The sequence below is a fragment of the Lissotriton vulgaris genome, chromosome 3_1 (genome assembly GCF_964263255.1).
Source record: "Lissotriton vulgaris chromosome 3_1, aLisVul1.2, whole genome shotgun sequence".
Taxonomy (NCBI): Eukaryota; Metazoa; Chordata; class Amphibia; order Caudata; family Salamandridae; genus Lissotriton; species Lissotriton vulgaris.
This window is the reverse complement of record NC_141689.1, coordinates 1,029,271,676-1,029,415,854: the sequence shown is the minus strand read 5'-3', so window position 1 is coordinate 1,029,415,854 and position 144,179 is coordinate 1,029,271,676. Positions and strand designations below refer to the sequence as shown.

Sequence of the window (144,179 nt, the reverse complement as noted above, 5' to 3'; positions counted from 1 at the left end):
CCTGCATGAGGCATCTCATTGCCATCAGGTGGATCTCCTGCAAAGAGCATCGCATTCCCATCAGGTGGATCTCCTGCATGGAGCATCGCATTCCCATCAGGTGGATCTCCTGCAAAGAGCATCGCATTCCCATCAGGTGGATCTCCTGCAAAGAGCATCGCATTCCCATCAGGTGGATCTCCAGCAAGGAACATCGCTTTCCCATCAGGTGGATCTCCTGCAAGGAGCATCGCATTCCCATCAGGTGGATCTCCTGCAAAGAGCATTGCATTCCCATCAGGTGGATCTCCTGCAAAGAGCATCGCATTCCCATCAGGTGGATCTCCTGCATGGAGCATCACAGTCCCATCAGGTGGATCTCCTGCAAGGAGCATTGCATTCCCATCAGGTGGATCTCCTGCAAGGAGCATCGCATTCCCATCAGGTGGATCTCCTGCAAGGAGCATCGCATTCCCATCAGGTGGATCTCCAGCAAGGATCATCGCCTTCCCATCAGGTGGATCTCCAGCAAGGATTATCGCCTTCCCATCAGGTGGATCTCCTGCATCGTTAGGATCACGGCATGAATTGTTTGGCATATCAAAGGACTGTCGTCCTCTTTATGAAGCCTAGGAGGCGTTTGACATAGCAGTACATAATCATGAAGTACATCATGGGGGTTTAAAAGGAGAAGGATAGTGATGGTCATGGTAGCCCAGCCTGGTAGGCAGGGGATCCATGAATGCCCACACCTCGGGCATGCGGTTGTAGGCTAGAATGTGACTGGGTTCGATGTGTGAGTGTAGAACGGAAGTGTACAATAACAAACCAAACATGTAAAACGACCCCTCCACTCAACTGCCGCCCCTGAAGCATCTGTCACCCTGAAATATCCTGTAACGGAAACCATTAGAATAGTTTGGGCAAATGACAGAGGATACGCTGGCAGGTCTAGTGTTGTTTAGCTTCTGTGGGAATGGATGCTGTGGAGTGTTATTGGTGAAAATGGATGAGACCTCGGGCCCCACCCCATTTTCCCAGAGTCGCGGTCATGAGGGTCTAGGACAGCCTCCTGGCCTTAGATTGAGCAGTGGTGTGGGATGACATGCATGAAGTCATGATTCAATTCTTTAGATTTTCTAAAGTAAATCATATGCTGTTGCCATATCCTACCACTAGAGCTGTGTGTAAGGACTACATTTCCCAGCAGTCTGGACAAATGAAACCAACAGGTCATTTTGATGGCAGCTAATGTCTCTAGTCATTGTCGATTTGACTTTGTGTCTTCTTGGTATACAATACTATAACTGAGTCATGTGTCTGTCTAGTAAATTGTGTGCCAGAATATGTAAAGTCGGATACTCCACATGACATTTTTTCCCTACACATGCTGTGTTTACAGGTTTAGGCTAAGATTGGCTCAAAATCCTCATGCCTTTCATCGATTAAAAAGTCAATTGGTGAAACTGGTTCCTGATCAGTACACAACAGGATATAAATGATGCCCAGATATTAATACGTTCTTTAAGCATTTTGTTTTAATACTGCACAGAAGGGTTTTCATGCGGCTAGCCAATCAATAATAGAAAATGATTAATTTGTGGAAAATAACTAATACTGTCCTATTTGTTCAAGGTATAGGTAGCTGAGCGCCAAACATGATGGCCCCCTCTTTTGTATGGCGTTTGTGGAACCTGATTGATCGAGGTGACTTGCCTGCATTAATGGAGTGATTCACTAGCCTTAATAGATTTTTTTTTTTAAATCAACATTTTATGACATCAACACATCAGTCTGTGTGCCAGAAACTATTTGGAAGCCATAAAAATGCCCCCTTCATTCTGGGCTAATGTTGAGGATGTAAATGCCAATATGCATATACAACACATGAAGTCAAGAAAATGTTACTCTATACCAAACTTCTAACAGAGAGAAAAAGTTCTAAATTAAGCTCTAAGGGGCAGATTTACACTTTTGTGTCACTTTTCCCCATGTTAAAAGTGACGCAAAAGTGGCGCAAGGGGATTGTAAATCTGCCCCTAAATGTTTAGAAATAGTAATACTTTCAGCTTTGATGCAGCAAGATTGGTCAAACATGTAATAGGTCTGTCAGTGGAATAGTTTATTATTGATTCATTGGTCTGACTCACTGTCACTAAAACGGAATTCCCATCCAGGTTAACCTTGACGTAAAAGTCTACTTACCTGAGAAATGCACAATGAAGTTCTAGTACCATACCTATTTGATCCCTGCAAATCAACAAAGATGAAGAATTAGCCAATCTGCCTCTTTTTTGTTTTGTTGCTGGAGCTTGTTAACTACTGTAATCTAATCGAATGCATGATTATAACCAAAGCCAGCACATTTGACATCGTTTTTTTTATTCAACTGTAGTTAGTGCCAACACCTTGTTTTACAGACAGAGTAGGGCACATTTATGTAGCTTTCATGCAGCGCAGCAAGCCACCTCGCTGCGCTGCTTTAAAGGGAATGGGCAGGAATGCCCTGCATTTAACATAAATCGACAAATTCCTGTCCTTTCCTTGCGCTGGCGCCCTTTTGGCTGCCTAGCGCCAACGCAGGTACCCTTGCACCAGGGTGCAAGAGTGCCTGCGTTGTAAACCGGGTTATTTTTATGCAAGAAGGGGCACCTTCGTGCACTAAAACAATCCCCAGAGGCATTTTCCTCTTTCTATGTGTGCTCCAGAATGCTTTACACATAGAAAGAAGTAATAACAAGAAGAAATAAAAATACTTTAGACCTAACCTGGGGAGGTGTAGCATTTTGAAGCATTACCAGGTTTACCACGGACGTTAAATCTGGGTATGCACCAAAATCCACGGGTGAATGCGTGGGAACACCTATGGAACACCTCCCTGGGGCAGAGTAATGCAATGCAGCAATTTCCACAGCGTTGCATTACTCTGGATTTATCAAGCCACACAGGGTGGCTTTGCGTGGCTTGATAAATCAAACTTAGGAGTTGTGTCACTTGCGCCCTGTTGGGTGGCACAGGAGCAATGCAACTCCTACATAAATATGCCCCTTTACATGTGGAGAAGTGTATGGTGGATCTTTTTTAGGTCTCGCATAGGCATCGCATGCACGCGGTCTCTTCGAGACATGCTGTATCTACAGTATGGGCTTCTAGCACCTCCCATCTTTTTCATTGGTTCCTCTTACTGTCCTTCATCAATGCATGCTTTTCTTTGGTGAATATGCTTAGTAGTCCCTCCTTTTGGACTTTTGTAACCTCCCATGATGACTGCCCCTGTTACATGTGCTCTTAATCTTCATTTTCTTTAGGATACTTTGGGGAAGATTTACTGCGATTTTTACGCCGTTTTTACATCATAAAAGTGACACAAAATCTTTTTTTCCTAATTAACTTTCCAGCGCTAAACTTGTAAAAGTAATGCAAAGGAGCAAATTGCCCTGCTTTGCATTACTTTGTGCCATGGGGGCGTCCCAAGAATGGTGCATGGGTGTTCCTATGCAATCACCCAAGGTTTCTCACTCTAAACCCAAATTTGCTATAAACAGTAGATTGGGTTTAGCGTGAGAAAACGACGCCCTTTTCAACGAGACGCAAGGAAGTAGAAATGTTTTCATTTCTACTTACTTTTCAAACTTTGCATACGTGCTGCACAGCACAGCAGGCATGCAAAGTGAGAAAAGGTTTGCATTGTGCCTTGTGCCTAGCATAGTATTTTGTACACAAACGATACCCTTCCCGTACAAAACCTATGCTACACTCATGCACACACCCTGGCACTAAGGTGTGTTCATGGAGCACGGCAGCTGAAGTCAGCGAAAGGGGCGGAGAAAGCCATATCTTTAACCCCCCGGGGCCTGGCCGGAATTTCACTGCAGTGCAGCAAAATACCACACGTGCGCAGCCGGGGGCCATCCGACGCATGCAAATGGTTACAAATATGGAGCTCTCCTGCTTCGTCAACATCGCGCAATGCAGCACAGCCTCGCAGGGGGCTGGGCTGTGTTGCGTGGAGATTTTGTAAATCTCCCCCTATGTGGGCAATCATTTTTTTTTTTTACTTTTAGCTTTCAAGCCAGGACAGCGCACTTCTTGAGCACAATGGACTTATCTTGTTTTGTGGCTTTATGATGTGCTTTATGATGTGTGTTTACATTGCTCATCAATAATGTGCTTATCTCGTTTAGGTGCTGATAGCTTAAGTTAACAAATACACACAGCATTTGCATGTCTTTGTTTCCTGCTCATCAAACGCATTCCAAGGGCGCCTTTTACATGAACTTCCCCCTCCGTCTTGTTTTTTTTTGCTCCTGTACCATTTGTTCACCCGATCCTGTATGTTCAGTACATTTACTTTTATTTGTTAGGAGTTTACATTTATTTGTTACCCTCTGCATGTTTTTTTGAAGAGCTGATACTCAAACCTGGCTGCCCAGGGCCAAAGTCAGCAGCTCTATATGTTACGCCATATCACTAACTTGAAACGCAAACGGGTTTTGTAAGGCCCAGGAATGTTAAGTGATTCGTCACAATCAAGTGATGGTGAATGGATGCCGGGACTCGAACCAGGTTCCCCACTGTGTTCCCTAGCCTAATTATACAGCACACTAGTATGGGTTTCTTCTCAAGAACCCGCATAGGAGAAAATGCCACGCCTTTTTAGGTATTGCCTGAGCCAGCGCATGCACTGCTCTGGCGAGACATTTAGTGAGTGGGCTTTAAAAAGCCCTCACTGAATCAAAGGAGAGAGGGAGGACTAGGTAAGCTAGTCTGAATCCCCGCTTTTATATATCAAAAATCAAGAAAGACTAGCTAGGTTTTTTACAGGGAAGACTCAATGGAGTACGTATGTCAAGGAAAACCAGTAGGTTTTTAGAAAGCCCTCACCCACCAACCTAGTTGGTGGCATGCTTCATCATCGGGCCCACCACAGTGGCACCTAGCGTGCCCCGGGTGTGCTTCGACGCCAGATTACTGCGGAGCTGGTATATTTACTGAGTGTGCAGTGTGGTGAGTGTGAAGGTGAAGATTAAAAAGCCATACAAAAATCCCAGCACCCGAGGGTAAAAAAACACTATTTTAATAAACTGGGTCTCTGTTGGCACATTAAAAGGCAGACGGACACGGTGGAGTATGGATTATGACCTCCAGTGTCCTGTGTGGTCTACATGTTTCAGCCTGGCCTTTCTTAATTTAAAACAGGCTTTCCTCAGGACCAAGTGAGTATGTGTGGAGTTGAAAAGGTTAATTTACAGTGAGTGTTTTTTGTTTTTATGTGTAGCACTCCCTAAGGTGCTATATGGGTGAGAAGGGGATTCCCTCTCGCTTTGCTACATATAACATAAAAGGGGAGACAGACAGACGTACAGGGTAGAGTCATATTAGCATATTATTGCAAAAACAGTCGTCATTCCACCGTCTTATAAGGTGAGTGAACGAACTATGCATGGCTAAAGTGTGGTCTTGTCAGTGGCAAGACTCATGTGATAGTTATCTAGAAGCCGGTTGTTGTGGTGAGCTAGAAAACGGGAATGCCAATGTGAGGTTCAGGTAAGTGAAAGAAAATTATCCTCACACAGTATTTTGCTGTTCAAAGCCTCCTTGGGTCGCCTGGCAGAGAAAAAGACCCTAAAAGAAGGTTGTATTGGTTTATAAAATTATCCGACCTGTAAGGGAAGACCTCAACACCTTACCCCAACAGTAGCTGTAGTGCGCAGCCTCATTACTTACGAAACTGTCGATCTGGTTCCTCCTTGGACCTGTCGTCCTTCTGCGGCGCCCGGTTGTGAAAGGAGGGCCTGGCCGAGCATGTTTTTAAAGCCTCCGTGATTGCCTGCACCTGGGTGAGGGTAGAAATAGAGGGAGGGGTGCTCTTGCGCGAAAAGCGCCATGTCATCTATGGTCTGCACATGCTTGGGGGGGGGGGGGGGGTAGTGGTCCCTATTCCGCGCGCGAGCCTTTGGTTATGGTGCTCCGCGCATGCGCGGAGGAGCAAAGGCTGTGTACAGCTGCCGCGCATGTGTGGGAGAGCGTAGGAGCGCTCGCTGTTACCAAGGACGCGCTTGGGGGCATAAAGAGTATATTATTGCTCATGGAGAAAACAGGCAAAGTGAATAAATAATATAGTATAGATGTGCTAGGGAGGAATTAGGATGGGAGGAATAAAAATAGTTTGTTGGTAGCTCAGAGGGAGACAGATTGGGTTAATGCACAGCATTGTTAAGAGAAGAAAAGGAAACATCATACATCAGGTAGTGAGGGAATTCCACGGTATGGAGTCGTTCAGCCCCCCAGTATGAGTGGATAGACGGTAAATCCAACGTTGTTCTTTTTGGAGGAGATATCTTTCATTGTTTTCAGTTATGGCAAATTGTTCAATCACAGTCCAAGTGAAGTCATTTGGGGTGTGGTTGTGGGACAGGAAGTGGTCTGTAAGTTTACTTATATTTTTGCCACATCGGATGGTACTACGGTGTTCCGTCATTCTTGTCCGTACTTTGCGGGTGGTCATCCCCACATACCGTAGGCCACATCTACATGTCATAAGGTACACCAGGTTTGATGAATTACAGTTAGTGAACTGACGTTGTGTCCATACTCTGCCTGGTTCTAAATCCAGGGTTTTGGATGAGGATGTAAGGTGGCATACACTGCAATTATTGCACGGCTGGTGTCCTGTAAGTTTTGGTAAGCCCCAGGCATTGAGGACAGTGTTGTCTTTTGTGGCTTGGTTGGGCCTGGGTCTGGTGTGTACTAGGGAGTCTTTCAGATTCTTCGCCCTTTTGTATGCGAATCTAGGTTTTTCCCAGTTTCGGTTGCCCGAATTAATAATCTTCCAGTTCCTGTTGATTATGCTGGAAACCTGGTTTGATACGGTATTGTAAGTGGTGACGCATGTCAGAGTAGGTTCCTCAGGAGGCCTTGTTGTTACCTCAAGTAGCGCCTCCCTATTTTGGTTTCGCGCCCTCTTGCAGGTGGTGTTCAGGATCCTTGTGGGGTATCCCCTGTCTTCCAATTTATGGACTAGGCTGGCTGATTGTTGTTTGAAATCCTGGATCCGGCTGCAATTGCGTCTGAGTCGCAAAAACTGACCATAAGGGAGATTTTCCCGTAGAGGTCTAGGGTGGCAGCTGTCAAACCTCAGAAGGGAATTCCTTGATGTAGGTTTGTGGTAGGTCGTAGTTGTCAGGCCATCCATGTCTGCTTTGATGTTGAGGTCCAGGAAGGCCAATTCCGAGGCACTGCTCGTACAGGTAAATCTCAGGTAGTTGTCGCATGTATTGATCCACACGAGGAATTGATCCAGGGATTCCTGGTTCCCTTCCCAGATAACCAGGATGTCGTCGATATAGCGACGCCACATGCTGATGTTAGCTGAGTAGGGATTGTTCACAGATTGTATGTGTGTTTTTTCAAAATGGGCTACATAGAGACCAGCTATGCTGGGAGCGAAAACGCTCCCCATGCTCGTCCCATTGGTCTGTAGGTACAGCTTGCCCTCGTACTCGAAGTAGTTGTCCTTTAATGCAAGGGTGGCACATTCCATTATGAAGCTGCGTGGAGTGTGATGGTTCCAGGCAGTTCCCATTAGGACTTCCTCCAGTACTTTCAGTGTTGCGTCCTGCGGTAGGCTAGTGTATAGGCTCTCAATGTCTAATCCGACAAGGAGTTGGGTTTCTGGGTTGTAGTTGATTTCTTTAATCACATTGAAAAGATGTTTCGTGTCCTTAATGTACGATGGTGTTAGTTGCACTAGTGGGTTTAGGAAGAAATCGCAGAAGCGTGACAGGGTCTCTAAGAGTGATTGATTTCCTGACACAATTGGTCTTCCCGGTGGCGGGGTTACCCCTTTGTGTACCTTTGGTAGTGTGTAGAAATATGGGGTTTTAGCATTTTTGATGCACAGGTAGTCAGCCTCCTGTTTGGAGATATGTTCGGCATCTCGGGCATTTTTTTACCAAGGTCAGTATCCTCTTACCTAGTTCTTCGGTAGGGTCCTTCTTGAGTGGTCTGTAATTCCTGGTGTCGCTTAGGAGTCTGCGACATTCAGTGTCATAATCCGTTTTGTCCATGAGCACGATACCTCCGCCCTTGTCGGCGGGTTTTATGACAAGGGTAGGGTTAGCCTGCAGGCGTCTTATTGTTTCACGCTCCCGATGGGACAGGTTGTTGAAGGTGTTTTTCTCCTGTATATTCTCCACCTCAGTGTAGACCGCCTGTTCAAAGGCAGCAATCTCGACAGGTGTACTGGCGGGTGGTGGGACGAAAGTGGATTTTAGTCTGAGGCCTGTCTCGTTGGGGATCTCCTCTTGAGGGTCGTTAGACTCTGTTTTCTTTTCAAAGAAGGCTTTTAATTTTAATTTTCTAAAGAACTCTGCTAGTTCCATGTGTAATTTGAAGTGATCCAGTTTGGCTGTAGGGACGAAAGATAGGCCCTTGTTCAGGACTGCTATTTCTTCCTCTGTCAGTTGTGTGCTGGAAATATTGTCAGTTTTTGAGACTCAGACGCAATTGCAGCCGGATCCAAGATTTCAAACAACAATCAGCCAGCCTAGTCCATAAATTGGAAGACAGGGGATACCCCACAAGGATCCTGAACACCACCTGCAAGAGGGCGTGAAACCAAAATAGGGAGGCGCTACTTGAGGTAACAACAAGGCCTCCTGAGGAACCTACTCTGACATGCGTCACCACTTACAATACCGTATCAAACCAGGTTTCCAGCATAATCAACAGGAACTGGAAGATTATTAATTCGGGCAACCGAAACTGGGAAAAACCTAGATTCACATACAAAAGGGCGAAGAATCTGAAAGACTCCCTAGTACACACCAGACCCAGGCCCAACCAAGCCACAAAAGACAACACTGTCCTCAATGCCTGGGGCTTACCAAAACTTACAGGACACCAGCCGTGCAATAATTGCAGTGTATGCCACCTTACATCCTCATCCAAAACCCTGGATTTAGAACCAGGCAGAGTATGGACACAACGTCAGTTCACTAACTGTAATTCATCAAACCTGGTGTACCTTATGACATGTAGATGTGGCCTACGGTATGTGGGGATGACCACCCGCAAAGTACGGACAAGAATGACGGAACACCGTAGTACCATCCGATGTGGCAAAAATATAAGTAAACTTACAGACCACTTCCTGTCCCACAACCACACCCCAAATGACTTCACTTGGACTGTGATTGAACAATTTGCCATAACTGAAAACAATGAAAGATATCTCCTCCAAAAAGAACAACGTTGGATTTACCGTCTATCCACTCATACTGGGGGGCTGAACGACTCCATACCGTGGAATTCCCTCACTACCTGATGTATGATGTTTCCTTTTCTTCTCTTAACAATGCTGTGCATTAACCCAATCTGTCTCCCTCTGAGCTACCAACAAACTATTTTTATTCCTCCCATCCTAATTCCTCCCTAGCACATCTATACTATATTATTTATTCACTTTGCCTGTTTTCTCCATGAGCAATAATATACTCTTTATGCCCCCAAGCGCGTCCTTGGTAACAGCGAGCGCTCCTACGCTCTCCCACACATGCGCGGCAGCTGTACACAGCCTTTGCTCCTCCGCGCATGCGCGGAGCACCATAACCAAAGGCTCGCGCGCGGAATAGGGACCACTACCCCCCCAAGCATGTGCAGACCATAGATGACATGGCGCTTTTCGCGCAAGAGCACCCCTCCCTCTATTTCTACCCTCACCCAGGTGCAGGCAATCACGGAGGCTTTAAAAACATGCTCGGCCAGGCCCTCCTTTCATAACCGGGCGCCGCAGAAGGACGACAGGTCCAAGGAGGAACCAGATCGACAGTTTCGTGAGTAATGAGGCTGCGCACTACAGCTACTGTTGGGGTAAGGTGTTGAGGTCTTCCCTTACAGGTCGGATAATTTTATAAACCAATACAACCTTCTTTTAGGGTCTTTTTCTCTGCCAGGCGACCCAAGGAGGCTTTGAACAGCAAAATACTGTGTGAGGATAATTTTCTTTCACTTACCTGAACCTCACATTGGCATTCCCGTTTTCTAGCTCACCACAACAACCGGCTTCTAGATAACTATCACATGAGTCTTGCCACTGACAAGACCACACTTTAGCCATGCATAGTTCGTTCACTCACCTTATAAGACGGTGGAATGATGACTGTTTTTGCAATAATATGCTAATATGACTCTACCCTGTACGTCTGTCTGTCTCCCCTTTTATGTTATATGTAGCAAAGCGAGAGGGAATCCCCTTCTCACCCATATAGCACCTTAGGGAGTGCTACACATAAAAACAAAAAACACTCACTGTAAATTAACCTTTTCAACTCCACACATACTCACTTGGTCCTGAGGAAAGCCTGTTTTAAATTAAGAAAGGCCAGGCTGAAACATGTAGACCACACAGGACACTGGAGGTCATAATCCATACTCCACCGTGTCCGTCTGCCTTTTAATGTGCCAACAGAGACCCAGTTTATTAAAATAGTGTTTTTTTACCCTCGGGTGCTGGGATTTTTGTATGGCTTTTTAATCTTCACCTTCACACTCACCACACTGCACACTCAGTAAATATACCAGCTCCGCAGTAATCTGGCGTCGAAGCACACCCGGGGCACGCTAGGTGCCACTGTCGTGGGCCCGATGATGAAGCATGCCACCAACTAGGTTGGTGGGTGAGGGCTTTAAAAAGCCCTACCACAGCTTTTTGGGTGGTAAAGAGCGTGCGGTTACGCGCACAATTATGAGCAGAGACGCCATCTGTCTTTCCTCGCGCGACATGGTGCGCCCACACCACTTGCCAGACGTGCCTCCTTTTTATTTTTTTTACTTTCAGCGCGAGGCGCGCGCTTGTCCAACTAATTCCCAGACTTTGTTCGCCCTCCAACAACCTACACCAGAAACAAGTGTCAAACAGGACTAACTACACATTCATGCTGTGTACTGTAGTCTTGTCAGTCAGTTGGTAATCGAAACAAATTACTTTGCACAATGCACCGCATCCACTCCCAGAAAACACATGCATGGCATGGGTCCCCTGGACGTACTCCCATCAAATTGTATGTTTTAACAGTCTGCTGTTTAGGTACTTTGAAAAGGCACTTCATGACCCGGTTGTTAGGACGCTACATAAAGCCACATTAAATGTAACTGATCTTTGCATTAATTATATCGGTGTGGCTCGGTCAGTTGCTCGTGTTTATACACAACAGTAGAGCTTTTGTTAGAAAAGACTAAATTCGTAGCCCATAGTGTCAATAACTCCAGTTTGTTGAGAAGCACACCTTTCTGTATGAGGACCATAAAAAACAGAATCACTTATGTAGCGCCTAATACAACAGTTTGCAAACATAGCTATTTACCGTTATGATTGCGCAAATGAGCTGGACATTGTCATTTATTTTGCCTCTTTATACACATACACCTTTCACTCAGTCAGCTTTACATAGGGCATGTGTTCAGTGTTGTGGTTTGTACCTACAAGGAATCATCGAAAAGCTTGTTCGACCAAGAAGATGCGCACATTGTCAGATCGCAGCTACACAGACGTGCAGCACTCTTATTCCAATAAAGTTGATTATCAACAAAAAAAAAAAAACATCGCTGCGGGGCTAATTACCCTGCATCACGGGGGGAAGGGGGCCGCACGCGGCGCCGTGGTGCTGATAACTAGCTTGGCGCGTCATGCAGCACAGTGGCGCTGAGCTCGTTATGGCCACGCCCGCTCAATGGAACGCCCAGCACAGCGGGGTAATTATCCCGGCGTGGGCTTTCCGTAGAGGTCATGACGAGCTGAGCTCGTCATCACACACCGCCACCGTGCTGCATGACGAGCTGAGCTAGTCATCAGCACGCAAGAGGTTAAGATGTTGAAGGTGACTGAAAAAGGTAGAGTGTTATTTTTTTAAGGTCAGGACTTTAAACAAATGTATTCTCAGATCCAGAAACGCCTCGTCATCTTTTGTTGTTTTTATTTAAAGTTTATTTTATGCCAAGTACTTTCACTACTATCCTTTTTGTATGGTAAACATTTAAGCACATTGTATATTTAATTCTAAGCAAGAGATCTACATATGGTTTAAGGTAGCCGCTGATAACTAAATATTCAGTCTGTACCTCTGGTACAGCCATGGTACCCCTGGTGTCTATTCGCCAAGCTAGGTTTGAGCTCCTCCCAACAAACAAAATCCCCCTTAAAAGTTAAAAGGGCCAACTATTCTCTTTGACAATTGCTAAGTGTATTACTTTGCTTTTGGGAGCATTTTTCCTTTCTTTCCAGAATAACCACACCACATTCAGGTAAAATGCTAATATTTGCAAGTTTAGGCAGGAACACAGTATTATTCTGCAAATATGACAAAACGCATTATATGCCAATATGTTAAACTGGCAGTGGAAGGGTACCTGACTATGGGTACTGCTCGGCCAGCTGGCACTCACTTTCTCCAACTTGATAAACAGACTTCATACAGAAAGCGGAATTGCAGTGAAATCTGAAGTCAAACCCATAAATCTCCTTGTAATGAGTAAGGCCAAGGTATATACCGGGCTAACAGAAGGTAATCAACAGCATATGCCATGTCACCCTCTGGAGTGCAATCCTCAAATGACAAGAACACAAATTGCAATAGTATAGCACATCAACGTTTGAATGGAATATTCATTAAAATGCATACATTAATAAAACAATGTCTAGAATAACAGGACTAAGGCTACAGCCATGGAGTAAATCTGAGAATAATCTTTTATGGCCAATCTGGCAAACTGAATTCCCATATTGCAACAGGAATATGAGGGAATGATCAACTGTACTTTACCGTAGGTATCATTCAGATTGCAAAAACATTCGCAATCATTAAGTGTATACAGAACCAGTCTATATTTGCAACAATAAGATGCCACTGCTGAGACCTTGCAGGGAGATCTCAAACTAAGGCTAGGTAGGCCCAGAGATTCTTCAAGCAACAACTTCAACGTGCTACAGCCTTCAGAGCTTAAGCTCAATAACAATTCCCACATTATAGAGGATTCCGGTTTCAAAAAATCTAAAAATTAAACCGTATTCAAGCAGTAAAGACGTTCTGAAACAAAGTGCATCATTTCATTTCTCAAGTACAGAGACTCTGAATCTAACGAGCGACATCACTGAGACTGAGGGGCAGATTTACAAGCCCTTTGCGCTACTTTTCCCATGTTAAAAGTGACGCAAAAGTGGCGCAAGGTGCTTGTAAATCTGCCCCGGAGTATTTACTGGATGTTAGGTTAAGCATTTGCCTTGTGCATGCAGAACATTACACCCTCAAGCAATTAATCTGTCATGCAGTTTCACCTGTGTTCTAGCTGCTACCTTGTATGACAAAGTTAGATTGTATTGGCACCTTCAGGAAGAAATAACTAGCATTGGTATAGCCAATAGGTCTCGCCTTTGGGACCTTATAAGTGTTTAGCCATGCAACAGTTGTATTTGCGCCAAGGATATTGTGCTGTATAACTAAATACTTATATGGTTCCAAAAGCGAAACCTATTGGCTATGTCAATGCTTGTTTAGCTACTCGCGAGTATGACTGACATCCGAAAAGGTAGTGTTCACGTTAAACTGTGGTGACTGTAATTAGTAAGCCCTTTGAAACAAGACGGAAATTTAGGATGGTGTCACAAAACATTATCGGGGTGCGAAGAGGAAATTTCGTTTCTCCATACGACATTATAAAGATGCATGTACCAAGACGCGCTATATATAAAAATGTGCTACAATTAAGGCTCTATGTGGATACTTCTCCTCATCCCTGAAAGGCTCAGAGTAGATCTATAAACCGAAAGGCAGTGCCCTCTTTTGTTTCGTTTTGCTTTGCATGGCCTTTCCTAGTTATATATTTTTTTAAGTTCAGGAAAAGCGTTCAGTGCTGGGGTTTCTTGGTGCTTTTTCGTGTTATTATTTACGGCTTGCGTTTCTTTACCCCAAAGTCCCTGGTCCAACCCAATGTCAGACAGTAAAACACCTCAGTAGGTACTAGTACCAATGATATTAGCCAGTGGCGGTGCGTCCATTGGAGGGTTTGCCCCACTAGCCTGGCCGACCGCACTGCAGTTGAATAAATAAGTATTTGTATTTTATTTAATTAAAATTAGAAAAAGAATCGTAGCCGAGCGCACTAAGGTCCTGGGAAAAGCCCAACAGGATCGGGACTGCATTTAGGAAGTGGGCCGGCAGCTTGGGGGGGCAGGGCTGCGTCAGAGAGTGATAGCCAGGCAGGCAGGCAGCGCACAGGCAGAGGGGTGACTGAGTAGTCTCAGTCTACACATGTAAAATGCCGGAGTAGTCGAGATTTCGTCTGGCCCGAGCATGCGCACATTTGAGACCCCCCCTCTACCAGTGGTGTGGACACAGGCATGGACCCGGGTCTCAAAATGGGTAGATAGCAGTCTGCTCTCAGCCAATCCTGGGGCAGTGGCGCTGCTAACGCCGCGCCAGGATTGGCTACTCCAGCAGGATGGTGCCGCGCGTGGGTGTTGGCTGCTCTGAGCCATTGTCGTCAGCAATTAGCCACACTGCAAATGCTGGAATCATGCCACAACAACAACTAGTAAGTGAAAGTGGAAGTGATCTTCATGATGAGTCATACTAGTGAGAGTCAGTGGGCGCGTGACTGTTGTTGTCGGACTCGTTGTGACCAGACGTGTGTGTATGTCACTGGTGTCTGCCACTGGACTCGGACCACCTGCCTGGACCTACCTAGTGTGACATTGAGACCGCGTCCCCCCCACCCACGTGAGTTATGATCACCAACGAATGAATTACTACATTGAGTTTATTTGATGAGTGATGATTTTATGTATGTCTATTTTAATTTATAAGCACGACGGGACGAATAAGTGACTTGACACTTGGTCAGAATCACCCTTAATGTGTGCACGCGCTAGAAGGGAGGCCTGTGAATAGAGCTGGAATTAGCCCGAGGCTTCTGCTTCGCGGCGTGTGCCTGCCTGCCATCTGCCCAGCACATCCCCCACCTCCACCCTAGACTGCTGCAGGCATCTTGTACCCCACATGGAACCGGTGCTGGTAAAGCGCTCGAACACATTCGGGAGGAGTTTGCGCCATATAAAAAAAACTGCAAAGGACATCACGCTAGAAGTGAGGCAGTGAATAGAGCTGAGCTGCCTGGAATTCGCCCGAGGCTTCTGCTCCGCGGTGTGTGCCTGCCTGCCATCGATCTGCCCACCTCCCCCAGCCTCTCCTGCTCAAAACCTCTCAGAGGAGCCCCACCTCCACCCTCGACTGCTTCTTGTACCCCAGTCCTTACATGTGCTGATGTAAAGGCGCTCTAACACATTCGGGACGAGTTTGCGCCATATAAAAAAACTGCAAAGGACTCCGTTGGGGAACTTATCAAGCGCCCACAGTAAAGAATGATGCTACGACTGCAAATCAGGTGCTATCAAATACATCATGCCTGGGGTCCGATCAGGCCTTTTAGAACCCACAGTCTGGGGCCAACAGCCTTCTACACCCTTGTAATAGGGCCTAGTAGCATAGAAGATCATCAGCAGCCGGCGCGTGGCATAGAACAGCCTTCTGCCCCAGAGTCTAACACAGAACCGACTCCCTCCCCCAGGGCCCAAAGTCCATAAGACAGTACAGAACCCAGAGCCTGCCATCAAAACCCAGAGCCAGGGGTAGAACAGGCTCTGTACCCAGGGCCTGGGATTGGAGAGACCTCCCTGCACCCACCACCCTGCTTAGAACAGATCCCAGCACCCATACGGTGCCTGAGATAGACGAGACCCTCAGGGCGTGGGACGAAACAAACAGGCCTCCTGCTGCCCACACCCAGAGACCAGTACTAAACAGACCCTGCACCCCTCGCCTGGATAGAAGAAACCAGCAGGAAGATCAGACTTGGACAGTACACACCCACAGCGCTGCCTAGAACCTTACATAGCAACCCCCCATGCAGAGCCCAACATAGGACAGCTTTTCGTCCTCCACAAACCGCAACTGTTCAGATACCCCAACCAACCACCATAGCCAAGCATACAACAACATAGAGATCCTGTGACAGGGCGCCGGGACTCAAACCCAATTCTCCTATTTCAAAATCTCCAGCTCTAGCGCAAACGCTAACTGCACTCTAGGTACTGTTACGTTGGCTTTTAACAGTGGGGGTTCTGAATGGCTTGTTTGGTAGGCAGTGAGAGAGTTTCCGGCCGTGAAGTACAGAACTCGCCTCATAAAGATTGGATGGGGGGGGGGGGGGGAGGATGAGGATGAAATGTGCGAAATTGTGATGCAGAACGCGAGCGTGACACAGGGCCAGGGCTCTCTGGATAGGGTGCCCACTGACAGGAATTCCTGTATTAAGGCCTCATCATGCAGGCCAGGGTGTGCTGTGCACTAACCCACAAAGATCCATATGACAGCTCTTTAATAATGTAATACCTGCACTTTCACAATTGCTTTATTAACCTTCCTGCTTTCTCAAATTTGCTTGGAAATGCACAATTTTTCCACTATTTTTTCAAAATGTTCTCGGGGGGGGGGAAATCCCCCCCAAACCCTCCTTAGGGGGTTCGGGGTCGCTCGCTACGGTGCAGTATGATTATCAGTTTCTGCCTACCACTTTCAAATGTCACCAGCCGCCACTGATATTAGCAGCACGCAGTTGTCTGTAGATAAAACACTGCACATTTTTTTACAATTTGCCCAACACAGCACTGCTAAATTCCGTGTATTGCTTGAAGAATTTTTTTAAATTACAGCCACCGTGCCTCTAAGTTATTACTGGGAAGTAGGATGATTTTTCGACTATCTGCCACCCACTCGTTCCTCAGTGCATGTGCAAGGTGACACAATGTGTACGGGCAGGCATTTTATTTTCAACAAGGAAACCAATCTTGCTTTCTTTTCCGTGTAGATCAGGATAAATGTTCTCAGGCATCTATTGAGAGGTCGGCGAGGGGCAGATATAGATGCACTCTTGACAACGCAGTCTGATCGGACCCTTTATAGCAACATGCAGTCTCATTTTGTTCCAGAACATCAGAGCGGTCACTGTGCAGATGCAGCTTGCTCTTCATTACCGGCTGGCACAGCACCCAGGATAATGTGCTGCATGGTAAACACTTATAAGGGCCCAAAGGTGAGACTTAATGGCTATGCAAATGCTTGTTTTAGGTTTGATGAAAGAACACAAGAATGTTAATGATAAGAAAGAAGCTAATGTACCAAGGGCTGTGGGAAGCTATACTACTTGGGAAGGAAGCATCAGGAAGCGAAAAGCAACACATTGCATCTAGTTCTGTATTTCTTCAGTCTCACACCCTGGGACCAGATCGAGCTGGTACTGAAAAGTTTCTGTTGGCTACGTATTACAGCTACAGCCTCAGATCCATCGGGTCCCAATGTCTGGTCACTGACAGCTAAAAAAAAAAAAACATTGGCATATTTATAATAGAATAGTGAGGCGTGGCATTAAGCAAACATTACTAATGCCATGCTTCGCCGTTCTGAAAACGCAGAGATTTGCCTTGTTCACAAGAATGAGGCGCACCCCTGCGTTTCCCCTACAGCTGGTGCTAAATTTAGCTGCCTAGCGCCAATGCAGGCAGGCACCCTTGCACAATATTGTGCAAGAGTGTCTGCATTGGGCGAAATTATGGTTTATGTGCAGGAAGGTGTTTCTTCCTGCACAAACAATCCAGAATGCAAATTTGAAACTCCTGTGTGTGCTGCATTATGCAGCACACAATAAGTTGCAAATCACCATTTGTTTAATGTTTGTTTATGTGTAGGAAGGGACACCTCCCTGCACATAAACAATCATTAAACAAATGGCGATTTGCAATTTATTGTGTGCTGCATAATGCAGCACGTGTAGATATAGCAAAAACGAAGAGAAATTAACCAATTCTCGTTTTGCCATGTTAACACCAGGTTTTCCCTGGTCTTAATTTTGGGGCTGTCTCTTATTTACACCACCCTTGTAAATAGGGAGCAGCGTCAAAATCAATGGGTGTTGAGGTGGAACGTCCACCGCAAAACACCCTTTGCCCACCCCTTTCATGCCAAGTGTTGCATGAAAGGGGGCTTGATTTACAAGTTGGCATTAAGCCACGTTAAGTGGCTCAACACCGCCTTGTAAATAAGGCAAATGGATTATCGCCACAGGAATGTCACAAAAAGTGACGTTCCTTTGGCAATAGGGACTTGTAACTAGGTCCCTCAGTTGGGTGGGTGATGAAATTGCTGTACTGTTGAACTTTGTGCACAGCCTCAAAGCTACTGTTCACATTCAGGAGATAACTGAAGAGACGTCTACCAACACAACCTCCCTAAAGACACTCTGACAAAGAATACACTCTTTAGAACATCAACCTCTTGGTTCCCAAAAGTTCTGAAATCACATCCGATTGCACGGGCTGGGTCAAATAGATAAACCCCAAATACAATGCCCTGCGTTGTTGCACTTCCGACCAGTGCTTTCCTGCGGCGGAGGCGTTTGATAGGTTGCTTAGAAGATACGTGGAGATAGGTGTGAATTATGGAGTGGATCTGAATTGATTTACTATATGTAGGGGACAGCAATCACCTCTTTGTGAATGGTACACAAGATGAAGGCTAGAGATAGAGGCTTGTAGACAGGAATTTTGACCTCAGGAACATTCCAGAGGACCTTTGCAGTGGGAGATGCCTGTTCAAAGAGTAAGTATAGCACCTGCCCCTTGCTTTCCTGTCTTCCCCCCTCCCCCCGCCATTAGTAAGACAGCGATAGTCAGGTGAGAAAACCTCTCCTTTGTTGGTTTTGTTTAGAGTCTCCATAACCAGGAAGTCTCGGCTCCCCCACCTATAGTAGCCAAATTATAAATAAAACAAGTACATAGTAACGTTCAAAATAGTACATTTATGGGAAAGCTGTGATGACAGCACTCATAGGTCCGGATCTAAAATACAATGATTCACATGGGTTTTTATACCTTTGATATATTTTGCCTAAATAACAGCCAATCAGACATCAACTAGCATTGGGGCTTTCCAAACAATTGCCTATTGATTAATCAGACATTTAGCTATATTAGGATAAGGACTCATGAAATGTTGTGCAAGTAAAGCACCAGTACACTCAGTCTTCAAATGTAGTTACTGCAAGCTCAGCACAGACCTTCCGACATTCTGCAATCTCCTTAGCAAGTGTCACAAAATGAAACCTGAAAGAAGATTGCTTCCACATCCCCTACTCTGACACTTAATCTCTGTGTACAAAAGGAAAGGGAGGTAGAGGGAGGAAAAAGGCATAGGCTCACCCTCCATATACTGTAATCAACAGAAGATTTCTGAAAACAGAAATCAGAAAGCCTAGCCGGTCACTATAATTCCATTCGCAACACTCATTGGGGTTGGCCTGGAAGGTATAGTAGATGGAAAAAGAGAATTGCTCTTTTTCTTGGTGTCCCCTCACTCACCAGGGTTGCCCCATGGTGACATGCTTCATCATAGGGGCCATCCCAGTCCTCTACGGACTGGGGCGTGCTGCGACTGGCGAATTACGTAGGAGCACTTATAATTGGCTATGTGTGGTGCGGGTGTGATAGTGGAGTGGTCTAAGTGATGTGTTTAAAAATACCTGCCTAGTAAGCTTTCAATAAACTTTATTCCTGCTTCCATGTGGTAACATTAAAATATGGGGTGGAAAAACTAGGATACCTAAACGCAATGTGTCAAGGTGTACCTATCAACTCCTGTCAACATGTTTCGTGCATACTCCAAGCACTTCTTCGGGACTACACAGGGACCAGCCCTGTGTTCGCCACTCCTTAAACGCTGCAATGAGCTTTTTAAGAAAATGCTGCAATCGACATTTAGTGCATGCATATAGTACCTACGTATTTAATTGAATCACGAGGTTCCTGTAAGACAAAGAACAACTTGAAAAGTCAAGGAGTGTTTCCCCCAAACATGAATACACATAAACACATATATTGGATTGCACGAGGAAAACTTGATTACATTTCCCGTGGTCCTCATCAGGACGTTTTCATATATAAAAAACTTGTTTTCATGCATAAAACATGGTAGTTCTCATGCATAAAAACGTGATGGACACCTTGCTGTGAGAAAACCAAACACTCATCTTGCTCACACACTCGTACATATTTACATACATACATGTAGTGGGACCTAACTGCGCCCCATGAACTCGAAGGGGTTCAGTATCCCAGCAATCTAAAAGAGATGGAAGTAAACAGGGCGGATAATTCATCTGCTTGTCTTGTTTCTTATGACCTGCAAGGTTGTGCGCTTGTCGATCAGCCCGCAAAGCGGTAACAAACTGCACTTCATTTGCCAAACATTCATTTAATTACACTTACTTGCTAACAGGATACCTCCCTCTTATTAGCACCTACTCGCGCCTCTTCGGTCCGAATGTTGTTGGACCGGGGGCGCCGGGTTTGTTTTAAGGATTCAGCTCGCCCGGTTACTTCCGCATTGCTCGTAGCGCTCTGTTGAGGGCTAGAGCGCATCGAGTAACAGCGCGATCAGTGTTGGCGGCTATCTTAGGTGTATTAAGTACACTTTAGCTATTTTTGAGAACAGATATTTCTTTTTTGGGGTGACCATTGCTGTATTCAGTTAATTTTGGGCATACTTCTTTGATTCATTATTATTATCAAGCAATTTGCCCCAAATTTTTGAAAAAATATCAAAATGTTAAAATGTCGGGATTTCTGGGTATTCTACGTCAGAGCAACCCAAACATCTCCAACAATTACCATTTACTGCATGTTGGGTTGTTTTGAATAAGTCAATGCAATTTGTATTTTTGCTCACTAGGTTCAGTATTCTGTTATGTGAATTGTTCCCAAGGGATTTCATCGTTCAAACCCACAATATGAGAACGGAGTTTAAAAACCCAACGTTGTTCTTTCTCTAGTAGTTTTTTCTCCATGTCTGTGTGTGGCTGTTGTATTTTCAAAACTACCCACCGCATGTCATTGGGGGTATGTCCCTTCTCCAGAAAATGTGTGGTCATCTTTGTATTGGAGTGTTTGCACCTGAAATTACTACGGTGTTCTACCATCCGTGTATTGACCTTCCTGGTGGTCATTTTTTATTTTATTTTTTTATTTATTTTGTGGGTATTTATAGAGCGCGACCTATTGCTCCGAAGGGAGCATCTTGGCGCTGAGCGTGTGTATGAAATATGGTGGAACATCTAGATAGCTGCCCTCACAAAACTGTCAGATTGCTGATAAATCCATGCTTTCAGGTGTTTCCTGAATATACTTTCAGAGTCGATAAGTCTTAGGTTTAGTGGCAAGCTGTTCCATGCCCTTGCTGCCAAGACTGTGAAGGTTTTTCCTCCCCTAGTTTTATATTTATACCTCGGGATTTTGGTGAGGTTGCCACTAGAAGATCTCAGACAGCGCACTGGGTCGTAATGCACAAAACGCTTGGCGAGATACTTTGGCCCTGTGTTTTTCAAAGCTTTAAAAACTGTTAATAGAAGTTTGTAGAGAATCCTCTTATGCAGTGGTAACCAATGAAGAATATTTAGTGCTGCGGAAGCTGAAGATTTCCTGGGTAGTTTTAGAACTAGTCTTGCCGCAGCATGTTGTACACTCTGCAATTTCTTCAGAGTGGCCCTTTTTACTCCCGCCATCAACCCATTGCAATAGTCGAGTCGTGAGAGTATTAGAGCGACCACGACAGATTTCCTAGCTGCAATGGGGAGAAAATCGAAGAATTTCTTAAGGGATTTTATGAGGCCGAAGCAACGACCAGCTGTGATTCTAACATGCTCATCGAAAGAGAGGGCCGTATCAAATTGAATTCCCAGGTTTCGCGCAGAGACCACTGAGCTAGGTGGGGCCGCTGAATCCTTTGGCCACCAGTCCTTAGGGCAGAAGAGATGGTCTTTGCCTAGTGGGAGGATTTCCGTTTTTCCGCTTTTGCATTTCAGATGGTTCTTCCTTAACCACTGAAACACCTCCTTGAGGCAATTCTGGAACCTCTGTTCTACGTCCGTACAATTTTTGTCGATCGAGACGACAAGTTGGGTGTCGTCCGCGTATGACGTGACTAGGATCCCATGCGACTATCACAGCTAGGAGGGGTGCCATATAGATGTTAAAAAGCAATGGGCTTAAAATGGACCCCTGCAGCACGCCGGATGAGATGGTTTTCTCGCTGGATAGATGGGGACCCAAAGATACAGATTGGGACCTATTAGTCAGGAAGGATATTATCCAAGCCAACGCTGTATCTGTCAAGCCGATCGCTCTCATCCTATCAATCAGGATGACATGAGAGATGGTGTCGAACGCTGCCGTTAGATCAAGCAGGATGAGGACAGCTTTCCTGCCCTCATCCTGTAGGAACTTGATGGAGTCAGTGAGTTCAATCAGGGCAGTTTCGGTGGAATGCCTGGGATGAAAGCCTGACTGTTGTGGGTGGAGGATGTTGTGTTCGTCCACAAAAGCTTTTAACTCATGATACACCATCTGTTCCGTGATCTTTCCCAACACTGGCAGGAGTGATATTGGGTGCATGTTCGACAAGTCAGTTGTTGCTTTGTTGGGTTTCTTCATCAGGGGCTTCACGATGGCTTTTTTCCATTCATTTGGAACTTCCCCTGTGTTTAGAGACGCATTTACGATCGCATTGATGTTGGGGTTGACTGCGTCAATTAAATGATGCAGTATACGGGGAGGACATGAGTCCGTAGGTGCCCCGGATTTACAGGCCAAGATGGCTTTACGGGTCTGTTGGAGAGAGACAGGTTGGAAGCAGCCCAGCGTGTGTTGAGTATTAACGTCCTGATTAAGTGGTTCTAAGATCAAAGTTGTTGAGGGTGGAAGGAAATCCTTTTGGATGATTGTGATCTTTTCCTCTAAAAAATCTGCAATTTGGTTGCATAGAATTTCCGACGGAGGAATTTCGGGTTGGAGGGCCTTGGGGTGGGTGAATGATTTTACGATAGAGAAGACCGTACTTTGCTTCTGATGGGCGTCATTAATGACTTTGATATAATAGTCTTTCTTGGCGGCTTTTATACTTGAGAGATATACCAATGTACAGTAGATCTACATGCCAATGTAGTGTAGATCACAAGTACATGTGATCATATAGACTACCCCAGCTGTGTTACAATTGGAAAAGGATTTCAAATCCCAGGTCAGGCCATTGTTACATGTGATTTGTTTAGTTGCACTAGTTAGGTGACAGACACTACAGTTCGAACATGGGTAGTGTCCCATTGGCAGAGGATGTAAACAACAAACTGGGCCTTCTATAGTTTTGGGGCGTGTATGAACTATTAAGTCCTTCAGATTTTTACCTTTGCGGTGACTGAACATGGGTTGGGTGAGGTTAAGGCCACCACTATTCAGTGTCCTCCAATGTTTTTTGACAATTTTCGTCACTTTTTGTGAGGCCACGGTGTAGGTAGTAACACATATGGGCCTCCTGTCAGTGTCATTCTTGGGTTCAGTTCTAGGCTTTGTTTCTAGAAGAGCTTCTCTGTCGTTATTTGACGCTCTCTTTTTTGCTTTTGATACGATCTTGTGTGGGTATTGTCTCTGGAGTAATTTCGTGCTCAGTTCTTTGGCCTGTGTCTCGTAATCTCGTTTTTCTGAGCAGTTTCGCCTTAGGCGTAAGAAATGCCCAAAGGGTAAATTCTCCCGTAGTTGCCGTGGGTGAAAACTTTCAAAGTTTAACAGACAATTTCTGGACTTGGGTTTGAAATGTGTAGTTGTGGTTAATTTACCACCTTCTGCTCCGATATTTAGGTCTAGAAAGACCAGTTGTTCTCTGCTCATTGTGGAGGTAAAATTCAAAAATGGATCTTGTGAATTCAACCAGATGAGGAATTGGTCAACTTCCATCTCATTTCCATTCCAGATGAGGAAGACGTCGTCAATGTAACGCCTCCACATCTGGATATGTGTTGAGTATGGGTTGTCGGGAGTCAGAATTCTTTTGTTCTCTAGCTGGTGGACGTACAACTTGGCCACACTCGGCGCGAATGTACTTCCCATGCTAGTACCATGGGTTTGCCTATACATGGTATGTTGGAATAGAAAAAAGTTTTCAGTCAAAGTTAGGCGGCAGCATTCCAAAACAACATGTCTAGGTGTCTTGTATTGCCATTCATTTTCAAACAAAATCTCCTCCTAGATTTGCAATGTTTCTCTGTGGGGCAAGCTAGTGTAAAGACTCTCCACATCGAGTCCAACCAGTATTTGTGTGGCAGGGTCAAATTCGAGGTCCTTGATTAAGCATAGTACTGCTTTGGTGTCTTGTAAATATGTCTCGGTTTGTTGTACTCGGGGTCGTTGGAACGCGTCTGCGAACTTTGACAGAGTCTCCAAAATCGACCCAATCCCAGAGACGATCGGTCTTCCTGGTGGATTCTCTAATCTTTTATGGATTTCTGGGATTGTGTAGAAGTATGGTGTCCTTGGGTGTTTATTATCAAGAAAATCAGGGGGCATATTATCAAGGGGGTTTATCTCTGCTTTTTTGGCTTTAAAAGCCAAGAAAGCGGAGATAAAATTATCTCCCTATTACCAAGCTGTCGCTAACACCAGTTAGCGACAGCTAGTAGGAGATAGCGACCATCTTAGGCCCCACTTTGCATGTCAGTGATATTTATCACTAATGAGATGCAAAGTGGGCGTGCCAAGATGTTAGAGACTGAAAACAGTCGCTAACATCGCTATCTCCTATTACCAACTTTTGGAGATATTCGCGCTAAGCGGGAATATCTCCAAAAGCTAACACCTGCCCTGAGCAGTTCTTAGCCATGTTATCCAATGGGAGGTGGATAACATGGCTAAGAGCATTTGCTCGATAATGCATGAATATCTCTGACTTTTCAGCGATATTCATGCATTTCGGCCGTTTTTTATCGCATTTGCGATAAACCTTGTTAATAGCAAGGTTTATCTGCGATAAAAATCGCCGATGTGCGGCGATAATTTTTGTCTCTAAACAAGTTAGAGACAAAAATTATCGCTAGTTGTTGGTAATATGCCCCATCAGCTTCTTTTTTAGATAGCCAATCATTTATTAGACATTCCTCCACCATTCTTGCAATTTCAACCCTCAGACGTTCTGTTGGATCCACAGTTAGGATTTCATAATTCCGTTGGTCCGCCAAGAGTCTATATGATCACATGTACTTGTGATCTACACTACATTGGCATGACCACCAGGAAGGTCAATAAACGGATGGTGGATCACAGTAGTAATTGCAGGTGCAAACACTCCAATACAAAAATGACCACACATTTTCTGGAGAAGGGACATACCCCCAATGACATGCGGTGGGTAGTTTTGGAAATACAACAGCCACACACAGACATGGAGAAAAAACTACTAGAGAAAGAACAACGTTGGGTTTTTAAACTCCGTTCTCATATTGTGGGTTTGAACGATGACATCCCTTGGGGACAATTCACATAACAGAATACTGAACCTAGTGAGCAAAAATACTAATTGCATTGACTTATTCAAAACAACCCAACATGCAGTAAATAGTTATTGTTGGAGATGTTTGGGTTGCTCTGACGTATAATACCCAGAAATCCCGACATTTTAACATTTTTATATTTTTTCAAAACTTTGGGGCAAATTGCTTGATAATAATAATGAATCATAGAAGTATACCCAAAATTAACTGAATACAGCAATGGTCACCCCAAAAAAGAAATATCTGTTCTCAAAAATGGCTAAAGTGTACTGAATACACCTAATATGGCCGCCAACACTGATCGCGCTGTTACTCGATGCGCTTAGCCCTCAACAGAGCGCTACGAGCAATGCGGAAGTAACCGGGCGAGCTGAATCCTTACAACAAACCCAGCGCCCCCGGTCCAACAACATTCGGACCGAAGAGGCGCGAGTAGGTGCTAATAAGAGCGAGGTATCCTGTTAGCAAGTAAGTGTAATTAAACAAATGTTTGGCAAATTAAGTGCCGTTTGTTACCGCACAACCTTGCAGGTCATAAGAAATAAGACAAGCAGATGAATTATCCGCCCTGTTTACTTCCATCTCTTTTAGATTGCTGGGATACTGAACCCCTTCGAGTCCATGGGGCGCAGTTAGGTCCCACTACATGTATGTAAATATGTACGAGTGTGTGAGCAAGATGAGTGTTTGGTTTTCTCACAGCAAGGTGTCCATCACGTTTTTATGCATGAGAACTACCACATTTTATGCATGAAAACAATCACGTTTTTTATATAGGAAAACGTCCTGTTGAGGAACACGGGAAATGTAATCACGTTTTCCTCGTGCAATCCAATATATGTGTTTATGTGTGTTCATGTTGGGGGTAACACCCCTTGACTTTTCAAGTTGTTCCTTGTCTTACAGGAACCTTGTGATTCAATTGAATACGTAGGTACTATATGCATGCACTAAATGTCGATTGCAGCATTTTCTTAAAAAGCTCATTGCAGCGTTTAAGGAGTGGCGAACACAAGGCTGGTCCCTGTGTAGTCCCGAAGAAGTGCTTGGGGTATGCACGAAACATGCCGATAGGTACACCTTGACACATTGCGTTTAGGTATCCTAGTTTTTCACCCCATATTTTAATGTTACCACCTGGAAGCAGGAATAAAGTTTATTGAAAGCTTACTAGGCAGGTATTTTTAAACACATCACTTAGACCACTCCACTATCACACCCGCACCACACATAGCCAGTTATAAGTGCTCCTACGTAATTCGCCAGTCGCAGCACGCCCCAGTCCGTAGAGGACTGGGATGGCCCCTATGATGAAGCATGTCACCATGGGGCAACCCTGGTGAGTGAGGGGACACCAAGAAAAAGAGCAATTCTCTTTTTCCATCTCCTATACCTTCCAGGCCAACCCCAATGAGTGTTGCGAATGGAATTATAGTGACCGGCTAGGCTTTCTGATTTCTGTTTTCAGAAATCTTCTGTTGACTTAATCTCTGTGGTCATCATTGCTGTTTGTTTTTGCTCAATGGTAGGTTCTGCTAAATCAATTTAAATTCAATAAATGGTCTTGCTAGCTGCAGCCCAACACATTTTGGATATTGGAAAATAATTTACTGGGGTATAACATAGGTAAATATTCAACAATTTCTGCAAAATTAACTACATAATCTACATTTTCTTTCTGGTAGTTCCCATAGGAACGCGTTGTCAAACCACAGCCCGAACCACTAGACAGAATTTTCACCAAATTTGGCAGAAAGGTAGAGGTTACGCAGATTGTGCTTTTTGTTGCAAATCCATTCAGTAGTTTGTGAAAATTTGTCCGAACAATATAGTGATCTCTGGATATTTCAAACAGTTTCGCCGCAAATGCCTTTAAATCATGACGATTTTACAGTACTCACGATGTGCGCACTAACAGGAATGCTCTGATTGGCTGGACACAACCTGAACAGAAAGTTGTGGTGCTGAAAATTTGTGTCAAAGCTTAGATAAGGGGTCAGGGTGGAGATATACTGACCTCATGTCTGAGAATAAGGAGTATTAGTGACTAGATCTGTCCCTAATTTTTCGCAACAATGCAGTGATCGGCAGCATTGCACCTTAGCCCCCCCCCCTTACCCCTCCCCCAAGTACCATCACAGGGATAATGCGAATATTGGTGGAAATACAAAACAATAGATATACACACACTTGCCTAATCTTTGGGTTAGAGGTGTTGTCCTACACCAACGACACCCAAATAATGTTTTCCATCTCTCACAGTGTCAGGGACTCTGCCTTTAATTTCAGGAATTGTATGCAGGAGGTCTTCTCCTCGATGTTGGAACATTTTATGAAATTGAATGGGGAGAAAACGGAGGTCCTGATTTTTGGCAGCAAACTTGAGATCTGGTCCAGTGATTGGTGGTCAGAAACGCTTGGCGTCTGTCCCTGCCCGGTATCCCATGGGAAAAACCTAAGGGGCATAGTGGACAACTTCCTCTACCTTAGCCTGCAGGTTAACAGTACGGTGTCAACATGTTTCGGGATTGTCAGGATCCCGAGAAAAATCTTTCATTTCCTCTCTTATGCGTCACGCAAGTAGGCTGTTCTTGCTTTGGTAAGGTCCAGACTGTCCTAATGGTGTGCCCTTTCTCTGGGCATTAATAAAGGCCTGGTGCGATGTCTGCAGCTGGTACAGAATGCTGCGGCCAGGCTGGTGATTAACTTACCGAAATATCATTCAGTCACAGCCTCCATTAGGACGCTGCACTGGTTCCCTGTGGACCGAAGGATCCTTTTCAAAACACTGTGGCTGACTCATGATGCCTATTAAGACTCTGGCCTCGATGGGATCAAATATAATTTATCGATCCCACCAGACAGCCACGGTCCTCGGATAAAAATCTGCTAAGAGTACCCAGGTTTAAAAAGGCAAAATGGGAAGGCAGAGCCTTCCCCATTGCGCTGCGAAGCTGTGGAACTCCCTCCCGGAGGAGCTCTCCTGACAGGTGTCTCAATATCTTTTCCGCATGCCCTAAAGACCTGGCTTTTCTCACAGATGTCAGTATGAGCATGCCTCTTTCTGTCTACACTTCTTAGTTCAAGGGCCTCCAGGCGCTATGCGGAACTAAGTCAATTATTCATTAATTCATGTACCATCACAGACTCATGTATGCACTCACAAACTCACTCAGGCACATACGCCCATTCACATACCCACTCAGATACTCATCTACCCACTCACATACTCATGCACCCACTTCCAGCCTCGTCAGAGAGTGACTCACCCATGTACAGACTCACCCACCCCTTTAGATACCCATTAATAGACTCATGTGCACAGTCTCATACCCCACTTAGAGACTCCTACACCCACTCAGACACATGGGCACTAATGCACCCACTTAGACTCACTCAGATGTACAAGCACCCACCCACTCAAACACTCTGAAATGAAAAATTATATTTGTATAGCGCGTAACTACCCGGAGGTCTCGCAGCGCTTTAACTGATTACTGTGGCGAGGTACAGGGTGGGTTAACATGCTTTTGCAAACAGGTGGGTTTTCAAAGCTTTCCTGAATGTCATCTAGTTGTTATTCTCTCTGAGATCCAGGGGGAGAGAATTCCAAATTCTCGCAGCGGTGTGCGAAAATGAACGGCCGCCCCATCGGGCTTGGTTGATTTTAGTTGTGTTGGCTAGGTGCAATGCACTGGAGCGGAGGGCTCTGGAAGGAGTATAGGGCACAACTAGGGGGAACAAGATGGCAGGACCTGTTCGATGAAAGGATTTATGCACAATGCACATGGCCTTAAATTGTACTCTTGGAACCAGTGTAGTTCTTTTAGGGCCTTCTTGGCTGACTGTCAACGGGGAATGTTAAATAGTAATCGAGCATGCCAACGAGGAATGTTAAATAGTAATCGAGCAGCGCAGTTTTGAGTGACCTGGAGTCTGCTGGTCACTGCTGCCGGAGCTCCCAGATATAAAGCATTTCCGTAATCCAGGCAGGAGAGTATCAGGGCCTGAACCATGATTCTCCTCGCCTGGAATGGAAGCAAAGGGAGCACCTTCCAGAGCATTCTCATTAGCCCGACACACGTGGATGCCGTTCTGGTGGCCTGGACTGAGAAGTCTAGCGCTTTATCGAGCCAAATTCCAAGGCTCTTTATCTGAGGTTTAGGGGGAGGAGGAGAGCCTAGACATGTGGGCCAGATGTAAGCCAGAGTGGTCGGTGCAGGGTTGCCCAGTAGCATAATCTCCGTCTTCTCCCCGTTTAGTCTGAGACAAGAGGATTGCATCCACTTGGCTACTGCCTCTAGACAGGGGCCCAGTGTGTTGGACGACCCCTCCGTGTGGTCCAAAGAGACCACCAATTGGGTGTCGTCCGTGTAGGGGACAATACGCACACCGAAGGGATGGACTAGCTCTGCTAGGGGTCTCATGTAGACATTAAAAAATGTGGGGCTTAGGGCAGAGCCCTGGGAAACCCCACAACTGAGTGGTTGCTTGGAGGAGACTACCTCACCCTTGAACACCTGGACGAAGCGCTCAACCAGGAAGGAGGTCAGCCATGCCAGGGCCGCGCCCGACACGCCCATGACCTTTAGACGATGTAATAGTGTGGCATGGTTAACCATGTCGAACGCGGCGCTGAGGTCTAATAATATGATGGCTGCTTTCCCTCCCTGGTCCAGCAGAGATCTTGTTTCTTCCGTCACTGCCAGCAGAGCAGTTTCGGTTCCGTGTTGAGGGCAGAATCCCGTCTGGGAGGCACATAGCAGATTGTTAGATTCTAAATAATCTACTAGGATGTTATTAATGTGCCTCTCAAGCAATTTGCTCATCCAGGGGAGTAGGGAAATTGGGCGAAAGTTGGCCAAGTTGTTTTGATCTAAGGTGGGCTTTTTCAAAAGGGCTTTAACCATCTCACATTTCCACGGAGCTGGAACAGAGCTAGAGGCATCCACTCAGAGCCACCCAGACACTTGCCCTCCCAGTCACTGACCTACTCAGACATTCATGCATGTAGCCATTCACTGACCCACTAGGAGACTTATGCTCTCACTCACAGATCCATTGACGCACTCATACATCCACCCACAGATCCACTCACACATCCATGCAGTCATTCACACACCAACCACTCAGACTCATGCACCCAGTCAGTCATGCACTCAGACTCACACACCCACTCACAGAAACACTCTGATACTCATGCTCCTAGTTATAGACCCACTGAGACTTTTGCACTCACACACTCGCGCCCACACACCCACCCACTTGCGCACACACACACACACACTCACCCACCCACTTAGACACTCATGTATCCATTCACAGATCCAGTAAGAGAGTCATACTTACATACAAAGGCACACATGCACTTACTCGTAGATTGACTGAGACTCATGCAACCAATCCCAGACCCATTAAGACAGTGGTGTACCCAGTCATAGATGCACTGAGACAGTCACGCAGTTTGTCACAGAACTATTGATCGACTGATGCACCATCTCACAGATCCACTGAACTAGTTATAAAGTGAATGAGAGACTTACTGATAAAAGGATGTATGCAGTCACAGATTCCACTGAAAGTTAAAGACTTGGTTATAGAGATATTAAGGGAGTTCTACATGACATTTTGCAGTTATAATTTTTGATTGCAGTGGTGGCTAAAATTATAATTGTTTTTAAACCAAAGGTTACAGGGAAGTTAGGCTGGCATTTCACTCGTACAAAACCAGAGAAATTCAGCAGATAGTTTCCCCGAGTTAAGTAGATCTCATGCCCCCGCAATGCACTGCTTATGACTTCACATATTACATCACTCATGACCCAGTCATTGACCTCACTTATGACATCATCCAGAGAAACACTGACACACCCACATACACCCCCATAAAGTCATACACCCACATAAGCACTAGCAACCTCATTTACAGAACCCATACAAACACTCCACACATCTTGTCACTCATTCATACAGCCAGTAACACATCAAATCACCCATATTGCCAATAACGGAACCACTAACTCGCAAATGCATCCATTTGTGCACCTACTCACTTACCAATAAAGCCAGTCACAGATCCAGTCAGAGACAGACACACAGCTACTGACAGTAACTAAGTTAACCATAAACCTACTCACCCATACAGTCATTCACACAGCTACTAACTCACCCATACAATTACTCACTCAGTTACTTATGCATATACTCACTCACCTATACAGTGACTAAGAGTATCACATACTCTCCCTTACAACCTCACATTCACTCACCCATACACCCACTTACACACCCATTGATGCGCTGAGACAGCCACTCATATACCCAGTCACTCACTCATACAGACACTTATGTATCTGCTCAAGTACTCATTCACCCACTCCTGCACCCTCTTTCACCCTTTGCAACCACTGATACACAATCTCATTCAACTATACAGATCTGCACACAACCACTCACTTACTCCTACATGCACGGACACATCCATTCACTCACCTATACAAAAACTCACACACCCAAACCTCAGATAGATACACCTCTTTGGTGGGCTACTAAGCCCCTAACATATGAGGAAGGGTTCAGACATCGTGAGAGTGGGCAGAATAGTGCACTATGGGATTGCTAGATCCCACACAGCCAGAAGTCATCACAAAGCGGGAGGGATCCTGGTAGCCCGTTTACTGGTGACCGCATCATCCTCCAGAGCACTTAATGGGCATAAATATGGCAACCCTGGAACCCTGAATCTCAGATCACAACAGAACCGGAGAAAGGACAAAAGGACTGCCCTGCTGATCCCTGTACCTGGCAAATACACTGCACCAACTAGTGGACTGCACCCGTCGCTACCTTGGGCTAGCAAAGAGGATTGTGCCTCTGGCTCTTGGAAAAGGCACTCCCAAGCCCCAGACCAAAGGGCTGACTCCAAGGGTAATTTGGCTGACCCCAGGAACTAGCACCACAGCCATCAAAGCTGAAGTAGCCCATTCTGGTAAGTCAGTAGCCACCTTCTTCGAATTGCCATTGACTGCCACCGGGCGACTGACGAGACTGGTCCTCTATGGCCAAAAGTTCCACTAAACTCTGATGGACCCAAGAGTCATCGGAATTGGCGATAAACTGGTCAAAGTCAGTGCTCTTTGTCCTCCTGGGCGAGCCGCCGGTGATCCCGCAATCCTGCCCAATTCAAATTGAGACTGTAGGATTCAAATATCTGGGTATCTATATCACACTTGATTCACAGTTGCGATATACTAATAACCTCGCCTCCCCGTTGAATAGATGTAGGAAAGATGTGGAGCTCTGGAAAGCTCTTCCGCTGTCTTTGCTGGGAAGAGCCGCTCTCTTCAAGATGATGGCTTTGCTCTGGTTTTTGTATGGCCTACAGAATGCGATGGACCCGGTACTGGCCTCCTGGAGGAGACTCTCCAGACGCGGCTTCTGTGAGACGGTACACCCCGTATAGCGTTTATTAAATTAACACTTCCATGATATGATGGTGGAATCGGACTCCCGGTTTTATGGAAGTACTATTGGGCATCGCAATTGGCTGCTGAGAACCATATGGTCTACGGAACCCGGGTGATGCCATGGACTGGGGGCTGGCTCCGGGTGGAATGATAGATCGAGCTCTATACTCCAAACCGGGGAAGTTTGCATTGTTTGGCCCAACTGCGCACACGATACATGTGTGGCACTCTGCTAATAGATATCTAGGCTGGGATGGCAGATTGACATTGGCAACTCCCCTGTTAAATTCAGAGACATTAGGTAGCTGGGGAGCGTGGCTACGCAGGCGAACGCAATGGCCGCCTGATTGTAGAGCTCCGCCAGACGGGCTGAAACGGACGACATTCGTATGTGATCCGACACTGCCTGGGGTCGGAAAATGCCTGCATCCATCGCCAGAGGCCGAGGTATGCTGGTGGCTGCAGTTTGAGACCGGGGGACAGCGTGGACGTTGAGGATCGCGGAGGGGCGGTGAGACCCGTCGGGTCTCGCCGGACGTGAGCCCTGTCGCGCCGGAGCGCCTGGTGAGTCTCCCTCGGGCTCCCGCGTCCCCCCCTTGGCATTCGGGCCGCTGTTGTGCCCTCCCCGGTCCGTTACTAGTCCTGGGTGGGCTCCTTTGGTGGGGGTTTTGGCCCCCGGTGCTGATCCAGACCTTCGGGCCTGGTCCCTCCTCGGGAGCCGGGGCCTCGATTTTTTTGGGCCTGCCTGGGCGGTGGCGGGCGGGGACGGCGAGTGGCTGGCCCTGGGTGCGGTCGGGGGGGCGCGCGGGGGGGGGGGGTCTCTTAGGCGGCCCCGCGTATCTACGTCTGGTGGGGGCTCTACATTCTCGCCCCCACCGCTGTGTTACACCATCGGCACACGCCTGTCCCCAGCGCTGCGGGATGGGCCCACCTGCTACAACGCGACGGAAGGACCCCACGCAGAAGAAGCTCAGCTTCGATAAACCCCCCCTCGGCTCGGCCGACAACCAGCCAGCCAAGCCTGCTGCTTCGGCTAGCCCTGCGCCAGCGACAGATATGGCTGGTATGGTGGCTGAGATACTTGGCGAGATGCGAGCGGGGTTCAAAGCTATCGACTCCCGCTTTGACGCCCTTGATCAGAAAATGGCCGAGATGGGCGTGAGCAATTCTCTTTTTCCATCTCCTATACCTTCCAGGCCAACCCCAATGAGTGTTGCGAATGGAATTATAGTGACCGGCTAGGCTTTCTGATTTCTGTTTTCAGAAATCTTCTGTTGACTTAATCTCTGTGGTCATCATTGCTGTTTGTTTTTGCTCAATGGTAGGTTCTGCTAAATCAATTTAAATTCAATAAATGGTCTTGCTAGCTGCAGCCCAACACATTTTGGATATTGGAAAATAATTTACTGGGGTATAACATAGGTAAATATTCAACAATTTCTGCAAAATTAACTACATAATCTACATTTTCTTTCTGGTAGTTCCCATAGGAACGCGTTGTCAAACCACAGCCCGAACCACTAGACAGAATTTTCACCAAATTTGGCAGAAAGGTAGAGGTTACGCAGATTGTGCTTTTTGTTGCAAATCCATTCAGTAGTTTGTGAAAATTTGTCCGAACAATATAGTGATCTCTGGATATTTCAAACAGTTTCGCCGCAAATGCCTTTAAATCATGACGATTTTACAGTACTCACGATGTGCGCACTAACAGGAATGCTCTGATTGGCTGGACACAACCTGAACAGAAAGTTGTGGTGCTGAAAATTTGTGTCAAAGCTTAGATAAGGGGTCAGGGTGGAGATATACTGACCTCATGTCTGAGAATAAGGAGTATTAGTGACTAGATCTGTCCCTAATTTTTCGCAACAATGCAGTGATCGGCAGCATTGCACCTTAGCCCCCCCCCCTTACCCCTCCCCCAAGTACCATCACAGGGATAATGCGAATATTGGTGGAAATACAAAACAATAGATATACACACACTTGCCTAATCTTTGGGTTAGAGGTGTTGTCCTACACCAACGACACCCAAATAATGTTTTCCATCTCTCACAGTGTCAGGGACTCTGCCTTTAATTTCAGGAATTGTATGCAGGAGGTCTTCTCCTCGATGTTGGAACATTTTATGAAATTGAATGGGGAGAAAACGGAGGTCCTGATTTTTGGCAGCAAACTTGAGATCTGGTCCAGTGATTGGTGGTCAGAAACGCTTGGCGTCTGTCCCTGCCCGGTATCCCATGGGAAAAACCTAAGGGGCATAGTGGACAACTTCCTCTACCTTAGCCTGCAGGTTAACAGTACGGTGTCAACATGTTTCGGGATTGTCAGGATCCCGAGAAAAATCTTTCATTTCCTCTCTTATGCGTCACGCAAGTAGGCTGTTCTTGCTTTGGTAAGGTCCAGACTGTCCTAATGGTGTGCCCTTTCTCTGGGCATTAATAAAGGCCTGGTGCGATGTCTGCAGCTGGTACAGAATGCTGCGGCCAGGCTGGTGATTAACTTACCGAAATATCATTCAGTCACAGCCTCCATTAGGACGCTGCACTGGTTCCCTGTGGACCGAAGGATCCTTTTCAAAACACTGTGGCTGACTCATGATGCCTATTAAGACTCTGGCCTCGATGGGATCAAATATAATTTATCGATCCCACCAGACAGCCACGGTCCTCGGATAAAAATCTGCTAAGAGTACCCAGGTTTAAAAAGGCAAAATGGGAAGGCAGAGCCTTCCCCATTGCGCTGCGAAGCTGTGGAACTCCCTCCCGGAGGAGCTCTCCTGACAGGTGTCTCAATATCTTTTCCGCATGCCCTAAAGACCTGGCTTTTCTCACAGATGTCAGTATGAGCATGCCTCTTTCTGTCTACACTTCTTAGTTCAAGGGCCTCCAGGCGCTATGCGGAACTAAGTCAATTATTCATTAATTCATGTACCATCACAGACTCATGTATGCACTCACAAACTCACTCAGGCACATACGCCCATTCACATACCCACTCAGATACTCATCTACCCACTCACATACTCATGCACCCACTTCCAGCCTCGTCAGAGAGTGACTCACCCATGTACAGACTCACCCACCCCTTTAGATACCCATTAATAGACTCATGTGCACAGTCTCATACCCCACTTAGAGACTCCTACACCCACTCAGACACATGGGCACTAATGCACCCACTTAGACTCACTCAGATGTACAAGCACCCACCCACTCAAACACTCTGAAATGAAAAATTATATTTGTATAGCGCGTAACTACCCGGAGGTCTCGCAGCGCTTTAACTGATTACTGTGGCGAGGTACAGGGTGGGTTAACATGCTTTTGCAAACAGGTGGGTTTTCAAAGCTTTCCTGAATGTCATCTAGTTGTTATTCTCTCTGAGATCCAGGGGGAGAGAATTCCAAATTCTCGCAGCGGTGTGCGAAAATGAACGGCCGCCCCATCGGGCTTGGTTGATTTTAGTTGTGTTGGCTAGGTGCAATGCACTGGAGCGGAGGGCTCTGGAAGGAGTATAGGGCACAACTAGGGGGAACAAGATGGCAGGACCTGTTCGATGAAAGGATTTATGCACAATGCACATGGCCTTAAATTGTACTCTTGGAACCAGTGTAGTTCTTTTAGGGCCTTCTTGGCTGACTGTCAACGGGGAATGTTAAATAGTAATCGAGCATGCCAACGAGGAATGTTAAATAGTAATCGAGCAGCGCAGTTTTGAGTGACCTGGAGTCTGCTGGTCACTGCTGCCGGAGCTCCCAGATATAAAGCATTTCCGTAATCCAGGCAGGAGAGTATCAGGGCCTGAACCATGATTCTCCTCGCCTGGAATGGAAGCAAAGGGAGCACCTTCCAGAGCATTCTCATTAGCCCGACACACGTGGATGCCGTTCTGGTGGCCTGGACTGAGAAGTCTAGCGCTTTATCGAGCCAAATTCCAAGGCTCTTTATCTGAGGTTTAGGGGGAGGAGGAGAGCCTAGACATGTGGGCCAGATGTAAGCCAGAGTGGTCGGTGCAGGGTTGCCCAGTAGCATAATCTCCGTCTTCTCCCCGTTTAGTCTGAGACAAGAGGATTGCATCCACTTGGCTACTGCCTCTAGACAGGGGCCCAGTGTGTTGGACGACCCCTCCGTGTGGTCCAAAGAGACCACCAATTGGGTGTCGTCCGTGTAGGGGACAATACGCACACCGAAGGGATGGACTAGCTCTGCTAGGGGTCTCATGTAGACATTAAAAAATGTGGGGCTTAGGGCAGAGCCCTGGGAAACCCCACAACTGAGTGGTTGCTTGGAGGAGACTACCTCACCCTTGAACACCTGGACGAAGCGCTCAACCAGGAAGGAGGTCAGCCATGCCAGGGCCGCGCCCGACACGCCCATGACCTTTAGACGATGTAATAGTGTGGCATGGTTAACCATGTCGAACGCGGCGCTGAGGTCTAATAATATGATGGCTGCTTTCCCTCCCTGGTCCAGCAGAGATCTTGTTTCTTCCGTCACTGCCAGCAGAGCAGTTTCGGTTCCGTGTTGAGGGCAGAATCCCGTCTGGGAGGCACATAGCAGATTGTTAGATTCTAAATAATCTACTAGGATGTTATTAATGTGCCTCTCAAGCAATTTGCTCATCCAGGGGAGTAGGGAAATTGGGCGAAAGTTGGCCAAGTTGTTTTGATCTAAGGTGGGCTTTTTCAAAAGGGCTTTAACCATCTCACATTTCCACGGAGCTGGAACAGAGCTAGAGGCATCCACTCAGAGCCACCCAGACACTTGCCCTCCCAGTCACTGACCTACTCAGACATTCATGCATGTAGCCATTCACTGACCCACTAGGAGACTTATGCTCTCACTCACAGATCCATTGACGCACTCATACATCCACCCACAGATCCACTCACACATCCATGCAGTCATTCACACACCAACCACTCAGACTCATGCACCCAGTCAGTCATGCACTCAGACTCACACACCCACTCACAGAAACACTCTGATACTCATGCTCCTAGTTATAGACCCACTGAGACTTTTGCACTCACACACTCGCGCCCACACACCCACCCACTTGCGCACACACACACACACACTCACCCACCCACTTAGACACTCATGTATCCATTCACAGATCCAGTAAGAGAGTCATACTTACATACAAAGGCACACATGCACTTACTCGTAGATTGACTGAGACTCATGCAACCAATCCCAGACCCATTAAGACAGTGGTGTACCCAGTCATAGATGCACTGAGACAGTCACGCAGTTTGTCACAGAACTATTGATCGACTGATGCACCATCTCACAGATCCACTGAACTAGTTATAAAGTGAATGAGAGACTTACTGATAAAAGGATGTATGCAGTCACAGATTCCACTGAAAGTTAAAGACTTGGTTATAGAGATATTAAGGGAGTTCTACATGACATTTTGCAGTTATAATTTTTGATTGCAGTGGTGGCTAAAATTATAATTGTTTTTAAACCAAAGGTTACAGGGAAGTTAGGCTGGCATTTCACTCGTACAAAACCAGAGAAATTCAGCAGATAGTTTCCCCGAGTTAAGTAGATCTCATGCCCCCGCAATGCACTGCTTATGACTTCACATATTACATCACTCATGACCCAGTCATTGACCTCACTTATGACATCATCCAGAGAAACACTGACACACCCACATACACCCCCATAAAGTCATACACCCACATAAGCACTAGCAACCTCATTTACAGAACCCATACAAACACTCCACACATCTTGTCACTCATTCATACAGCCAGTAACACATCAAATCACCCATATTGCCAATAACGGAACCACTAACTCGCAAATGCATCCATTTGTGCACCTACTCACTTACCAATAAAGCCAGTCACAGATCCAGTCAGAGACAGACACACAGCTACTGACAGTAACTAAGTTAACCATAAACCTACTCACCCATACAGTCATTCACACAGCTACTAACTCACCCATACAATTACTCACTCAGTTACTTATGCATATACTCACTCACCTATACAGTGACTAAGAGTATCACATACTCTCCCTTACAACCTCACATTCACTCACCCATACACCCACTTACACACCCATTGATGCGCTGAGACAGCCACTCATATACCCAGTCACTCACTCATACAGACACTTATGTATCTGCTCAAGTACTCATTCACCCACTCCTGCACCCTCTTTCACCCTTTGCAACCACTGATACACAATCTCATTCAACTATACAGATCTGCACACAACCACTCACTTACTCCTACATGCACGGACACATCCATTCACTCACCTATACAAAAACTCACACACCCAAACCTCAGATAGATACACCTCTTTGGTGGGCTACTAAGCCCCTAACATATGAGGAAGGGTTCAGACATCGTGAGAGTGGGCAGAATAGTGCACTATGGGATTGCTAGATCCCACACAGCCAGAAGTCATCACAAAGCGGGAGGGATCCTGGTAGCCCGTTTACTGGTGACCGCATCATCCTCCAGAGCACTTAATGGGCATAAATATGGCAACCCTGGAACCCTGAATCTCAGATCACAACAGAACCGGAGAAAGGACAAAAGGACTGCCCTGCTGATCCCTGTACCTGGCAAATACACTGCACCAACTAGTGGACTGCACCCGTCGCTACCTTGGGCTAGCAAAGAGGATTGTGCCTCTGGCTCTTGGAAAAGGCACTCCCAAGCCCCAGACCAAAGGGCTGACTCCAAGGGTAATTTGGCTGACCCCAGGAACTAGCACCACAGCCATCAAAGCTGAAGTAGCCCATTCTGGTAAGTCAGTAGCCACCTTCTTCGAATTGCCATTGACTGCCACCGGGCGACTGACGAGACTGGTCCTCTATGGCCAAAAGTTCCACTAAACTCTGATGGACCCAAGAGTCATCGGAATTGGCGATAAACTGGTCAAAGTCAGTGCTCTTTGTCCTCCTGGGCGAGCCGCCGGTGATCCCGCAATCCTGCCCAATTCAAATTGAGACTGTAGGATTCAAATATCTGGGTATCTATATCACACTTGATTCACAGTTGCGATATACTAATAACCTCGCCTCCCCGTTGAATAGATGTAGGAAAGATGTGGAGCTCTGGAAAGCTCTTCCGCTGTCTTTGCTGGGAAGAGCCGCTCTCTTCAAGATGATGGCTTTGCTCTGGTTTTTGTATGGCCTACAGAATGCGATGGACCCGGTACTGGCCTCCTGGAGGAGACTCTCCAGACGCGGCTTCTGTGAGACGGTACACCCCGTATAGCGTTTATTAAATTAACACTTCCATGATATGATGGTGGAATCGGACTCCCGGTTTTATGGAAGTACTATTGGGCATCGCAATTGGCTGCTGAGAACCATATGGTCTACGGAACCCGGGTGATGCCATGGACTGGGGGCTGGCTCCGGGTGGAATGATAGATCGAGCTCTATACTCCAAACCGGGGAAGTTTGCATTGTTTGGCCCAACTGCGCACACGATACATGTGTGGCACTCTGCTAATAGATATCTAGGCTGGGATGGCAGATTGACATTGGCAACTCCCCTGTTAAATTCAGAGACATTAGGTAGCTGGGGAGCGTGGCTACGCAGGCGAACGCAATGGCCGCCTGATTGTAGAGCTCCGCCAGACGGGCTGAAACGGACGACATTCGTATGTGATCCGACACTGCCTGGGGTCGGAAAATGCCTGCATCCATCGCCAGAGGCCGAGGTATGCTGGTGGCTGCAGTTTGAGACCGGGGGACAGCGTGGACGTTGAGGATCGCGGAGGGGCGGTGAGACCCGTCGGGTCTCGCCGGACGTGAGCCCTGTCGCGCCGGAGCGCCTGGTGAGTCTCCCTCGGGCTCCCGCGTCCCCCCCTTGGCATTCGGGCCGCTGTTGTGCCCTCCCCGGTCCGTTACTAGTCCTGGGTGGGCTCCTTTGGTGGGGGTTTTGGCCCCCGGTGCTGATCCAGACCTTCGGGCCTGGTCCCTCCTCGGGAGCCGGGGCCTCGATTTTTTTGGGCCTGCCTGGGCGGTGGCGGGCGGGGACGGCGAGTGGCTGGCCCTGGGTGCGGTCGGGGGGGGCGCGCGGGGGGGGGGTCTCTTAGGCGGCCCCGCGTATCTACGTCTGGTGGGGGCTCTACATTCTCGCCCCCACCGCTGTGTTACACCATCGGCACACGCCTGTCCCCAGCGCTGCGGGATGGGCCCACCTGCTACAACGCGACGGAAGGACCCCACGCAGAAGAAGCTCAGCTTCGATAAACCCCCCCTCGGCTCGGCCGACAACCAGCCAGCCAAGCCTGCTGCTTCGGCTAGCCCTGCGCCAGCGACAGATATGGCTGGTATGGTGGCTGAGATACTTGGCGAGATGCGAGCGGGGTTCAAAGCTATCGACTCCCGCTTTGACGCCCTTGATCAGAAAATGGCCGAGATGGGCGTGAAAATCCAGTTCATGATAGGCGTCTGGATGTGGCTGAATCCCGAGTTTCTGACCTGGAGGATGGCGCTGCTTCCACGCTGAAAAGGCTGGAGCGGGTGGAGAAGATCCTTAAGGAGGTGGCCATTAAGAACGAGGATTTGGAAGCGCGTAGTAGGCGCAATAACATTCGCATTATTGGTGTGGCGGAAACGACCGCCACTGGCCGCTTTGACACTTTTGTGGAACAGATCCTGATTGATTTGTTCGGCAGAGACACTTTCACGGCTGGCTTCGTGGTGGAACAAGCGCATAGATCCTTGGGTCCTCGGCCCGCCCCGGGGCTGCCACCTCGACCCATCATTGCCAGGCTCATGAACTTTAGGGACAGGGACGCTGCCCTGAAAGCCGCGCGTGAGGCGGGCGAAGTGAAATGGCAAGGCGGGGTGCTTTCTTTCTTTCCAGATTTCACGAGGATGGTGCAGGATGCCCGTCGTAAATACGCAGGCGTCAAGGCCTCGCTGCGTAAACTGGGATTGCGCTATGGAATGCTGTACCCTGCCAGACTGAGAGTGGACGTCGATGGCAGGTTCCGCATATTTGACTCTCCCACTGAGGTTACAGGAGTTCTGCCTAGCCTATAAAAATAGAGGGTCGCCACGGTCCTCGGACAAAGCGCAACAATCCCCGCCGAACATGGGCTCGCAGGCTAGCGCCGACCTTTTTGCTGAGAGCGGACAGGGCTGACTCATGTCTCCCCTGCTTTAGGCCACTCACTTATGCACTGCGCAGCTAACTACTTGGATCTCCTGGCAGGACTCTTACACGCTGATACGATTTGAATGTCGACCTGAGTGTAACGTCTGCCCGGCGGAGCGTTGCCTCTCCCCATGGCACGAGCCGCTTGGTGCCCTTTTTTGAGAGTGTTTTTCTTTTGCAAGACTTGCATTAGACACCTGCTTTTCTTTACTGTTGTTGGTATTGTTTTTTGGGTTGGGTGGTGCCTCCGGGGGGTTAACGTGAGGCTGGGTGGTGAGTGGGTGGGGGGGGATTGTTTCATGCATTATTTGTAATGTTCCTGTACATGCTTTGTTTTTCATTCTGAGAGATGCCTATATTGCGGGGGGCGGCGGCGGATACACACAAGATTGTTCACTGATGTCCTATGCGGTTTTGCATGGCTAGGGTAGGTCAGCAACCCGGTCCTTCCAGACTGGTTCTGATGTCGTGGAATGTTCGGGGACTTAATGACACTAGGAAATGGAAGCAAGTCCTGAACTATGCAGCTCGACACGGGGTGGATGTGCTGTTCCTCCAGGAGACACCTGGGGCAGGCTGATTCCACTTTGGTTGCCAAGGGCTGGGGCGCGCACAGATTCTTCGCTAACTACAGTAGGTATGCGCGAGGGGTGGCCATTTTGGTGCACCGGCGGGTCCCCTTTGTGCTCTCTGGTACCGTACTTGATAAAGAGGGTAGATACGTGGTGATCACTGGGACACTTCTCGGCTTTAAGATTACCTTTGTTGGAGTGTATGGGCCCAACACCGACTCCCCCGCCATGCTCCAAGGTCTCCATGACATTTTGCTACGCATTGACACTGACATGTTGGTGATGGGTGGGGATTTTAATTTGTTGATGGACCCTGCACGGGATAGCACCTCTACATCCCCAGATTGCAAACCTCGCTCTCGTGCTGTGCTTTCAACCATGTGCGCACACTATCCCCTTATTGATGTCGAAGCCCGGCTTCATCCCCACTCGCCCGCTTACACACATCATTCTGGGTATCATAACACTAGCACTAGGATCGACTATTGGCTTCTTTCCCCAGGGGTGGTTGGTTGGGTGGACGCACACTCTACACTCCCACGTACATTTTCAGACCACTCTCCTACACTTCTGACTCTACTAGTTCCTAGGCTGGGGGGTACGAGAGGCAGTGGCGCTTCCCTGGCAAGGCATTGGCTGATCCAGTTTTTAAGGAAGACATTCGCAAGGTGATAGAAGACTATTTTGAGCTTAACGCGGGCACTGTTGACACCTGGGCCACACTGTGGGAGGGTTTCAAGGTCCCATGCGGGGGGTGTGTATCACAAAATATGTTGGGTCCTTACGCGAGATCTGAGCCACAATGACACGTATTGAGGAAGACATTGCCGTGTTGGACAGTGCCAGACTCCCTGACCCCGATGGCGCTTTAGAGGCCAAACGTCTGTGCCTGCTGCAGGAATTCAGGGACGCCGCAGACAGGGAATTGAACTACTTGCATACACAACACACCGCTAGACAACACGGAGAGGGTGATAGACCTGGTAGGCTCCTAGCACAGCTACTGCGCCGCCCCCCCCCCGGCAGGCCTCCTATATAACTGACTTGGTTGATGACTCTGGCGTTCGCCACCAGACCACCCCTACCATATGCGCTACCTTTCTGTCTTATTATAAAACACTATACACCTCCTCCTTGCCTGAAGACCGTCGTGACCCTGGCCCCTACATCGATGAGATAGCCATGGTGTTTCTGGAGAAAGGCATGCAGGATTTCCTTGCCGATCCTATCACACCCGAGTAGGTTATTGACGCCTTGAGGGGCTCTTCGGCTCCTGGGCTGGACAGCTTTTCGGCCGACTTCTATAAGGAGTTCAAAGACGAGCTGGTGCCCCACCTGATGGAGGTGTACGCAGAGGCATTGGAGACCGGAGTCTTGCCTCCCACACTTCGTGAGGCGGTGATTGTGCTGCTGCCCAAGCCTGGTCGTGACCCGTCCCTCTTTGGCTCTTACAGGCCTCTATCGCTGCTCAACCTTGACTACAAGATCTTGGCCAAGGTCCTCGCAATCCGTTTATCGCTCCTAGTGGAACAGATTATTTCCCCTGCCCAATCCGGATTCGTCCCCCACCGCTCCACCTCCTTTAATCTTAGAACTCTTTTCTCTGTCCTCCACAGAATAGACCCAGACACCCCGGCGGCAGCTGTGTTTTAGGACGCCGAGAAGGCGTTTGACTCCCTGGAGTGGCCTTTCTTTCTGTCCGTCATGCGACGGATGGGCATGCCCGCAATGTTCGTCGCCACTGTAGAACTGCTCTACACTGCCCCTAGGGCGCGGCTGCGCCTTAATGGCACCATCTCTGATAGCTTTCCACTCTCGAGGGGCACTCGACAGGGATGCCCTCTTTCCCCGCTGTTGTATATCCTAGCCATGGACCCATTGGTTCGTCACTTTCAAGAACGACATTTGCATCGTGGCCTCCAGTTTCGTACTGGCCCGCTCCTCATCTCTCTATATGCAGACGATACCATACTCTATGTCCGGTCCCCTGAGACCAATCTGGAACCCCTCCTCCTCGCGATAACCCGGTTTGGGGAGTACTCGGGCCTCCGTATTAACTGGCGCAAGTCTGATATTTTCCCTCTTACACCCGCCGCAACGCGCTGGGACTGTCCGTTCCCACTCGACTGGAACGCGGATTCGGTGAAATATCTCAGTATCCACATACACCTGGATACAGTCTCCATGGTCCGCCTGAACTACGGCCGGGCCTTGGACTTTCTGGAAGATCACCTCACCCACTGGCTTCGTCTTCCTCTTTCAATGGCCGGACGCATCGCTATCATAAAGATGATAGTGCTTCCCCGTTTCCTGTACTTGTTCAACAATATGCAGATTCCACTAACTAAGGTTTTCTTCACCCAGCTACGCTCGTTGTTGCTGCGACTGGTGTGGGGAGACAGGAATCCGCGGGTTTCCTGGCGAACCCTGACTCTGCCCTATGAACGGGGCGGTTTTGGCATACCAGACCTTTACTACCTCGTTGCTCAGTGCGCTTACGCACACCCCTGGTTTCACCCTGACGCCCGGATACCTCATTTGAGACCTGAGGCAGACTTGGCGTGGCCTGTTGCCCTCAAGATGCTACTGCCTAGGGGCCTGCCACGCGACACTCTGGATATCCAGACTGCCTCCACTAATTCCTGGGCTTGGATGCAGCTGCGTCAATTGCTCCGGAGGGATGTGTTATATTCACCGGCTCTCCCACTCCCGAACCCCCACTGGCTCCCTATCACTTCTGAAAAGGTGGTCTGTCGTACTCTATCCAAATACCAGCTTAATACCATAGGGGATTTGTTCCCGGAAGGGCACGTCTTTTCGGTTTCGGAAGACCTCCAATTTCCGATCGGACGTTCATGGACTCATTCGTTCTTACCCGGTTGAGGTCCATGCTCAGAGCACAGTTTCCCTCTTTCCCGCTTCCTCCTGAAGAGTTGGAGGCCCTGACTTTCTTGATACGGTCCCCCAATGGTGCACATGTTGTTTCTAAGCTGTACAAATTATGTGTGGCGGCACTTCCTGCCTCAGACGCGCGAGTTCGTGCAGCGTGGGAGGCTGATCTGGGCGGAGCTGTTACTGATGACCAATGGTCCGCTTGCTGCCAGGCCACCAAAGATGTCTCCATCAACAGCAGGCACAAACTAATACACTTTAAGTTCTTGCGGCGGCTGTACTTCACACCGGCCTTGGCTCACAGGCTTGACCCGTCGAGACCACATCACTGTCCCAAATGCAGAGCCCCGCATGCCGACTTTGCCCACCTTGCCTGGACGTGTCCCAAACTACACGACTACTGGTTGCAGGTCCATCACATATTGGGTAACATTCTAGGCTGCCTCCTGCGTCCCATACCGGAGATTGCACTGTTTGGATATGTTGTCGAATTTCCCCGCACCACGAGGAAACTTGCTGCCATTGGTTTTCTGCTCTCAAAAAGGGAAATTGCTATACTTTGGGGCTCTAAACGCACTCCCACCTCAAAAGCATGGCTTCGCAGTCTGGCCCAGTGTAACATAAACAATGTGGAATACTCCGCGCAGCTCCCAACTACCTCGCGCCCTGTCGACATCTGGGGCCCATACAGGCAGTACATCAGAAAGTTAACGCAGGCCGCACAGTCTCAGGCAGCTAGCTCTATTGTGCCAGAAGGGGTGGGATAGATGCTCTTCCCCCGGCGAGAGTGCATTGTCTGCTGTGGTGAGATTGTCTAGTTGTTCCTTCCCGCGCTGCTGCTGGGATGTGGAATGGCACTGCAGTTACCACTGTTGAGGCTGCCTGGCGGAGGGCCGTGTGATCCCCTGTCTCTTCGCTCGCTGGTCCCCGTTTGCCGGGCCTGTTCTGCTGACATTCACTTCTTTGTTACACAGGTATCCCGAGGTCACCCATGCAACCGCTATTACCACCTTGTTATGGTCGATGTGTTGTTGGTCGCTCTCTCTCCCTTGTTGGCATTTTTCTTTATGTTGTGTTTCTGCATTTTGTTTATCTCTTTACATCGTTTGTACATGTTCGTATCACTGACAGAACTAGAAAACGGAAAATGGAGTTTCTAGAATGTGTTGCACTGCTCATCATATTGTTGGTCACGCCTAACTACTGTTTATTTTGTATCATTGTTAACGACATCTCTAATTTTCTCCACAGGCTACGCGACTGTCTGCTTATGTGTACCAACCTGATGCGAATAAAGAGATTTAAAAAAAAAAAAAGAGAAATTAGGTAGCTTATGGAAAACTAAAGGGTTTGAGTGGGACCTTATTGGGATCACCCAAATAAAGGATGTTAGGGAAAAGAATACAGTGCATACATTTGAGTCTCTCCAAAAACAGTATAGTCTGCACGATAATGAACACTATAGATATCAGCAGATGAAGCATGCCCTCATTACCCACTTGCCTAGAAGCAGGGTGCTCCTGGAGGCATCACCTCTTGAGGACCGGGTGCTACATGGACACGTTCCCGAGAAAACTATTTCTTTGATATATAGGAAACTGGTTAACAACATGGAGAGCCAGCTGGGGCGTATTAGAGCCCAATGGACTGCAGACGGTTTGGAATTGGATGACGAAGAGTGGGTGGAGGCGGCTTCCTCCCCAAAGGTAGTGGCGATTCAGATGAGGCTCTGACTTGTGCAACTGAAGATATTACATAGATTCTATGTCACTGGGCCTCAATTTGTGCGGATGGGACAAGGGGGAGTGGAGAGTGTAGAAGAGTGGAGAACCTGGCACCTTAATGCATATACTTTGGCACTGTGCAGTGATAGAGATTTTGGGCGAAGATCCATGATGAGCTAAAGGAAGTTTTGGATGTAGAGTTACGGCCAGAAGCCCGAAGGTGTCTGATGAATGTATGGGAACCCACCAACCTAAACGAGTACCAGAAGCAATGGGTGACGCTAGCGTATATGGTGGCTAAATGAAATGTTGCTCAACTCTGGGGAGCCCGTCAGCCGCCCGAGTTTCCTAATGGGCGGAAGACCTTGACTGGTGTAGGTTCAGAGAGAAATCAGTGTATGTGGCAAGGGATTGCCCGAAGAAATGGGGGAAGGTATGGGGGGGCATGGAATAGTCACTGAGAAGAGATCTGTGTACCACCGATGCCAGTGCTGGAATTGGAAGCGTAAGAATCCCTATGATCCTAGTATAAAACATTTGCACATGTGATCCTATATCTGTCCACAATAACCCATGATGCAAAATGTATGTCATCACCTGATGTTTTGGTTTGTTAATTTGATGCTATTTTTCTTTCTGCATTTCCTTTGTTATTCCTTAATAAAAAGAGTTTAAAAAATAAAAAGTCTCATCGGAGTCCAGATTGGTTGCCAAATATGGGCACCCTCCTTCAAAGGATACCACTGAACCGGCCATGAACAGAGATCGGTAGCCTAGCCACTGCTGGCCTACTGTCTCAAAGAAGACTTCGAGAGACAGCCCCTACAGCGAAGATCTCCTTGCCTTACCCATGGTCCAAGGAATAACCACAAGGACATCCCACTCGAACACACAGCACTCAAAGCATCTTTCAGCATCCTGCATTCTCAGCATCAGGGCCCACTCCATTGAAGTCTTAGGTGGTCTTGATGTAAAGTGTGGAACTGGACTTAAACTGCTTTGGTGACTAGGTAACTATCCAAATACTCTTTATTGGTCCCCCTGACCTTCTCCCTGTTGGAATTGCCCACCCCACGCGGGGAGGAGATGCCAAACAACTCTTTCAAAACGTTCCACATTTTACGATTACCAGTGCTGTTTTGTGCTTTGAACTAAAAGTCCGAGATTTAAATTTTACTTAAAAATACTTACCTCTGGTGGATTTGGGTCTAAAATTCATAAAAACATATCTTATTTTTATAAATTGGTGTCTTACACTCGTTCTTTTGTTCAAGCCTTGCTGCTGAAAGCCACAGCTACCCAGGGTTGAGGTAAAGGTTTTCCAGACGAGCTTGACTGGACCAAAGACAGTTTTACCAGTGTATCACATGCAAGCCGCACTACAATACCAAATAATACTCCACAATCCTCACAGTTTTGTTCCAGAGTAACGAATCAAGCCAATATTTTGTCAATTATAACCGCCAATCTAAAGATCAGTTCAGTATAGACTTTAATTTCAAGCTATTTTTTAAAAATTATTATTATTAAATATCCCTGGGTCTAACATCACGGCACGCGAGGGCTTCTTATCCTTCTCTGCGCATAACAGCAAACTTCTATCGAACCACTAGAAGAGAACATCTGGTAGGGAGTACTGATGGGGCGGCAGAGGTAGGTGGGCCGGTTACGGAGATGGTTTATGTTTTCCGATTATGATATTCAAAACACGTTCACACAGAGCTCTGGGACGCTCTTTTCTTGATATTTCTGCTACGCACACGCGAATAAAAAGATTTAAACCATAGAAGAGAACATATTACATCTTTGAAAAATGCAGAATATAAGACAGCTGTTGGCATATTTTTTATTCATTTCAGATATGGTTCCAGCAGATGTACACAAAGCACATTTTTCATGTTTTTCTGCGCGGGAGTGCCCAAATGTGACAACCAGAAAGTGTACATTAAGAATGTTGTCATGACTTATTACATCTACTTGTTATAAGAGGCAACAAAAAGGGAAAATGGGATACTTGGGATTTCTAAATCAAAGTCACACCACATTTCTTTTTAATTTAAGCTGCATTTTTACTAGTGTATCTGCCACAGCCCAGAATGCTCTCACCACCTTCCAGATAGCAGAATGACAATACACCGCCAAGTGGTTTAATGTATCAATAAGGGGTGCTAGAAGGATTTTATCAACGACCTAGTGGCCACTCCTGCAACACCCTCTTAGCAGCACCCTGCTGAGACACTACACTGTGAGGCTATAAGTTTGTATCCTGTAGGTAGACCAGAATATATCAATTCAAAAGCCATTTTGCTTTAGCTACTCTGAAGCACCACTCCAGGGACTGGACAAGGATGGCATTTCATGCATCTGCCAAGACTTTTCTACGGCATCGGAGTGTAAGGCGGCGGCAGGGACGCTTCTGCAGATACCTTTTCATAGGCTGGTGGAGCACCAGGAATCTGAAAGGATAAAAAACATTAAGCAATTGATGCAATGAACAAGTCACGCAAGAGCCAACGCTGGCCCATGCACAGTAAATACATTACATGCAGGCGTCAGTAGTTGAATGACCCAATGATCATAAAGACAACGTCACTTTGCATTCCCACTTAATGGAACCTTAAAAAACTTAAGATCTCAAAGGCTTGTATTTTAAGGAAGAAAAAAACAAATGCATTTTGGCAAACATTTGATTGTTATTGTACCCACAGATGCAAGCACTCCAAAATAATTCATATTTGCATTTTCCAAGTAGTTCTAAAGAGACTATGGCTGATCATGTGACAAGGGCTGTGTGTTAGTGGTTGGTAGTAGACACTAAAGAGCCATGTAACCAAAGAAAACAAAAAAATGTAGCAGTGATAACACAAGCAATACAGGCCATATTACAATGCATCACAGTACAGACGTCATCACGCAGAAAAATTAATCGACCAAAGTTCAGTCTTCTTTGGGCCGTTAGTCCTGGTCAGAGTAAATTTCAGATTTTGAATCCTCCTAGGCGAGACCTCTGCAGGGTGTGGCTGGGTTAACCCGTTACATCTCCCTCTTGCAAACTTGCACATTTGATCAGAAATTATAGCTTTCAGCCTCTACATGGTGCAGATATGCCAGACAGACCACCACATTGTAGCAGGTTCTTCCAAGGGTGGTCAATCAGGAGTCAGGCTTCTATCAGTAAAGAAGTCAGCAATCTGCCGCTAGGCTAGTGTACGGGTATACCAAACCCTCCACAGCTTCGCCAAGCAGCAGCACAAGTGGATCCAGTTGGTAGGTCCACTGAGCAAATCCAATGGTTTCAGTGAAGAACCTCTACCCAAAAGTCGCTTAACCCATGTACATTGTAAATATGAACCTCAGGCCTCACAACCTCTCCACCAGGGGTCCGTATTTTGGCTCGATTACCTCAGTCCTTGATGGAATTCATGTTTGTCCAGTGGAGGAGTTGATCCTAAACTCATCAGCTCTAGTTAACTGGAAGAGCTTTTTACAAGCGGATCCATCCATGGTGTCACCATTGGGATAGAGTTCGCCCGAGAGTGGGGTACACCCCCCAGTTCTCAAATGGTTTGCTTATTGGCCTTGTTGAAACTTCAGATGGTGCACAATGGGGACCAGAGGGGAGAGGTATGTGGTCACCAGATGTTTATTAATCTTGCCCCAATATCTCAGAAGCCTAAAGGTGAAAAATGGTCTCTGGGTCTCATCCATAGGACTAAGGATGGCGGGGAGAACAGTGGGGATGGTGAAACTGCCCTGTACACATACCACCCAAGGTTTGGTACAAGGGAGTTGGTGCCAGTCAAGGGCAGATTATAGTTGGGCAGCGTGTATATAATTCACTTTTCTGGGGAATCCCAACCCTCTCTTTTATAGTGTAGCTCTCGGCACTCTTTGTGTACCATTACACCACACAAATTGGAGTAGCTGTTTTTGTGCCTGGTGTATGGTCTCATTAGAAACCCACAATGGAAGTTCACGTCACATACCAATCTAGGCAGAAAGGTCATTGTAATGCGGTTGACTCGGGCTAGCCAAGAAATTTTAAGTCTGCCCCAAGGATCGAGATCTTTAAAACAAAACCTCAAGCACAGGTAGCATATTGCATTAATACAGGTTACTGATAGAGCGGGCAAGAAAGACACCTAGGTACTGTATAGATGTGTCCTCCAATGCCAGGCCATAATGGAGAGCAAGCACTGGGAACCAATGGTGGGGTTCATCGCTCCCACGATTCTAGACTTTAAAGTTGCCTTGGGATTGCCCAATTATAGGAATTGCTTCAATTCATCTAGGAGACATGGTTGGGATAGGTTAGGAAGCATAATACATCAGTAAACGGGGCCAATTGTATTCTGTTCCTCATCCACCTTGGACCCCTACCCCCACCCCCATGCAGGTTTTGTTTCCAAGAGGTGAATCAGGGGTTCCATAGTTAGTATGATCAACAAGGGGAATAAGGGTAACCCTTCTTTAGTTTTCCTTGCTAGATGGATCGAAGAGGAAAGGGCACCATTGACCTATCTGCAGGGCAGCATAGTTGGTCAACACATGTTGCTGTGTGGCCAGTTTTTTTAAAGCACAGCTCAAAGATATTGCCAGTCCACTCTATGAAAGGCTCTCATAGTCTAGCAAGTGAAGGATTATCTTGGGCCGTTCTGCCTCATTGACTATATTGACTGCTAGTCACAAATTATCTCAGGCCCGTCTATTCTTTACACATTGGGACTGGCATCTCAACAATTGCAGCAGCAGTATTGACTGCAGACGAGAAACTAGGATGGAGGTGAAGGTTTTCATATCGAAGTTCACCAATGCAATCGGTCTGAAGTAGAAGCAGGCTGCCAGATCCTTGCCACGTTTTAATAAGGTTGTAATGGACATCCTGGTTGGAGTAACTGACGTGGTGAATAGGAATGAGTTCAAAACGTTGGCCAGGGGATCCCCCAACAGTTTTCAATAAGGTTTGCAAAACACCACGTAAAACCCATCCGGTCCCATTGCTTTATTGGCTTTCAAATTATGAATAGCTGTTTACACTTCTTTGGGCATAATGGAGTCTTCCAGTTCCTATAATAGCTTGGGGTCTAAGTGTGGGAAGGAGAACTTCTGTAACTGAGTCTTTAGTTTCTCTGGTTGGGGGGGGGTTGCACCAGATGTGTAGTAGGTTGTGAAGAGTTTGAGGATTATCAGAAGTATCCATAAAGGAGAGTCCCCGATTGTCCTCGATAGTAATACTGGGGTTTCTTATTGGTTTCCGCTTAGTTTATATGCCAGTAGCCAACAGTCCTTGCCGCTCTTTCATAGTATTTTTATTACGGTACAGCAATCTGTTTCACATCAGTCATGTAGAACTGTTTCAGCTATACCCTCACCAGTCTTAATTCTCTATAAACTCTATTCAAACCTGGAGTCTTATGGTGAGCTTCTAATTGTGAAAAGTGAGCTTTCTTAGTTAGGCCTCTTAGCTGTAACCAGTTTAGTGAGCTATCAGTTCACCTCCCAGCATGTCTTTGGCCACATCCCACAAGGTATTAAAAGGAAAGGTCTTCAGTTTTTTCTCTATAAAGGAGTGTTACAAGGATTCTTGTATCGAGTCCTCCAGAGCTGGGTCTCCAAAGGTAATCTAATTGACATACCATGTGTGAGCAGTGTGCTGTGGAAAAACGCGTGCATCTAGTAAGAGATAAGAGAATAGTACAACAGGATCTGGGAGCATGTAGAGGCTGCTAGGACTCCTGGCTGAAGGGATTGGGATATGAAGAATAAATCAGTTCTCTCATGGGTATTATGCCCATTTGAATAGGCGCTTTAACACATCTCAGATCGGCCAACTGTGTTTAAGTCACCCCCACCAACATATCAAATTCCTCTGCTGAAAACAGCTATCCGCAAAAACAGTGAGCTATATACTCCTCTTTGGGTCATTGGGTCCATATATGGAAAGCAATGTAACATGTGCTCCCAATTGGCCACACAACTCCACCATCCGATCAATGTATCCGTGGTCTCTTGTGATGGCCAACCAACACTTGATCAGGAGGGCTACTTCCTTGGTTTAAGTAGGGCTGGACTCATGAAATTGTACTGGGAACCAATGGGAGTGGAGCCTTCGTGGTTTCAGACTAAGTGGGTTTCTTGGATCATAGCTATATCAAGGTCTAAAGGGTAGAGCCATATCAGAAGACTCCTCTTCATTGGTGCTCTCAACCCTTGTATGTTTTTAGAGACTATGTTAGATTGGTGCATCTTTTATTGATGGGCAGGGGGGTATTAATTACCACTGATGGCTTTGTTTGGGTGATCAACCCTCCTCTGATCATCATATCTGGCACACCCTTGATTAAATGTAGCACCAATTCTATGCCAACAACCCTGGAACAGTAAATGGAACATAGGACAAATGCAATATGAGAGTAAGCCATTATAATAGAAAAATAAACAAATAAGAGGATAAACAAAACTTGACAGTTGAATATTACACTCAACCGAGGTGAAGGGACAGCTTACGAGACTGTCCTGGAGCCTCCATCCATCCACCAGATAGACAAAAGGTATACAGGCATGTTCATTACAACTGGGGATTAACCACCGCAAGGGAAGCCAAGGTTCATATCTAGGCCCAGAATAGGGTCAGATCAACTTTTCAGGGCATAAACAAGTCCGAGACAAACCCCCAGGAAGATCGATGCATGTAGTCTCATTACTCGTTCTCCATTGAAGGCAGTTCAAGAAACCGGTGCTATGGTGTGATCAGACTTGAACATGCAAGGATGCTTTCTTCATAGAAGCTGGTGGTCATCTGTTTATAGTCTTGGTGTCTGGTGCCCTTGTTATCTTTGGCAGGGGGGGTTAAATGGAGTAGGGCTTTGGCCTTGGTAGACGTCCATATGGTGACCTGCTTATTGTCGATAGTGAACAAGAGTGGCAGTGGAAATTCCCAGAACTAGAGAATTTTCTTATCTCAAAGATAAACCAGCAAATTCCTAAAAGGGAGTCTTTTGGCCAGCATGAGGGTGAAATATCCTTGAAGAGTGTGTCGTCCTGAAAGAAGAAGGTGTCTACCGTCCTAGTCCTCCTTTAGAAGTGCCTCCTTAAATTGATAGAAATAAACATTTGGTAAGTGCCTCTGACGTGAGGCTATTTCATTGTTGGAAGGAGGAAAATACGTGGAGTGTGGTATAAGAGGAGTCCTTAAAAAGGCCTGTACAGGGCTTTCAAATTTTGAATTGATATTATGTTGTTGATGCCTATGATGCATACATTATTGAATCAGGAATGATTTTCATAGTCCAAGGCTTTTGTCAAGGCAAGTTGGTGAGCCTCCAGTGCAGTGTCCTTTTCCACAAGGTTATGTTTGTCGTTCTGTTGCGCCTCGAAATCCGAAGGAGTCTCACACCTTAATCAAATGGTCCAGCTCAATTAGTACTTTTGTGAAGGTATCGCATTGCAGTAAGATCCTTCCTAATTTCCTGGAGTAGAAATTGTATGTCTCCCCTCATTGCAGGTGAGGTAAGATAAGCAGTGACCACCTCGTCCCCCAGTGAGGCCTTTATAAGAGTCCCTTCAGGGCCAGAATGTTTAAATGTTTTTAAGGAGATCAGCAGGTCTTTGATTGAGTGTGCTCTTGGAGGGTTGTTGCATGTGGAAGTCATGGGGAGCTCCTGTCCAGGATGGTTGTTGCAAACACTGTTAAAGTCTGGGGACAATGCCCCTAGAGTTGTATGCTGTGTTGAGTGAATCAGGAGGACCACTTCAACGAGATGCAGAAGATCAGTGCAGGTTAAAATCAGGTACGCCCAGCTCTCAACTGACCCAACAGCAGGAGCACCACATGAGCCGGTGTTTATCTCTTCTGATCCTGGCAGGCCTGCAAGCCTTGATTAGTCACATAAGCTGCGCAAGGACAATTAAGACTAGCCCCGCTTTGATGAACAGCCATCTTGTGTGCACCACTATATAGGATTCAGCCACATGTTCCCATTCACTTCCACTGTAGTGCAGCCTTGACCAAGGTCCCTGCTGTTGTAAGGAGTCAGGGGTCACCCTCCTCCTCTGGAGCACCACTCAAATGGTCGAAATGGGCATCATTCGGTGCACTGGCAAGGCTTGCCATCTTTGGACTCCAATCTACCCAGATGTTTCGTCTTTGATCGCCTGTTTTTGGACCTTTACATTGCGCAGGTGTCACTCACACAAATTACATGGTAATTGCACTGCACAGGTTTACTGCCAATGTCTAGCTTTTAAGATAAGGCTCTAGCCCGGGTATGGGGCACTCCATTGGGTATGCATGAACATTTGTGGGGTGCTCCTGTGAGATAACCATTGTGTGCACCACCAGTAATTGAAAACAGGAAGCCTGGCGCAGACGGGACTCTGCAAGGACACACTGACAGGGGGTGGACCCTATAATAGTGGGCATTGATTGGTCAGTACTGTTTACGAGATTATCTTTAGCAGGAGTGTCCAACCTTTCCTGGAGTGAGCTACTTGTGTTCAATGAAACTCAAGAGTTATGAACATTAATATTGCAAGTGTCCACATCAGACAGTATTTCATTAGTGGCCAACATATTCATGGTTAATACCAGCAATCACCTCAGTGCATCAGGCATGGGTGCCAGCAGTGAAAAAAAAGGCTTTGTCAATATGGAATGCCTCTACATGGGTAATACATAACAGCCATACCTGCAAAGCTTCTGGTACCAAGATAGCATTTGTAAAAAGTCTCCTCAATGCCAGATTTATCACTCAAATAGCTTTAAATATATTTTAGAAATTGTTATTTTCCTTCAAATATTAGCTCATGAGTTCTGAAAAGAAACAACATTTTCATCTCAAATACACACTCAATTTTGGTATTGGTATATTAATTTAGCAAAGCAAAAGGTTCTAATTCAGTAAGGGTGTCTGGACACAGGAGAGCTGCATACAAGTAGCTTTAGAGCTCCCAGTAGCTCCAGAGTTACTTATTGGAGAAGCCCGGTATATAGTGTCACTCTTATATACATTGGGGAAATCTGCCTTAAAGTGAAATTAAGTTGCACATTGACACCTCACTGGACTGAGTAGACCAGATTGGGGTGAACCATGCACACAGAGTTTGAACACTTAGGACCCAATAACCTACATGTTCATCTTATTGCCCCAATAATGCCCATGTCTCAGGGACCCCAGGAGGGATCAAGGAACCCATACTAAACAAAAATAAAATGACCAAAAGAAAAACTGACATGCAAAGACAAACCATGCAGCTGTGCCGATATTCATGGCCAGGGGAGACTTATGTCATTTTCCAACTTTTGCTCTACAGCGGAGGAGTGCAGGGACCTCTAGTGGCTGGTTCTAAGGCTACATTTTATGTGGCCCATGTGTAAATGAAAGATTCAGACACCCATTATTTACGCTTTACTTAAAGTATCTTGCTGATAATGATTTTTGATAAACATTGCAATGCTTTTATTAACAGTAAGGATTGCATTTTAAACCTGGTTAATGATCTGATAGCAACTTTTAACATGTTGGTATTGTGATGTGATGGCTCCTTTACAAACCTAATAGACCAGTTTTATTTCAAATGACACCCCCTCATAGTGTTGTTGCATGTGGTATAGGTAGGGGCTTGTTAGGATTATGGGGGTGGGGGAAGGCATGACCAATTTGGGGTCATATGTAATTTTAGAAAATCAAGAAAAGGTATTTCCAACTACCTGATGTACATTTGTCATTTAGCGCATAGTATTCAGTAGTGTGAGTAGTAAATGTATTTTTCCCTTTTCAAAAGGGAAAGAACTGACTGGAATATCATTTGAGTGTTGTGTGCCAGGGATTTTGGATAAATAGCCCAGACCACCTCCCCATAGTAGGACTTGGGCTGTTCTACTTCACCGCCATGAGCATCAAGCACTATATTGGGGAACTTGGCTCCCAGTAAGGAGACAATTGTGTAGCTATTAGTTGCACAGGCCTCACATCCTGCGCAGCTAATAACCGAATTTCTTACAGCAATGTTTTGTGGGTGAATTATTTTCCCCAATAGACATGATCTTAGGCTTCCAAGACTAATTACTTACCATAATTTATTGGTAGATTAATACATGCCATTACAGTGCTTTATTCAAAAAGCAAAACAGTTACTGCCTGATCAAATTAATCATGGTTTAGGAACTCTGCCTCCATTGCAAATACGCTGGTACACGGACCGGATTTACTCAGATAACATATTAAAACCAAATTAAAAACAGACTTGTAGATATGCTGCAATACTGATTTGCAAGTAGACATTAACCACTTGTATGGGTAATTTGTATCAATTCAGTTACGTCTAAATGGCGTAACAAACGCTATCTGCGGCACACTCAATGCCTCTTTAGTAGATCAAATAGTGTTGGTTAAATAAAATAAAAAAATGGGGTTTAATAAAATGTTTCCTCTGTTAATTACTCTGGCCGAATACAAAGCAAATTCAGTAACTATTCAGTAAAGTGATTGCATAAACTACGTATTTTCTTTCCCCTTATTTATAGTACGCTAACCAGTTAATTATCTGGTAGGTATTGTGAAGAGTTGAAGTTCCTCGGAAAAGAAAGGTATCCGATTCGGAGAGGCTACTTCTCAACACAAAAAAAAATGCTAGGAAGAGGGGTGCAGACCAGAACATTCTAGGAAAGTCTATTCCCATATTTTATATTAAATGGGGCATCAGTTTCGAGCTGTTATACGACTCTTTAAAAGTAACCACATCATACTCCAAGAGTATACTGTTAGTGAGGCCATATTTCAATCTACAAATATAAGTAACTACATTTCAGGGTTCAGAGTTAGTGAAGTTCATTCACTGCAAAATTACATTAAGTGTGTAATCATTGGCTTCTTGTAGCCTTATCATAAAACGACACTCCTTTTATTAATTGATGGATTATAGATCCATACCAAGTAGCACACGGAGACCAGAGGCAAGATTTTACTTAAAAAATATTTATAAACCAAGTTCTCCATGATATTCTTGCTCCACGCAGGTAGCCTAAAAGAGGCTGCGCTCCTGGATTAGTGTTTAATGTTTGAAGTACTCTTCACATACATATGTTAATATGAAAACATCTACCTTACATAAATGTGTTACTATTACTCATTTTCCAAACTGTCCTTGTATAAACCTGCTTTTAGGGTCTATAATAATGTTTAACATGCCACATTTTTTTAAATCGTTTTTGCAGTCATTAGTTTGAACCTATCATTGTCTGCAGCTTTTTGTAATATAATTAGCCATTTTCAGTGTATTTAGGGACTGATTTTACTTAACAAATTTTACATTAGCCTTCCTCTTACCACAGCAGAATATCTCTAAAGGTATTTTACCCTCTTTTTTTAGATGCAGTTCAGTTGATCACATTAAATCAAAATTTCTCACAGGCACCTTTAACTCAGGCTTGTAACTCAATTGTCCTGATGATGATGCTACTATTGTTTTGAAAGGATCGAAACGTCGTTGACCAATACAAACAGCATGCACATGGTGTTAAAAAAAAGTGCATTCACTGTTTCTACTAAGCTTGCTACAATTTAAATTCAACAAGCTACCCTTGTCTTGCCTGAAATGTTTTTCTTTCTGCATACGTCATGTGTGTTTGTAGGATGCAGGACAGTGCCCAACTATATTAATGTGCTTTTCTTATTTTTGAATAATCCATTGTTTCATTAAATCGAATGTCCGGCTGGACACTGCCAATATAACACTGATTCTAGTCTATATTTATCGTTTATATTTTTGCTTTGTATAAGGACCAATGTTTTCATACAAAACTGACACCCAAGGTCCTTATCTACCTTGTGGGTTCACTTATGTTTTTTGTAAAAAAGCTAAATTACTAGCAGTAAAGAAATTACGGAAATGTTACCTCACTGCCAACCATTATAAGGATCTTAGGTTGGAACGAGGAGGCCTTCACCCTAGAAACTGATAATTCATTTTCAAGAGCCATCTAAGCAAAAGAATATCAAATAAGGCCTTCATCCATTGAACTTGCAAGCTTCCTAGTATGTTTGGGTTGGCAACTGTTCTACAGAAAGCAGCCATTTTCCAGGAAAACCTAGGCCTCCCCCTGCAGGGAATACATCTGGCTAGACTGGGTTTGTATTGCATGGCTTGACTTTCATCTTGGAAATGGCAGAGGGTGTCCAATTTCTCTTTTAATCAGGAACACCATGTGCAGTGTTATCCAGTACATGTGATATTAGAAGTTTAGCTATTGTTTGACAAATGCATACAAATTCAGGCTACAGCATCTGGGTAACTCAAATGGAATGGGTCTCTGGGTTATCTTGGTACTCACTGCAGCCTGCTCCGAAAGATGGATAGGCTTGTAAATGGCCTAGACACATGAGGATTAAGGAAGCCACCAAAACTGAAGCGGAGCTCACCAATGGTGCAGGATCCAAGCAACTATACTCCGGTAGGGCAGATTTGCTGTCCAATGGAACCCTTTCATCACGATGCCCTCGAAACAAGGACTGGATTGGGCCAAATGGGTGGCTCTATAATAAAGAGAAACAAAAACAAAGCGAATATTCATGAAAATCTACAAAGTAAAGTTTAAGAGCTCAGTCATTTCACACATTGGGACTCACCCAATGAGCAAAGTTCAAACAGCAGTCATGTAACTTGTTGAATCTGAACAAAAAGGTATGCAACCATTGCCTCAGTGATGCAAGCAAAAGGTTAAGATGCAAACTCATTAAGTTTTTTAAGTGAACAAGGGGGACCCGCTTAATGGCTTTGGACCATGGGTATCGATTATTTCAAAAGAACAAAGGTCCTAAGCTTAGAACAATTTCTAGAAAGTTAGATAACATATAGACCACAATCGGACAATATGTACAGTTCTTCTTATACCCAGCCGGGCAAAGAGTTTATTTTAGGAATGTTTGACAAGAAGTCAATTCAAATCTTACAATATCATATCAAACATAATAGTGTTTGAAGTAAGGCACAGGCCTGTGCCGTACTCAACGGAATAGAGAAGTTTGTGAAAAGGGGTGCAGAGGAAAGAATAGTTTACATCAGGCAAAGGAAGAGTTGAGCAAAAGAGTGGTACTGCTTTAGGATTTAAATTGGCAGTATTCCCTTTAGTAGAACATACAACAGTAAATCACAATAAATCAGAATGTATGTCTACATAACAGTGTCGACGGCGTTTCGATCCTATGCTCTAAGATAAAAGGATCATCATCAGGACTTAATATATGCCTGGAATAACATAGAACAATCAAGCCCAGAGGTGGGTTTGAAGAAGCGCTTTCAGTTAATGCTGTACCTCGAGGTTGCGGTACAATGGGGTTCAAGAGGCAATATATTCAGCGACCTGGAACGGCTGCCCAATGAGGGGTGCCCGGTTAAAAGAGATAATTGGGGGAACAATCTTGGGCGGGGATACGATGTCCCGTAGCAGCATCAGATGGCTGAGTAAAGTTGAATGAGCGCCTTGCTTGGCGTTCTCACCCGGTTTCCAGGGGCTCCATAGCGGCGGTCGGGATGTTCCGCGATCCGCTCGCTAGATTCGGGATGACGGTGCATCTGTTCCTGGCAAGCGTTGTTGCGCTTGCCAGGAACAGATGCACCGTCATCCCGAATCTAGCGAGCGGATCGCGGAATATCCCGACCGCCGCTACGGAGCCCCTGGAAACCGGGTGAGAACGCCAAGCAAGGCGCTCATTCAACTTTACTCAGCCATCTGATGCTGCTACGGGACATCGTATCCCCGCCCAAGATTGTTCCCCCAATTATCTCTTTTAACCGGGCACCCCTCATTGGGCAGCCGTTCCAGGTCGCTGAATATATTGCCTCTTGAACCCCATTGTACCGCAACCTCGAGATACAGCATTAACTGAAAGTGCTTCTTCAAACCCACCTCTGGGCTTGATTGTTCTATGTTATTCCAGGCATATATTAAGTCCTGATGATGATCCTTTTATCTTAGAGCATAGGATCGAAACGCCGTCGACACTGTTATGTAGACATACATTCTGATTTATTGTGATTTACTGTTGTATGTTCTACTAAAGGGAATACTGCCAATTTAAATCCTAAAGCAGTACCACTCTTTTGCTCAACTCTTCCTTTGCCTGATGTAAACTATTCTTTCCTCTGCACCCCTTTTCACAAACTTCTCTATTCCGTTGAGTACGGCACAGGCCTGTGCCTTACTTCAAACACTATTATGTTTGATATGATATTGTAAGATTTGAATTGACTTCTTGTCAAACATTCCTAAAATAAACTCTTTGCCCGGCTGGGTATAAGAAGAACTGTACATATTGTCCGATTGTGGTCTATATGTTATCTAACTTTCTAGAAATTGTTCTAAGCTTAGGACCTTTGTTCTTTTGAAGCAAACTCATGAAGGGCATATACTACTCTCTAGTACATACTTCTGCAAAGATTATATACAAGGGTACCCCGTTCTTAAACAGGGACTTCTTTTCTCCCAAATCCTCACTTCCTAGGAGGTCACAAAGGTGCAAACGGTCTACAACAGCTCCATTTTCTGCCTTTCTCTGAAAACTTCGAATGCTCGACAGACCATGGTTGTGCTGCACATTTTGTGAAGAGACATTCAAACACAATGCTCAGCTTTGCTCCGCAGACTGGTTGGAAACAGTCCTGTGCAGGGCCTGTGGCTAGCAAATTGCCAGCATCTGTGCAGAGTACCCTGGTTAGCTAAGTGTAGGTTCATCCTACTTCGGGGGCAAAGGCAAGGACTAGGCAGTGCATGGTCTCTGCTAAATCAAGTAAGGAAGAGGACGCAGGCTCATTTTACTGTAAAGAAAATGTGATGGTCACTGCCTAGGCTGACAGAAGTACACTGACCAAGCTGTGATACAATGCTCGCTGTGTTACATTTTTATGATCGTGAGCATTGCTGTTAATTGGAAAAACCATAAATTAAGCTTGTTTTTTTAGGTTTTGCCTGGCGAAAGCTGCGCTTTCTGCGCAGCTTTTTCGCGCAGGCGAAAACCTGATGAGAATTATAGTGTGCTTTGGCTCGGCCCTCGTCATTCATTGGCTGGCTCCGTAAATGGAGCCTTGCCATTGGACGAGGGGCCTGTCCGTCAATGCCGGACCAGACACGGGGGCGTTCCCGACATTCTTTGGCTTTTGCCGACGTCACGCGACGCCGGGAACGCCCCCGAGTCTGGTCCGGCATTGCCGGCACTTCTGCGTCTCTCCTGCCCCGTGACTGGCCGGCCGGCCAATCCTAGCGCGGCCGGCCGGAAGTGCCCGCCCCCCGCAGCCCGGGGGAAGAAGGAGAGGAAGACGGCAAGCAGTATGGCGGCGCCCGCGGGGCTCCCGTGGCCTGGAGGGAACCCCGGGAGATGCGGAGGACGTTGCCGGTCTCCCATGCCGAAGAGGGAGACCGGAGAAGTGCCGCGGTCGCAAGGTGCAGGTGAGTCGATTTGTTTTTTTTTTCCCTCCTCTCTTCCCCTGCCTTCCTGCCCCAACCTCTCTCCCCCTGTCTCCTACCTTCACTCGTCGCTACGGGCCGCCGCTTAAGCGAGGTAAGCATACCTGGCCTGTGCACGGTATTCACGCACGAACGAGGGAAGCTAGGAGCCCCGTGTCGGCCCTGCCCGCTGATGCCCGTGGCCCCTGGTGCTGCTTGTCCAGCCTGCTGATGCCAGTCGTGCCTGCTGATGCCAGTCCCGCTTGTTGATCCAGTCCTGCTTGCTTATACCCGACCGCCCTGCTGGTACTTGGCCCTTCTACTGCTAATGCCCGTCTGATGGTGCCCTTCCTTCATGTGAATGCCTGTCCTTCCTGCCTGATAATGCTGGCCCTCATTCATGTTATTTATGCTTGTTCTGTCCTGGAATGCCTGTGCTGCCTGGTGATGCTCGCCCTATCTGATAATTGCCTGCAGTGCCAGTCCTGTCTGTAACCCCCGTCATGCTTTTCTGCTGGATAATGCCCGCCTGCCCAGCTCGCCCTTGAGCTTAGGTACTGTACAGTGTTTCTAATTTTGGAGGTGGGTGGTTGAGCTCAGCTGGCAGCCGGACACGCATGTAAAAAGTTATGGGAGGCGTTCTTCCTGCGTCTGTGGGAGGGTGAATCGATAGGAGGGGGTGGGCCATTTTCCGCAGTGTTATAGTGCCCCCCCACACTGAGTACAAGGAAGCCCAGGGTCTAAAAACTCCAAATCATGGCAAATGGAGGCTGGGAAGCTAGGAGCCCCGTGTCGGCCCTGCCCGCTGATGCCCGTGGCCCCTGGTGCTGCTTGTCCAGCCTGCTGATGCCAGTCGTGCCTGCTGATGCCAGTCCCGCTTGTTGATCCAGTCCTGCTTGCTTATACCCGACCGCCCTGCTGGTACTTGGCCCTTCTACTGCTAATGCCCGTCTGATGGTGCCCTTCCTTCATGTGAATGCCTGTCCTTCCTGCCTGATAATGCTGGCCCTCATTCATGTTATTTATGCTTGTTCTGTCCTGGAATGCCTGTGCTGCCTGGTGATGCTCGCCCTATCTGATAATTGCCTGCAGTGCCAGTCCTGTCTGTAACCCCCGTCATGCTTTTCTGCTGGATAATGCCCGCCTGCCCAGCTCGCCCTTGAGCTTAGGTACTGTACAGTGTTTCTAATTTTGGAGGTGGGTGGTTGAGCTCAGCTGGCAGCTGGACACGCATGTAAAAAGTTATGGGAGGCGTTCTTCCTGCGTCTGTGGGAGGGTGAATCGATAGGAGGGGGTGGGCCATTTTCCGCAGTGTTATAGTGCCCCCCCACACTGAGTACAAGGAAGCCCAGGGTCTAAAAACTCCAAATCATGGCAAATGGAGGCTGCGTAGTTTATCACCTTAACCTGTGCTCGGAGGGGCCAAACAAGTATGGTCTGTGGTGTGACCAAGGATTGCATTAATACCAGCGGTGTGGGAATGAGTAAAGTAGCAGATGTAACGTGGGCGTGGGGAGAGCAATCATGTATGTGGTGTGGACTGTATGAGTCGTGGTGTTCTTGTGAGGGTTTCATTCTGTACTAAGTGGATGCTCTAGTGTCTAGAAGAGACATATATTTGACAATACTGTGTTATGCTGTACCTGACTGGGAGTCCCTCTACTGCACCCTGGAGTATTCCTTCTCTGCTTGCTATTGCTACATTTGGTGAGTCAAGTGTACGAACGAGGTAACTTGATTATTGAATTAGAACTTGAAACCAAATTTTAGGCCTCACAATCTCCCCATGCCTTTAGTCCATTGCTTCCCAAACTTTCTAGAGCTATGACTCACTTTTTAGAAGGACAACATTTCATGGCCCACCTAGGTTTAATGGACATGAGGTAGGGTGTTTTTTAATGTAACTAAAGCATTGTGTGGCAGCGCACTTTCATTTACAGCCAACATATTTCCCATTAAAATGGCACTAAATGTGTGCAGATGCTCAGCTTTATTGAGTAAACGAAATAGCACTCAAGTGATAATGTGCAGAAATCTGGTTACTGTGCATAGTTATCATTTTGGCATCACCAAGTGTCTTGATTTTGTTTTGATAGTTTTAAAACCTGTGCTCTCATCACACTTCACAATTACAAAAAAGGTGCTTCATTTTTGCTTTGCTAACTGCTGAATGCATAGTTGGCATTTAGAGGTATTTACATTTTATTGTGTGTTACAAAAAATGGGAGCTTTTACTTTCACTTTCACGCACTATGTGCAAGATTACTACATAATTCACATTCCATTTCTTTCTCTTTTTGTCACCTTGAGCAAAGCTGACTTGACAGCAGCCTGGGGTCTGGCAAGGGGAGGAAATTCCTGTGAGCTGAGTTTTATGAATGAACCTTGGTTTCCATGACGCTGGCTAGGTGTGGCTAGTGGGGTAATAGTGTACTTTATTGTAGGACAGATGAGTCATGGCACCTTCTTTGCGCATCTGGAACTCGCTCCCCATTCAAGGGAAGCATCCGGTTTCCGGTGGGAGACGTGTACTTTCACGCTTTATACGTTTAGATGGCCTGATCCAGAATTCACGTTTTGAGACTTATTGTACAGCGTATTAAAAGTACGATTTATGGAGCTTCCATTCGACTGCTCTGAAGAACGACAACAGTCGCAGGAAAGCAGGCACAACTGCTCTGACTACAGGGGAAAAGGGCGGTCTATGGTCGGGGCACTTTTCAAATAAAGCCAATTGTAAAAAAGTTAACTTCTGTTTTGTGTAAAGCTGATACAGGCTGGTAATGTCTAGCTTTTGGTATCAATTCTAATCCTAGCTTTGATGTCACGAAAGCCCTTTAAGCAAACACATCCGTTCCCTTCAATAAAAGAAAATACTCTCAATTTTTTGGGAAAATTGTAAATTCACCGATTGAAGAGACCGATAGGTGTATGGACCCCATGACCCCACGGCATCAATGTGTGGCACTTTTTTATAAGCAATACAACATCGCCACTTTAATAGATATGCCAGGAAGCATAAGTAGTAGTGATTCCCCAAAATTACCCTAAAGGGAGGTATTAAAGTGCTGGGCCTAAATAGGGTCCCTATTGACTTATTCAAAGACAATAGATTGGTGAGCCCCACTATTATTCAACGTATTGAGGAGTGCAGAATACACTGACCCCCTGCTTCTTGGTCTAACTCAGTCATTGCCCTATTTTCATGTTGATCCCCAGTGTGTGTGGGGGGTCTCGCAGTGTGTGGGGGGGGCTCGCAGTGTGTGGGGCTCGCAGTGTGTGGGGGGGGCTCGCAGTGTGGGGGGGGCTCTGTGTGGGTGTGTGTGGGGGGCTCTGTGTGGGTGTGTGTGGGGGGGGCTCTGTGTGGCTGTGTGTGTGTGGAGCTCTGTGTGGGTGTATGCCAGGAAGCATAAATAGTAGTGATTCCCCAAAATTACCCTAAAGGGAGGTAACAAAGTGCTGGGCCTAAATGGGGTCCCTATTGACTTATTCAAAGACAATAGATTGGTGATCCCCACTATTATTCAACGTATTGAGGAGTGCAGAATACACTGACCCCCTGCTTCTTGGTCTAACTCAGTCATTGCCCTATTTTCATGTTGATCCCCAGTGTGTGTGGGGGGGGTCTCGCAGTGTGTGGGGGGGGCTCGCAGTGTGTGGGGAGGGCTTGCAGTGTGTAGGGGGGGCTCTGTGTGGGTGTGTGGGGGGGCTCTGTGTGAGGGGGGCTCTGTGTGGCTATGTGTGTGTGTGGGGGGCTCTGTGTGGGTGTGTGTGTGGGGGGGCTCTGTGTGTGTGTGGGGGCTCTCTGTGGGTGTTTGTGTGTGCCATTTGCGAGAGATTAAGCTATTGGCATTGTAAATGACAATGCCATTTATTTATGTTAGAAAAAAACATAAATAAAAAAAATGTCAAGAGCAATGCCAATAGCTCTAACTTTAACAAAGGCAAAACCATTGCATTGTAAATGCTTGTTAAAGTAAGGAACAGGTCTAAGCAAGACAGGCAATTGTTAATGCCTAGCACACCAGAGTTTATGTATAGGTCTAGCATTGCAGGCTAGGTTGGGAGGATAGTGATTGTAAAACCATCTCTCGGAGCAGGGCTGCCACCGACTGAAATCTCTCCTAGGAGGGTAAATTTAAATGCATGTGTCTTGTAAAGCGCACTGTTGCCCTGCGGCGTCGTGGCGCTGTAGACCGCTAGGGAACCAGTCCTGGCTTTCCTGTGAGATGGTCCCTACTGGGTATCTCCAAGGTGAAACCAGTCATCCCCGGCGAATGTGGGGGGCCGTTGTAGAGATGAGGCAAGGTAATGCCCAGAGTTGCAGAGTGTGATCCCTGATTAGAGTAGGCACCGAGGCGAGAATTATCGAGTCCGCTGACCCTGGTCCACGACCCTGCCGTGTCGGGAATTGAACCCTGGTCCCAGGTAGTTCTGTTTCCGGGTCTGCCGCCTCTAACCAGTGAGCCACACCACTCCACTAAGTGGCCAGTGTGCTTTTACAGGCCTCCAGGTTTGTGGCTAGTTTGGGGTAGGTCATGCTTGGCTTTTGTACTATTGAAGCTCTACCAAACCTCGCCGTACAGCCACCTCCAGTCCTTTCTAAAAGCTCAAGGGAATGAAAAGATGAAGGTAGAGCAGAATGAGAGAAAAGAAAGAATAAAGTTGTGTTACTTTTCAGCATCTCAGAAGCTGAAATTTGTGGTCTGCTTACACCCCCGCATTTGAAAAGTTTCAAGGGTTCCAAGAAGATACTACCAGCGGCTGCCACAAAAAAGGGGTGGTTGGATGAGGCCACCGGCCAATCCATCATCGTGCCGCCTCTCCTCTTCCTGCCTGCTGGTCCCAGCAGCCCCTGGGATACACTCCTTGACCAATCCCCACACTGCAGCACAGGCATTGGTCTGTGCAGGCAGAAAAGACGCCCTGCTCAGACCAAGGAGTCTGTGGAGCTTCTCCAGCCCGGCTGCTCAATGCAGCTAGGCTGGAGAAAACCTAAGTGTGCATGTGTATTGTAATTGCATTTAGAGAGCGCCAACTACACCAGACGAGGCGTCAAATCGCTTTTTCAGTGAGTAGCACGGTACTCCGGAAACGCTTAATGGATTAATGTTGAATTAGTATAGCGAAATATGAAAGTAATTGAAGTGGTGGATATTAGTCAGGATAGCAGAGGGAATTTATATTTGCATTTATATAGTGCATTTATATAGTGCTTGTTACCCCTGATTGGGTGTTGAAGCGATTTTTTGGCAAGTAGCACGCTACTTCGGAACCCATAAAGGATTAGTGTTGAATTAGTATACTGAAATATGAAATTTGATAAGTGGACATGTTAGTCTGTTATTTTGATTGAAAAGGATAGTGGAGGAATAGAAGAGTGAAGAATTTAGACTTTGTGTAGGTCATAGCAGCAGGAGTAGTATCAGATGGCCAGAGGGCAGAGTTTGGAAAGGCTTGTAGGGGGAGGGGTGGGGGAGGAAGAGAGAATCGGTATAGTAACATTGGCTCGGAGCCAGGCAAAGGGACAACGCTCCTCCGTCATTGCGGAGGAGCCTCCGCTGGATACTCCCTCCCCCTTCCTCGCCCCCCTTTAAGCTTTCTCTCACCTATCCATTTATTTCTTCTCCTTGAACATTTTGGCCACAGCCAAGACAAAAAAAAAAAGTGTAAGACTTAAAGCTGGACCATGAATTGAAGGGGGAAAAGAAGAGCCTTTGTTCTGGGAGCAAAAATTGGAATTCTTTGGTTAACTGCCTAGTTTAAGTCAAATATTATTTATTTACACAACTCTATTATGTATTCACCTTTACAAAACACGTTCCGGCACATGACAAGATGAGTATTCTAGTTCGCAGGGCACCGTGAGATAGGTTGATATTGGTAAAACCTTCAAGATGAAGTGCTCGTGAGTATTCTTCCAGTAACTTTCCAGGATGAATACCTCCATGTACCCATCCAATGCTCATGAGATTTTGTGCAGGGGGTGACATTCTGTCCTTCTCAACGGATTCATCTCAATCCGGACTACTTTAAACTCCCAGATATTCTTCCCAATCTTTCACCCCTCCTTTTAAATGATGCCACCCAACTAACAAGCATGCACGACCATTAACTACAAAACAGTTCACTACTTACGCTTTTCAGATCCACTTTCTTTCTATCTAGATCCAAACTTTGCTGAACAAAGGAGAAATTAAGAGCACAATCGAAACTAACGCACAAGGGGGGAGGTCAATCGAGGATTCTAGACAAAATATTACAACTTTTGCTGGAATCAGGCCTTCACCTGAATAGCTCTAGGTGAAAGACTACAATGTAGTAAAGCGGGTTTTGTTGCAGTAGTCTCCCTACTTTTCGGCTTGTATTTGATTGAACTTTGACTTAAGTGTACTGAATTCCTGCTAAACAAGTCTCCAGCGCCACTGTACTTTCCCCAAAACAATACAACTGGTCATTTGATCCAAAAAGGACCAGGCCTGTAGCACCTCCGCAAGCCCTAGTCAGCAGTACCTAGGGCATAGGTACTAAAGAGGGTCCCTAAGAGTTACAGCATACCTTGTGCCACTCTAAGGGACCCAGCACCAAACTCGCACAGACTGCCACTGCAGGCTGTGTGACAAGGGGCACTAAAAAGCAAAAACATGACATGTCACACCTGTGTGCCATGTCCCCCAACACTTCTTGTAATATTTGCAAGTCACCCTTCAGCAGGTCATACAACTGTAAGGCAAGGTGCATTATATCACTTGTGGAAACATGAGCAGATATGCCTCTGTGGCATAGGGAAGCCATTTTCAGAACATGTGCTCGACACTGGTCATAAACGAGTTCCCTGGCTAAATGATGGCTTCACAGACGCTAGAAATGTTTAGTGTCAAACATCTCGTATTAATAACCCACAATGATCCAGTGATTGATTTATTAAAACATGCACCCAGAAGGGCACCTCACAGGTACCCCCTGTAAACCTACCAACTATTAGTGTACCAATTGACTGGTCCTAGTCAGCCTGCCATCACAGATGAATTTTGCCCCCTAGGTGAGTGCATTTGCTCTCAGGAGGTCAGGAACAAAGCCTATTTGGGCAGAGGCTTCCCTCACAGGAGAGAATGCAAACCCCTTCCCCCCCCCCCCAAATCCAGGGCGCATTTGGATCCTGGACAGGCAGGAAAATTAGTAGCCAGGGAAGAGAGTTCACCTTCAGGCTAGTTTCACCCCTAAGGTGGGCTACCTAAAGCGAATACTAAAATGAGAAACCCGTCATCTTTGTGATGGCAAACTTAGGCACTCTGGGACAGGGTTATGCCCACTTCCCATTGGAGGTGGTCATATAGAGGGTGTAGAGACCCCAGGGGTCAGTAGCCCAGGAGTACTACCCTACACTCTCCAACTTATAGTATAAAGGGGAGCCCCTGGCACCAAGAAATCAGATCCTGCTGACCTGAAAGAAGGACTGAAGAGCAGTAAAAAGCAAGTACTGTGAAAGAAGCAACCGACTTTGTGCCAACCCTGTCAGCCTGTTCGTGGTTCCAGACTATTGCGCCAAAGTAGACTCATCATAAGCTGCTGTGCCTCCAAAAGCCTGGGAGGACTACCAGCACTTCTGCAGGACTCAGTAATGCCTGTGCAGCAGCAGAGTCCCTTCCCTGGACCCTGCAGGCACCTTAGAGAGTTGTGAGGACTCCAGACTGCGTAAACCAGACACCGGTCAGCACCACTGTACCTGTTGCTCCAAACCAGAGTTAAAGTAGGCCAACAGTGCTAGCGTGGTCCCCTAGCCCTCCAGAGAAGAATCCCACCTTGGGTTTGCCAGAAGGAGACTGCTAGACGCCACCTGCAGCCTCTTTGTGTAGCCCCCCCTTGACCACAAGAGAGACTGCAGTAAAATACCAGACGCCTCATTTGGAAGTGGACCCAAGGTGTCCATTAGCATTGTGAGACCAGAGGCCCTACCCCCTTGTTGGTTCAGCCAGACTGGTTTCCCAGTCCAAACCGGACGCCTCTTTTTCGACCAGACCGATCCCCCATCGACTAACATGGTGCAGATATGTTGCATCTGGTGCTCAAAGAGACTCCAGAGGTGACATGTTAGTGTGGCCTTGCCCCATACTCACTTTAAGTTCAGGAGATTGGTCCTGTAAGCTGCCATGAATTGCCCAAATGCAGCACATGTTTTACCCCATAGGATAACATTGAGCACCAAATGCTGAACTGCCCACAAACCACCTTCGAATGCCCAATAGCCTCCCGATGTGACCTGTTGGTGTAGCCTTGGATCTTGCCACATACTTACCTTGAGTCCAGGAGACAACCTGTATGCAGTGTATGTTTCCTCCATAGGATTACATTGCGGCCTCTGAAAATTGCATTTTTGACTTTTAAAACCTAAAATTATATTTTCTCTCAAAATGTACTTACGCAATTTAGATTTTCTTGGTTCCAAAACTTATATCAAGATTAGAGTTATTTGTAAAAATTGGTATGGATCTCTTGGAGTCTGGTTCATCATTTATTAATTATGTGTGTGTTGCAGATGTCCAACACTCTTCTTTCATAAACCCAAGGCTGCTCGACCACAATACCACCTAGAAGAGCACCTTCGGATTTCTAGAACAAGCACTATCCATTTATACGTAAATACCTGTACTCTTTGCATAGTATACCTCTTTTGGTATACTATATAAAGAGACAGCTTCCTACAGTTAAGACTTCCACCACCAGCTACAGTCTTGGCTCTGTAGGAATGATAGCATTTATCTTGACGTCTGTCAAGGATAGGATGGTCTGGTTATTTTGCCATAGGAGTCTCTGGACATCAGTCTAGGGCTTTCACCATCTCTGGCCATTCACACCAGTTTGTGGACGGAAACTCATCCCTCACTGACTGATAAACATCTGGTATATGAAAAGCACGGTGGCAGATCAGTTGAGAAGTCTTCTCTCCAAAAACCTTTGCCTGGCCTGCAATTCTTAGGTCTGTATAGCAGGTTCAGAAGAACAGGAAAGGAGTGAACACCTTAGCAAACCAAGCCACCACACTCCTGTGCAGGGTCACTTCTAGATTCTGCAGGGCTAGTAGACTTGGTGGGAGGTGAGGAACCATCAGGTTCTAGGTGCAAACTCGGTTTTGCTAGCAATTGTATGTTCAAGGAAGCAGCAGCAGCTCCTGCAAAATTGTGGAGGAGTTTCTCCCCTTTCTCAGAGCCATCATGCGTAGGTAGGGGCCGGGCCAGACCATGGTAGAGGTGAGGGGGGGGGATTGTTGTGCCATTTTAGGCCGGCCAAACAGACATGCACAGTTCGGCTTATCCAAACCATCTGTAGTGCACAGCTGGATTGGAGAACCAGCACAGACTCCTTGTGCCTGGGTGAGTGTTAAACCAGCCCACTCAGGACAATTTCCGCACTGCTCTCATGCTTGGCAATAGCATGAAAGCAGCACTGGGATTCATTGGGGAGTCTGATGCTATCCCAGGGACTGCTGGGAGCAGGAAGTAGAGGAGCACAGAGGTGTGAGGCGGCCAGCAGCATCAGGTAAGTTGTTAACAAGCCCCTCACACACCCTCCACACACTCCACCCTCCACTGTCGCCACCACTGCAAGGAAGCCAATTTAAAATCATTCTGAGCTTCAGCAAAGCAAGTAAGGCTACTGTTCCCAGACAACAAATGTATTGAGTGCTGTCTGGTATAGCAGGCTAGGTACACAAAAAATGCAATTAGTGCCACCACCATCAAATAGGCTTGGTCTTAATTTCTTTAAAATAAAAAAAGTTAGGGGTTTGGTGCCTTCACCCGATGAGAAATCTTTGATAATAGTAGGACAGTCGATTTCCTAAAATTACAACTAAATTGCAGTTCGGTTGCGGATTTAGAGTTCTTGTTAGACGACACAGGAGTGTGCTCAGATTTCATGCTCATAAGGTAACCCTTGGGTGACATCGTTAACGGTGGATTTTAGTCAAACATATGATTAAAGATCTTAATTGCAATCTGTGCATCAAGGAAGAGTTACTTTTAGTTGGAGGGAGACGAGGCAGTAAGGGGAAAACTTCTTCCTGGTAATATAGTTGTTATAGAGGTCAAAAGATCAGTTTTTTTTGTGGGCATCCTAATTTGTAACTTGTAATTGTAACTAATGCGCTTACTACCCCGACAAGGCGTCTAAGCGCTTTTTCGGCAATTAGCACGCTACGCCGGAACCCATAAAGGATTAGTGGTTATTAGTATAATGAAATTAATCTGAGTGGTGGACATGTTAGTCTGTTATTTAGATTTATAAAAGGCTAGTGGAGGAACAGAAGAGGGAAGGATTTAGAATGTTTTGTTTGTTTTGGAGCTCCTAGCAGTGTGAGGCGGCTTGTCATTCAGAGGGGCCTTTCTTTTATTCGGCTCTGCAGAAGACACGGATGTGCGGTCCCATCTTTAGCCCTGCAATCATGTTTTTTCACCCTGCTTAATTCTTTTACATCTTTGGCCCAGAAAAACTGATTCAGATATTCCTGAAAATGCACAAATTGAATAGATCAGCTGCAAAAACAAGGTGATGAAGATTGGCTGGGATTAATTCAAGCAATCACAATGGCTCCCGATGCATTCCATATCGTCATTTTGCCCACTGTGCCAATCTAGACACGGATCTATCACACAAAGAGATAAAGAGGCAGATAAACTCCTATGGCTACACACTTTGGGACAGGGGACATCCATATTAATTCTTTAATACTAGTCATTTCTCATAAAATGTCAGTTCTGTGTAGTACTTCTCCTTACTGTGGTGTGGTCACACAGTGCACACACCTTGGTATTTGTGGAACTTTAGAAGCTTATTTGTCGCTAGGACTGTAAAGCACCCGATCTAAAGTCCAGCGCATGAAGGTCTCCCTACTTTAGGATAGACTATTGTTGGACTGCGTCAAAGCAGAATTCACAAGTTATTGCCGCTTCCCTCAATGCGTCAAACTTTCCATAAAAAGGTACTGTATTCGATTTTCAAAGGCTGAATTCCTGGCGTCGCTGTACTGGACATGCGCCTTCTGCCATACAGCCTGTTCTACATCGCCTTTCATGATTGGCACTTGCCAGGAAATCAATAGCATCAGAGTGTTCAATATATGTTCCCAATGATAACGCCAGGGGTTTGAGAGACTGCGCTTCCCCATGGCACCGGTGATACGGATTATTCGTAAAATGTAATAATGGTCAGCCATATGAACATATCTTGCCTCTAGGTCATCCATGCATCCCATTAGGTAAAAATGAATAGGGACTAAAAGGCAATCAAATTACATGCATCCATACACAGAAGGCGTTTGATATAAACTGCACCATCACACTGCTGTTTGAAGTAGATTTTGGTACAAGGTGCCCTCTTCTCAGTATGGCGCCTTGCTGTATAAGCTTCATGCCACTTCCAGACCCACAGAACACGTACGTACACCAGAGTGTGGTATGGTCAAGTAAGACAATGTGCGGTCTACGCCTCTATTATATAGCCTCTTACCACACCTGGCCAGAGGATGTATTTTGTGTGCATCCAGTGAGGGCCCCTCCAGAGAACCCAGAGTGGCTCACTATATCCCTTCCTAACAGTCATAAAATGCCAATGGCCAATGTTATATTTGGCATACAAAGTTTGTCGCTGATTCAGTCATGGATTTGGCTGGAAGCGTTATTGCTGGTGTTGTGAGCTGTCTGGTGTCTTCAGTTGTACTGTTCGCTTTGATCATATGGTGGAGACTCATTTGGCTAGGGGTCGTCTCACTGGATCTTGAGCTTCTGGCCAAATCGTTTTCCTTGTCATCTTCGGTGTCTACAATCTTAAACCACAAGATGTTTCTTGCAACTGTCTCGCTGATCTTGTTCGCTGTGTCACAGTTCTGTCCATACCCTTTGCTCGAAAGGTGTTCTGAACTTCATCCCCTGGCCTGTGATCTCTAAGGACTGTAACCTGGCAGGATTAGGTGCGTTTAAGCAATACTACTGAATCATGCACTCTTTGCATTGCATACGCAGAATCTCAGGGGGGAGGGGGGGGCAAGGGATCAGCCCTGGGTGTGTTGGCATAGTGTTGCACTGGGGTCGTTTAACTCTAGAGTCCAAGGGGCTTGTTGGGTGGTACAGTGCGGCATTTCGCAATATTTGATGCACTACTGGAGGCTGAGTTCAGGTGTGGAATTCTCCACAACAGCAACCCTAGGGGCCTTTTTCAATGAATGCATGAATCTTTCAGCCTCACTGTTTGCCTGTGGCCTTTGGAAATTGATGCAGTGATGGCATATCCCCAGGTAACAATTTAGACCAGTGAAAAGGTGGTCAGTTATCGGTTTTTGTCTCGGGTGGCAGACCAAACATTGCGAATGTCTTTTTCAGAACTGGTGCAACAGACATGAAGGCAATTGAGTAGATCATCTCAACACGAGATTTGGAGTAGCTACTGATTAGGACCATTGTAATACTCCCACCTGGAAAACTCCCAAAAGTAATACTTAGTTTGGACCATGGGGGTGGTGCATGGTTCCTCCGTGATGGACACTGGGGTTTCTGGAGGGCTTGTGATTTGGCATACAGAGCACTTTTGCACCATTTTGTCCACCATGGCTTTGAGGTCCAGGAAACATGCTTTCCCCGCATGTGGGACTTCATCTTCATAGTTCCTGGATGCCCGCGACGGGCGAGCAGCATCATGTGACTTTCCTCGTCTCCTATCTGTTCCTATTCAACATTTTCGTTCTTGGTCTACTTCCTTGCTTCTATCCCCTCTCACCTGAATCTTTCCCCTTGCCCACTTCACAGCCTAGCCCCCTGTCCTTTTGTGCACTTTGACTAAGCACTCCTCCCCTTTTTGGGGAAGATCCAAGATATATACGCTGGAGTCTCAACATACCCGCTGGGAGAGTCCACAGCTCCAAGGGAGCCACTCACAATTGAGGTATGGTTTGGCACCCATTGCCAAAGCACTCCCTCTTCCCTTTTTGGGGAAGGATCCAGTAAATAGGCCTTGGAGTCTCAGACACCTCAGAGAGTCCACTGCTCTTAGGGAGCCTCACACAACTGAAATAGGGAAATTATACCACTCCCCTGTGCTCACAGCTTACTGGACTTTGGGCGCAGCTTTGACTCGCCTACCGGTTTGTGTCCATCACCCTCCCCCTCCTCTTGCCTTGCTGTGTCTCTAATCCTCCCCTCCTCTTCCCCTCCTCTTTCCCTCCTCCACTCAGTCTACTTCCCCTGCTCCACCCCCCCACTCCCCAGAATTTCTCCCCTTGCTTGCTTTCACCACCTAGCCCCCTGTCCTTTTGTGCCCTTTGACCAAGCACTCCTTCTCCCCTTTTTGGGGAAAGATCCAAGTTATATACGCTGGAGTCTCAACATACCCGCTGGGAGAGTCCACAGCGCCAAGGGAGCCACTCAAAATCGAGGTATGGTTTGGCACCCATTGCCAAAGCATTCCCTCTCCCCTTTTGGGGGAAGGATCCAGTAAATAGGCCTTGGAGTCTGAGACCCCTCAGACAGTCCACTGCGCTTAGGGAGCCTCTCGCAACAGATGGGGAAATGATACATTCTCCCTGGGATCACAGCTTCTGGACTTTGGGCGCAGCTTTGACTCGTCTACTGGTTTGTGTCCCTTTCACCCTACCCTCCTCTTGCCATGCCGTGTCTAACCCTCCCCTCCTCTTTCCCTCCTCCACTCTGTCTACTTCCCCTGCTGTAAACCCCCCTCACTACCCGGAATATCTACACGGCCAGCTTTTTCCTCTACCTATATGTTCCTTTTTGTTTGTCTCAAACTTACTTGTAACTAAAATTGCCACGCTGTAATAACAGTGTAACCTTTGTAAAGCTGTAACCTGCAATTTATTGTCTGATACCCATGTAAAGCACTCCGATACCTCTGGGTCTAGCCAGCACTATATAAAGCCTTTTAAATAAATTGTAGCATGGCTGAGATTACGAGCCAGTGCCCTCTTAGCAGAATGCTATCTTGAGTGGTGCTGAATTTGTTCCGTACTCTACACATTATGACCAACCTCTCCTTGTCCTATCTGCTCCATTCATTGGCAGGTCACGACGTTTTTCTATGAGCATTTTTACAAGCCCGTTCTCACTTTCCTCATTACTGCGTCCCCTTTCATGGCTTCTTAGATGCTACTGAGACCAAGTGCTCTGCGACAGGCAGTCTGCAAGATCATGTGAACATAATCTTAGACAACATCTATGCTTTCAGTTCCAATGGCATCTGTTTGAGGAGGGCGATGGGATAGAAAGTCCATAGGGCTTTGGACCCAGGCCTGTATATCACTTCCAAGCGGTAATGCTGCAACTGGATGGCCCATCTCTTGATTCGAGGTGGAGGATGCAGTGGGGAGCCTCGAAACAGCAGGACAAGAAGCTAGTGGTCTTTAATCACTTTGAAAGGTCTACTGCTAGGTAGAAGTGGAAATATCTGCATGCTCACTTGATAGTTAAGGCTTCCCTTTTGATTTGGGAATAGTATGTGTCTGTTGGGGTCAGCGCCTTCCTGGTGAATGCTAGGGGTGCCCATTTGCCAGGCTTGACTTCTTGGGTGATTACTGCTCCCAGACCCACTGTGCTCACATAAATGAGCAGTTCAATTTGATTTTTGGGGACAGAATAAGCCATAGTTGTGTTATTCAGGAGAACGGCTGTCTTCTGGAAAGCATCTTCCTTTAGGTCCTATGTCCAGCTGGCATCTGCCTTGCTCAGAGCTTTTAGCAGTTCGGCACGGGTTGCAAGGATTGGAATAAAACCGGCCTTACCAAGGAAGATACATACTTCAGTAATTGTAAATTGTGCGGGGGCTTGCTTGATGGTTTGTGGAGGATCAACTTGCACTCCCATCTTGGTTGAAGACATAGCCGAAGAACTCAATGGAAAGTTGAAAGAGCATTTTGGCAAGTGCAACAAGACTCATGCTCCTAGGTGTTGCAAGGTGGCTCGTGCCTGTGATGTTCTTTTGCCATCGCTGAGTAAATGAGGATGTTCTCACTCATTCATGACACCTAAAAGTCCTGCTAGAGTATCCTTTATTGCATCCTGGAATACCTTCCGGCCACGGACATACCGAAATGTAGTAATTTGTAATGACGTAGTCCCAGGTGAGTGGCGAATGTTGGGATATATCTAATTTCTTCTGATAAATGCAGGCTACTACCAGCTGCTCCAAAATCCAGTTTTGAGAACCACTTTGAGCCGTTCTGGTCAGCTATGTCATAGTCATCGTACATAGTAGGTGTTGTGGCATTCCCACTGGATGGCATGGTTTGGGAGACTCATGTCGATGCAGAGGCGTATTTTTCAGGCCGTTTCGGCTTTTCAGCAATCACCATTGGGGACACCCAGGGAGTCGGTCCTGATAAGTTTTCAATCTCTCCCTGTTTCTCATGTTCTTGCTCAAGCAGTGGTCCAAGGAGAACTGGGATGTGGTGGTGTACCACAGGCTTGATTGATCAATGAATGTGTAGTTTAACGAGAACGGCCTTCAAGCATCCTAGGCCATCAAACCATCCAGGGAACTGGTTCAGTAGGTCAATCAGAAGCACTTTCACATTTCAGGAAAGTGATACAAGGCCCACATCTTCGGTGGTGTGGCTCCCCAACAGCTTACCAGCTTCCTTATTCCCCTACATGGTAAGTCGCTGTGGTCTCCGATCATTGGATTTCACCTGCACAGTCATGCTCCCTCGTAGGGCTAGTGGTAATCAGCTGCTATATGGGAAAATATTGGTAGGAGACGGGATGAGTGTTGGTTTGGGTCAGAGGCTGTGGTAGTGCTGGATTGCCATAACTTTCAGCAACTCCCCTGTGTCAATGAGAGCTTGGAATTTAGACCCAGCTCGCTCATGAAGGAGATGAGGCAAGCTTCTTCCTCATCGTCAGGTCTTATAGCTGCCGATTTTGCGATGGTGTATTTATGGTAGTGTGCGGCAGCGCTATATCATTTAGGGACAGCTGTCGCACCGCAGTCTCCGCACTCTGGAGCCTCTTCTCCTGGCTCCTCCGCGGCAGACAGAAGCAACATTTTTACTTTTTCTACAGCTGGAACATGTGCGAACTTGTGCGGTGCAATCGTCCAGTGAATGTTACTCATGGCAGCAGTAAATTCAGTGAGGCTTAGTCCGTGGGGGGTCCACGTGTCTGGTCAAATCAGCTCTACCTTCTGTGCAGATGGCGTCGGCTCACTCAGTCTTTATGGCAGTGGTATCATGGGGAGCAGAGCAGGAGAGGGAGGAGTGGTTTGTCCACCCCCATGTACACTGACTGTTTGGTAGGCCCTCTCGGGCCGCCCAAACCAGTAATGCGCACATTCCCCTTTATCCATGCAGGCTGGATTACAGCCTGCTTGGAGAACAAGCCCAGGCTCCCATTCCCTGGTTGAGGGTCCCATCGGGACGTTCAAAACTAATCACAACGCTGCATTGCAGTGTTGTAGTTGGTCTGGGGAGCTTGGTTTCTTGTCCCACGACGAGAGCAGGAGCAAGGAGGAGAAATGTGGCGCGGTACCAGCGGCAAAGTATGGGTTATATTTTTTTTTCACTGCGCTCTCTCATGCCCAAGCCATCCCACCTTAGCATCCACCCCCACTCATGCCAGTCGCGTCTGCCAAGTCCCAGTAATTTACCTCAATAGCACTTTTATATTGATCACCTTCCAAGAAGCATGCTCCAAAATTAAATTATCTTAATTCTCTTTAGCTACTCCAGTGGTTTCAACCCCTCAGTACTAGAAGATTCGGTACCCGAATTTGAGAAGTTCAATGCCACGTTTGAAAAGCATTTTGTAGAAGGATTTGGAAGCAAAAACATATTAGAGAAATAAAAATATACTATTGCCAGCAGGTATTTGCTACCTTTACAACAAGTATGACAGATAGCAAAGGTAGCGCTATGGAGGTTTATACATAGTACAGTGGACAGAGTGGGTGTTCTCTGGCACTGAATCACATGTGCGCCAATACAAGTCTAGGCTGGTTTATGGAAAGGGGCGACCATTCGGTCCCCCCGAACGTATGGTGGAGTACCACGATCCCCCCGGGAAGCCATCTTGGGCGGGAGGCGTGTCTCGGCTGGTATGCCCGAAGCGGCGTAGCCGGGGCGCGCCTTTTTCCCGCCCTAGAGTGGGCTGGCCTAGACACCGACGCGGCCGGCCACGCCCTCGGAGGCAGGCGGGGGCGGGTTTACGCCCACCCTGAAGACGGATAAAAGGAGCGGAAGCCAAGAAAGCATCCTCTTGTTCCTGTGCTCTGAAGCTGCACCTCCCCGCTGCACGTGAGCTCGAGACGGAACGAAGAGCCAATTTTGACCCACCCACCAGCCCCTGAGGACAGCTAGTTGTTTTTTGAATAAAGTTTTGATCTGGTAACTCTGTTTCTTGCAGGTTGTGATGATCGTCATGAAATTTTGAATATGCAATAAAGAATGGTTATTTTCAGTATGTTTTGCAAATAAAGTAATATTGCACTAATGTTGATCAGTATTCATGCTTGTAATAAGTCATGTTCGTTTTTATTCTTAGTAAATTAGGTAGAATTGTCGTATTTATTTTGGTCGGGCGGTAAGGTCATGATCGGTGAGCAGTAATTGGAAGATCCCTATGAGGGGGCGTCACCCATTACGGATGGGAGCGCGCGGGGGAGGTGGCCAATTGGCCCCTCAACGGGGAGGCGGTCCTGTCTAAGGAGAGGCCGCCGGAAGGAAAGGAAAGGTGGTAAAGGCCCCTTCCTGGATAGGAGGGGCTACGGCCCCTCCTGGAGAATTTCCTGGGGCCAGGACATCTGCGACGGCAGATGGGTAAGTTGTGTGGGGTGCGGGAGGGGGTTTACACTACCTTTTAGACACCTCACACGAGTCCTCGAACGACCGTTAAATGGCGTCGAGTTTATTGGGGCCCCCGTCAAGTACAAAGGGAAATTGGTAGATGCACTTGAGGTACGCCTCTGTGCGGTCGCTCCTCTCACAAGTGAGGGGGGTATGTCTGGTTTAGGGATCTGACACCGGTTACGACCTTGCCGTTGGCCCTTAACGTTAGGATGTACAATTTCAAGTCAAATGTTTTGTAGGATGTTAGTTCGGCTAGGAGAACTCTGTATTAGAGATTTGTTAAGGTTAGCCAAACATCGTAATGTGGAAATGAAATTGTACATAATATGAAACTGTTATTTTAATGTTTTAATTTTGTTTCATATTTTTAATAAATACGGCCGGGAAGGGTGACTCCCTTCCCGCCTTCCAAAAATTCAAGAACTGTTTCCGGTTTCCCAATTCTTGGGGATTGTGTTGAGAGGGGGTGGCGGGTATCTCAGCCATATGGGTGTGCTAAAGACCAAGCTGCCACAGAGGAATGTTCTAACAGAAGAGGGACAATGGGAGTGCAAAGTTCAGCAATCATTGTTATCACTAGATGGCATCCAACTTTTAATAATGGCTGGCCACACAGCAAATTAAAAAGCTCCCATCGATCCCTTTAAATAGCAGTCCTGGTTTTAGTTTGATGGGCTCCTCTTCTCCATTCATTTGAAATCCCATCGATTTGTACGCAAGAGCTCAAGTACAGGCATGGACACACAAGACAGTCTTAAATGTGACAAATTAAATTACTTCACTTTACGCACTTCAGCTCCCTCCCTTTTAACGTCCCAATTGGCCAGTTAGATCTTTAAACAATACTGCCCTAAATACAACAAAAAAGTGAATTTCTTTGCAATCAAGACAACTGATGACGCAGTAGCGCCTTCACGTCAATCAGTCATTAACTTCCTTGAAATCCACCCACAGTGTTCCATTTGGAAGGAGCCCACAAACTATTACTATGAACAAATCCCCAAAGGTGGAACCTCCTGCTTTTCTAACCTCATAATTCCACGTTCAACCCATTAACTTTTCTAAATAACACCCTGCCTCACTGCAATTGAGCAATCGAGCTAGTGTTCTTACCTGGAGTAAGCTATAGCCATTCCGTCTTCTGAAATACCAACATCCCACCATGAACAAGATGGCAACAACTATTGCAAGAATAGCAATTCCAGCAGCTCTGAAAAATTAGCAAAAAGATGAGTTTAAAATGTTATTATGTATTGATATTAACCCTTAACACCACAATACACTTGTCAGGAAAGTAGTTATATAGTGAGGGTGTGCAACCTTACTGCGTAATAAAGTCACAACTCCGTATCAGGGCCAATCAGGTTGGTTTGAAAAACCTTCGCTCAGTTCTGGGTAGTTGTGGACAGGACTTGACTGGCCGTAGCAGGCACCGGGTGTTTCCCTGGTAGGCTGCCAGGGAGGGAGCTCGTTTTGGGCCCCTGGGAGGAGATTTTGGTTACTGGGGCTGGCAATATCGGTCCCCTTTAACAAAATTAGATTAAACCGGCCCTAGCAAACAGATCCTCCATGCTCCCCCTCCCCCCCCCCCCCGGGGTCCGGCCGAGCAGTTTGCAAGGGCTGGTTTCAGTTCCCAGTCTGGCCCTGGTTGTGGTTTATAGCAGTCAGGCTTTATCTAAGGAACAAGTGTAAAGCATTTAGAAGCACCAAAACAATTGAGTAAGAAGAATACAAAACATAATAAATCAATAACTAATTTATAACAATTGTATTTTTATCTTTAGTAAGAAAGCTCAATGACAATCCACAGGAGGATTCTGGAAATACACATTTTTAAAGAAACAAATCACAACTTTTCACTCAATGCAATAAACCATTGAAACCTACTGTTAATCGCGGCTTAGGATTAGCCACAAAAAGCCATTTGAAAACAGCTACAAGGACCAACTCCGACAGGGAGCTAGTCACAGGGACCAAAAAGGTCTAGTTGGCCAGTTACCTCTCAGTTAAAGCAGTCTCTAGTCCAGGTCCAAGGTCAATGGGTAAGGTCCTAATGCAGGATGTTGAAGATGCTAAGGATATGGAGTAGTGTCGCGGGTCTAACCGTGGCGACCCCATGGTCCATGAGCGGTGGGGGCTGCGGGGGGGGGGGCTGGTTTGGGACAATATTTTGGCCTCAGGGTCAATGTTCCACAAAGTCTGGGTGAAATCTAGCATGAAACCAGTTTCAGCAAAACCAGTGGTTTCTGTCAACTTGCAGTGACTTATGCTGGGCAACCATACTGCACTCTGATTACTCTCCGGGGTCCAGCAAACTCGGGTGCAACTTAACCAGTTGGGACTCTGTCTCTCAGGCTGCATCTTGGCATCCAACTTCTTGGCTTGCAAAGGAAAAATAGCAGGCTTCCCAGTTTTATGGCCTAGTGGCTCTAACAGGGAGTCATCCAACTGACTCTTGGAGGTCCAGTCTGTGTGGGGCTAGGGGATGACTTACCCCTCAAGTGGGACACCACAGCCGCAATCCTTTCTTTGATAGCCCAATATGCAACCGGTGCATTTCAGCCTTTGGAGCAGCCTCTCTTGGGTGGATCCAGGGAACAGCAGGGCAGTCCTTCAGTCCTCTCTCAATGTCAAACTTGATCTGAGGTCTGGGAGCCACGTTTATACTCCCCATGAGCCTACAGCGATGTGGTGTCTAACAAATTTGGGCTACTAGGTCTCTCCAACCGGATGACATCCTGTGAAGTGTGGCACAAAGTTATCCCAGGGTACACTATTCTGCCCAATCCCAGTATAGGTGAACCCTTCACTCAGCATGTGGAGCTTCCTACCTCAAACCAGATGTGCTTACTAGGGACTAAACTTTTTTTTTCTTTCAAATGACAAGTCCAACAACTGCTTCTTTCTTTCTGACAGATGTTAGCATTTTGTCTAAAGCCAAAAGAGCTGCCTCTTCCATGTGTAATCAGTTTGCCCTTTAAAGGTGGTTTCGCGTTTCAAGATCTTTTGGGCTCACAAAACCAGTCAGGAGAAGTATATACCTCTATCAGCAGGCCCCTTTTTCCTATTCATGACAGTCATGTACATAACTCACCAGGAGAGAAGGATGCCTCTAGGAAAGCAACTTATGTGCAACAGTAAACAGATACTAGAAACTTTGGCCAGCAAAGGTGAAGCGTTCTAAAGTTGCCCTTTCCGAAAAAATTACATTACAATTTAACATAATCATCAAGTTTTACTATGGATCTCATTTCCAACTTCATGTGCTTTACAGCTTACATCAGAATAGGTTGACAAGATACAGTTGAGAGGCAGCATAATCGTTAATGCTTCACACTGCTACATGAATTAAAAAAAAAACACAAAAAACAAAAAATATAAAACATATGGGGTGGAATTAACCAAAGGTAAAGGCTGGGCACACATGGTGTGGATTGCATAGTGTGTTTGAAAGTAGTTTAGGTCTGAAAGCCAACGCCTAGTGAAAAGAAAACATGCAAGAAAGATCAAAGCTGCTGTTGACAATTTGTTACCCACCAGTGGATATCTAGGCATGTGCCCATATTAAATAGTTGTAATACAGTGGTATAACTAAATGCTATAAACTCTGCATACTTATTTCCAGAACTTCACTAAAGACTGCGACATTGCTGATTATTAAATAATGTAGAATTTAGGGGAGTCCCACTTGGAGGTGGTTTACCTCATACTGGTTTTGTAAGCATGTCTGTAAGTTTGAAGGCCCTCTGGATTAATTTCGGAATCTGTGTAGCATTTTATACTTAACTACAGAGCGTTCTCCATCGGCGCTCACAGAACGTGGCTCTACGGTGGCAAGCGTATACCTGTCAACCCCTCGATTTAAAATTGGGGCTTAAGTGAAGCCTTTATAAGGGTAATCCCATTACGGTGAACAAAATATTGTCCACTGATTTAGTGTGTCTAATTACTTCCAAGTCAACAAACCCTAAAGGATGGGGTGACATTCTTTGTATCTTGTCAGTAATGTTAATGAGGCCATTTGAGAAGTCAGTGATGTAATTCAACAGGTCTTAAGTGGTGTAATATAGGAGGACCGAAGCAGTGCAAGTTCCAGTCAACACAAACTATTACTAGTGAATTTCAGTGGTTTTATACAGTTTTTACCTAACTATCAGCACTCCAACCGGTGTTCCATATAGGATATATGGATTATTCCAACATCAGAAACAGACTACAGCACGCTTGGGCTCGCTGTGGAGAGATTTTATTTTTGACCACACACAACCAGGTAACGCGTTTCGACCACGCAAGCGTTCTTTGTCAAACCTAAAGTTGCAGCCATTTTTTTCTGTTATTCAGATCAACAAGGTTAAAGTGACAGTGAATCATTTAAAAAATTAAAGTGACGTGCAATCCTGCTTACAGGGACAAATAACCTGTACATTGTGCTAATGAGCGTTGTCTATGAAGTGCCATACGTGTGTTGGTATTGTAGCAAATATAACAGCAAACAGACAGCGTAAATTAATTACAAATTTTACATACATAAACAATTATTTAAAATGTATTTTAAAATTACATAGGGAGCATGAATAATTAACCAAATCAAGGGCAAGAGCCCATTTCACGCCGTATTGGGTTTCAAGGCCCAATTTTCAGGCCAAACACTATATGCATAAAAAAGTGCCATGTACAAGGTCCTTTTCAAAATAAAGTGACCTGTGCAAATATCATTAGTATTAAAATGTCATAACATGAACAATAAAAAAAAAATCAGCAAATAGGATATGCAAATACATTCAAAATTGAAATGTTGCCAAGTTTCTCATAAATCAGTGATCATATATTTGCTCTCTTTTTTGGGCCAGTGCCCCTTGATCCTTCAATGTTCAACCAGGTTGGTCACATACACATTAAAATTTAAAGTTTTGTGCAAATACATTAAAAACATGAACGAAAGAATCAATACTATTAAATAGAGTGAATAAAGATTATGACCTCAATTGCTTTCTATCCTTTGAGAAACCCCAGAGCATTAACCTAAACACATCATCGACTCTCTGGATCACCTGACAATTAACCACCTTCTCCATCTCTTTACAAATAGACGTGCAAGTCTTCCTCAGTGTTATGGCCATTGGGGATCTTGCTATTAAAACATAAAATGTACCTCGACTCCGGCGGTCTCTGGCACCTTTTTCTGTTACCTCCTCTCAACCTTTGTGGCACCTGATCTAGTATAAAATATCTCAGATCTTCTATCTTGTGGTTGTGAAAGTGTCTGGCCACGGGTATGCCTGATCCCGGTTTATGGCTTCAATGTGTTGTAGGATCAACTGATGCACTGGTAAAATATATCTCCAGATCCATTTTACTGGGTGTCCAGGAAGTAGAGACTCACCACTAGGGGCAGGGCTCATGTGCAACATCACTCAGTCCATCAATGATACATCACAAGCAACTCAGGAATTTGCAAAAAGTGTTTATTCTTTCAGGCCAGCAGGGGGACAGGATTGGTACCTCATTTTGTATGGGGACCTAAGACAGAGTATTCAGCTTATTATTGTATTACTGAGAGTTTTTTTCTTCCAAGTGTTTTTTTCTTCCTAAATCGGAGTATTCTGTATTAGTACTATTACATTACTTACTCATAGAAGCAATTTCATGTTTTACCCCAGCCAGACAATCCAGATTCAATCCATTCTTTCTTTTGAAAGTATGTCAGTTTGTCAATGATACTCAAGTTTCAAGTTTATTTTATTTGATTCGGAACTCCGAGGAGATCCACAAAAAAGCAATAAATGCAACAAGACCAAGAACATTTTTACAAGAAAAAAAAAAGAAAGCACATTACAAAGTCTCAATTTCCGTACAAAAGGCCAATACGGGTTACAAGAATCGATAATACATACAATGCAAGAAAAAATCCCCTCAATAAATATCTAAAAAACATTTTAAAAAGTTAAAAACATTAAAACAGAACATCTCGTTAGGAGGGTTATATAGAGCATGTACAAAAGCATTAGCAGTAAAAATACTCAATTTCAAGCAAATGTGGCGTAACGATTTGCGACGGAAAAGGAACAAGGAGGGACATATAAATATAACATGTGTCAAATCTTGTTTAGGGAAGTTGCAAAAGTTACAAGCTGCGGAAGTACCATACCACTTGGCCAGAAGTGTATTTAAAGGCAAGAGATCCTGTCTTAGCAGAAACCAGAATCGCCGGACACCGTGGGATAGGTTCCAAGATATGTAGGGTTGCCTATATTTGATGACACAAGATGAGATAAATGGAGTGACTCCCTTCCTAGATTCAATATACTCCCTATCTAATCGGAAACTAAGTGCCCATGAGGCCGTTTCAAAACTAATTTTAATTGGCCCTGGGAAAGTGAAAAAAGGGAGGTATCATCTAATTTCAGAAGCTTCACTGCCTTTCTGAAATGTTTTACAAGGAGGTAGAATTCGTTAAAGGACCCAAGTAATTCATCTCTTATTAGGCATCTTAATGTCCCCACTTCCCCCTTAGCCAAACAGGCAACCCAACGCACCAACCCCGCCAGGCCCTGGACCCAACTACTACGAGCTCCAAACTCCAATCTGAAGGCGGCAGCTGTACATGAATTATTAGTAGTGGTTAGATTCCGGAAAATCTTCCCCTCTGCCAACTGCAAAAAACCCCATTGCCCCAAATCCACTATTTCAAGTCCATAAAGTAAAGTGGACTGGATCTTAGCATGAAATACCTCTAATAGGAAGGAGAAATGGCGCCTCCCCGTGGCTGAATAAAGGGCTTGTAAACGTTTGCCTTGGGCCACTGCCTTCCGCATGTTGTTATCAATATGGGGTTTCTCACTGGAGTTATTAGTTATTACTTTCCCCAGGAATACATAACTATTTACAACTTCCAACTTGAGTCCCCCAACTGTCCATCCAAATTTCACAAATTTAGGTTTTTTTATTACCAGCAATACACATTATTTTGCTTTTAGAAATATTTATTTTGAGAAAGTGAGTTTCAGCAAATAGATGGAGGGCGTGCAGGCAGTTGTTTAAGCCTTTAGGCGTTAGATCCAGCAATAAAATATCATCGGCGTAAAGTAAACTAGAAATCGCGACACCTCCCAGCGTAGGAGCTATTCCTTCGCAGGCAGCCAGTGTCATAGGGAGATTCGAGATATATAAAGAAAAAAGAATAGGGGCTAACAAACAACCCTGCTTAAGACCATTAACAGAGTAAATGACCCTAGAAAGCCCTCTTTCTCCCCCCAAAAGGACCTTACACCAAGTATCCTTGTGAAGTGCGCGCACCAGCTCCAACAAAATAAAAGGCATACCCAGCGCAGACAGCTTCCTCCATAACAGCGGTCGATCTACCTTATCGAACGCCGTGGAGAAATCAATGAACGCTGCGTACACTTTACCGCCGCGGACCCTCACGTATTTGTCTGTGATTATCTGTAACGCCGTGAGATTATCAAGAGTACCATGACTCTTACGGAAGCCTGTCTGTTCAAGGGGCAATATGTTACTGTTAGCTACCCACTCATTTATTGAGTACAGCAGGCATTTAGAAAAGACCTTACCAATTGCGTCAAGAAGGGCGATTAGGCGATAGTTTTGAGGAACATTCCTATCGCCCTTCTTGTACAGCGGCACCAAAATGCTACCCTTCCAAGACGGCAGGACTGTTTTGCTCATGAAGCAATACCTAAATATCGGAAACAAGATCTTGCTCCAAGAGCTGGGATCCTGCTTTAGAACCAAGACAGGGAGCTCATCTGGGCCCATTGCACCAGAGGAGCGTAATTCTATTATAGCCCGTTCGATAACCCTCTGAGAGGGAGGATCTATGAGGGAGCTATCTTCTTTACAGACCCAAGAGGCATTTATACAGCCATTACTCGCATAGAGGTTAAAAATAAAATTAATCCAAATGGCTTCAGCAATGGGAATTGGAGAAGGAGAAGACATTGTTCAATGATACTCACAGTAGGATACTAATAAAGGTAATTTGTATGTCTGGTTTGGGTCCGTGGTTTGTCAATATCAATAATTCTGTTCCTGCTTAGAGTAATTTGAATTATCTTTTCCTGATCATGCAAGTTCAGCTGATGGGAGTATTGGATGGTTAATATTTTTAATGATTTCAGTTTATTTACGACAATTGGACTGTTTGCCTGTAATTAAACACATTCGATTAAGGCTCTAACTGTTGCCTATAGGACATTTGAGCACAAAGGACCATTCTACTTAAGGAAGAGAATTAAACCACAGCACCAGGTCAGAACTCTGCGATCGAATAAGGCCAGAATGCTGCAAGATATCCGGTCTATAAAGCTAGGAGAGCGGGGAGATCATTTGTTCATCTTATATCCAGACTTTGGTATGGTCTCCCACTAGTCTTTGCCTGGCCTCTTTCGAAGACACTTAAGAGGAACCTTAAAACTTTTTTTCAATTCTCAATACTTATCGATTTCTTTAGTTTTTATTGGCCAGGTCATATGCCGCTGTGACATTTTTTCGGAAGTAGCGGTGTGCTTAATAAGCTATATTGTAAATAAATTCGTTTTTCCTTGTTCTAATTTGTGTCTCGGTTTACCACCTTAGATGGGATCCTAAATATTGGCCATCAACACTTATTATATTCAGATTGTGCAGACCCTCAGGGTTGTTAAGAGTACCAAAAACGCATTCGTGTATGGACAGAGATAGCCTGGAGATAAACTATGAAATGTTTGATTTCTATATGTAATAGATATTCAGTTTGTGGCTCGTAAATAGATATGTCCAAACAATGTTTAATTAGGACTCATTTATTGGACTTCCTGTCGAATCATTAAATGTTTTCCGTTTTATTTCGATTTTAATGTTTTCTATTATCATGGTTTAATACTTAAACGGGATTGTGATTTTTTTTAAGAATTCAAATCTAGGCTGCATTTTTCATTATGCATACAACATAAAAATTGGATTCTGTGTGTACAACTTATGGCTAAATGTCTATGTGTGTTAGCTCCAAAGATTGAACAGCTTGACTAATTTGAACTATCCTATGGTATGTTAGTAGGGTGCCAGACATTGGAGGATATTTTCCGCATTTTTAATTTCCTATGTTTTGTTCAATTGTCTACTTCGGAGTGAAGCAGTGTTTGTTTACAAGGGAGGCCGAAATGTCAACTTTCATATTACCGACTTGACTCTTTCAGAAGAGAAGTCAACAGCACCTTTCGTTTCGAGGTGCTCCATTTATTCAACAGTGTTTTTTGGGTGAATATATACAGTTGGGTTTCGTCATCTTTATTTCTGCAGCCTATCTTGCACATGCTTAATTGGAGAAATGCAAAAATAATATTGTAGTCGTTTGATAAATGAATTTTAAATTCATTGGGTTATGAAATAAATATATAAAGAATCACTTTCACTGGAATTACCCCACCTCTTCCTTTATATATGGCTAAAAAACTAAGTGTATTATAGCATTTTAGCCCGTTGCCCAGGGCTATACTGGCTGTTAAAGTACCTGACCCAGAGTTATAGGCTGAGCTGCAGGCGAAAGACTAACGAGGGAGAGAGCCTTTAACAACTGGTATAGTCTAGTCTGTGGCAGAAGGGATATAAGGCTATTAGAACATTCCACCCACTGAGGATAAAATGTTCTAAGATAAAGACAGAAACATGAATGCACACATTGGAATGTTGGTGCTCCGGGCTTAAACCAGCCATTATAAGTCCGAAGCTAATACTTAGAAACGGCATGGGTGTGTCGCTGTCATCCCGCATTAGCCGTCATATTTCCTGGTAAACATTGACATTGCATCATGGCAATGTAAACTGAATCAGACTTCACTAACTTTTACAAGAATAGCGCTATTATTCAGCACATAAAGCGGAATAGCCTTGTTGAATGCTGCTTTAAACTGTTTACAGCAATAAAGTCAACAAAAGGATAAAACTAGGAAATAGTTGAAGTCTAGATGAGCTATGCTAGGCAACTTGGGCTCTTAAGTACAGACATTTGGATCAGTCCAGTCCAGCTGCTGAGGCTTCAACATGTACATCTACTTCAAATGGAACAGACTACGTAACTCAGTTAGAGCAGACCTGCTATAGTGCCAACACTCATCAAACCAGGGTACGTGTTTAATGGTCAGGAACCAGGAGGGCAAAATGACCAGAATGATACCCCCCATATTTAGTCAGATGCCTGCATAAAATAAATAAATAAAAAAAATTAAAAACCACATTAATCAGACCCTCCCTGGATGCTGCTTTTGAGCCATAGAATTTGAGCCATGGGTTTTTCTTCATTTTTGAGCCTGCTGTCGAATGCGGTTCAGGCGCTACTCTTCCTATCTGTATCTCTTGTATTTTTATTCATCCCTTCTTTCTCCCAGTTCTTTCCACGTTGCTCCATATTCCACTTACATCACTTGCTCTGGTCCAAAGGCTGGTCATTAAACATAAGCAATGGTTCCTACAGCCTGCATAAATTAAGCCTTCCTCCAATCACAATTCTATTGACAGTAAATCAGTCAAAAAAACACCCAGTCAATCTAGTGCACCCTTTATTGCAAAGTCCAGTACCACGTTGTGTGACCCCGTCTTTCCCATTAAAGTGCCCCCCCCCCCCCTCTCAACCCCGAGCTGGTGGCTCTCTGCTGCCGCTACAGGGAGTTGCTTCTTATCAATATCTTGCAGCCTTTCCATGCCCCCCACTTTTAGCTCAAACCAGCCAAAGTGCAGTCTCAGCTAGGCGCCCAATCAGCATGCAGCTGCCAACCCACATGCCCCGTCGTGGATACGCCTGTGCTGCACAACCAATGGGTGCCATGAGGACAGAGGCCAGGCTATGTGCTCAGCTCAGGTAGTGGATGACATAGCAGTAGGAGGCAGTGCCAGATTCCAGATCACCAGAGCTAGGCTAAAGTGCAAATTCTGGAAAAGCGGGACTAAATTAGGCCTTTGCGCCACTAACACAGGATCATAGCGTGTGCTGCTGACAATATATCCTTAACGTGGCCAACCAGTCATTGAAAATAACACGTATCCCGGGTAGCTGGGTTAGTAAGCCCCAATGGCAGCAACGCCACTTGCAAGTGGGTTGTGTTAGGCAACATGGTACACACACACAAAGATCACACTGCAATAACTGCAGTCACAGGTTTTGAGCCAAGAAGTAGTCCCTTGAAACGAAATTTAAAAAAAATATTTCTAGCACCATAGTAAACAAGCATTTGCAATGCAATTGGTTTCGCCTTTGGGACCTTATTTGTATCGAGCTATGCAGCACATTAGCCTGGATGCTGAAACATCTACTGTTCTTTAACACAGAGGGAAACTAAGCACCAAACTGTGTGACATGCCAGGTATGGAAACACTTGGGAGAGAAATATTGCCTTTCAGCTGGAAATGGTATAGTCAAAGCTCCGTTTTATTATAAAATCAAGGACTTCGGTAGTCATATCACTGAAAATACAAGATTTTAAAAAAATATTGTCTACGGGTGCTTGTGGAACACAATTTCTATGGACTGGAATCTAGAAAATGCTAAAGTGGTTCTGGTATTTTACGGACGTCTGCTGGTCGTTTTCTATCAAGACAGTTAAATAGAGGCAGTTGAACAGAAAAGAAAAAAAAAAAAAAAGAGAAAGAAAGAAAAAGACCTAAGTGGAAGCAGACCAGTCCTAGGGCAGATCTCCAGAACCCACAAAGTACATACACATAAGTATATACTCCAGTATATACAAGAGGTCTTGAATGCCCGACCTAAAAAGTTACTGAATAATGATCCATGACATCACACATGGAAGAAAAAGGGAGAGGTGAGCAGACCGCAAGTTTAAGGGCCTGAGTGCAGCCTTAAACGAATATTCAAATGCAAGAGTGTTCACGTCTACTGCTAAAAAGCAGCTTACTTTAACACTCAGTGGAAACAAAAAAAAAACAACTTACTTCCCTCATAATTCTTTTATCTACACACTCCATCTAAAAGGCTTCGTGCCATCCCACACGTTTGACAGTTTTGTTCGGTTTCTTTCTTCCAAGTAGCAAGTTAGTGCTCGCACACTGGATAATATTTATCCATCCAATGTTTAACGTGAAGCACAGAGGCCCTTGCAGGTGGATCGACTCCTAAAGGACACATAGCATTTGTTAACCTTTAATTCTTGGTATGGAGGGAAAGTGGTGGCTCTACCCTTAGGTTAATCCTTGCATCCCTTGGTGGCTTTCACATCACAGGCACCTTTTAGAGTACGAAAAATAGGTGAGTGGGGTGGGTAGAACCTTTGTACAGAGAAAGGAAGTGAGCAGCAGTAAATCTCCCCGGTTCAACCTTTAAACAAGCATTTAGATATGGCGTTTCGAGTTCTGAAATGTTCTTGCGTTTGAGTTTAGAAACGTGGTCCACTGATAATTCGGGGTTTTCAACTTTGGTGCCCCAACTAAGAGATAGAGGCTCCAGATAAAGTCCCCATGCCAGGCACAAAGTGAGCCGCAGTACAGCCAACCCCAATCTGGTGGAAAAGCTAAGCAATTACCATTTGTGGGTGAGATCCACACCCACGGTGCCACCAGATTCCCATACAGAATGGCAAATTGATCTAGGAAGCAGCATGCAGCACAATGGTCGAAGGCGAGTGGCAATCCGTAAAACAGGAAATGCCCAAAGTGTCTGAGGAGGCGGGAGGTGTGACAGGGGTTCCAGAACAGACTGGATGTCATTCATAAAGTACATGTGAAATAGGGAGCCCCAGTGAGAGCTCCAGACAGACAACTTTGTGACAGAGTTCGAAAGAGGAGCATGTATGAGCATGAAAACTACCAGGGATTGAGAAAAGAGAGAGACCTATATTTGGAGGCTAGAGATCTCCGTGTACTTTACCTCTGCTAAAGAGTGGTAAAGTGCTAGTCTTCCTCCTTTCAACATTATAAAATGGTTAAACTAGATTGGTTTAATTTGCCTGCAAGTCCCTCCTATATGTTATCAGGTGTACAGTAAATTAAAATGTTTAAGGTATTTAGGAGAGATATGGTGCAGTAACTTCAATGCGACAAATTGTCTTTATGGTCTGAGCTTTTACAAAAGGTAGCCATTTTATGTTAATCATAGCCACCATAATGGCCATTTGAAGGTCAAAGCCTTTCAGACAGCACAGCTTCCTGGTAGTCAAAGACTTCTTAGGGACATGCTGACCCAGGAATGTATTCCGCCTGTTGCTTGTCATTTGATTTGTTTGGTCATTCCCTTTTGCCTACTATCCATTTGCAAGTTGTGTCTTTGCCCATCTGGGTTGGGTTTGCCCCTCCTATGGGGCATACCCTGTTTACCATCTCAGATTGGCTACTGCTATGCTTCACCAGTGTCTGTTTTTTTCTGGAACTACTTCATTTTAAATGAAGCATTTCATTGGTGTGCACCCATTTTCCACCAATCATCTCAGTCATATGCTTTTCTCTCCATCGCTATCCAGTTTTCCTCGGTCTTCTGTGTGCTCGTTTGCCCCCAACCCTCCCCGCTTTTCCCCCTAACCTGGTCTCTCGCACTGCTTTCACAGCCTCCCAGTCCCCGCAACCCATTCATTTTAAATATTTAAGCACCATCAGCTTTGCCAAGTGGCTTCCTAGACTAGACCCACTGATGTTGCCAATTCTTGTTCTAAGAGCGTCTCAGATGAGAAAGGATCAATCTAACTTTTGAAGTCAGCCATGGTAGAGGCACAGGCGGGGCAGCTAGCCATTGCGGCATTACAAAATGCTGCATCCCAGCCATCTGGATTTCAGTAATGCTCAGTCCACCCCCCCCCCCCCCCCCCCCTTATAGTAATTAAGTAAAAGTAGACTTGCAGGAGTACCAGGTACGTTTTTATCGAAGATAAGGAAGCCCATGACTGCAAATCTTGCCTTGATGAGGTCGCAGAACATTAGAAGACCAAGGATGCAGGAGCCGTACGTGGATCTCTCAAGCAAATACATATATGTCACATTGCGTCAGTGGAAAGGTTTTTTGGGTGGGAGAAGGTGGGGAGTTATTCGGTGAATCCCCATAGTACCACAAGTGAGTCTCCATTCACGTTGTGCACAGGAGAATGCACAGATGTGTGCTAGGTCCTGACTGGGTGAAAGCCCTTAAGTGAAAATGGCTTTGTTTAGGTGAGGTTGTGGAAAAGATCAAAAGTAAGCAAGCTGCTACAAAAACATTTTCAGAACAAACATGACACAAAGGAACTAGTCCTAGATATTGGAGATTGGGTTATTGTGTAGCCCAATAAAGTTAGAAAAAGGAGATCAAAATATTTGCCAGTTAGTGTCGAAAGGGTCTGTGCTGCTGGAAGAGAGGGGTTGGTGTGGCAGAAGTCTGGCTACCGTTTCTCCTGATCAGGCTATGAAAGGTTGGCATGCTAAGAACAAGCATTTACAATGCAACGGCTTCGCCTTTGCAAAAGTTAGAGCTATTGGCATTGTAAATGACAACATTTTTATTTATGTGTTGGTTTTGAAAACAGATAAATAAATGACATTGTCATTTACAATGCCAATAGCTTAATCTCTTGAAAATGCCACACACACACCCACAGAGAGCCCCCCACACAGAGCCCTCCCCCCACACACACACACACAGAGCCCCCCACACAGAGCCCCCCACACACACGCACAGAGCCCCCCCCACACACACACAGTTCATGTGACCATGTGGCCCCTGCAAGAGCCGGTCACAATTAGTCCTGCCCTGGCCTTGAATAATTAAAAAGTGGGGAATAATTACAGAATAAGCTAGTAATTATGGCTGAGCGGACAGGCGTCGCCTGGCTAGCTACTGGATCGGGTTCGCCTCTGTTCGGCTTTTTCCAGACCCCATAAATGTTGCATCGTCCGGGTCCCGAGGGCATGTGCTCCAGCATTGGGCGGGCCTGTGGCAGCCCCAGGGGGCCCTGTGTCTGCTCACACCATGCTGGGGACGAGGAGCCTTGCCGGCCCCGGTACAAAGACAGCTTTCCCTAGGTAACTGGTTGCTTATCACTGCCAGACACTATTGGTGATAACAATGCAATCGGCGTCCACATAAGAACAGGTAAAATGCGAGCAAACAGGAGTATCCCATAATCGGGAACTTGAAGGGCACGTGTACACCGGAAAGATGTCACGAGTGATAATATAATGAGAGTAAAAGAGGTCGTAAAATTACAAACCCACCTAGCTGTATTACACATTCGAAAAGTACAAACATGAAATATCAGACACGAACGGTAAAAATGGTATAATTCAAAATGAAGAAAAAATCCGCGATTTTTCTGAAGCATTACTGATACGCTTTCTTTACACGTGTGTTTAAATAACTCAAGTGTCCAGAAGTGCCATTTTATATTTTAGGTGCATATTATTAGGATATTATACTAGGAAGTCGATATGCGTTTAGATGTGAACGCGCACATAGACAATTAAAATATTTCTAAAAATGTAGGACTAAGGTGCGAGTCTTAATGTAGGGAGCTGTTATGAGTACCGACTACCACAGAAATGTTTATACAAATTTGTAGATTAACAATGTGTGCAGAAGGCGCTGCCCCGGAAAGCCGAATAGCCTCAGAAATTCGCTTTAATTTCAGCCCATCCATTTGAGAAGGAAAACGTTTGCATATTCCGGAAAAGGAAAAAAAGATTTATGAAGGTAAATTTGCTTTCAAGGACAAATAGCCTTAATGATAATGTCCCAGAGGGCAGTATCATTTTAATAACAATACTTGTTTTAATATGTAACACATGTTGGGCCGGGGCAAAAGCTGTTCTGGTTGAACGGAAGCCTGCTTAACAAAAGTGATAGCCCGGGGCTATCGCGGGCCGTTATTAACTTCTGTTTGATTAGGGTAATTGTTCAAGTTTGCTCCGGACAGTATGATTAATTACAGTTTAATTAACGTGTCCATACAGAGCATTTGAAGCCACAAGGCCGTTATAGGAAAGAGCCTCGGGAGCTAGGCTGTCTGAAAGGAAAAGGTTGCCCGCTCCGATGCGCTCACAATCCATCAAAGCCCCCGCAAGGCCAGGCTGCGCGTGCGGCCCAGCGCCGCTCTCGGCGGCTGCCGCTCCTCGCAAAAGCGCTTTACGGGCAACTTAACTCCAGTTGGAGATTGTACTTTGGAGAAGGTGAATGCGAGCCTCTCCGGTCAGTCTGTATCTCTCTGTCCAGTCCACGGTAGAAGCAGCATGCCCGGTCATCCCTCTGTACTGCCAGGGGCTACAAATATGTGGGTCTGTCCATCGGGGGAAGTAAAGAATACAACGTTCCAATCTCTGGACTCAGACCAGGAAAATGGCAGAGGCGACGCTTGAAGAAGTGAGCAGCTTTTTGTTGGCGGCCACTTGCAGCCTCCAGCGTGTCCACCTATCCTCGCGGCTCGGAGCCAGTGTGTAATCCACCCTCTACCTGCCCTGCCCCTGACGCCTCGGTAAACAGCCACGTTCACTGTGCGCTTTATAGCTGCCACTGAAATATTCGCCGTCAGGAACTCGACCGAGGGGGTGGCTCCGGCTGTGACTCAGAGCACAACATGGCGGGTGCTGATTTCACCGAGCAGCACAAGATGCAACAAGCATTGGCCGCGCGGCAGTAAAGCTGTGCGGCCGTGAAAGCACATAAACACAAAACAAGGGAGACGATGGAGGCTAAACAAAGTATAGAAAGTTCTCCCCTGCAGCTCGCCCCCTGCTCTGTCTCTTCTGGGGAAGGCTCGGACTGCTCGCCGTGCTCAAGGAGAACGAGGCAACAATGAGGAAAACCGCAAGCCCCCCCCCCCAAAAAAAATGTACATTCGCCCACCGCCGCATGGCGTGCTAAAAGGGGCAGGATGAGAGAAAAAAAAAAGCCGGAATGCCCACGAGTCGCCTCGCAGAATGACGGACGCCTCTCTCTTCAAATGGCTAGCCTCCATTTATGGAGCAAGCCAATGGAAGACCGAGGTGGGACAAAGCCCACATACTGTTCTCAAAAGATTTCACCTGCGCGAAACGCTGCTGCGCAGCTTCCGACAGGCGAAACCTAAACATGGGGGCACCGCTAATGACTCATCGTGACAGTTCTTGGTGGGTTGAGGGTGAGGGTGAGGTTGATCAGCTGGCCACAATGTGTTGCAGACTTCTCATTCTTAAGATGGGTGGAGATCTCATGTTGGAGTGGGTTCAGACAACACTGGTTCTGATAACTGCTTCAGATGTTAGTCTGCTGGTTTACCACAGTCGGGGAGCTCTCCAAATACAGGTTCTGCTGGTTCGCTGGGTGCCAGTGTTGTTCAAAGTTATACAGACAGGACGAATCTGAATGTTTCTGCTATATTTAGAGAAGACTGTATGCATTAACTACTGTGTGCGAGTGTGTTTTTCTAGGTATGGGGAAATTCTTTTGCGTGTTTTTATAAGGGATAGATGTAATGGTGAGGTCTTCTCTGGTTTATTTTTCGTGCCCACTGCAGTGTTGCATATATATGTATATTTCTCGTGGCACTTAAGTGCTGCATATATTGGTTGAGGGGAGATCTGATCTTCAGTGACACAATAAGGTAGGAGTTGCTGTCTTGGGTGCCCTTAATTGCATCTTCAATAGATACTTACCGGGTACTCCTGCAAGTGTATGTTGACTACCTCCCCCCCCCATCCCCCTGCTTTAAAAGATTGCTTTAACTTTGCAAGAAGCTCCTTTAGGACTCAGCTCAGAGTGAATGCGCTCACCACAAATGCCGAATGACAGCCCCGGTATGGCAGCTGTGTAACGAGTAGGTACATTTACAACCCTGGTCATGGCAGCAGCAAAAACACACAAAGACACACCTGGTGCAGCACAAGCTAGGATCCTAAACATCAGACAACTGCAGCACTGGCCACAGCAGTGGAAACCAGTGTGTGATTTTTAGGGTTCATTGAGTGTCCATCAGCTAGTGTCCACAATGGTTTGCGTTTGATGGTGTAAACAAACTTGTAGAATGGGTGTTTTTTGCATGGTTGGTGTTAGATATGGGGTCTCTAGGTGGCTGAGGTAGGTACCAATGTCCAAATGGGAACCCTTGCTTCTAGTCAGGGTAAGGGGGATACACTCTTTGGATAACCCCTGCTCACCCCCTTGGTAGATTGGCACGAGCAGACAGGCTCATCAAAAGGCAATGTGTAAAGTATTTGTACCCACACTCACAGTAACAGTGAAAAACACCACAAATAGACTCCACACCAGTTTAGAAAAATAAAAGTATCTTTATCTAAACTACACAAGACCAAAACGACAAAAATCAAAACATACACAGTCCAAGAATAAGTCTTTAAAAGAGTTCTAGGGTTTGCATCAAAATAATCCACTGTTGCGTCACGTTTAGTCCAAAGTGCCTGTAGATGCCACAAAAGTTCCAAGTGGAAGCTGTAGGGTTGAAAAACAAGTGATGCATCACTCCTGAGACCCTGGAGAGGCGATGCGACAGCCCCGCTGCATGCAGCAGGAGTGTTGCAACGAATCCGTTCTGTAGGGGGGGGGTGCGATACCTTATATGGATTCCGGTGCGCAGGTTCGGTAGGAAGCGTCTCGCACAGGCACGATGCGACGATCTTCGGGGCGGCAACAATCTCCGGTGCAGCGACGATGCGCGGCGTCAAACTTTTCCTCTTGCAGTCACTCAATGCGTTGGCTCTGTGACTATGTTCGCAGCGACGGGATGCGATGCGTAAGCAAGCGGTGCAACGGTTTCTCCCAGCAACGACAGGCTCTGCGACAATACTCGCAGCGACAGGAATCTTCCTGCACTGGGGCGATGCGCTTCGCAAGCGAACGATGCGTGCAAATTGTAGATCTTCTGTTCTTTTTTTCCAGCTCCCCAAACAGCAGGCAACAACTTCTAGAGGCCCCACAAATGGATCAAGCACTCTAGGAAGGGAAGAACTCACAGCAGAGTTCACGGGGGAACCTGGGGGTGAAGTCCTTTTGTTCCTGGGACTTCTTAACAGGAGGCCAGCTCTTCTCAGGCCCTTGGAGATCTCTTCAAGCAAGGGGACACAGCAAAGTCCTTCCCCTCTCCTTGGCAGAAAAGCAACTGAAGGTCAGCCCACAAAAACGCAGGACAGTCCTTCCTCTTCAGTCTTCCAGCTTTCTCCTTGGCAGAGGTTCCTTCTTGATTCTAGGATGATCTAATTTTCTGAAGTTTGGGTAGCCCTTTTTATACCAATATTCTCTTTGTTCTCTGGGGGCAGAGATGCCTTTGCTTAGTCAGAAGCAGTTGTGGTCAATCCTGGCGCACTTGGTTTACTTGACTTCTTTCCTTTGAGAGAGAGGGGCAGGGTCGTCAACCGCCCAGCATTAGGTGGAACCAGCATTGTGGAAGGCATTCACATCCCTATTCAGGCCCATGTGCCCTCCCCTCCCACCACTCAAGATGCAGATGGATCATTCAGCCCAGGGATGACTCACTCAGCCTCTGGGAGCCACCCCAGCCCCTGTCACTCACAAACCAGACAGTCAATTCACAAACAGGCCAAGGCAGACAGAAAGGTCAGACAAGAAAACTGCCACTTTCTAAAATTGTTGTTTTTAAACACAGGATTTATAAAAACATCCTTCCTAAAAGATGTGTTATTAAATTCTGAGTCAGGGATACTAGACTTTTATTTTCTGTCTTGCTCCTATGGGAAGATATGCAGGTAAACAAAATACACAGCATTCCCCATTATAGCCTATGGGCGAGATAGCCTTTCAATAATGAAAAACGAAAATGGCTGTAATTCACTACCAGAGCATGTCACCCACACTAGTACATGCGCTACCTTTCACATACACTGCACCCTGTCCAGGGGGGTATCTAGGACCTTCTATAGGGGTGTCTAATGTGTACAGAAAGGGATGGGTTAGTCCTGGTCGGTGTGAACACTGGTCAGGTCAGCATGGCAGTTAGCAACTGCACACAGGCACTGTGGTGGCAGGCCTGAGACATCATTTTAGGGCTACTTCTGTGGGTGGCACAATGCGAATTTGCCTAGCCTTGGTGCTGGTAAGTTCCAATTCTATTAAGGACTCGGAGGCGAGGATTATGCCATTCTTTCATCGCTTTATTCTCTACAGCAGCAAGAAAAAATATAACACAACTACTTTTCCCATGAACATTTGGGGGAAAGAATAAAGTCAAACATGAGTCCAATTACAGTGTCTATGTACAGGTGTCTCCCATCATGCTCCACTGTACTTGTCGCCTCCTCTTTCTTCGCGCGAAGCCAGAACATCCGTCCACTCACGCATCTTGTTTAGAATTATCTGCTCCTGCAAAAGAACACACCATCAGATCCATCCTATATCAATAGAACGTCAGCTGTAAAACAGGAAGAGCAGTACACCGCAGAGCCATAAGCGCACATTCGAAAAAGAACATAAACGCTTTACTTACATTGCATATGGGGAGGGTACACTTCCATGAAGTCACTGGGGGGGATAATCCTCGCCTCCGAGTCCTTAATAGAATTGGAACTTACCAGCACCAAGGCTAGGCAAATTCGCATTCTATGTCAGGACCGGAGGCTTCGGATTATGCCAGTTCAAAGCTTATCGACCACCAATCTGGCCACATCAATAACTGGCTTTAAATAGAACCTCTTAAACGTGGAGTCCGAGGACCAATCGGCCGCTCTCATCAGATCCTCCAACCGAGCCCCAAGGGCAAAAGCTTTAGACGCCATGGCACCTCGCGTAGAGTGAGCCCCAAACTGTTTAGTATCAATCCCCGCCTCCTGCATGATCCAACGCACCCAACGGGCGATCGTCGGTGAAGTAACTGCCTTATACGGTTTACGCAGGGCAATAAGCAACTGTCGCTCACCCGGAGGGCGAGTATCCTCTGTCATATCCTCATAAGCACGGAGGCATGCACTACGCACAGTTTAGGGGAGTCCTGAAAAGCCGGGTATGAAATGACCCTAGTATGCGTTTTGGTCCGTCTGCTGACGGTAAAGGAAACTCCTTCAGGAGAAAAAACCCTGGCCGTTATATCCAACGCTCGCACATCCGAGACACGCCTGCAGGACACCAGGCACAACAACATGGCCAACTTAGCCGTCATCTCCTTACGCGTTAAAAACCTGTTCGGTTGCCAGGAAAGGAACAAATTCAGCACTCTGTTCACATCCCACAGGGCGGAATACCAAGGCTCTGGCGGCAAGGCAAGCCGTATACCCCGCAAGAGCCTACAGACTAAGGGGTGTTCGCCAACCGGGGACCCTTGAACCAGGTCGTGCCCCGCAGACACCGCCGACTGGAACGTATTGATCGATCGATAGGCCAGGCCCTGATCAGACAGTTCCGCCAGGAAATTCAAGACACGCACTACAGGCGCCGCCACGGGATCCAAACCCCGTTGCACACACCAAAGGCTCCACCGGAGCCAAGCCGACCTGTAGCGTTTGGTCGTGCTGACGGCCCAAGCCTTGGAGAGCAAGTCCTCTGCCGTTCTCGAAAGGCCAGGCAACGTCCAGCGTCGCCGGAGAGCCTCCACGCCATCAGGCGCAACGAACCTCCAGGACTAACCTGTGGGGCACTCCCTCCGGATTCAGTAGAATGTGGGGAGACTGGGGAGTAGGATCGGAAAATCCCAAGAAAGTTCCAGAAGAACCGGAAACCAAACTTGCGACCTCCACCACAGAGTGATCAGCACTACCTGTGCCGACTGGCGGCGTAACAACGCTGACACCCGAGTTATCATTCAGAACGGTGGAAAAGCATAGCCCTGTATTCCCGACCAGTCTTGGAGTAACGCATCCGTCGCCTCCGCCAGAGGGTCGGGGCGCCAGCTGAAATACCGCGGGAGCTGGTGGTCCAAGCGGGACGCGAACAGGTCCACCGAAAACGGGCCCCAAAGGTCCGAGAGCTCCGCAAACAGGGTAGGGTCCAGCTTCCAAACGCTGGCGTCCAGGATATTCCTCGAGTGCCAATCGGCCACCTCGTTCTGACGACCCGGCAAATATTCTGCCGTAACCGACACCTGGCGGTCCAGACAAAAGTGCCAGAAATCCCTGGCCAGGTCCGCTAACATCTTGGACCTGGTACCGCCCAGGTGGTTGATATAACAGACTGCCGACACGTTGTCCATCCTCAGAAGGACGCAGGATTGCACTCTGTCCTTGGTCCAACATTGCACTGCGAAGGAGCCCGCTAGCAACTCCAAGCAGTTGATATGCAAGGACTGTTCGAGAGCAGACCAGGCGCCGCCTGTGGAGAAGTCTCCGCACCGCGCCCCCCAGCCGGAACGGCTGGCGTCCGACTTTATTACGATATCTGGGGCGGAACCGAAAATCGCACGGCCATTCCATGCTTCCATGTGTGTAAGCCACCACTGCATTTCGTCCCTCACGTCTTCCGACAAAGGAATCAGTTGAGAGTGCGTCAGGCCCCTCCGCAGGTGGTACGCCTTCAAGCGCTGCATGGCGCGGTAATGAAGGGGCCCCGGGAAGATAGCCTGGATCGAAGAGGACAACAGGCCCACTAGCCTTGCCAGGTGGCGCAAGGAAATCATCCGCTTCGCTAGGGTTTGTCGCAACTCGTGTCGGATCCGCGCCATCTTTCTGGCCGGCAGGCTCAAGGTGGCCGCCACTGAGTCTATGGTGAAACCGAGGAATGTAGCGCATTGCATGGGAACCAAGAGAGACTTCTTCTCGTTGATCACGAACCCCAGGCCTTGCAAAAGGTTGACCGCAGACTGCAACTGTGACCGCAGTCTTTCGGGGCACTGATCCATGAGCAGCATGTCGTCTAGGTAGACTATCATCCTGACCCACTGAGCTCGCAAGGCCTCCACCACCGGCCGCAACACCTTTGTGAAGCACCACGGTGCTGAGGAGAGTCCGAAAGGAAGAGTGGTAAACTCGTAAACCTGGCCGCCCCACCTGAACTGGAGGAAACGCCGATGAGGGGGAAAATGGGAATCGTTAGGTAAGCGTCTTTCAAGTCCAGCCTGACCATCCAGTCGGACTGTCGCAAGACGTCGCGCAGGAGATGTATCCCCTCCATTTTGAAATGCCGATACACCAACCACTCGTTGAACTCCTTCAAATTTATCACAGGGCGACTGCCCCCATCGACCTTGTCGACTAAGAAAAGATTGCTTATAAAACCTGAGGGGTGCTCGCAAGCGCAACAAATCGCCCCTTTTTGGAGGAGGGTAGCGACCTCTTCGCTCACCAAAGCCGCATCGCGCTGGGAAAAGGTAATGGGGCGAGGACGCTGTAGCTGACAGGGACAGCCATGGAACTCCATTTGGAAGCCCTGAACCGTCTGCAGCACCCAAGCATCGCTGGTAAGGGAGGCCCATGCAGGAAGAAACTGCGCCAAGCGCCCCCCCACTTTCAAACTCGCGGAAGGCAGTACACTCACCTCGGCCACCGCCTTGCTGTTGGCCACGCTGACCTCCACGACCTCCGAACTTCTGCCCTCTCGTGGGGTAGAAATTATTGAACCTGGCCTTATCCTGGTACTGGCCACGTCCGGAGCCCTGACCTCGATCCGAGCTGGCGCCCCGGCCGAATGAGCGGCCCCTGCCTCATCCGGCCTTGTCGAAAACCCGGGGCGCGAAAACCTTTTTAATATTGGACTGGGCACGATCCAGGGACGTGAAGGTGGCAACAAACTTCCCCAGTTCTTTGATGAACGGGTCACCAAACAAGCCCCCCTGGGCTACAGCACCCGCCTCCGACGAGGCGAGGTCGCCCAGCTTGGGATCCACCTTGATAAGCAGGGAGCGCCTCTGTTCCGTAGAGAGGGCGCAGTTGGCATTGCCAAGGAAAATAATGGCCCTCTGGGCCCAGTTGGAGAGAACCTCCGGGGAAATCGCGTCACCCGATACCTTGGCCTCCTCCGCCATATCCAGGATCTTGGTAAGGGACCCGACAGCATCCAGAAGCTTGTCCTGGCAAGTGCGCCAGGACCTGTCGATACCCTTCCGCGGGTCCTTGACAAACTTCTGTAGGAAGGTCGCCATCTTCGGATCGATGTCCGGGGTCATGGCCACCTTGCCATCCAACGACGGCCGGGGACACTCCGCGCGCAGGCGGCTCCTAGCATCCTTGGCCACCGGCTTCCTTAGCCTATTAGCGACGTACTGGGCCACCTTGTCACACGGGACCCACTCTGATGAACGGGGATGGACGATATCGTCCGGGTCCAGCATGTCCGATGGACCTGCGGAGGATGAGGGCTGAGAAGGGAGCCACGACCTGGAAGAACAGGCCTCCTCCTCCGAGTCGTCGTTGTCGCGCTGCGGGTCCGGAGACATCGCAGGTGGAGAAAGCGGCGGAGCCTCGGAGGGAAGAGGAGCGGGAGGTTGTGCGTCCTCCAGGGCCTTGAAGGCACTCTTTACCCTGGCGAAAGCCGCCGAATCAACCCCCTCAGTGCAAGGCTTCTTGGGAGGAGGCGGGGTAGGGGACGAATCTGGCCCGGAGGCCGGGACCGGCGCCGGAAGCAAGGCGGCAAACTTGGCATAGGCCTCGTCCAGGCGGGCCGAAAGACGTTGTTCCAGGGGGACCATAGCCTGGTCGACCGCGCAGTAGATGGAGTCGTCGACCGCCTGGTAAAAGTCATCGTCCAACGGGACATAGTACAGGGGGGGTCCTCCTCCGGATAATTGTCCGCGTTCCCCTGCATAGCGAGTTAAATTAGGCTCTAGCAATGGGAACGGCAGACAAGACCAATGACCCTCCTCAGGGCGCTCTATAGTCTGGGAAGTCCCAGCGATATGGGTGGCCAGAGGCGCACAATGAGCGGGCAAAGCCCTGGAAACGCTGCAGCCCACAGAGTCTCGGGGCGCCTCCCGGCAAAGCGTTCCCACAGCACACTTACGACCCCGTAGGGTGTTCGCCAAAAGTACAACCCAAAGGGCGTTCAGAAGCAAAGGGAAAACCTAATTGCAACCCTGCGGGGTGTCAGAGCCGGGAGGCCAGGCACGGGTCCGCTGGTGACAGGAGCGCGCCAGAACACTCAAGAAGCTTGTGGGAGCGCCCCTTCAGCAAACGAGACACCGGCCCCTGGCGGCCGCGCCACCACACCGCACACTACTGGGCAAAGATCGCGTAAGGAGCGCACTAGGCGTCTCGCGACCAATCAAGGGAATCTGTGGAGAAAGAACAGAAACCCGACACCCGGCCCAAAGGCCAAAGGCACCACACACAAACCCAAAACCCAGGAGAGAAGGAAAAACCCAACTTAACTTGCTGCGAGCAGCGAAGAAAGAGGAGGAGACAAGTACAGTGGAGCATGATGGGAGACACCTGTACATGGACACTGTAATAGGACTCATGTTTGACTTTATTCTTTCCCCCAAATGTTCATGGGAAAAGTAGTTGTGTTATATTTTTTCTTGCTGCTGTAGAGAATAAAGCGATGAAAGAATGGCATAATCCGAAGCCTCCGGTCCTGACATAGAATCAGTGTTTCAGGCCACTAGTAGCATTTGAATCACCAGCCCTGGCACACTCTGTGCACTTTACTAGGGACCTCCTGGTAAAACAAATATGCCAAGAGCTACTGGTATAACAAATATGCCAATCATGGATAAACAATCACAATAACATTTTATACAGAGAGCATACGCACTTTAGCAATGATCAGCAGTGGTAAAGTGCCCAGAGCCCTAATGCCAACAACAACGGGTCCGGAAAAACAAAGGAGGAAGAAGCAAAAAGTTTGGGGATAACCCTGCAAAAAGGGCCATTTCCAACAGTTGTGTGTATGCAATGGAGGAGGACTGTATTGTATGGCATTCTGTGCATCTATTGAGTGGTGGTGCAAATTGGTAATATGTCTTTGAGTGTCGAATGGTGTATCTTATGGTGTCAATGTGTGATGTGTATGTAATTGTGTTCCTCTCACTGTTATTTAGCAATGGAGTGTGTCTGGAAGGGTTTTAGCATGATGCGTTGTCTGGTGGGAATGTGTGTGTTCAAGTGACAGCATGATGGCGTGTACGTGTCCATAATCTATATGTACTCAGTAACAGTGCTAAAACCTATAGCAAAGCACAGGACAGACTTTCAAAAGGTGGAATTTTGTATGTTGAGTGGAACTTGTGTTGGTCCAATTGACCAAGTAAATCAACCCCGCCACATAACTCAGCTTTGAACAGTATTTAGCCAAGAAAACCCACTTTTTTTTTAGCTGCAAGTGTACTGTGTCTGCAATAAAAACAGCTAGGAGTCCAAAGGCCCACTCTCCAGCAATAACTACCCCATTGAATCAAGCCTAGCAGCTGCTATGAACAGGAATGTTACAAGCCTCCAGTTGAACTGGGTGTGCTCACCTTTAGACTCTGGACTAGTGCCTGCTGTGTACTAACCTCCAATGCCAATAAACATGGTCGTAGCAGCAATCTGAGCGCCAAGGGGATCTGGAGAAGTGCATAAAACGTACAGTATCCATTTGCTTTCGTCATCACAAAGTCTACTGGTTTTAGTTGCCCAAGTCTGCTCCCCTCTGAGATTAAGTCTTTGGTATGGAGACTGCCCTTCTATAAGACACAAACTTCAAGTTGAGATATTTAGAAAAGTGAACGCCCAAATACATTCACTGTCTATTCCTATTGTATGGGTTTAGCACCGTCCAGTCTTGAGATTTCCTTGCAAATTCATCTTTATCTCGGGTGTAAGATATCCCATTTTACTGCTTATCCACCATTAGCTTGATTTCTGACACTATAGTTTCCCATAATGTATTTAATTGGAGCATTTCCAAAGCTGCCTTCAGATGGTTGTACCATGTGTTGATTGGCTTTGATCCGCTTATTTCTCGCCAATTTACCTTTCCTAATGAGTTTGTCTTTCCGATATTACACACACATTAGCCTGTATTTGGTCTCATGTTCTGCCTTCTTTCCCATAGAAGATCTCTGGTCCATATGTTTTTGTAGTTAGTAATTTTCCTTCTACAATCTTTACAAGTGGGTTAAATGATTGGCTTTGCATTTTAAAATGTATGGTTTCAAGCTGAATTCAAGAGATGTGGCCTTTGCTCGTAGAGATGAAAGAATCTTTGTATCTACTGTAATTCCTCATATAGAACCATTTCCACAATTTTTACAGTACATACATCTCTTACATACAGAACTTGGAAGAGTCAAGTACCTGCCACCAAACATTGGTTCGGTGAAAGTACTTGAGTGACAACGTAAATGGTGCCTCGTTTATATAAATGTATTAATTTCCCAGTATCTCACAGCAGACTGAAAAAAATAGGAGGGCTGATGGCCCTTTGGTTGATGCATTTGTGTTGGGCCCAAACTTAATTTTAAGTATGCGATCTCCCGCACCTCCTGCAGCGTTCTGCTCTGAACAGAAGGAAGACTAAGAGCCAGTGCCGCTGAACATGTTTCGGTGTCGGAAAACTTCACCGGGCCAGCGCCAGCACAAATTATGGAGGCCGGTGTGGATTCCGATCCGGCTCATTAATACCAGCCACAACTGGATGCATCATGTACCCCCATCATTTCTAGCAGTGCGGGCTGGATAATGGAGGGACGTATCAGATCGTGGCAAAACCCATTGCTAGCAGAGGGAAAGGGTTCGAGGAGTGTGCCCTGTGGAAATGGATACTGGTCAGAATCGTTTAGAGTGTGCAGAATGTTAGAAGAAAAAAGTAAGTATTAAACAGCAGTTAGCTTGGGGTACACACATTTAGAAAAGGAATAGCATATTAACACAATTTATATACATAAAAAAGGAAAATTTTAAAAATGTTCACTGCTCTGTAATTGAGGAATTTGAAATGAGATGCCAAAATTAAGTTGGTATTCATAGCAGAATTTGTGGAACAAAGTAAGTTCAGTAAGCAATCTAGTGTGGATCACTGGTGACCTCTATTGAAACACCAGAGGCTGTAAGTGGAGCAAATAAAATATGCTAAATTCTAGCAGTGTTTTTTATTTACAAATAAAATCGAAATTCGACAAGTTCTTACCTCCGTGATTGAATTGAAGTTTGTTCTATTATAAATTAAAATTTCATAATTTGTCTATTTTCATTATTACTTTTTCTGTATTTGGCGGTATGGTTTAAAGTTTTACAAATTGTAGAAATTGCTTAGGCCGGGGTCCCTGGCTTCCAGTAGTGTTTCACAAGTCAAAAGGTTACGAAGCGCTACATTAAATCACACAGGTATATTGCACATTTCACGCCCAGGAATGCCTAGGTAGTGACATCTTGGAAGGGCGTTACTCACTCTTCTGCACTGAGGCCTCCGGACCCCCGCCCTCCTCTGCTGCTGTAGGTCGAGCCCGAGCCAGAGCCGTAGGCGCCTGCGTACCGGGGCATGGTGTGCTGCTGACAGACGCCTGAGGGTGAGAATACAAGCATAAAGTGGGTTAAAAACAGAGCTGGAAGGGTAATCCAAAGTCCCCTAAAAAGCCCCCCCCCCCCCACCCACTCAAGGACAAAAAAAAAAAAAAAACACACCCGCGCAGTTTATAACTCATTGCAAGGTACACTTCAACAACTCTTAAATGGTCTCATTTGAGGCGCGAGAGGTCCACTCGCCTGCATGCCAACTGACCCAATCCAGGCGGGAGACTAGACTTAATCCCAAATGTGATTTATGGTTTTGTGTCTCCTGACTAAAATCTCCACTTTAGTGTAAGTAAATGGGGGGTGGGCGGGAAATCAATTCACCCCATTTTATTTTCAAAGTGTCCCTCTTAGCAAGCTCAAAATGTTGGCGGAATCTAAGCACCCAGTCCATTTTCCCATTCCGGGATTTGGAATAGTCCAGGTTGGTTCCACAACAGTACCCGAAGGCACAAAGAAAGATACTTTTTTTGGAAGGTATTGGATCGCTTTACATGAGCACCAGTTACCTTACAAAAGGACACCTTTATTTTTAGGTCTCTTCCTGCGAAAGACTGCACACATGCGCAGACTCTCTGGGGAGACTTAATGTCTTGGAGTAGCGAGGTTAACCCCACCCCTCTTCTCCATTGGCTGGCTTCCTAAACGCTGGCCAGTCATTGGAGAAGAGGTCCCAGTGACGATCTAAGCCCCTTCTTTTTCAGATTGGGGGTGTGTTTTTTTTAACTTTCCTTCTCCTTCTCCATTGGCTGGAATGTAAAAACATTCAAAAAAACGCCTGGTTACATTCCAGCCAATGGAGAAGAGGGGAGAAAGAAAAACACGCCCCCCAATCCAAAAAGGATGGGGTTTACAGACTCCTGCTGCCCGTCTCGCTAACCACCAGATGAGCTGAAAGTTGCACAGCCGAACGGTGGAGCCACAAAAACAAACTCCCTTCACATGAACTACCACCCACCACAGGTGATAACACCTGCCCAATCCCTCTGCTGACCCCTCGCAAGAGCCTGGGACGCCAGCGCGCACAGGCCTTCAACACCCCAAAGGATCTTACCTGCACCGTGATGGCGTTGCACCCAGCAGACTTTCACCCAGTGCCGGCAGGCCCACCCGGCGCTCGCTGCTCGCACTGTCAGCCTGTCAGAGGTCTGGAGAGCCCCAGCCCTTGCCGGGCAGGCTGCGCACTCGCCCTGACCTGAATTTCCAGTTCTCTTACATTGCTGCCTACTTGTCTTTATTGGCCTGCCCGTCCCACCCAGTATCGGGTTACAGGGAGCCAGCACTCGCAGCACCTTGCGGAGCAGCCCAACATATCGCATACCAGGATGTGTTGCTACCTCTTGACTTAATCATTAACCCTCTGTGCGCCGGGCTGTGCGGCGCATCCACGCTATGCCGTCATAGGGGCAGCTTAGGACTTCCTGCCCCTGCACGATGCAGGCCCCCACCCAAAGAGTTAAAATGCTCATGCAAAGAGTGGGGCAGTCTTAAAAGGCAGACAAACACAAGAGGCTGCAGAGATGTCAAGCCAACGTTGCTGGTTGTAAGCTGACAACTTTACTGTGAAAGCGACATCACTAAATGTTTTCATTTTGTTCACTTTAACCAATAATGATGTACTAGGTCTTCCCGCAATAAAACAAACATTTAACAACTCATGTCACTTCGCTGGTGGCATGGTTGTGTTTGTGCATCTATTTTACTTTTACCTCACGCTAGTGGCAATTTGTGTTAGTAAGAAAACAGCTGTGATTATTACTTAAATGTTTAGTAAGGTCAGATAGGCCCATAATAAAGTACTTCATCACCAGTTAAATAATGTGACAATAGCACTTTATAATAAAACTTTCCTCCATATCTCCTTAATTAGTCCTATATTGCTTCAGCATTACAACTATATCATTTACAGTTAAGATAAGGCTGGAACATTTCACACATTTAGCACCTTAAATAGTTAGCACACAAGGCACATTTCGTCAGGGAGTTCAGTATTTTAAAAACAAACGTTTCAAATAGCTTTTTCTAACAGAAAATTATAGCGGGCAATATACACTGGGAGAACCATTGGGGCGCACCGGTAAGAATCGCTGCTTTCTGCTCCTCCTGACCAATCGGATAAACAGGAGGATGAGAAGGCATTGAAACTTTGTGCAAAGGGGTGAAGGTGGAATATAGGTTGTATGCAATATAGAGTTTAGGGCATAAATGGCGTGGGGGGTCCTCCTCCTGACGCCGTGAGGAGCCCCGGGGCAATGTTGCGCCTTTATCGGGCCCGGTCGGCCATCTTGGCAGCCGGATCTTGACGTTAGGTAGATAGCTTTCCCGCCCCAAATCACACTGTAGCGACCACAAAGGCGGCTTCCTCTGCAGGGCTGAGTATCAAGGCACACTCTGCTGGAAGTCGAGAGCGTTATTGGTGGCTACAAGACAGGATACCAGGCAGAATTCATGCCGGCCGAATGGAGCCTCTGCAAATGTGGCTACTCCCCCATGCTGCTGGCCACTCCCCTGGCCTGCAGTATTTTTATGCAAATTATTTACTAGTGCTATATTTGGATTTGATCTGGCTATAAACTCACAAGAACCCCCTCCTAGCCTTCATGCCCTACAATCTAGGTCTTTTCTATGAGCCTGAATGTATACATAAACCAGCGAAGTGTGGCTCACTGGTTAGAGGAGGCAGACCTGGAAGCAGAGGTCAGCCCGGGACAGGGTTCAATTCCCGGCACGGCGGGGTCTTGAGTCCTAAAATGTTCATGGACTCGACAATTCTCGCTCAGGTGCCTACTTGATTCACGGGTTCACACTCTGCGACTCTGTAAATGTAATGTAAATGTATTTGAGCTTATATAGCGCACAGCTACCCACAAAGGGTTTCCCGGCGCTTGCTTAGGGAACCCGTCCTGGTATTCCCCTGTGAGATAACCCCGGTAGGGTATCCACAAGGTGAAAGCCAGGCATCCCGCCGCGAGGGGCCGTTGTGGAGATTAAGCAAGCTATTGCCCAGAGTCGCAGAGTGTGAACCCGTGAGTCGAGAAGGCACCGGAGCGAGAATTATCGAGTCCGTGGAATTTTTGAGCCCAAGACCCGCCGAGGCGGGGAATTGAACCCTGGTCCAGGGCCGATCTCAGCTTCCGGGTCTGCCGCCTCTAACCCCTGAGCCACACTTCTCCACTTGCTTGCTTAATCTCCACAATGGCCCCTCGCGGCGGGATGCCTGGCTTTCACCTTGCGGATACCCTGCTGGGGTTATCTCACAGGGGAATACCAGGACGGGTTCCCTAAGCAAGCGCTTAGAAACCGATTGGCGATTTGCGCTATATAAATTCCTGTACATTTACATTTACTTAGCAACTTCTCTATATAGCACTGTCATCAGTGCTCCCTGGTACAGAAAGTTTTGCTTATGTAAAGTAGCCTTACATATATTTTGACTACTCTTTCGCTTAATGGAGAATAGTTTTTTCAAATACGTTCTCTTGACTAAACTCTGTGGTAGCTGACCCGCTATGAAGGAATTTTTAAAGCTGATTACATGGTCATGGGTGGCTGTGCATCCAGTTCTCTGCACCCTACAAGTGTCTTGAGTATTTGTTAGAGAAAAGTTACTAATGTACACTTATGAAGCCAATTTTTTTTAAAAGAATAACTACGTATCCTAGGCAATTAAATGTTTTGCTAAATAATGTGAACTTTACTTACCTGGGTGTACCCTTCGATAATCCGAGCACCTGGAAGCATTTGATGTGTGAGGACAATGCAATTCAAACCTACCATAGCATCACTGTTTAAATTTGTCGTCTAACTAGGGTCCATGCCACTTGTTGTTAAAATGTATAAAGCCAGATCTGTATTGATAGCCTCCTAAGGTGCAGGGGTATGGGAGTACACTGACCACTCCAGATTAGCGAAAACAGTTTCCTGCAAAGACTACTATTGCCCCCCCAACAGTGTCCTAGCCATAAGTCATAAGGAACTAGAGTGGAGGGAGCAGTGTCATCTGTGGAATGCTCAGACAGTGTTGAAAGTGGCCTGTCAGTGGAGAGGGCAAGAGGGGGAATGCTTGATCAGCGAGGGAATGCCATGCCAGTGTGTGTGGCTGTGTTAGTGTGGCTGTGTGAGTGAGTGTTGGACTTGGCCCTTCTGGCAGGTTCACCCCTAATCTTTTTTTTGCTTTTAATCTGTGATCTGTGTTGATGATTTTTGGTCTCTGAGCACTTTTTCTTGTGTCCCAGAGTAAAGTGCGTGCCTGTAGTTAGGCTGGCCTGCTCTGCCATAGGAATGCATGGGGAATGTCTGTGTCCCTGGTAGTTCCTGATGCGTGGTGAGTGCATGCTCGAATGTGGTATGTGCGAACTCGTGAGAATGAATGCTTCGCAATGATGTATGTGGCATGAGTGTATCTTGTGTAGAAATGCCACTTCTAGGAGTTGGCATATTAATGTAAAATATGCCTGGCGTGTGATTGGCTGGAGCCGGCTGGTGAGCCTGGTTCCAGGAAGGCTGGATGGGTCTGCTCGGTGGTGAGTGTGAGATTAGCATGTTGATGGCTGGGGAGGAGTGCACCTGGTTCCTGATGGGGCTGGGTTTTCCCCACACAATGCTGGCTCCGCCCCCTGTGGTGCGACTGATGACCCTAGCCCTGCTAGTGAATGAAATGGGTGGTTGAACTATCAAGGGTCCTCCAAAACCAGCTGCGACTGGTTTCTCCCCCACCCTGCACCTTCAGACAAAGGAATTTACAGTATGAGAAGGGGCTGTTTCCCCATACATTTGTTCTGCTTTTGGATCCTAGCTGAGGGGGCTGCTGCTGTTGCTGGGCCAGGAGGACCGCCACTTGGATTGTCTCCCTGCCTGGAGACCCAGTGAGCTGGCTCTGGGCCCAGCCTTGCCCCCTGCCTGCCTCCAGACCTTGCTGGAGCTTTGCTTTTGCCTTTAGCGCTGAAAGCGCTTTACCTTTAACCCTTAAGCGCTTGGAAGCGCTGTGGATTACCCCTAGCGCTAGAGAGCGCTTATTTTACTCATTGCGCTTGAGAGCGCTTTTGCTGCCCAGCCTGTGCCCACCCGGCATTTGCAGGCGTTCGTTATTTATGTACGAGTGCCCACCTCGTTTATTATTGCCAAAGCGCTCAGAGCGCTGTTATTCTTTGCCAAGCGGCTGCCACTCCGCATTTGCCTGTTTTATTTAATTATTTTAAAAGCCGGTGACCACCCAGCATTGCGCCGTGTTCACCGCAGCAAGCCCGGGTCTCCCCAGCCTCTGCGAAGCCTGCCCCCAGCGTCACGAGCAGCGCCGCGCTGGGATTGGCCGCAGCGCCGCGCTCGGATTGGCTGAGGGAAGGCCGAAGGAGCAGGAAGCAGTCTGCCGTGTCCTGCCGGGGCTCCCGAGTGAGGGGAGAGCCCAGGACCTCTGCCGCAGCCAGGAGGAGAGCCGACCGAGCGCCAGGACGACGGAGCCCCGAGGAGAGGGAGCTCCCGTCCAGCGTCCCTGAGCAGCCGGTGAGTGTGGGTGGGCCTCGTTGGTGCTCCTGGGCGGCCCCCATTGTTTCTTTGAGCCCCGAGAAGCTCCAGGCATCCTGGGGGTGACAGAGCGGCCCCGGAAGGCAGCGGGCCGCTCCGACGTGCACAGTCCCTTTCTGAGTCCACGAGGGACTCCAACGAAGCCCGCATTTGTGATTAGGAGCCCCGAGGCTCCTGGGGCAATTGGTGATTTACGCACCCGAGAAGCTCCCGCCACTATTTGATTCAGAGCCCCGAGAGGCTCAGCAGTGCCGCAATTTGAGATTTACAAGCCCAGAGAGGCTCGAGTGCCAGTTCATCGTTCTAAGAGCCCAGAGAGGCTCTAGGGGCATCTCATTGTTTTAGAGCGCTGAGCTCTATAGTGCCAACATATTTGTTTAAGAGGCTCTTAAGTGCCTATTTGCTTTGCGAGCCCAGAGAGGCTCTTGGGGGCAGTAGTTGGTTAGAGCCCCGAGGCTCCCACGCTGTGTTGCCCTCACCATTGTGTTCTTGAGCACACAAGGCTCCAACATTGGCCATCTGTGATTTACAACTGTCCAGCACTTAGTGGACAGTTGCTACGTTTAGGCTTGTGTTCTGTGCTGCCTGCGCAGCCTTCCCTGACATTTGGACTCAGGGCATTTCAGCCCTTGCGAGGCCAGTTGGCCTGAGGGACAGTTCTAGTGTTGTGCTATGTGCACCCTGCGCATTGTGATTTACTTGCTTATGTGATTCCTGCGCAAATATTCTACCTGCACCTCTGAATGTGTTTTAATGCCTCATGTGCAATTGTTTATGTTTTATCCCCTTTGCTAAATGTGACCTGCTTAGGTGATTGTTTAGGTTTCCTTCCCTTTGCTAAAAGTGACGTGCTTAGGTGATGGTTTTCCTTCTATAGGTCCTGATGATAAGGTCCTAGTTCCCTGCGTGATTTTCCTACAGTGTTTAGGGTTGCGTAGGAGGTATTTACCCTTTACCAGTGATTACTGGTTGTGTGCTACATTTACTATTTTGGTGCTACAGTCATATGTTTATGTGCTAAGTGTTATACCTACAAGTGCTAATCTAAAAGTGCCTACCCCTGACAGTGGTCCATGTGGCCCGGTCCTGTACATAATCCCTTGTAAATTCTGCCCATGCCTGTTGGCACATTGTAAAGTGTGTGTGTTATCTAATGTGTTTTTGCTATAATACAAAGGCTATTTTTTATATAACCTTGTGTGGAGTTTCCTTTGTGGTGGGCCTTGGGTGTTGTTGCTGGGTGCGCGCGCAAACGCTTTACACGTCGCCTCAGAGATTAGCCTTGCTGCTCGCGTCACGTTACCTAGAGGGTGAGCAGGGGTTATCTTGGTGTGCAACTCCCTTGCCCTGACCTTAGACATGGTGATCTCTGACTGACTTTGGCGCGAGCCTTGGCCAGCCGGAGTACCGGGTCTAACAGTGAGCAAATGCAATAGCTCACGCATTTGTGAGATTAAGCTATTGGCATTGTAAATGACAATGCCATTTATTTATCTGTTTACAAAACCAACGCAAATAAAAATTTCATTTACAATGCCAATAGCTCTAACTTTTCCAAAGGCGAGACCGTTGCATTGTAAATGCTTGTTCTTAGGCACAGGAAGATTAACCCCCAGATGCAACAAGCATCCATTTTGCGATTCCTTATTAGCGAAAAATAAGGAATCGCTAATAAGGAATCGCAAAATGCTATGCAAGAAGAAATCACTTTAAAAATAGCAATTTCTTAAGATTCCTTTATTGCGACTCGCAAATTGCGAGTCGCAATTAAGGAATACCTCCCCATTCATTCCTTTGGGCCTAGTGGCCCATAGGAATGAATGGGAAGACATTCTCAATTTGCGAATCGCAATTAGCGAATCGCAAAATGAGAATGCGATTTCAAGGGTGCAGGGTGTCCAAAGGACACCCTGTTGCACCCCTGAAATTGATCTGTGCACATATGTTGCACACACACACACCCTTAGGGCATGCGTGTGCGCCGCCTGAAACTGAACTCAGACAAGACGAAGTCCTCATCTTGGGATCATCACCCGCCGCCTGGGACGATTCCTGGTGGCCCCCTGTCCTGGGCACCACCCCCAAGCCAACGGACCACGCATGAAACCTGGGATTCATCCTGGACTCCTCCCTATCGATGACCAGACAAGTCAACGCCATATCATCATCGTGCTTCAACACCCTGCGCATGCTCCGCAAGATCTTCCGATGGATCCCCACCGAAACCAGGAAGACAGTCACCAGCTGACTGGACTACGGGAACACCCTCTACGCGGGAACCACTGCCAAACTACAGAAAAGACTCCAGCGCATACAGAACGCCTCCGCACGACTCATCCTGGACATCCCTCGCCACAGCCACATCTCGACCCACCTGAGAGACCTGCACTGGCTCCCTGTCAACAAGAGGATCACGTTCAGACTCCCCACCCACACACACAAGGCTCTCCACGACATGGGCCAAAAGTACCTCAACAGCCGCCTCACTTTCTACACACCCACCCGCCAGCTACGATCGTCCAGTCTCGCCCTCGCCGCCATATCACGCATTCGCAGAGCCACCGCTGGAGGAAGATCCTTCTCCTACCTGGCGGCCATGACATGGAACTCCCTCCCCATCCACCTACGGCTGACCCAGGACCACCTCTCCTTCAGGAAGCACCTCAAGACCTGGCTTTTCGAGCAGTAACGGACCCCTCCCCCCAGCACCTTGAGACCCTTCGGGGTGAGTAGCGCTATCTAATGATAGATTGATTGAACATGAAACTTTTAAAAATGCACTTTAGTGCATTTTTAAATGTTTTTGCAAATGACCATGAAGTTGAACTTTATGGTAATTTGCAAGCCCTATTAGCGAAATCGCAATTTTTTTAAACTTTCATGCATTGGATTTAAGGATTCTCAATTTGAGATTCCATAAATGCAAGTAATCTCAATTTAGCGAATTCTTAATTTGCGATTTTTGTATTTGGGATGATGCATCCCAAATGCAAAAATACCGGTTGCTAAGGGGCAGATTCTGAGAATTTGCCCCTTTGCGAGCGGTTTATATCTTCATGCATCTGGGCCTAAGTGATTTGCCCAGAATCGCAGGATGTGGAGTCTACCCCGAGGTACGAACCTTGGTTTCCCAGCTCCAAAGTCGGCAGCTCTAGCCGTGAGACCACATTCTCTCGGGCCACTGCTGAAAACTCTTTAAAAATTTTAAAGCCAAAAACCGGGACATTTCACAAAAATAGAAAGACTACAATTTTACTTCAAGCGATGAGAGCTGAGAGCGCTCCTCAGCAGAGAATTACAGAACAGGCAGTAAGAACACACATAAAATGCAATTTTTAAACCCAGTACTTTGCCTGTTCATTAAATAGCTTTCTTATAGCAGCTGCTTACTATCCCTGCTTGGTAAAACATTAAAAACACCTCCCACAGTTTTTAAAAACTGGGACCTAAGCTACATTTCTTGAAATTTGCTAGGACAGCTGGTGAAAAACGGGGACCGTCCTGGCAAAACAGGGACGCCTGGTCACCCTAGAATAAGGCCACTCCCCGGCCTTCAGCTCGGTTGTGCTTCTGCTGCAGAACTTACGAGTTTAACGGATCAAAGTTTAGCAGAAACGCTGTGGCTGGGATTCGAGGCAGATTTACTCCGAGCAGAGTCCTCAGTCACATTGCACCTGTCGCTTACTGCGTTAAGACCCTGGCCAGTTAAGCATTCCTCCCAGGAGGGGCTATTAGCGGCGGTGTTTGAATTGGAAAGGAGGGGGCACGTTAAAGTAAGGAAAAAAAGGGCGAGAATGAATGATTAGGTACTTCTGGACGTTTTCGCCTTCAACAGTTGAGGACGGTCTATTCACGTCTACAATCAAGAGGTCTCAAACCAACCCAAATGTGGTCTCTTAAAGGGCCAGAGGTTTGAATAAAACCAGACTGTCCGGTATGGTTCTGAAGGGGCCAACTGCTGGCGAAAAGATTTGAATTAAAAAAAAAAATGTTAAAACCCAATGGAACGATAAAAGCGCTTCTCAAATTTCATGCGTGAGCGGAATAAAAGCGACTCGCCTTTTATTACAAGAAGCGCGTAAATAATGTTCGAACCATTGAGATACTAGGAGATTTTTTTGTGGGGGTACTAAAAGTAAGGATTGCATCACTAGTACCAGTTCACTTGAAATGATAAATAATGTTTTAAATTAGGATTGCAAACGTCTAAAACCAACACTCGTTTTTACACGTGTAAAAAAAAATACCAAAAAAAAAAACAGACGACACCTTTGGATGAGAAACCCACAGAAAATGTTATATCATGGATTTTTACAGTTAGGTCTGCCAAATTAGCATGATATTTAGAACGATTAACTTGTTGCTTAAGCAACTTTCCACACACTGCGCTTAAAATCGAGTTCACGATTTTCGGGTGGTCGGGGGGGGCAGACGGACATCAGTGTGTGGTAAGGACACATCAGCGGTCATGCTGGAAGGACAGCGATCCACAGAGATGCGAATAGACACGTCCCTGCATAGCAGCATTCTCCAGTCATCCCCAGCTTTCAGTCCCAAATAACCAGGTCTTTAAGTGGGCTGGGTCTCACAGGTGCTGAGCATCGCCAGTTTTTTTTTTAAGGGACCTTCGAAGCGGGATCTCTATTGGGCTAGATTTTGTGCCCTGGCACCCGTGGACCTGCAGTGACAGCAGGCACTTCAATGTGCACTGCTCACTTCTCACTTGTGGAGAAGTTACGGCATGACGTCATGCCAGGTGAGCGTTGTAGGTGAAGGGGAATCCTTTAAGTTATTTTCTCTCTCAACTTCTCTTGTCTTTTTGAAACTCAGGAGCAGCAACATTGTTGTGGTGTCACCAGGGCTTTAAGGGGAAGCGTTTTCAATATTATTTATAAGCCATCGTTGCTGCTTATTTATCTTATGCAACGAACAACCAGTGACAAAGCCAATAGTCCGGACCTGCCAGGCGTGCAACACCCATTGGACTCACGGGGCTTCAGCCCAACCTGCCCCCCCCCCCCCTGTGTCACCCGTCAGCCCGGATGAGACAGCTTCCCGGGCGCACACACTGCCTCACCCGAGTACCTCACAGGTCTTTTAAAGACCTTTTGCTTGTTAACGAGGCTTTGATGGTTTTCACTCCTTCTTAGGGCCCCTGCAGCTCTACTCTGTCTTTTGCTTAAAGAATCAGCACCCACCCCCCCACCCAAATGTTTTCTTATCCCCCCCCCCCCCCCGAAATTTGACTCTAGGTGCGCCTTTGTGACCTGCTGTAGGTATGATGTTACTTGTATGGATGCAATGGCAGAAACAGCAAAATACAAGTTGGGCGGCACACTATGCTAGCACATATGTGTAGCGTATGTGTTTTTAAGCCACGCCCTTAACTACACTAGCCACGCCCCTTTGTGAGACCCCAACCACAGTTTCTTCATCCCACTTAAAGCCCTGCAAATAACCATTTTATTCCCCTTTTAAAACCTGCTCAGCTCCAGCAATACTTTAGTGGGAAAAATACAAGAACCCCAATTTGTGGCCAACTACCCCTCACGTGACCTCAAATTTCGGCACATTGGAAAACTACTTTGGCATTTTGGGTAAACTACTCACAAAGAAAAACATTGCTTCGTATAGAAAGAAAGAACTGTGAACCACGGAAAAGCAAGGGATTTAAAAAGAATAAAGACGTTACGGCTAATAACGGCCCGCTCACGCGCACTTACCTTCAGCTCCTCGAAGACCCGCACAACTGCTGCCTGGGAAGGAGCGCGAGCCTCCCTAATCTGTTTTTAACTCGTGATTATCACGGGGCCGCATTCCCAAAAGCCTTTGATTCGCTTCGCTCCAATGAGCGTGAAGGCCTCGGTGCACCCTCCCAGCCGGCCACCTCCCACTCCTCGCTCGGGACCACTGCACCCCACAGGACCCCTGAGGGTCTCAGTACATTCATCACTGACGACCAATTATATTTTAAGGAGAGGAGAAACATTTCTCCAGACGTTTTACCTCAACTGGGTCAACTGAAGCAAACCAGGACTACAATTCCCAGAATGCACTTGGTTACTAATGGGCAAGGACGTAGCGTAACAACCGGAGCTGCCGACTTTGGAACCGGGTTCCAGTCTCGGCATCGGCTCAACATCCTATGATTCTGGGCAAATCATCTCTCCGAGCGTACCACGCATGAATTGTTTATTGTAACTGGCGTGGTCCTGTTCCTTCGGGTTGAGTTCCTGTCATATAAAACTGCTAAAAAACGAAAACTCAGAACGTGAGCACGAACTCTTTATAAACATTGTCTCATCCAATAACTGTCGCTGAGATGCGGACTCTATATGTAATTTGCGGTCATTATATATTAAAATAGATCACAGACTCGAATTCATTACCACCGATTATGTACTGATGCTAGAAAAATCAAACATCTCGAAAGGACCTTTAAATGAGGCCTGTGGTGTGGGAAGTAGCGCCTTATTCTGAGTGCGACATAGATTGGCACTGCTTCAGCATGCAATCAGTCTCAGTGTAGCAGCAAGACAATCCTGAAAATATAGGCTCACTGTATAGTCTGTCTCTTCCGTGCTACTGGTTTCTGCAACTTTTCACTCCACCCTTATGCTCGTGGTAATATTGAGGGAGTCACCAAGAAGCACCGTGCTAATGCGCTGTCAAAAATCTGAGGCAACGGTTAGATGTGCGGTAACCCGATCACCGCATATTTTTATTTTACCTCTGCATTCCATTTCTGCTGCCCTCTAAATGAGAGGCGTTCTCAAACAGTAAACCTTAACATATTCAAAAGCCAAAAATGGTGGCTTTGTCAGTGCTTGTTTAAGGAGGTACGTTAATCTTTCTGCTGTTCTAACGAGGCACGAAACTTCCAACAGGCAACATTTAAAGTACGGGTACAGCTGTCAGAAGATCTAAATGGACATCTTTTATTTGAAAAAAAACATTTGCAATAGGGACAGAAGGGTGTTCTCAGGGAATACAAAAAAGGTTTAAGCAAGGTGTTTTTTTAAGTAGGAACCAGGGTAGAGACATACAGGGCTTTAAGTGGGATGAAAAACTGGAGGCCGATGTAATTAAGGGCGCGGATTTAAAAAAAAAGGAAAGCCCAAAAATCTGTGCTTAGCGTAGTGTGCCACCCGACTGGTATTTTACTGTTTCTGTTACTGCATCCAGATATATAATGAAACAAGTAGCATCATACCTACAACAGGCCAGGACTGTGTGGCTTTGTTGTATATAATATTGAAAATGCTTAAGTTCTGAAATGATGAGACTTTAAAAGAACTATAAAGAGTCTCTTTGAAGTTACATCACAGGAGGTGCAGGGTGGCACTTCGGCAGTGTTAAGATTTTTTTCACCCTGAGACATGGAGAGCCCGAAAAATGGAGAACACTGGCAGGAACTCGGCCCACTTAAAGCCCTGGAGACGTACATTGAAACCTACTGTCTGGGGAATTTTGATCCTAATCAATCCAACAGTTTTCTGGACGTCCTGCCCTTTTGGCGAGAATGAAAAGTGCTGACAAATCTGTGCAAACGTGGAATAAGTAAGTAGAACTGGGGTTCACTTCAATCCGAAGATGATGATGATAGATGAACAGAGGCAAAATATAATGTCCTTTTGTAGCCAACAGCAAAACCATTTTTGCCAAACCACAGTAAAGTACTGTGAGATTATTGCAAAGTACAGGAGACATGGTTGGAGCAAACAAAAAAAAATACAGCAAGCCACCTGCAACCGGCTGCAATGAAGGTACTAAGATTCTCCTGAGGTGACAAGGTGGTTGTGTGCGGCCTCTCTGGTGTACGATGGCGGAGTAAACCATGACTGCTTTGAAGGTGGCGTAGCTTTTGGGGGGGGGTGGGGGGATGTTTGGGGTGTTACACCCCCTAATCAATTTATTTTCTGGTAAATAGTGGGGGGACAGCTGCTTTCAGTAGGGTATGGTGAGGTGTCGCTCGGATTTCACCACTAAGAGTTACATATGCACAGACAAAAAACGCACACACACTCTCTTGTTCTCGGTTTTGAAAGTCTTCAAACATGTTGGTACGTTTTTACCAAATATTTTGTTTTCCCTCAATTAGTACCTCTACCAGTTTACATTCTATACGATTCCCATTGCCCCTTAAGCCCATCTCAAGCGCCCTGGACGCGTATAATGTATTTTTAGGTCTCGCGTGGCGTACTGCGCACGTGCGCAGTCGAGCTTGCGAGTTTTATGTTTCTAGGAGAACTTCACTAGCAAGGATTAAGCCCCGCCCCTCTTCTCCATTGGCTGGCCTCCTAAACGGTGGCCAGCCATTGGAGAAGAGGTCCTAGTGACGTTCTCCTTTCTCTTTTAGCCCCGTCCTTTTCAGATTGGGTTCCTTGACATACTGCTGAAGTAAAAGGTTTCTTCAGTCAACAAAGGGAGAGACAGGGTTCAAGGGCACTCTCAGTCCCCAATTAGTAGATATATCAACAAAGGAAGAGTGTCCGACAGTGTGGCGTAAAAATAGAGATAGCACGTAGAAATATACAGCCAGCTGTGGTTGTTCAAAATGCTGGCCTAGCTTTCAAGAAAAAAATACTCATGGTTTTTTCAAGAAACCCTCACTCACCCTAGTGGTGACATGCTTCATCATCGGGTCCACTGGGGAGATCGAGTACCTCCCCAGTGTGCTACGACGCCAGGAGACTGCGGAGCAGGTTTTGTGAGAGTGAAAGTGAAAAAAGGGTGTGATTAAAAATGTCAGAGGTTGTCCCAAAAAATCATTTATTTGCTGGTCAACTTGACATATTAAAATTAAGAACTATGTGCAGGGAAACTATCCAAACGAAATATAGGTGTTTCCCTGTTAGGGGAAGGTCAACATGTTTCTGCCCTTTAAGTGTTTGAATTTACAGGGCTTTCGTCAGGACCAGTAAGCGAGTGTTGCCTCAACAGGTATAGGCGCGCTAAGGCCTACCCTGCCGTAGGCAGTGAAAGTTAAAAAGTTGTTCTATGTGTAAAAATTGGTGCGTGAGATACAAACCAAAAGGCTAGGGGATTTTCCTCTATTGCGAGGAGCCCAGAAGTTTGTATTCAATGTGAGCCACGCCCCATAGATTCAGGGGGGGGTGGGAGCGACAATGGCACACCGCCCGCAACGCTCAGCACCCTCTCGGCACCTAGCTGTCCCCCGCTGGATCTCGTATCCAGCGGGGGACAGCTAGGTCCCGCACGCACCCACAGCGCCGGGCTGTGGGTGCGTGCGGGACAAAGCGACAGGTTTCCTCATGCTAGGCCAGCGATGCGTTGAATCATTGCTGCGAGGGAGGATGATTCGCTGATGCTGTTGCGTGTGCGATCTCGTTGTGATGAAAGAAAATGGCGCTCCGCGAGGAAGCGACAACCCGGGTGCGATGCAAGGAAAATGGCGGACACACAGCATCTGCGCTGCGATGATCCGGGGTCAGCGAGCCTTCGAAAAGCCTGCAACCGTGCGATGCAATGATCTCTAAGGTTAGCAAGCACTTTGGGGCCCGCAACAGTACTATGCGATGATCTTTGGTTTGCGAGCGCTCGGCGGCAGTGGCGTGTGGATTTTTCTTACGCTCTTCAGCTGCAGCGGCTCGCAAACGGCATTATCGACAATTTCAGGTCTCTTTTCTCTGTAGTTGAACTAGAGGCCCTGGAACCTACAGGGGCCACACCTGCAGATAGAAATCTTAGCTGGGAGGAATCAGGAAGCTGGTGAGGAGTCAGATGTGCCTGTGACTCCAGCAGGAGGCTAGCTCTCTCCTAGCCCTTGGGTGATTGCTTTAGCAAAAATAAAAGTCTCTCAAAAGTCCTTTTCCCTTATCTTCCAAGTCCAAGGGAAATTACTGCAGGCCAATCCAAGAAACAGCACACAAGCACAAGGACAGTCCTCTCTTGCAGATTCCTTCAGTAACAAGGACAAAGGTTACTCTTGACATCCAGGAGCAATACCAATTGTAGGGGTTTGGGCACAGACATTTATACCCCAAAAGTCTTTGTTCTCAGAAGTCTCTAGTCACTGAACCCAGCCAGAACCAGTTCTGCTCAGGCCTGGAGCACTTTGATTACCAGGCTACAGTCTTCCTTTCAGAAAGAGGGGGTCTGCCATCAGACGCACAGTAGGAGGTGGAGCCAGCATTCACCTTGCCAGGCACAGCCCTATTCAGGACAAGGAGCTATCCCTCCCCAGTACTCAATGCAGATCTCTCTATTCAACCCAGGTCTGACTCAGCCTGCCTCGCCCCTCTAAACCCAGACAGCCAATACACATAACAGCAGAGTACACTGGAGGCATAGGCAAGAAAATACATACTTTCTAAAAGTGGTATTTTCAAACACAGAATATTAAAACCAACGTCACTAAAAGATGCATTTTATTATTCTTAGCTCAGGCATACTAAATTCGAATTTCTACCATGTTCCCTGAGTCAGATAGGACTATAGGATGTAATAGCCTGTCTGCCCATTCTAGCCTATGGAGAACAGGTAACCTTGCAGCAGAGAAAACAAAATGGAGGGGGATTCACTACCAGGACATGCTACACATATCAAGCCATGTCCTACCTTACGCTCAAAATGCACCTACCATAGGGGCGACTGACATGAGGCTAAGGAAAGGGTCAGGGGCTGGGAAGTGTGGGCACTTCACAGGCAAGATGGCAGCTCTGGACTGCGCGCAGACACTGCAGTGGCAGGTCTGAGGTACACTTTACAAGCTACTTCTGTGGGTGGCGCAAACCAGTGCTGCAGGCCCCCCAGCAGCATTTGGGTTACAAGCCCTGGGCACACAGGCGACGCTACTAGGGACTAACAGGTAAACCAAATAAGCCAATCAGGGATATACCAATTCGCAAGCATATTTACACAGGGAGCATTTACGCTGTGGCACTGAATGGCAGTGGTACAGCGCCCAGAGCATCTAATACCAGCAAAAACAGAGGAGACAAAAGCAAAAAAATGGAAAGGAGACTCACGCCAATGGTGCCAGGTCTAACACGTGTCCCCCCCAGCTGAAATGTGGGGAGAACTACCCATCCTCTTGGGGGTTCTCCTCACTAAGGCGGAAAAATCTGGACAGACCATCAGCATTGGCGTGTTCTGTACCAGGACGGTGTTCCACCGTGAAATCCATACCCTGTAGGGAAATGGTCCACCTCAACAACTTGGGATTCTCACCCCTCATCTGCATCAACCATCTGAGGGGCCTGTGGTCTGTCTGAACCCAGAAGTGAGTCCCAAACAGGTATGGTCTCAGCTTCTTCAGCGCCCAGACCACAGCAAATGCCTCATGCTCAATTGCACTCCACCTCTGTTCCCGGGGAAGTAACCTCCTACTGATGAAGGCTACAGGTTGGTCCCAGCCCTCCTCATTGATCTGTGACAGAACAGTCTTCACCCCATGCTCTGAAGCGTCTGTCTGGACAAGAAATTCCTTAGCAAAATTGGGCGCCTGGAGGACGGGTGCTGTACACATGGCAGCCTTGAGGGCATCAAAAGCTTTCTGAACGGTGTCAGTCCAATTCACAATCTTTGGCTGCTACTTGGAAGTCAGCTCAGTCAAGGGGGCAACAATGTTGCCATACCCCTTGACAAACCTGTAATACCCGGTGAGACCTAGGAAGGCTCTCACCTGGGTCTGGGTCCTGGGGGGCTCCCATGCCAGGATGGTTTCAATCTAAGGCTGTAGGGGTGCCACCTGGCCACTCCCAACCTGGTGTCCCAAATACACCACAGAACCCTGCCCAATATGGCACTTACGGGCCTTAATTGTGAGGCCTGCTCTGCGCAGCGCCATCAACACTTCCCAAAGGTGGTGCAGATGGTCCTCCCAAGAGGAACTAAACACTGCAATGTCATCCAGGTAGGCAGCACTGAAATCCTCCAGCCCAGCCAACACCTGGTTGACCAACCTCTGAAAGGTGGCAGGGGTATTCTTCATTCCAAAGGGCCTCACACGGAACTGGTAGTGCCCATCGGGGGTGGAGAATGCTGACCTCTCCTTGGCCCCATCAGTTAAGGCGATCTGCCAGTACCCAGACGTCAGATCAAACGTGCTGAGGTACAGGGCAGCCCTCAACCGATCTTTGAGCTCATCAGCTCTGGGGATGGGGTGCGCGTCAGTCTTCATGACCGAATTGAGACCTCGGTAGTCCACACAGAATCTGAATTCAGGGGCGGCACCAGGCGCAGCAGCTTTTGACACCAAGACCACAGGGCTGGACCATGGGCTGCTAGAGGACTCAATCACCCCTAGGGCAAACATTTTGGAGACCTCCTCCTTAATGTAGGCTCTGACAAGGTCAGTCACTCGGTAATCCTTGTGCTTGACAGGAGGACTGTCTCCGGTGTCCACATCATGGACGCACCACTCAGTGACACCTGGCACCAGGGAAAACAAATCAGGAAATTGCCCCAACAGCTGGTGACAATCTCTCTGTTGCTCAGGGGTCAGTGTGGGGGAGAGGACCAAACCCTCCACTGACCCATCCTTCTCTCCTGCACACAGGAGGTCAGGAAGAGGCTCACTCTCCTCCTCCATTCCAGCATCTGTGGCAAGAAGCTTGCCCACTTCAGACCTCGCAAAATGGGGCTTCAGGCGGTTTACATGCAGGACCCGTAAGGGGTTCCTGGGAGACTGAAAGTCCACCAAGTAGGTAACTGGACTTTTGCACTCCGCCACCTCAAAGGGACCGGTCCACTTATCTTGGAGCGCACCAGGCTCCACTGGGGCCAGTACCCAAACCTTCTGACCAGGTTGAAACTCAACCAGAGTGGTGTTCTGGTCATGCCAGCGTTTCATTTCCTCCTGGCTGGCTTCCAGATTTGCCTCAGCAAGTTTTCTGAAACGCTGAGTCTGATTCCTGAAGGCCAAGATATAGTTGAACACATCTTGGGGAGGTTTCCTGGGAGATTGCTCCCAGCCTTCCTTGACCATACTCAGAGGCCCTCTTACCCGATGGCCATAGAGCAGCTCAAAGGGACTGAACCCTAAGGACTTCTGTGGCACCTCACGGTAGGCAAACAACAAGCATGCAAGAGGACGTCCCACTTACGCCTCAGGGGCTCCTCTAGGCCAATAATCATGCCCTTCAAGGTCCGGTTGAATCTTTCAACCAGACCATTTCCTTGAGGTGGTAAGGAATGGTGAACTTAGAAGTTACCCCACACTCCTTCCACAGGGACTTCATGTACTGGGAGATGAAGTTGGTCCCCCTTTCAGAAACCACCTCTCGGGGGAACCCCACACGGGAGAAGATCCCCATCAGTGCATGCCCCACCACGGGGGCCGACACCGTCCTGAGTGGGATGGCTTCAGGGTACCGGGTGGCAGGGTCGACCAGGACCAGGATAAACCTGTTGCCCATAGCTGACCTTGGATCCAGAGGCCCCACAATGTCAATGCCCACTCGCTCGAATGAGGTACTAACAACTGGAAAGGGCTGGAGTGGGGCCTTGATCTTCCCTCACTCTTCCTACTTGCCTGGCAAGTCTCACATGTGCTGCAATGAGTGTCTGAACTCTTTTGCACCTGGGGCCAATAAAAGTGGGTAACCAGCCACTCAAAGGTCTTGGTTTGTCCCAGATGTCCTGCCAATGGAATGTTATGAGCCAACCCCAGTAGGAAGGCTCTGAAGCATGCGGGCACCACCAGCACATGGGCTGACCCCAGCTCAGCAGCCTTAGGCTCGCTATACAGGAGACCGTTCTCCCAATAAATCAGATGTGAACCAGACTGGTCACCTGCTGCCTGGGCTGCGGGCTGTCTCTTTGCTGCTCACAAAACTCCTCCCTGGTGGGCCCTCCTTCCTGCTGCCAATGGGTCAGCTCAGGCAGGTCCCCTAGGTTGGTACTCTGTTCCCCGGTAGGCTCCAGGGCATCTCTCTTGGGGTCTGCTCCCACCTGGGCCGTTGGAACCAAGGGGGCCGGCTTCCCATGCCCCCTTCCCTCTCTCTCTGAGGCAGAGACCTGGGCCATACTTTCAGGCTCCAAATCCTTCTCAACACCCTCTTTAGCTGCCATGGACCTGGTGGAGGCACATGCCCACTCAGGCAGACCCAACATTTGTAAATTAGCTCTCCTCTCCACGGTAGCCCACGGAGAGTTCTCCAAATCATTGCCCAAAAGACAGTCTACAGGCATGGCGGGCCTCACAGCTACCTGAAGAGTTCCTGAGACCCCCCCCCACTCAAAGGGAACCTGAGCCACCTCACATTGGCTCTCTGAGTTGTCTGCTGACACTACAGGGTAGAATGCATGAGGGACAACCTGCTCTCTGAACACCAACCGGGAGCTGACAGCAGTTACACTGGCTCCTGTGTCCCTTAGAGCCTCTACTCTATGGCCATTTATGGTCTCCCACTGCCTGTACTTCTTAGTGTTCTCGGCAGTGAGGGCTTAGGGACCATCTCAAAGTCTCCTAATGAAACAAGGGTTAACTCCACGGGATCCCACCCTTCTGGGGCGCCTATCTCTTCCTCTCCCAGGGCTACACTAGCAAACTGGCGCGGTGGCGCCCAGGGTGGTGTGAACCTTCATGGGACACCGGGGATCAAAATACCGGTGGCCCACTTGACCACACTTAAAGCAAGTAGGGGGCCCCCTCTGAATAGGCCTACCTGTCGGGGGCCCTGACCTCTGTTCCTGGGGAGGCTTGGAAACCACTGCTTGATTCCCTTTTGGATTACTTTAGGGCCCTCTTGGAACATCCCTTGGCTTACCCCCGTCCCCTCCACTTCTCTGCTGGGGACCCTGCCCACCTCTGGTGAAGTCTCCCACTGGACCCTTGCGAACCCTGGTGCTCACCCAGCGGTCCGCCTCCTCAGCAAGCTTCCTAGGGTTAGTTAGCTTGCAATCAATCAGGTGCTGGCGTAGCTCAGGAAAACAGTTACTAGATAAATGCTCCCAGGCAATTAAATCATACAGTTGCTCAAAAGTTTCTACTTTGCTACCTTTTACCCAGCGCTCCATTGCTCTGCAAAAAAAAGACACATATTCAACCCACGTGAACTTCTTGCAGGTCCTAAACCTCTGCCTATACATTTCAGAGGTTAAACCATAGCGGGTCATCAAAGCCTCCTTCATGTGGGCATAAGCCATTCTACTTTTTTGGGGTAGGTCCAACAAGGTATCCCTCCCCTCACTAACAAAGCGTCCCCACAACCCCACTCCCCAATCCTTCTCAGGGACCCGAAGGAACACCATAGCTAACTCATATGCTGCAAACCATTGTCCAATATCTTCACTTTTGTGGAAATCCTTAATAACCTATTTGGGGATGTACACTCTACTCTCATTAGGTGCTACCGGTATGCTGCCACCAGAGGGGGAGATCTCTACACTCTTGGCCTTGATTTCCAACTCCCTCAATACTCTCTCATGTTCAAACTTCATCTTCATCATCTCAAATTCGAACTTCTTCTTCTCTAGGTCCATCTGACCTTCCATCTTGAGCCTAGCCATCTCCATATTATGCCTCCTATCTCTCTCCCTGTCCTCCATCTCCTTCGGAGACAGACCCCTTGAGGACACACTTGTGCCCTGGCTTTTCACCAACCAAATCTACCACTTCCACCTTCTGCTCTCCCACATTCTCTCCCTCCTCTCCAGGCCCTCCCAAATTCTTAGGAGCATCCCTGGCTTCTAGCCAGATCTTCGGGGCTTTGTGAAACTCTTCTCTCTTAGTGAGGCCTGTGATAGGGACTGTAAACTTTTTGCAAAAGAGCGTGAGCTGCTTGGCATTGTAGGTATCTATTCTCTCTTCTTCCCAGGAGAGATCCTCTGAGGCATTGGATCTGGGCTTGCCCTTTGTAGAAATAACTAGCGATATCACTCAAAAATAGAATAAAAAATCTGAAAAATGTATGTGGTTGCATTATGGTCTGCACTCACTAGTATTGTACACTATAATTACTGTATGCGATCACAAATGCAAGTACAGATCCTCACCGCTGACCACCAATGTTAGAAATGGGGGTCTCTAATTGGCAGTGGCTGACCACAGTCCAAGTATGGAGCCTTCTTCCTAAGTCAGAGTAAGGGGGCTACACCTTTTGATAACCCCTGCTCAACCCTGTGGTAACGTAGCACGAGCAGTAAGGCTTATCTCAGAGGCAATGTGTAAAGCATTTATGATCATACACAGTAACACAGTGAAGGACACTACAAAGGGACACCACACAAGTAATTATAAAAAAGAAGTATCTTTATATATATACTTAATACAAGGCCAATAACGGTAAAAAGCCACAATACTGAACAAGGGGGTTACTCTTGAAAGGATGTAAAAAGAGTTCAAAGCGTTCAAATAGGGGTTCAGTTCAAAGCAGGGGTCTCTGCGACCCTTTTACTCACAAAGTACCTGAATTTCGTAGCAAAACAAACCAAAGGTCGCAAAGGAGCTGTAGCGATGATTTTCCCCACGGTAGGCCGGCGATGCGTTGAATCCTGGCCGCAAGGGAGGATGTTGCGCCGGGCTGCTGGTGCGTGCGGGACAAGCGACAGGTTTCCTCACGCTAGGCCAGCGATGCGTTGGATCCTTGCCGCGAGGTTCCTCTTGACATCCAGGAGCAATACCAATTGTAGGGGTTTGGGCACAGATATTTATACCCCAAAAGTCTTTGTTCTCAGAAGTCTCTAGTCACTGAACCCAGCCAGAATCAGTTCTGCTCAGGCATGGAGCATTTTGTTTACCAGGCTGCAGTCTTCCTTTTAGAAAGAGATGGTCTACCATCAGATGCACAGTAGGAGGTGGAGCCAGCATTCACCTTGCCAGGCACAGCCCTATTCAGGACAAGGAGCTACCCCTCCCCAGTACTCAATGCAAATCTCTCAATTCAACCCAGGTCTGACTCAGCCTGCCTTGCCCCTCTAAACCCAGACAGCCAATACACATAACAGCAGAGCACACTGGAGGATTAGGCAAGAAAATACCTACTTTCTAAAAGTGGTATTTTCAAACACAGAATATTAAAACCAACTTCACTAAAAGATGCATTTTATTATTCTGAGCTCAGGCATACTAAATTCGATTTTCTACCATGTTCCCTGAGTCAGATAGGACTATAGGATGTAATAGCCTGTCTGCCCATTCTAGCCTATGGAGAACAGGTAGCCTTGCAGCAGAGAAAACAAAATGGAGGGGGATTCACTACCAGGACATGCTACACATATCAAGCCATGTCCTACCTTACACACACAATGCACCTACCATAGGGGCGACTGACATGAGGCTAAGGGAAGGGTCAGGGGCTGGGAAGTGTGGGCACTTCACAGGCAAGATGGCAGTTCTGGACTGCATGCAGACACTGCAGTGGCTGGTCTGAGGTACACTTTACAAGTTACTTCTGTGGGTGGCGCAAACCAGCGCTGCAGGCCCACCAGCAGCATTTGGGTTATCAGCCCTGGGCACACAGGCCACGATACTAGGGACTAACAGGTAAACCAAATAAGCCAATCAGGGATATAACAATTCGCAAGCATATTTACACAGGGAGCATTTGCGCTGTGGCACTGAATGGCAGTGTCACAGCGCCCAGAGCATCCAATACCAGCAAAAACAGAGGAGACAAAAGCAAAAAAATGGAAGGGAGACTCACGCCAATAGTGCCAGGTCTAACACACTTCATACTGCCAGCTCAACTGTTTTCCTTGCACATTGCTGCCCTGTACCTGGCAGTAAAAGCCCTAGCTTTTTAGTCTCAGCCGCCCCCCTATACAGCATTACTGCTATTGCTGTTATAAAGTGCGAAGGAATTGTGTTCAGCACTGACTGTGGCGCACCTTCCTGCAGGACTTTTTCTTCACTGTGCTTCACAAGACCAGTAAGCCCCTTACCCACCCCAACCCCCGTATAACTTGAGGGCCTGTTTATCCTCCACCCCCCACCCCGTGAACCAGTGTTATATTGCATGCCCTTACACTTTGACTGCACCAGTGTTGGACTTGGCCCTTTTGACAGGTTCACCCTGAAACTTTTTGCATTTTCCTAGCCTGTTTCTGTAACCTGGTGTTGGTGATTTTAGGCCTCTGCGCACTTTTTCACTGTGGTCCAGTGTAAAGTGAGTGCGCTCTCTGTGTATGTGTGGTGAGAGTGGCCTGCCTTCCCATAGGAATGCATGGGGAATATGTGTGTCCATGGTAGTTCCTGATGAGTGGGGAGTGCAGGGTCGAGTTTGGTATCTGCGAACTCGTGAGATTAAATGCTGCACAATGATGTGCACTGATTTATTGTGTCTAGTGTGGAAGTGCCACTTCTAGAAGTTGACATGTCTGTGCAGTGAATGTGAATTCACTGTCTGGCTTGTGATTGGCTGAAGCTGGCTGGTGTGCCTTGCTCCAGGAGTCAGGCTGGGTCTGTCCGGGTGGTGAATGGAGAGATCTGCATGTTGATAGGAGGAAGGAGTGCACCTGGGACCTGAATAGGGCTGGGCCTTCCCTCCACAATGCTGGCTCCACCCCCTGTGGTGCGTCTGATGTCCCTAGCCTGACCAGTGAAAGGGAGAGAGGGGCTGAGCAAAACAAAGTGCTCAGGAGTTCCCCTGAACCAGCTATAGCTGGTTTTCCCATTGCCTGCACCTTTTTAACAAAGGGATTTTGTGTATAAAAAGGGACTGTGACCCCCTGAAAAAGGGTTCTTGTTTTCCAACTTGAAACTACCAGGGGCATGCTGCTGCTTGGGCCCAGGGGAAGGCTTGCCCCCCTGGGCCCTGCCCAGCCCCTGGAGGCCAAGATGGACCTTGTTGCTGGGACCCCTCTGCCTTACCTGAGGGACTGGAGGACTTCCCTGGGTTGAGGAGATGGTTGCTCCATTTCTTCATGCCCAGGACTTATTGAAGCTCCTTTTGCCCCAGCTTCTTTTTTAAGCTGGGGTTTCTGTCTCCCTTAGCGCCTGGGAAGCACTTTTATTTTAGACTGTCCTGTTTATGGTGCGCAGGTACACACCCTGCATCTTGCCCGATTTATTTGAGGGTGCTCTGTTCTTAATAGCTGGAGCCTACTCCGCTTTCTGGGGGTTTTATCTAAATTACGGGTGCCCACCTGCTGTCTATTTGTGGTTATGACGGAGCCTACCCCTCTTTGCAAACGCATTCATCGCCGCGGCCCGTGCAGCCGCACCGGAAGCCAGGCACCTCTCGCCCAGGACGTGGGCGGGGCCTGGCGACCTTTGTTTTTGCTTCCCCCTGCCTGGGGAAAGCCGTCCTGCGCCTTGCTGGTCTCCCGTGTGGAGAGGGAGACCAGAGGTGCTCCCCGCGGGCGCCAGCTCGTAGAGACGGAAGGCGGGGGGTGCAAGGCACATTGCCGGTGCCTCTCCCCACCGCGAGCTGGGGAGAAGTGTACCGCCGCTTCCAGGAAGAGAAGTCCCCCTGCACAGGAGCCCGGTAAGTGAGGGCTGGGCAGGGGGCCATGGCCTCATCATTTCCTGAGCGGCCCCTAACTGATAGGGGGATGATCCAAAGGGGGGGGGGGAATTCGCTTTGCACACCCCTACCTGTCCAGGCCCGAGGGGCAGTGCCATTTTTCAGAGCGGCCCCAGCTGGCATACTTTATTCCTGAACCTAGTTGGCTCCATCGTGGCCCCCTTCACGTAGAGGGCCCTGGCGGGGGCCTCGAGGGTTTCCTACCCCAGTTTGGCATGATTATTTAGAGGTCCAGAGTGGCCCAGGGGCAGTTCCCGGCCTCACAGCTGTTTCTGAGCCCGAGGGCTCCAACGATGAACACATTTATTTAAAGGGCCCCAGCGGGAGTCCCGAGGAGCCAGTGTTCTTGCCCCGAGGGCCCCAATTCTAGGGGGCATGTGTATAGTCAGAGCCTAGAGGGCTCCAACGCAGTCCACTGTTTATTCCAGAGCCTAGGGGGCTCCAAAATGCGCAGTATTTGTTTCCAGAGCCTAGAGGGCCCTAGCATTTGGGGCAGTCTTTGTCCCTAAGGGCCAGTGAGGGCCCATGTCGCAGTTTTGAGTTCACAGCTGCCCAGCAAGTAGTGGGCAGCTGCACCGTTTAGGTATTTCTTTTCAGGTGACATGTGCTTTTGGAATATAGGAGTGAGTCGCACTCCTTCGCCCTACCTTGGCCTTCCACAGCTGCGCAGCACTTAGTGCCAGCTGCAGCGTTTAGGCCTCCCAGTGATTGTTCTCAGCTGCCCAGCAAGTAGTGGGCAGCTGCAACGTTTAGGTTTGCACAGATGGCGCACCCCTGACTGGCGCTTCCTTAGCACACACCTTGACATTCTGGACACAAGGCATTGGAGCCCCTTCTTGGAAGGCCAGTTGGTCAGGGGGGCTGGTATATGGATAGGGCACAAGGCCCTAATGTGATTATGTGCTGAAGTGATTGTGGTGCTAGGAAATGTAATGCATTTAGTATGTTTTACGCACCCTGTGTTGATACCTCTAGAGATGCTTTTACCTATGGAGGTTTGTGTTATACTTAGGAGGTAGGGTCTAATGTGTTTAGACTAGTGAGAGATGGCATAATGTGTTTATGCTGGTGAGGTTGGAGCCGAATGAAATTCGCGCCTGGGGTGACTGTGCATAATGTAGTTTCTGTTACAGGTTGAGGTGGAGTACAGCGATTACCAGTAGTTACTGGTTGTAGGTTTATGATCTATGTTACTTGTACCAATTTCTGCTAAGTGTTGATCCTGACAGTGGCCCTGTCCTGTGTAAATAATCCCTTGTGAATATTACCCGTGCCAGTTGGCACAATGTATATTGTGTGATTACTATCTGATGTGTTTTGAGAATACAAAAGTTATTTTTATATAACCTTGTGTGGAGTTCCTTTTGTAGTGTGCCTGGGATGTTGTTGCTGTGTGTGTGCACAAATGCTTTACACTTTGCCTCCGAAATAAGTCTGACTGCTCGTGCCAAGCGACCAAGGGGGTGAGCAGGGGTTATCTTGGCGTGTGACTCCCTTGCCCTGACTAGAGTGGTGGTTTCTACCTGGCTTTGGCGCAAGCCTTAGCCAATCAGAAATCCTAGTTCTAACATTAGTGGCAGCGGTGAGGATTAGGACTTGTGTTTACGCAGTACCACAGCGACAACTGGCTACATTACAAAACTCTGCATTTTAGATATTTGTGAGAAGTTGGCCTGGTATATGGTGTTCACTATTCTAGTGAGCACCTTGCCCCAGTCCAAATGACCCTTATGGTGATTGGTTGTAAGTCAACCTTATAGACCAGCTATCCTAATGGTAGCGTGGACAAAGCAGTCTTAGGCTAAACTCAAGAGGGCATGTGAAGTCAGCTGTTTTACCATATGCAATCCCTTTAAATACCAAATGAAAGGACACCACATAAGATATATATTACAAAATATATGTATTTATTTCTAGAATAATCCCCTTAACTCTTTATGAGCACAGAAGCACAAGCGTTAAACAAAGAACACAGTATAACCTACACTAAGCTGCACAATTATGGATAGGCAGGGTAGCCACTCAAACCATATATTAAGAAAGTGGTATAAGTACCACGTCACAAACAATGAACAGGCCTAGGGCCTAGGGAATCGCTGGGCCTACACTGGACTAATGAAGGTTAGGTCGGAAGAGGCCCACAGGATACGGGTGGAGAGTCTATAGGCAACCGCGTTTACCATACAAGTCAATGGTGTGTAAAAATCAGAAAGTTATAGGTTTCGGAGACTTCCGACTGGACTAGAACTTCGCCACTTAAAACTAGGACACTAGAGGTGTAATCCACTATAGGAGCACCGAAGTTAGATCGTTACCTCACCCACAGGAAGCGGGTGCATAGGTGCCAAAGTGTGTCGGGTTTCGACGTGAAGTTCTATGGAGCCTGGAGATGAAGATGCTGCAGGCGGCCAGGAGAGAAGAGTCCGGTTGAATCCAAGGGTGGATCGAAGATGTAGAGTACCTGAAAGCAGAGGGGACAATGTTCAGGTCACTAGCCAGTGACCAGCGAGGAACCAGGAAGGAACCAGGCGATGTCGGGTTGCAATCAGGTGATGTCGAGGAATTTGTCTCCGCTGCCACGTGGACCAGGAAGGATCGAGGATGACCAGCTGGTGAACACGAGCTGTCCTGTGTAGGCTCTTGCTGTCGGCGGTGTCGGTACTCTATTTGGAGTCACCAATCCTTGGCAAAGACAACCCACGCAGGATGCAAAGATGTCTTCTTAATCGGACCGGAAAGGTCAGATCATGGCTCCTTTTCAGGGGAGCTGGGGCCAGGCTAGAGCAACCAGACCAGCAGTGTAGTTTTTAAAAAAAAAAATCTTTATTAACAGGAAGGAATAGTGTTCAGTCAGTATCATACAGTCATATGGTTGTGGTTACATTTTGTACATTTATCTTTTCGTATGTGACAAGAAACATTACAGTAGCAAAGACTGTGCTGCATTAAACCTTTGAAGACTCGTAGATACGTTATCATGTGGTCCACTCGCATGTACTGTAGTTTGTTACTGTTCCCCCCTTCGTGTATGATTCAACAGTAGCATTACTTTTATATTATAGAAATAACAAACACCCCTTCCCCCCCCAACCATGTGTCATCATTGCCAGTGTGTTTCCACCCACTTTCTCAATCAGCGATTTCCTTAGCGTGTTCATCGTTACATAGCCAGGTCAGTGCAAGAAATATCGTGCTGTTGTGTCGCTGAGGTTAATACCCCCTTCCCGCTTTGTTACTCCTCCTCCCCCTCCGAGTCCAGGTCGTCTCCCTTCGGCAAGGGGTCACAGATCTCTCCTCTGTATATATTCCATGCCGCCCAGACCTTGCTCCACTTGCGGGGCGCCGCGCGTAGGACGTATACTGCCCTTTCTGTTACCATCAGGATGTCCATGTTCTTAGCCCACCTGCTCGCGGTGGGTAGTTCTGGTGCGCCCCACTTCTGTGCTATATCTCGCTTGGCCACTGTCATGGCCAAAGTTGCCCAAATCAGTTCATATCTACCCAGGTCATTGGGGTCCCAGATGTTCAAAAGGCACTTGCGTGGTTCAGGCAATATAGAAAGTTTAAGGGCCTGGGAGATCGTGCGCATTATCTGCCTCCAGAATTCTCGTATTTGTGGGCATTCCCATAGTGTGTGAAATAGTGTCCCCTCCTCCCCGCAGCCTCTCAAGCAAAAGGGATGTGGCGCTCTCTGTATTTTATGAAGTAAAAGGTGTAGTAGATGCGGTGCAAAATTTTTAGTTGCACCAGTCTGAACTTACTCGAGATTCCAACCTCTCTTGGGGAGGCCAGCGCCTCATTCCACTCAAATTCATCCGCCTCACCTATTTCCCCTTCCCATCTTTCTTTAAGTTTCAGCGTGGGGTCTTTGAGATTATTGATCAGTTTTTTATACGTGAGTGAGGTCGCGCTTTGGATCATGAATTCTGTTAGTAGTCTATCTTCTAACGGAGAGGATTCCGGCAGAGTAGTACCCGCAGGAATCGCCCGTAGTAATGCGTGCCTAATTTGTACATATCTGAATGTTTCTGTGGGTCCGACGTTATATTGCTGCTGTAGGTGTGGAAATGGTACTACTGTGTCATTGTCCCAGAGGTTCCCCACTGTAGAAATGCCTATGGAGTCCCACCGCTCAAATCCCTTACAGCCTCTGAGGTTTCCCAATGTCTGCGTGTCCCACAATGGTGTCATTTTGGTGATTCTACCTGCCCACCCCAGTCGGGCCTGGGCCATGTGCCATACGGCCGCCGTGTGTCTGGTCGGACCGAGTAGACTCTTAAGTTGTGATTTATTGTAAAGCACTGACAGCATACAGTCCGTTCCAAGCTGTGACCAGTCTGCCCGATAGGCCGGGTCCTCTTTTGGGGCGTGGATCCAATAATTTATTATTTTAAGCTGGGCCGCCCAGTAATAAAGTTGAATGTTAGGGAGCGCTATTCCCCCCTCATACCAGCTTTTAACCAACTTGTCGTATGCTATACGTGCCGGGCCAGTATCCCAGAGCAAGGTAGAGACCAGCGCCACGATCTGCTTGAAGTATCGTGGTGGCACTAGGTGCGGGGTATTTTCTAGGACATAGAGGAGCCTTGGGAGCGCCATCATTTTGTATAACGCTGCCCTACCCAGTAGGGTCAGGGGCAGGGCCGCCCAATGCTTAACGTCCGCACGTAGGGGATCTATAGGCGGCTTTAAGTTACTGGTAAAGAAGTCCGCCTCCTTACTCGTGATGACAATACCTAGGTATTTGAAGGAGGCCGTTGTTGTAATCAGAGGACAGTCATCCTGCAACCTCGGTGCCGGGCCTTTTAGTGTTTATATGACAGATTTCGACCAATTCAGGGTGTAGCCCGATGAATGTCCGTGGGTGTTACAGAGTTCTAGCAGGGCCGGGACGCCGTCATCAGGTGCAGTCATGTAGATGAGCATGTTGTCGGCGTATAATGAGACTTTGTCCTCCCACCCCTCCTCCCATTTAATGCCTGCAAATAAGGGTGTGGTCCTGATCTGAATTGCCAGGGGTTCAAGCACTAGCGCGAAGAGCAAGGGCGACAAGGGGCAACCCTGTCTAGTCCCCCTGCCTAATTGGAACCTCAGTGATATGTGGCCATTAGCCACTACTTGTGCGACTGGCTTCATATAAAGCAGCCGTATCCATGCTATATATTTCGGCCCAAATCCCATACGTGCGAGTACCATGAAGAGATATTCCCACTCTACGAGGTCGAACGCCATTTTTGCGTCGAGGGAGAGAATCACAGCCCTCTCCGAGAGGAGGTGTGCACGGGCCATCACACCATGTACTCTCCGGAGATTCATCGCTGTGCTCCGGTGAGGCATAAAGCCCGACTGGTCAGGGTGGATCAGGGTACTGAGGTGGGGCATCAAACGGGTGGCCAGAAGCTTAGCCAATATCTTGGCCTCAATATTCAGTAATGATATCGGGCGATACGAGGTACATTCAGTCGGGGGTTTCCCTGGTTTGGGTATCGCCACAATCGTGGCCGTGCGTTGATCCAGCGGCAATTCTGCTTTTTCCCTGCTCTCCAAATACATGGCCAGCAGTGGGGCACTGAGTTCCGGAGCCATGGACTTGTACCACTCCACGGGTATCCCATTCGGACCCAGTGCTTTTCCAGACTGTAATGCCTGGATTGCCAGCTGAATTTCCTCTTCCGTCGGGTCTACTTCTAGGGTTCTCATATCTTCCTGCGTAATGCTGGGGACGGCAATATCCGCTAGTGTTGCTGCTGCCATTTGCTGTGTGACTACCCGGTCTGGGGTGTATATTTTTTGATAATGCTGTGCCAAGGCGCAAACTATGTCCTCTGGGTGTGTCAGTGTCCGCCCTTCCTCCGTGTGCAGTCTCTGAATACCTTTCGCTCCACTCCCCCTCTTATCTGGCCACGCCAGCATTCTACCCGCTTTGTCTCCCACATCGTATATTCTATGTTTAGTGTTTGCGATGTATCCCTTCTCTGTTGTTTTAAGGTGAGCCTGGTATTGCTGTTGCCGAACCATGAGGGTGTGTGTCGTGGTCGGGGAGGGGTTCGTCATGTGCGCATTGTTGGCCGTGTTGAGTGCCAGTTCTAATTCTGTGAGTTCCTTCCGGGAATCCCGTTTGTGCCCCGTTATTGCTGCAATGGCCGCCCCCCGGAGGACTGTTTTGTATGCTTCCCACAAGATTGATGGCGATGCCACCGTGCCTGTGTTTTCAGCAAAATACTGCGTCGTCACAAGTTTAAGTTTCTTCCAAATCTTTGGGATTTTTAAAAAGTTTGGGTAAATTGGGTAGATCCTTGCACATTTTTTTTCTCTGGTGGTAAGTGATAGAGCAATTGGAGAATGATCAGAGATGCCCCTGGGCAGGATGTCCACTTTATCTACCATTCCCAGTCCCAACCCCAGGGCTAGAAAGTAGTCTATACGGGATAAACTATTATGTACAGCTGAGTAGTAAGTGTATTGAGTAGCCTCGGTATGCAGATGTCGCCAGATGTCTACAAGGCCCAGGGCTTCTACAAAATCCGAGAGCGATGCAGTTCCTCGTGATCGGGCCCTAGAGGGAAAGGTGTCCATAAGTGGATCCATGATTGCATTAAAGTCCCCCCCGACAATCGTATCCCCTTCAGGGAGGTCAAGGAGGAATTTGCCTAGTGCAGGCAGGGCCACGGAGTGTAGTGTCGGGGGATATATACCCATATTATATTGAGAGATCTGCCCTCCCACTGGCCATGTACTGCAGCAAAGCGACCCTGATCGTCCGCCACGCGATGTGTTATGATAAAGGGAGATGATTTTTTCACCAGTATTCCCGTCCCCCTGGAGCCGGTAGTGAATTCTGCATGTATCGCCATTGTATAGCCGCGCCTATCAAGTGCTTTGCAGGTGGACCCCGCGAGGTGGGTTTCCTGTAGGAGGACCAAATCCGGGCTGTGTCGCTTTATGGCTTGCAGTACCAAGCCTCTTTTTATTTTGTCACCCAGGCCTCTGACATTCCAGGTTAGCATGCGCAGTGGGGGTACCCCCATAGTCACAGGGGAGCCCTCAGCGGGCGTGTTGTGAAGCGGCCTGGCCATTGAGTCGATGAGAGAGCATCGCACGTAGTGTGCCCGTGGGATAAGCACATGTGTTGCTTCGTGCCATACTGTGTAGGAGACTGGCAATATTCGGGGTGGTAGTACAATGTGAGTGCTGAATGATGACTATGAACAAAAACATGAACTCTAACAAGAAAACTTCAGTCCCGTCCCCCCACCCTGCTACCCTGCTCCACGGACAAACCCCCGCCAGTTTCCCCAACTTTGCAGAGTGCTTTAGTCCTTCCCCAATCATCTTACTTGCTCGTGGGGTTGGTGAGTCCCTTACGGGCACTGCCTGTGCCCACCCTACTCAGCTACGCCAGGTCCAAGGCCCTTTGCGCCACACTCAGTCCCATACGAATACAGTCCGGCTTCAGACCGGAGCCAGTTGTCCAGAGTCCAGCGGGTCCCTTTCAAGATCCGATTCCGTTTCTTCCGCGCCTTCTCCCGATGTGGGCGATGTCGCTGTCCCACTGGCCTCCAGCCCTCCAGCCATTCCTGCGTTACTCCGGCGTGTCAAAAAACCAAGTCTTTCCCTCGGCCACAATTCGCAATTTAGCGGGAAATAGCATGGAGTACGGCAATTCTCTGTCCCGTAGTGCCTTTTTCACCTCCGTGAACGATTTACGACGCCTGGCCACCTCTGCCGTGTAGTCTGGGAAGAAAGCTAAGGTTGCATTTTGGATCCGCACAGGCGGTGAGGTTCTTGCCGCCTGTAGGATCGCATCCCTGTCCCTAAAATTGAAAAGCCTGGCCAGCACAGGCCTTGGTGCTGCGCCTGTCTTGGGCGGACCTCCCGGGACTCTATGTGCCCTCTCCACCGAGAAGAAGTGGGACAGGCCTTTGGGCTGCAGTTTGTTTTTTATGAGATCTTCCACGTAGAGGTCCATGGCCCCTTTCCCTTCCGTCTCTGGAAGTCCAAGGATGCGCACGTTATTGCGTCGCGAACGCCCTTCTTGGTCGTCCAGCTTGTCGTGCAGGAGCTTGGTGACTTTCTGCATGCGTTCCATGGCTACTTGCAGGTCCGAGGTGTCTTCCACAAGAGATTTCGTGACCACCTCCACCTGCGATACCCTTTCCGCCATTTTGTGAAAGTCCGCTCGCAGCAATGAGACTTCAGAGGAGATGGCGCCCACTGTTGTTTTAACCTCTGAGAGTGTTTTCATAATGTCTTCCAGCGTTATTTTTTTTGTTCCTTCTGCGTCCTGGGCATTACCCGTGGAGTTTCGCCCTGTATTGTGCGGCTGACCTTGCTGTCCATAGGCAAATTTGTCCAATTTGGCCTGTGTGGATCCACTCCTAGTGCCTTTGCCCGCCATGGTTCTGGGGCTCGTGGAATCCGGAGTCTTGCCCGGCTGAGTCGCGATCAGCGCTTCGTCCTGTCCCGCAGCTCGTAGGTACCAACCAGGGAGTAGTAGGCTGGCGCGAGTTAGACGGAGTATCACCTTCCGCCCTCTGTACAGGCCTCACTGGCCGTTGTGGTGATGCAGGATAGTCCCGGCGGTCGCTGTGTGTGTTTCAGTTCGTTTCACTGTAGGCCGCGCCTCGTGGTCTGCGCTCTCGCCCCTCAATAATCCCACCCTGAGCAGGGACGGTCTCAGCGGCTTCTAATTGGGGTCTCCTGGGCAGGTCCACCTCATTCGGGCACCCCGGATGGCGGAGGGTCTGGTTTTGGGCAGTCGCACCCCCACCTATAGGCCAGGCAGGCCGCAAGCTCTCCCGCTTGGTGTACAGGATCTGTGTCTCCACTGTGCCAGGGCTGCTGATGCTTCCGGGCAGTATGTGGGCCCGAGTCCCCTTCGTGAGTTCCTGCGTGGATCCTCAATGTGTCGCCGTCCTCCGGGGGTACCAATGTTTCTTACCTCCGATCGGGGCTTGTATTTGCTTCCACTCCGACCCCGCGGGCAAGTGAGGCGCGCAGATCGCCGCAGCCGTTCCGTGCAGCTCGCTAGGTCCCCAGGGGGGGGATTGGGGTTTCGGTGCCGCGCAGCGCGCCCTAGGCCGGATCGGCCCGTTCCTGTGTGTTATGCCAGTCCCGCACAGGTGGTGTGCCTGTATGTGTTCCGTAGGGCGATGCCACTATATGGAGTCCCAGGTAGTTTTGTGCGCAGTCAGGCGGGTGCCGGGATGCGTCCACCCTTCCAGGCCGGCTCGGTCTCACTTCTGCCGGGGCCTGTGCGCTACGCAAGGCCGGTGCTGTCTTCCCGCTGGTAGGCCCAGACTCGGTCGCGTGGAATCCGTTAGGCTCCGGTCCTCCGATTCACTTGAAAGTCGGACCGGTGACACCGCTTCGTTCCCGGACTCGATCGCCGCCGCTTCAGGTGAGCAGGGTAGCGGATTAATGTGTCGGATTTAGAATAAGGCCACAGTGCCCTCAGGAGCTCTCACGCTATGCTGCCGCCATGCTTGGCTGCTAGCCACGTCCCCCAGCAGTGTAGTTTTGATGTTTCGTCGTCACAGAGGCCACTAGCCAACGGTTAAGCGACCGGACAATGCGTCGAGCAGAAAACGTGCAAAAGGGCCCCACGCAGCACTCAGAAAGTGTGGAGAGGTGATCTTTGGAGTGCAGGCTGCTCGGGGCTGGGGCTTCTCAAACCCCAAAGCACAGCATCGAGGGACCTCGGGAGCTGCACAGGAAGCACTTCGTCGACTTTTTAAGATGGCCGGTCCCACATCTCTCGTCGCCTCCACGGGTCTAAGCTTTGCTAGGACTGTGGATCGGGCTGTTGGAAGTCTGGGAGTCCAGGTCTTGTCAGTCTCTGTCATTCGAGCTCCGGCGGGAGCAACGGCAAAGAAAGCCTCGTCGCGCTGATGGTGCCTGCTTGCACAGGGTGGCCACTCCTTGACCACAAGGGAGATTCTTCAGTCTTCTACGTTGAGTAGGATGTCAAAGGGTCCAGAGTTTCATTTCAAAGTTTCAGTCAGGATGATCTAAATTGCATTGGCACAGCTCCTACCTTTATTCCAAATCAAGGGGCTGGATTACCATCTAGGTCCCTCCTATGAGTGGGACCCAGGAAGGGGGTGGTTACACCCCTTTCCCTTTGTCCAGTTTTGCGCCAGAGCTGGGGCTGGAGTGCCCCAGCACTGGTTTGAACTGGGCTATTCATGGGACGCCCTGTGCGCCCCAGGCAGTGTCTAGTTTCATTCAACACTCCTTGCTACAATCCACTATCTCCTGTCTGTGGTGGTGTAACACCTCCCTGTGACAGGATACCATTTGTCCAGGCCTCCCCTGCTGGAGTTTCGGTCAGCAGCAGGAGGCCAGACTTGTGTCTGT

General features: G+C 47.4%; 1 protein-coding gene across 2 annotated transcripts; it reads right to left on the bottom strand.

Annotated features, from left to right (window-relative positions):
* Window positions 1-49,098: 49,098 nt before the first annotated feature.
* MLANA (melan-A) lies at window positions 49,099-120,237 on the bottom strand. 2 transcript variants are annotated; one of them, XM_086961419.1, is made up of 5 exons: window positions 120,111-120,237; window positions 108,746-108,857; window positions 81,661-81,757; window positions 59,686-59,799; window positions 49,099-49,722 (listed from the first exon to the last, which is right to left on the bottom strand). In XM_086961419.1, exons 2-5 carry the CDS (start codon window positions 108,835-108,837, stop codon window positions 49,645-49,647), a joined length of 381 nt encoding a protein of 126 aa, XP_086817545.1. In that variant the 5' UTR covers window positions 108,838-108,857; window positions 120,111-120,237; the 3' UTR covers window positions 49,099-49,644. The 2 variants fall into 2 exon arrangements, with proteins under 2 accessions (XP_086817545.1, XP_086817546.1); XM_086961420.1 differs by lacking the exon at window positions 120,111-120,237 and adding an exon at window positions 109,922-109,999.
* Window positions 120,238-144,179: the final 23,942 nt, after the last annotated feature.

Bases quoted from the DNA above. Each gene is read 5' to 3' on its own strand.
- MLANA (XM_086961419.1), bottom strand. From the start codon at position 108,837: ATGCCCCGGTACGCAGGCGCCTACGGCTCTGGCTCGGGCTCGACCTAC. The intron at 81,758-108,745 runs GTGAGTAACGCC...CTAATTTTTCAG, and splicing joins GGAGGCCTCAGTGCAGAAGA to AGCTGCTGGAATTGCTATTC. The intron at 59,800-81,660 runs GTAAGAACACTA...TCTTTATTATAG, and splicing joins ATGGCTATAGCTTACTCCAG to AGCCACCCATTTGGCCCAAT.